This window comes from Arachis hypogaea, chromosome 9, assembly GCF_003086295.3.
Source record: "Arachis hypogaea cultivar Tifrunner chromosome 9, arahy.Tifrunner.gnm2.J5K5, whole genome shotgun sequence".
Taxonomy (NCBI): Eukaryota; Viridiplantae; Streptophyta; class Magnoliopsida; order Fabales; family Fabaceae; genus Arachis; species Arachis hypogaea.
Window position 1 is genome coordinate 7,349,007 of NC_092044.1, and position 144,179 is coordinate 7,493,185.

At 31.6% G+C, this 144,179-nt stretch overlaps 11 protein-coding genes and 2 long non-coding RNA genes across 42 annotated transcripts in view; 7 read left to right on the plus strand and 6 right to left on the minus strand.

Moving 5' to 3' along the window:
- Window positions 1-922, plus strand: part of LOC112710177 (uncharacterized) — a 4,594-nt gene extending 3,672 nt beyond the window's left edge. For 2 of the 3 annotated variants that reach the window (XM_072202442.1, XM_025762304.3), the window contains exon 11: window positions 514-922. In XM_072202442.1, coding sequence (XP_072058543.1) covers window positions 514-552 — 39 coding nt within the window. In that variant the 3' untranslated portion in view covers window positions 553-922. Of the gene's footprint in view, window positions 491-513 lie in introns of those variants that run through there. The other variant, XM_072202443.1, reaches the window with a different exon arrangement.
- A 3,487-nt stretch (window positions 923-4,409) lies between these two features.
- LOC112710178 (uncharacterized) lies at window positions 4,410-7,503 on the plus strand. Of its 2 annotated transcripts, XR_003156740.3 has the most exons (4): window positions 4,427-4,997; window positions 5,081-5,203; window positions 5,318-5,432; window positions 6,917-7,503. It is a non-coding gene; the product is annotated as an uncharacterized lncRNA (long non-coding RNA). The 2 variants fall into 2 exon arrangements; XR_003156741.3 differs by lacking the exon at window positions 6,917-7,503 and having other exon boundaries at window positions 4,410-4,997; window positions 5,318-6,420.
- Window positions 7,504-9,851: 2,348 nt separating this feature from the next.
- LOC112710179 (uncharacterized) lies at window positions 9,852-26,953 on the minus strand. Of its 5 annotated transcripts, none has more exons than XR_003156744.3 (7): window positions 26,371-26,953; window positions 25,883-25,961; window positions 25,558-25,749; window positions 24,289-24,440; window positions 24,080-24,170; window positions 23,776-23,879; window positions 9,852-10,513 (listed from the first exon to the last, which is right to left on the minus strand). It is a non-coding gene; the product is annotated as an uncharacterized lncRNA (long non-coding RNA). The 5 variants fall into 5 exon arrangements; XR_003156745.3 differs by lacking the exon at window positions 9,852-10,513 and adding an exon at window positions 11,442-11,851; XR_003156746.3 differs by lacking the exon at window positions 9,852-10,513 and adding an exon at window positions 14,074-14,674.
- An 18,215-nt stretch (window positions 26,954-45,168) lies between these two features.
- On the plus strand, window positions 45,169-48,228 carry LOC112710181 (uroporphyrinogen decarboxylase 1, chloroplastic). Of its 15 annotated transcripts, XM_025762314.3 has the most exons (7): window positions 45,597-45,683; window positions 45,931-45,952; window positions 46,206-46,247; window positions 46,534-46,592; window positions 46,687-46,899; window positions 46,984-47,268; window positions 47,792-48,228. In XM_025762314.3, the coding sequence occupies exons 4-7, from the start codon at window positions 46,569-46,571 to the stop codon at window positions 48,029-48,031; spliced, it is 762 nt and encodes a 253-aa protein (XP_025618099.1). In that variant the 5' UTR covers window positions 45,597-45,683; window positions 45,931-45,952; window positions 46,206-46,247; window positions 46,534-46,568; the 3' UTR covers window positions 48,032-48,228. The 15 variants fall into 15 exon arrangements, with proteins under 15 accessions (XP_025618097.1, XP_025618095.1, XP_072058536.1 ...); XM_025762310.3 differs by lacking the exon at window positions 46,206-46,247 and having other exon boundaries at window positions 45,189-45,683; window positions 46,517-46,592; XM_072202435.1 differs by lacking the exon at window positions 45,931-45,952 and having other exon boundaries at window positions 45,204-45,683; window positions 46,201-46,378; window positions 46,517-46,592.
- A 14,088-nt stretch (window positions 48,229-62,316) lies between these two features.
- Window positions 62,317-70,008, plus strand: LOC112710183 (probable phospholipid-transporting ATPase 4). The gene is made up of 10 exons (XM_025762321.3): window positions 62,317-62,562; window positions 62,781-64,580; window positions 65,721-65,831; window positions 65,915-66,191; window positions 66,837-67,019; window positions 67,144-67,353; window positions 67,447-67,572; window positions 67,964-68,062; window positions 68,139-68,330; window positions 69,178-70,008. Exons 2-10 carry the CDS (start codon window positions 62,824-62,826, stop codon window positions 69,871-69,873), a joined length of 3,651 nt encoding a protein of 1,216 aa, XP_025618106.1. The 5' UTR covers window positions 62,317-62,562; window positions 62,781-62,823; the 3' UTR covers window positions 69,874-70,008.
- A 6,947-nt stretch (window positions 70,009-76,955) lies between these two features.
- LOC112710184 (casein kinase 1-like protein 2) lies at window positions 76,956-81,276 on the plus strand. Of its 2 annotated transcripts, none has more exons than XM_025762322.3 (14): window positions 76,956-77,474; window positions 77,588-77,628; window positions 77,961-78,030; window positions 78,136-78,284; window positions 78,371-78,466; window positions 78,558-78,628; window positions 78,925-78,986; window positions 79,081-79,144; window positions 79,226-79,310; window positions 79,407-79,533; window positions 79,630-79,712; window positions 79,794-79,857; window positions 80,039-80,181; window positions 80,700-81,276. In XM_025762322.3, exons 1-14 carry the CDS (start codon window positions 77,399-77,401, stop codon window positions 80,988-80,990), a joined length of 1,422 nt encoding a protein of 473 aa, XP_025618107.1. In that variant the 5' UTR covers window positions 76,956-77,398; the 3' UTR covers window positions 80,991-81,276. The 2 variants fall into 2 exon arrangements, with proteins under 2 accessions (XP_025618107.1, XP_072058542.1); XM_072202441.1 differs by having other exon boundaries at window positions 76,977-77,474; window positions 80,741-81,276.
- Window positions 81,277-86,247: 4,971 nt separating this feature from the next.
- Window positions 86,248-86,559, minus strand: LOC112712878 (uncharacterized). Its single transcript, XM_025765755.3, has one exon. It carries the CDS (start codon window positions 86,557-86,559, stop codon window positions 86,248-86,250), a length of 312 nt encoding a protein of 103 aa, XP_025621540.1.
- Window positions 86,560-90,674: 4,115 nt separating this feature from the next.
- On the minus strand, window positions 90,675-94,415 carry LOC112710185 (eukaryotic initiation factor 4A-10). Its single transcript, XM_025762323.3, has 5 exons — window positions 94,186-94,415; window positions 93,087-93,156; window positions 92,869-92,975; window positions 91,910-92,340; window positions 90,675-91,492 (listed from the first exon to the last, which is right to left on the minus strand). The coding sequence occupies exons 2-5, from the start codon at window positions 93,152-93,154 to the stop codon at window positions 90,857-90,859; spliced, it is 1,242 nt and encodes a 413-aa protein (XP_025618108.1). The 5' UTR covers window positions 93,155-93,156; window positions 94,186-94,415; the 3' UTR covers window positions 90,675-90,856.
- A 751-nt stretch (window positions 94,416-95,166) lies between these two features.
- Window positions 95,167-98,489, plus strand: LOC112710188 (chaperone protein dnaJ 72). The gene is made up of 3 exons (XM_025762326.3): window positions 95,167-95,787; window positions 97,304-97,373; window positions 97,852-98,489. Exons 1-3 carry the CDS (start codon window positions 95,369-95,371, stop codon window positions 97,927-97,929), a joined length of 567 nt encoding a protein of 188 aa, XP_025618111.1. The 5' UTR covers window positions 95,167-95,368; the 3' UTR covers window positions 97,930-98,489.
- Window positions 98,490-99,555: 1,066 nt separating this feature from the next.
- Window positions 99,556-102,242, minus strand: LOC112710186 (glycylpeptide N-tetradecanoyltransferase 1). 2 transcript variants are annotated; one of them, XM_025762324.3, is made up of 2 exons: window positions 101,990-102,242; window positions 99,556-101,117 (listed from the first exon to the last, which is right to left on the minus strand). In XM_025762324.3, exon 2 carries the CDS (start codon window positions 101,092-101,094, stop codon window positions 99,790-99,792), a length of 1,305 nt encoding a protein of 434 aa, XP_025618109.1. In that variant the 5' UTR covers window positions 101,095-101,117; window positions 101,990-102,242; the 3' UTR covers window positions 99,556-99,789. The 2 variants fall into 2 exon arrangements, with proteins under 2 accessions (XP_025618109.1, XP_072058546.1); XM_072202445.1 differs by having other exon boundaries at window positions 99,556-101,083; window positions 101,990-102,226.
- Window positions 102,243-104,814: 2,572 nt separating this feature from the next.
- Window positions 104,815-110,522, minus strand: LOC112710189 (telomere repeat-binding factor 4). 7 transcript variants are annotated; one of them, XM_072202446.1, is made up of 10 exons: window positions 110,334-110,522; window positions 110,131-110,250; window positions 109,562-109,709; window positions 107,361-107,469; window positions 106,683-106,939; window positions 106,351-106,595; window positions 106,151-106,235; window positions 105,683-105,766; window positions 105,139-105,427; window positions 104,815-105,029 (listed from the first exon to the last, which is right to left on the minus strand). In XM_072202446.1, the coding sequence occupies exons 5-10, from the start codon at window positions 106,830-106,832 to the stop codon at window positions 104,995-104,997; spliced, it is 888 nt and encodes a 295-aa protein (XP_072058547.1). In that variant the 5' UTR covers window positions 106,833-106,939; window positions 107,361-107,469; window positions 109,562-109,709; window positions 110,131-110,250; window positions 110,334-110,522; the 3' UTR covers window positions 104,815-104,994. The 7 variants fall into 7 exon arrangements, with proteins under 7 accessions (XP_072058547.1, XP_025618116.1, XP_025618112.1 ...); XM_025762331.2 differs by lacking the exon at window positions 109,562-109,709 and having other exon boundaries at window positions 106,683-106,907; XM_025762327.2 differs by lacking the exon at window positions 109,562-109,709.
- A 498-nt stretch (window positions 110,523-111,020) lies between these two features.
- On the minus strand, window positions 111,021-117,403 carry LOC112710190 (seed linoleate 9S-lipoxygenase-3). The gene is made up of 9 exons (XM_025762333.3): window positions 117,067-117,403; window positions 115,784-116,073; window positions 115,311-115,551; window positions 114,741-115,061; window positions 114,288-114,373; window positions 114,033-114,140; window positions 113,216-113,520; window positions 112,628-112,891; window positions 111,021-112,005 (listed from the first exon to the last, which is right to left on the minus strand). The coding sequence occupies exons 1-9, from the start codon at window positions 117,260-117,262 to the stop codon at window positions 111,249-111,251; spliced, it is 2,568 nt and encodes an 855-aa protein (XP_025618118.1). The 5' UTR covers window positions 117,263-117,403; the 3' UTR covers window positions 111,021-111,248.
- Window positions 117,404-128,037: 10,634 nt separating this feature from the next.
- Window positions 128,038-135,930, plus strand: LOC112710191 (seed linoleate 9S-lipoxygenase-3). The gene is made up of 9 exons (XM_025762334.2): window positions 128,038-128,295; window positions 129,199-129,488; window positions 130,428-130,668; window positions 131,379-131,699; window positions 132,205-132,290; window positions 132,443-132,550; window positions 132,980-133,284; window positions 133,494-133,757; window positions 134,845-135,930. Exons 1-9 carry the CDS (start codon window positions 128,100-128,102, stop codon window positions 135,599-135,601), a joined length of 2,568 nt encoding a protein of 855 aa, XP_025618119.1. The 5' UTR covers window positions 128,038-128,099; the 3' UTR covers window positions 135,602-135,930.
- Window positions 135,931-144,179: the final 8,249 nt, after the last annotated feature.

Here is a 144,179-nt window from a genome sequence, read left to right on the forward strand (position 1 = left end):
TCGGTAACAGACTAACAGTATACAAGTTAAACCAAGTGGGTCTCAACAAATGATCAAAGACACTCTTTGCTACTAATTAATCCTAACTAACTCATATATTCTTAATCTTAACTACTAACCTTACTCTCACTAATGGTAACTAATTCATATATACTAACGTGGTCCTAACATACTGTTGGCAATAATGACACAAGTTGGATCAAGGTAATCTATTCATTTGTTTACTTTCATTTGTTTTAAATAGCTTTTGATATTAGTTTCTATACCCGATTTCCCTAATTGATTCGATTTAATTTTGATGCACCAATATTATAAAATGTTTAATTATACCATTATTTAATTAATTTTATTTTTTTATATATGACTTTTTAAATAATGAGTGTTAAAAGTAGTTGTTTTTGCTTTTGTAAGAATAAATGATTGAATATTGATGTTAAATTTTTAGATTTACATTTAATAGTTTAATGCATAGAAATTAAATCGTAATTGATTTTATAAACTTGCTTCTTTCAGGATTCAGTTGATGATGAGTTTCATACAACTTCTAGTTAGAAGACTCCAGCAAAGTGTGCATCTTGAATTGGGCCCTAATAATTAGCTGTCAAGAAACAAGGTGAAGAGACTGAAACTAAATAAAGACAAGTCATTCTATGTTATGAGTGATTAGTGTTGTTAGTATTACTCTTTGTTGTAGAATATTGGAGATGTTATTTGTAATCTAGTTATTTCACTCATCAGTTGTACTGTGGTTAACTTCACCTTTTGTTGTTGTATGTGTCTTTTAATTTGGTCCAAGCTATCTTTGGAAGACCAATATTGTAATAATGTCTATTCAGGTTGTGTTAACTTTTGTAGTATCTATCGGTGTGAACGCTTTTAATAATCCTATAGTTGAGTTTAGAACTTGACCTCTTTTATTACATGATTACATCTATTTAATTACAGTGGTTAACTTCATTTATATTTTATTATAAGTGTGATTAGTCAAAGCAGCTTTCCAACCAGCTATGAAAATGATAAGTCAAACATGTTGAAGTTTGGACTCAATTCCAGGGCACATATACCGACTTTGACATATATAGCTTAGTTTTGCAACGATTATTCTATAGCAGGGACGCATTCATGTTTATGGATGTGGGACAATTGTCCCGGTGGAGTTTAAATTTTTTTTAACTAATACATAGTGTTAGTCGAAATATTTATTTTTAAAAGATTAAGCTGATTTGAAATGTTGGCAAAGTGTTGGAAGGGAAGCAGAGGCCGAAAAAACACACGTACAAGCGTTAAGTGAAAATTATTTGACAGATTCAATTTCAATATTTTGACAAATCGAGCAATTACTCGAATGAAGAAACGAGCGGTTATACGAATGGAAAAGTCGAACGTTTTTTCTAAGTCAAATGGAAAAGTCGAAGGTTTTTTCTAAGTTAAAGATTTGTTGGTAATGCTCATGGACAAAAGAGCAGAAACGGTTATCCAGAAATCTGCACACAAGACAGCATGGTACAATTAATGGTCGGTTATAGAAGAGTTATAAATATTAGTGAGTCTTAGAAAATCGAGGTTGGAATTTTAATTCAGAAATTACCCACGCACACTCACATCCCAGCGACTATCTGAGTCGGTCTCGAGTCAAATTTCTGTAGGGTTCCTCCCACTTGTCTTTACTTTTCATTTATAATTCCTGCAAAAATTTTATTTTTTATGTTCAATTTATCTTTCGAGCAACTTTAATTTCGTTGTCAAATTTACATTTAAGCACTTTTACTTTTTATGTCGAAAGTCCTTTGACCAGTCGAAGGCATTTTAATTGCTTTATTTGAAATTCAATGCAAACCATTTTGATTTCGGTCAGTTTTACTTTTCGAAATCTTTATTATGCGCTTTTTCCGTTCTTTGTACTTTTCGAAGTCAGTTCCCTTTTAATGCTCATCTAATTCGAGGACCTTTGATGCACTTATAGAAAAAATTAATACCTACAAAAGAGAAATAGGTTTCGCTCCCAGACCATTAGAATCGAATCACCATCAATTTGTTAAAAATCGACAAAACACATAGTAATATTTGCCCCATTATATAATTAAATTTGATTCTATTATGATTAAACTTCACTCATCAACTTCAATTATATAGTTACAAATGGTAATTCAAGATTTAAACGAAGTTGTTACAATAACCTTTAGAAAGAAGGAGTGAAATAATTATAGATTTGTTATTTTATAATTGTAAACTAATAAATAAATTTAAAATTAAAAAAAACGGCTATATATATATATATATATATATATATATATATATATATGATTATTTGTTCAAAATAGAGGTAACTATTAATTTAATATCCAAAAGATTCAAGCAGCAAACAAAAAATCCTTGAATGATTTGAAAATTGCAATAAAAATAACTAATAAATATTACATTTATTAAAAGTGACAAAAAAATTTTGTATTTAACAAATCACATATCCATTTAATCTAAATTATTTTGTCAATGTTTTGAATAAATATTTAGAAGGTGCACAAAAATATTTAGAACAAAATTTGATCTCTAAATTTTTTTTTATTTTTCAAAAATATTTAGTCATTCACAATTAAAAAAATTTAAAAAAATTCACTTGCATAAAATTATAAATTTTTAAGAATGAAAAGATCTTATTTTTTTAATAATACTTACAAAAAATTATATTAAAGTCCTTTTTTAGAATATATATATTTAATGTATATCTAGTTTTTCGAAACTTTCTTAAATGTATATCTAGTTCTTTGGGACTTTTTTTATATTGATTATTAAATAAAAAATAGTTAAATAAATAAATAATAATAAATTTAAAATTAAAATAATACTATTTATTCATTAATGTTTTTTTAAGTTTCTTAATCACGAGAGATAAATTTTTAAATGATTATTTAACAACATATATAAAAAGAGAGACTTTTGATTATATTGACAATAAAAAAATTATTTAATTTTTTTAAAATATAAAACCTAAAAAAATGAAATTTTAATATTTATATTATTATTTAAATTGTTATTTTAATATTTTAATTTATTGGTTAAATAATTTGAAGACTAATTATATTTTATAATAATAAAATATAATTATAAAAATTATTATCATATTATATATATTTCGTCCCATTCACAAAATTTTTTAGATTCGTGAATGTTCTATAAAAAAATGACTGTATAATAACATTGATTCACATTTTTAAAGTATTGGCATTAATTAACTCATGAAAATTTTTCAAATTTATCTGACTAATCGCTAATAATCATTGCTAATTAATGTCACTTGGATTGATATTATAGGCAACCAGTGAAACATGACAAATTATTAATTTCCTTTTGATATGTCTATAAAAATTCTCAATAAAAAATTATTAATATACTTTTATAAATTGAAATTAAATTTGGTACAAATGATATATATATATATATATATATATATATATATAATAAGTAGTTTTAATTGAATGATTAGATAGATAAAAATTAATATTTAAAAATAAATACATTTTGTACATTCAGATTTATTATTTTTAATATATGAGGAATTCTTAAAAAAAAAGTAAGAATACATAATATATCTAGCGTCTATAACTAGTAACCTATCACTAATAATATATGAAAAATTAAATTTATAAATAGACATTAACAAGACGCTCTCTTAAAAAAAATATAAAAATTTAATAAAATATTAGATCTTGTTACCATATACCCGGGCACATTTTAAGGATATCATAAAAAAATAAAGAATAAAGTATCGTTTTTATCTCTGGATAAGTTTTATTTGTATTTCTAACATTTAAATTGTCTTATTTATATCTTTAATGTTTGTAAAAGTAATTCGATATTATCATGTCGTCAATTACACATTATTATGAGTTTTAGTTGGAGTTATAAAAATCTCTTCTTGAAGTTAGAATACAAATATTTAGATAGTGGGTATAATATTAATCGAACACATCTAAGTGAGACCTAATTGAGAATGAATACATCCAAGTGAGAATTGTAAGACCCCGAATTTTAAAAAGTTATTAATAAATTATTTATGATCTATTATATTTATTTAAGATTATATTTTTAGAGATTTTTATATATAAGTTGAGTAAATTCTTATTTATTATTTAAAGTTCTTATAATTGAAAAATAAAGAGTATTTTATATGTCTTAATTTTAACATATAGGTTTTTAACCTTATTTTATAAATAAAGGAGAATTAATTTACTTATCTCCAATTGTTATTAAATTGGTATTTAACTGAAAATAATTTACAGATTGATAATTAAAAGGTATTTTTTTAAGATAGATACTATATATTTAATTTGGTTTTAATTATTATTCTATCTTTACATTTATTTTATAAAATTACATTATATTATTCTATTTTTATTTAAATTTCCTAAACTACCTAAAACCCTAATTTAACACTAACATACACAAACCCTAGCTCTCTACGATCGCCATCCCACCCTCACCTTTTCACCCCTCCCCCAACGAAACAAAGAAAGAAAGAAACAAAAGAAAGGGAAGCCGTGAGAGGGAGGGAGAGCGTTGGAGAGGAGGAGCTCACCGCCGCTATGTTGCCCTGCTACTCTCGCCGCCGCCGCCATCCAGGGAGCTGCCACTGCTGGTCATCGTCGCTGAGCCCGTCAACCTCGTCGCTGAGCCCTGCCACTCCTTGCCGCTGCCAGCTGCGCTGTCGCAAAGGAGAGACGCGCGAGAGAGGAGAGGCTGATTCTGTAACCACCGCCGCGCTGTGCTCCACGTAGTCACCACCGCAGTTTCGTCAAGAGAGAAAGACGTGGGAGAGAGGAGGCAGAACCGCGCGGGAGCTCAGCCGCAAGTGAGGGGACGCGTGCCTGACCCGTCACCGTCGATCCGCCCAGCCCGATTTGTCGCCAAACCGCGTTGCTGTCCGTGAAGCTGTCTCCGTCACCGCTGCTGGAGGTTGTCGTCAGAGCTGCTGCTCCACTTCCATCATTCTCTTTTTCACAGTAAGTTGCTCGCGCTCTAAAGCTCTTACTATAATCGTTCTGGTTATCTGTGGTTAAAAGATTTTGATGTATGGATGTTATAGGATTAATTTTATGGGTTTGCGTGTCGAAATTGAGGTTGTTGCTGAACCACCGGAGCTTCTGACCATTATCGGAGCTGCTGTCGGATAAGTTCGGAGTGGCTACTTCGTCGTTCTTTTATTCCAGTAAGTCTCTCTATCTTAGAATCCTCACCATTAGTATTTCTTTATGTGTTTTAAGGTTTTCGCGAAGTTAATGTTCTTATAATTTAGTAACTGAGGTTGCATGTTGTGATTTAGAGTTGTTTATGCTGTTACGAAGTGTACGTAGCTATGAATTAAAGCTACCGTTGAATTCGGGTCAAGAGAAAAGGAATTCGTTGACGCATTTGGGTTATGGGCTCGACTTGTCAAGGTTGGGGCTTTTTCAAAGAACTCAATTTTATAATTTGGAATTGTTATAAATGAATATATTAATGTGATAAGTGTACCTTTAGTGATTGTATAAGTCTTATAGATTGTCGGACTATTTTAAGATGAATATGATTGTTGTTTGATTGGATTGTGGTTTGGTTTTTGTTAAATGGATGGTTGCTACATTATTTCTTTAAAGTTTTGGAAACGAGTTTGGTTCTTTAAAAATGAGTTGAGTTTGAATCTGTTTTCTTGAAGTATGAGAATGATATGAATTTTCGGAATTAGTTTGATTTTAAATTGATTTGGTCTTAAACCCGTGGAAGGGGTTGCGGAATGATTTGGTTGGGACCCGAAAAGGGTGGCAAAATCCAAGTTTTAAGGGAGATGTTGTCGAAATTTTATGAGATTTAAGATTCTATTTTAAAATGTGTGATTTAGAAAAGGATTGGATTTGAGAGGTTATATTATTTGGTTCTTGATGGTGTTTCAAGTTTAATCTATTTCAGAAAAGTTTATGTTTTAAGATTGATTTAAATATGAAAGGACCTATGTCTTGAAGTTCAATTAAAGAAGTACTTTTAGAGGCGTTTTAGTGGATTTTAAAAGAAATTGAACTTTGATTAATTAAATTTGTTTTGCTTTTGAAGTATTCTTTAAATTTTGATTTAATAAGACTAAACAATCTCGGGCCTTTGGGAATATTTATGATTTAAGAATGAAATGAAAATTGTTTTTTGGGATTAAATAATTTTGGTTTTGAAATTAGTTCGGGACTTTTGGCTTACATGCCTTAGTTTTGGTTTTTATTCTCCATTTTAATTGATTTCAATTTAAGTAATTATGATTTTGAGGATTTCTAAAGAATTTAAGAAAATGAGGTAGGTTATTCTTCTATAGAGTCTTGAGTCTTTGCTAAGGTTGTTAATTAATGACTTTGATTTAAAATAGTTAAACGGGTGATTTAAAAATGAAAGAGTCTTTTCAAAGAGAATTGATTTTGAAGAAAAAGTGGATTATGGACTTGAAATAATTTGAGATATGAGAATTTTGAATTTTGAGACAAAGATGAGTTTGATTTCGGTTTTAAAGTAAAGTGAGTTGAGAAAAAAGTGATATATGGTATGAATGATGATTTGACTTGGTATGGATTGTTAATGAAATGCAAAAATGATTATGAATGAATATGTGGCTTTTGTACTTCTTTTATCTGAGATACAAGTTTTCTTGGGTAAAGTACTGTGGCTTGCCACCACGTGTTCTAGGTTGAGACTTGATAAACCGCTATTTTAGGGTTTATTTTGTACTGAATTTAGTGGATTTTATCAACCATTCTTACACTTATTCATGCAAATTGCATGTTTTACATTTCCTTCCTAATTTTGTGCTTTGATTGAAAACATGCTTCTTTGGCCTTAAATTTTCTAATTTTTAATCCTCTCTTATTACCATCGATGTCGTGATATGTGCGTTAAGTGTTTTCAGGGTTTATAGGGCAGGAATGGCTTAGAGGATGGAAAAGAAGCATGCAAAAGTGGAAGGAACACAAGAAATTGAAGTTTTAGGAAGCTGGCAGCGACGCGTACACGTGACCGGTGCAGCAGGCAAGCGACGCGCACGCGTGGTATGACGCGTACGCGTGACCAGGTTTTGTTCAGCAATGCATACGCGTATGCGTGACAGCGTGTCACGTACTGCACGTATCAGAAATTGCTAGGGGCGATTTCTGGGCTGATTTGGACCCAGTTTCAAGCCCGAAAACATAGTTTAGAGGCTGTAGAGTGGAGCAGAAGGGGAATCATTCATTTACTTTTTCACTTTACACATTAGTTAAGTTTAGATGTAGGTTTCTTGAAAGAGGAGAGAGCCTCTCTCTAGATTTTAGGGTTTTAGGTTTATCTCTTCTTAATTTCAGATTTCTACCTTGTTTTAATTTAGTTTTCTTCTACTTTTATTAGTTCTATTGCTTTAGTTTATCAATTTCTCTTGTTGATTCCTTTTTGTTGCTAATTTAGTTTATGAATTCCTTTTGTTTTCTTTTCTCCATATTAATGCAATTCATGTTTCATGTTTCTTATTGGTCAATTGCTTTGCTATTGTTATTCCTTTGGAATTGTTAGTCTTAGATTTTACATTCTCTCATTACTTTTTTATACTTTTATTTTGTGCCTTCTAAGTGTTTGATAAAATGCTTGGGAGGATTTTAAATTAGATTTCTCTATTCTTAACTTGGATTGATTATTTAGAGACTCTTGAGTTATCAAAAGTCTTTTGTGATTGGTGATTGAAGATTGTCGATTAGCTTGAAATTCACCAAAGCTAGTCTCTCACTATGAGTTGACTAGGACTTGTGACTCAAGTTGATTGTATGCACTTGACCTTCTTCCATTGGTTAGAGGTTAACTAAGTGAAGGCAATTCACATTTACCATCACAATTGACCATGATAACGAGGATAGTACTTCTAATTATTAGTTTATTTTCTTGTTATTTACATTCCTTGCTTATTAAACTCAAAACCCAAAAAGATAAAATCTCGTAACCAATAATAAACTACACTTCCCTGCAATTCCTTGAGAGAAGGCCCGAGGTTTAAATACTTCGGTTAATTTTATTGGGTTTGCTTAAGTGACAAACAATTTAATATTGATTGAGGTTTAATTGTCGGTTTAGAACTATACTTGCAACGCGATTATTTTTGTGAAATTCTTTATTGACGATTTTCCCATATCAATTTTTGACGCCATTGACGGGGAATTGCAAACGTGTGTCTTATTATTGGTTATTGTATATATTTGCTTTTTGCTTGGTTTTTGTTAGTTTTAGGACTTTGTTGCTTATTTTTATTAGTTTTTGTTTTTATTTTCTATTATGAATTCTCACCCCTTTGGCTATGAGTTTGGTTCAAATTATGTTGTAGGGAATGGAAGCTACAATGAGAACATGCATCAAGGATGGGACAACCAAAGGTGGGAGGAGCCTCAAGCTTATGGATAACCCTCTTGGCAATAACCCCCACCAACTTACTATGAGCAAGAGCCATTCCAAGATGCATATCAATCTAATACCTATGGTGGACCCCCTTTGTAGTTACCAACAATCCCCACCATATGCCTATGAACCCCCTCCTCAACATAGTTTTGAACCACCATACTCACAAGCCACCTACAATCAAACACTTCCTTATGATCCTAAACCATATCCACCATACCAACCACCCTATGAGCCCGATGAACCATACATAGAGCCACCCCAATTCCAATCCAATTACTCTCAAGAACCACCACCTCAACATACACCACCTCCAATGTATGCGAACTTTCAACCACAATATGATCCTAATTATGTTAGCCAAGCGAAACAAGAGCCACTGGATCAGTTTAAAGAAGCAATGGATCGAATTCAAGCAACTATTCATCAAATGGAGCTAGAGGAAGGCCGAAAAGCACAACAAACTCTCATGGCTAACATTGCCAAAACGAGAACCACCATCGACCCATGGGACTCATGTAACAAACAGAGCATCTCCACGGATGAATGTGTTGTGCAACAAGTGAAAAAGATGGAGAGTGTTGAACTGCCACTTCCTTATCATGATGAATCACCCTCTTATCATGAACCTTTTCTCCCAAGCAATGAACCCTCATATCCAGTCCAATCCCCAATGGATGACACTCTTGGTGTTCTTCTTCAAGGGCAAAGAGAGATACAGCGGATGACACTAGAGTTCATAGCTACCTTGACCGAGGTAGTAGATAATTTAGCCTCCGTGCACTTCGACACTCAAAGTACCTGGTGTGGTAATTACAACCCAGATTAACCGGCAAGTGCACCGGGTCGTACCAAGTAATACCTCAGGTGAGTGAGGGTCGATCCCATGAGAATTGATGGATCAAGCAACAATAATTGAGTGATAGACTTAGTCAGGCAAACAGAAAGTAATGTTTGGGCAATATAAAAGACATTAAACAATATAAAGAATATTGAAGGAAGGCAAGTAAATAAATTGGGAAGAAAATATGGAAAAAAACAGTTAAGGTTTTAGAGTTATCTATTCTTCCGGATTAACTTTTCTTACTAACTATTTTAATCATGTAGGATTTAATTTATGGCAAACTATATGTGACTAGACCCTAATTCCTTAGACCTTTCTAGTCTCCTCTAAAATTCATTAACTGTCAATTCCTTGGTCAATTAATTCCAATTAGAAGCTGCATGATCAAATTCCAGTTTATATGCCACAAAAACTCTAATTACCCAAAAATAAAAGGATTATATGTCACGTATCCCGTTAAATTCAGATAATTAAAATTTAGGAGAATATGTTTTCAAGCTGTTGTTCAAGTAAAGAGCTTTTCCAAGTTTTACAATAACTCAAATAGAAAGAGGGTCATACTTCCGTTCCACCCAAATTCATAAGATAAAGAGCAAAAATAATTCATAAATTATAAATGCATACATGAATTAAAATAGAAAAAGTAATAAAATCAATCTATACAAATAGACAGAGCTCCTAACCTTAACAATGGAGGTTTAGTTGCTCATGATTGAGAGGAAAAATAAGGATTCAGGTAAAATGTACTGAGTTCCAATCTGATGGGCCCCTTAGTTAACTAATGGAATCCCTTTTTATAACTAATCCTAATAAATTTAAAATCTAATTATCTAAAATTAAAAATAATATCTTTTCCTAAAAAAATAAGATTTGAATTTAAATTAGAATAATCAGCAGGTCTTCAATTTGATGGGCGGGGACCACATGTTTTGTCCATTCTGCAGCTTTTAATCTGTGTTTTCTGGACTGAAAACTGGGTCAAAACAGCCAGAAATCACTCCCAGCATTTTTCTGCATTTTCTGCACGTGGCGTATGTCACACGTATGCGTCACTGGTCTTCGCGTGTCACGCGCACGCGTTAGTCACGTGTACGCCTCGCTGAGCAAGTCTTCAAATCACGCGTACGCGTCGCCATGGAAAGCTCCAAATCACGCGCACGCGTCAGTCACGCGTACGCGTCGCTCCTCGCTGCCATCTCTTTTTGTTCTTGTGCTGCAGAAACTCTATCAAATCCAACCGAATGGTACCTAAAATAAACAAAATTGCAAAAGACTCAAAGTAGCATTCATATTGGCTAAAAGATAATTAATTCTTTATTAAACTCAACAAATTAGATGCAAATTCACTAGAAAAATATAGGAAAGATGCTCACGCATCACAACACCAAACTTGAATTGTTGCTTGTCCTCAAGCAACCAAAACTAATATAAGCTTAGGATATGAATTTGCATGAGAATGAGAATTTGATTAAGCTCATGTCTCTTCTTATAGTGGGGTTTACAACTGCAATCCTGAATAGTTTTGGCATCTCATTCTCCTTTAAATCAGAAGAATGTTACTGTCATCTGGAATTAGAATCCAGATAATATTATGAATTCTCTGATCTTTTGTAACTCAATTTAATCCTTGAACACAATAATTTTTCTTTGGTGCTTCGCACCTTGAGCCTAGTCGTGACTTTAAATGTTTTGTCTCAAGCTTTACTTGACACAGAAACACCACAAGCACTTAATTGGGGAACTCTCTTTAAGTTCTAAATATATATATATATATATATATATATATATATATATATATATATATATATATTTTAATCCCCAGACAGTGGTGCTCAAAGCCTTTGGCGTACTCTGCAATTGATCTCGACTCTAAATGTTTTGTCTCAAGAATTACTTGACATAAGAACACCACAAGCATGTGACTAGGGAAACAACTCTTTGAGCTTTTAATCATGTCTGACCTCCCTAGTCATTGATGCTCAGAGCTTTGGACCTTGCTTTTATTTTTCTTTTGCTGTTTCTTTTGCTTCAAGGGTTAAACTTTCATTAATTTCAGAGAAATCATAATAATTCTCTAAATTCATATTCCTTGTACATCAACATTCTTTGATTCAAATTTAAATATGCACTGTTCATGTCATCCATTCAGAATTACAATTAATACCACCACATTTAAGTAAATAAGACTACTCTTAAAATTAACTCAATTTTTCATGCAATACATCACTTCTGTATTTTTTATTTGAATTCAAGCTCAGTGAGTAATACATAAGACATCTTTTTAGAATTAAAGCAATTAAGAGAAAACTAAACTAGTCCTAGGATTCTAATTAATAAAGGATCATGCAACAAATAAAGCAAAATAGCAGAAAATCGGAACATAACATAGAAAAAGAGGGGAGGAATAAAAAAATAAAAGGAACTCAATCACCTTAGTTATCCTAGCGGTCGCTTTATTCTTCAGGTTGTGCTCCTCAGTGAAGATGATTCGCCTCCCTTTTTGGTGCCATAGGAATAAGCAGAAAACCCTTAAGCGAATCGTTAACACCAAACTTAAAGGTTTGCTTGTCCCTAAGCAACGAAGAACTGAAAATAGAAAGAGACAAATATTATGATGAAAGAAAAAGAAAAGGATAAAAGAACAAGAGAGAATTAGGATTGGGAGAGGGGGAAAGAAAATTAAAACTGGTCGGCGAACTAGTGTAGTTGTGCGGCACAGGCCACGCGTATGCGTGGGTCGCAAATTTTCTTAATGACGCGTCAGCGTCAGGCACGCATTCGCGTGCCCTGGGTTTTGCGCGATTTGCGCGAAGGCAGCCGCGCGCACGCACAACTCTCTGTTCGCATGGCTTGGACACTAATATTTTCAAACGACGCATGCGCGTGATGCGCGCGCACGCGTGGATGAACATTTGTGCAAATGACGCACACGCGTCAGGGATGCGTATGCGTGGTCAATTTTGTGCGTCTAGCACACATCCAGCCCCAAACCAGCACAAATCTCTACCCAAACACATATTTACGTCAAATTTCAAGGTCACGCGTACGCGTCACTGACGCGCACGCGTGGAAGGCGAAAAGTGCAAATGACGCGCACATGTGGGTTACGCGTACGCGTGATGTGGCTTGTGCTTCCAGTGCTACTCCCGCTCAACTCTCTCTTAAAATTTATTTTTCACGCACATGCATATGACGCGTACGCGTCAGCAACTCTTGTGCGTCATGTGCTTCTTTTTTTTTCCGGTTCCTGTTCTAAAATAGCTGCATGATCAGAAAATTAGTAAGAACTCAATAAAAATCAAATAAGTAAGAAAACTACTACTACGGAAAATAACTAAGGATACAAAATTATCGGGTTGCCTCCCGACAAGCGCTTATTTACCGTCACTAGCTTGACGGTCAGCTCCTCTAAGGAGGAGGATCATAGGGGCTCAGCTCTTCACCCCTTACTTTGAACTTCGTCCCTGTGTCTCCATAAAGTAGCTCAATATGCTCCAGAGAGAGGATTCTGTTTACTGTATAAATCCATGCTGGATTGCTGGTCAACACCACCTTGATTCCTGGGGAGAAACCTTTAGTGGGGATCTTTTTGTTTCTCCATTCTCTGGTTACTTTCTTCTTTTTGGGAACCTCCTCCTTGGTAGATGATGCATTCCCAACACCAAACTCAGGTTTGATATTAGGAGAAATTTTATTGATTGTTACCAAGGGAGGTTTGAGCTGCAGATTCTGCTGTGTATCATCAGGGGATTTTTGAAGGGTTGGATCAATAAGCTCAGTCTGCATGCACCTCTCTTCTTCACCTGCTGAATGTACATCCTTGAAAACATGGAAGACTAGTTGCTCATCATGCACTCTAAGCACTAATTCACCCACTTCTACATCAATCAGAGCTCTTCCAGTGGCTAGGAATGGTCTTCCTAGAATTATTGAGGCATTCTCATCCTCTCTTGTGTCAAGAATCACAAAATCTGGTATAATGCTGGAATCGTGCGTCTAGCACATTGAATAGAGAGTTGTGCTGGTATAATGCTAGAATCGTGCGTCTGGCACGATGAGTAGTCATGCGTATTCACTTGCATTTTTGCTCACCCACGTGTACGCGTGGGAGACGCTTACGCGTCGCATCTTCTTCTGCTAACCCACGCGTGCGCGTGGGCAATGGTGTGATATTTTACAACCCACAACTAACCGGCAAGTGCACCAGGTCGTACCAAGTAATACCTTATGTGAGTAAGGGTCGATCCCACGAGGATTGATGGATCAAGCAACAATGATTGATTGATTGGCTTAGTTAGGCAAGGAAAAAAGGGTTTTGAGATATTAAAAAGGTTTAAATTTGAACTCAGAATATAAAAAGGATAGACAAATAAATAAGTTGGGAATAAAATATGGAGAAAACTGTTAAGGCTTCAGAGTTATCTATTTTTACGGATTAACTTTTCTTACTAACTATTTTAATCATGTAGGATTTAATTTATGACAAACTATATGTGGCTAGACCCTAATTCCTTAGACCTTCCTAGTCTCCTCTAAAATTCATTAACTGCCAATTCGTTGGTCAATTAATTCCAATTAGAAGGTGATGATCAAATTCCAGTTTATATGCCACAAGAATCCTAATTATCCAAAAATAAGGGGATTATATGTCACGTATCCCGTTAAATACAAACAATTAGAAATTCAGGATAATATGTTTTCAAGCTGTTGTTCAAGTAAAGAGCTTTTCCAAGTTTTACAAGAACTCAATTAGAACATGGGTCATACTTCCGTTCCACCCTAATTCATAAAATAAAGAACGAAAACAATTATTGAGATATAAATCAAAACATGGATTAAATTAGAAAGATCAAACGAATCAATCCATACAAATAGACAGAGCTCCTAACCTTAACAATGAAGGATTAGTTGCTCATGGTTCAGAGAAGAAAATTAGGATTCTGGTAAAATGTACCCCCTTAATGGAACCTCCTAATGGAACCCTGTTTTTATAACTAATCCTAATTAATTTAAAATCTAATATCTAAAACTAAAAATTAAAAATAATATCTTTTCCTAAAAATAAGATTTGAATTTAAATTTGAATTAATTAACAAGTCTTCAGCTGATGGGTGGGGACCACCTTGTTTTGTCCATTCTGCAGCTTCTAATCTGTGTTTTCTGGGCTAAAAACTGGGTCAAAACAGCCCAAAAATCGCCCCCAGCGTTTTTCTGCACGTGGCGCATGTCACGCGTACGCGTCATTGACGCGGACGCGTCGCTGGTCTTCTTTGCAAGTCATGCGTATGCGTCGCCGTGGATACTTCCAGATCACGCGCACGCGTCAGGCACGCGTGAGCGTCGCTTTTCGCCGCTATCTCCTTTTATTCTTGTGCTGCAGAAACTCCATCAAATTTCGCCAAATGCTACCTAAAATAAATAAAATTGCTCAAAACTCAAAATAGCATCCATAGTGGCTGAAATATAATTAATTCTTAATTAAACTCAGCAATTTAAGTGCAAATTTACTAGGAAAAGATAGACAAGATGCTCACGCATCACAACACCAAACTTAAACTGTTGCTTGTCCTCAAGCAACCAAAACTAATATAAGCTTATGATGTGAATTTGCATGAGAATGAGAGTTTGATTAAGCTCGTGTCTCTTCTTATAGGGGGGTTTACAACTGCAATCCTGAATAGGTTTGGCATCTCACTCTCCTTTGAATCAGAAGAATGTTAATGTCATTCGAAATTAGAATCCGGATAATATTATGAATTCTCTGATCTTTTGTAACTCAATTTAATCCTTGAACACAACAATTTTTCTTTGGTGCTTTGCACCTTGAGCCTAGCCGTGACTTTAAATGTTTTGTCTCAAGAATTACTTGACACAGAAACACCACAAGCACTTAATTGGGGGACTCTCTTTGAGTCCTGATTTTTCTTTCAGTTACTCCCAGACAGTGGTGCTCAAAGCCTTTGGCATACTCTATTAAATGCACTTGGTCTCGACTCTAAGTGTTCTGTCTCAAGGATTACTTGACACAATCACACTACAAGCATATAACTAGGGAAACAACTCTTTGAGCTTTTAATCATGTCTGACCTCCTTAGTCATTGATGCTCAGAGCCTTGGACCTTGCTTTTATTATTATTTATTTATTTATTTTTTGCTGTTTCTTTTGCTTCAAGGATTAAATTTTTGTTTATTTCAGAGAAGTCATAATAATTCTCTAAATTCCTGTTCCTTATACATCAACATCCCTTGATTCAAATTCAAATATGCACTGTTCATATCATGCATTCAAAAATCACAGAAAATACCACCACCTTTAAGTAAATGAGATTATTCTTAAAATTAGACTCAATTTCTCAGGCAATACATCACTTCTTTTTCTTTTCTTTTTGGATTCAAGTTCAGTGAGTGGTACATGAAACATCTTTTCAGCATAAAAAAAGAAAATTAAACTAGTCCTAAGATTCTAACTAATAAAGGATCATGCAACAAACAAAGTAAAATAGCAGAAAGCCGGAACATAACATAGAAAAAGAGGGAGGAATAAAAAGTGAAAGGAACTCAACCACCTTAGTTATCCTAGCGGTCGCTTTAATCTTCAGGTTGTGCTCCTCAGAGATGATTCGCCTCCCTTTTGGTGCCATAGGAATAAATGGAAAACTTCTAAGCGAAGTGTCAACACCAAACTTAAAGTTTTGCTTGTCCTCAAGCAAAGAAGAACTGAAAACAGAAAGAGGTAAATTATTATGAAGAAAGAAAAAGAAGAGGATAAAAGAATAAGAGAGAATAAGGATTGGGAGAGAGAGAGAAAGAAAATTGAGTGGCGTAAGCGACGCGTTCGCGTACGGCACGCGATCGCTTATGTCGCGCATTCTTCATAATGACGTATTAGCGTCAGGTACGCGTCCGCGTGCTTTGAATTTGTGCAATTCGCGCAAAGCCAGCCGCGCGCCCACGCGACTTTCTGTTCGCATGGCTTGGGAGCCAATTTTTCATACGACGCGTTCGCGTCATACATGCGCTCGCGTGGATGGCCATATGTGCAACTTACGCGAACGCGTCAGTCACGCGTCCGCATGACCAATTTTGTGCTTTTAGCATACTTCTTGCCCCAAGCTAGCACAACTCTCTGCCCAAATACTCTTTTACGTCGAATTTGCAGGTCACGCGTTCGCGTCGGTGACGCGCCCGCGTGAATGGCGAAAATCACAAACGACGCGAATGCGTGGGATCGTTTGTGCGAAAGGCTCCATTCTGGCGCCACTCCTGCGCAACTCTCTGTCAAATTTATTTTTCACACACATCCATCTGACGTGTACGCATCAACGACCCTTGCGCGTCGTGTGCTCTTTCTTCTTTTTTTTTTTATATCCGGTTCCTGTTCTAAAATAGCTGCATGATCAAAAAATTAGTAAGAACTTGACAAAAATCAAATAAGTGAGAAAACTACTACTACGAAAAAATAACTAAGAATGAAAAGGAATGATCATACCACGGTGGGTTGTCTCCCACCAAGCACTTTTAGTTAAAGTCCTTAAGTTGGACATGTGGTGAGGTCCTTGTCATGGTGGCTTGTGCTTGTACTGATCCAGGAATCTCCACCAATGTTTGTAATTCCAATGGCTATCGGGATCCCAAACTAGGCACCTAACGCCTTCGAGCAAGTTGAAGCAAGTGACAAGGCCCCAAGAGTGTTGATTGTGACAATGAATTCCAGGGTCCCAAACCTTGCTTTTACATCTGTCTTCTTGTGGATCACCATTGTTCCCACCGGGTGGCAAGCAATCTGAATCCTCACAGAGACATCTAAACAACCTTCTAGACCCATTCAAGTGAGCTCTACACCAATCCTTGCCCTTCAATTTGGAGCATGCAACCATATTGAACCTTGCTTGACATCTCTTGCCACTAACCCTCTTCCTCTTACTCTTAATGCCACAAAGAGCTCTAAGTTGACCATCCGTCTCTAGTAGCCCATATTCAAGTGGGAAAGTAAGGATTAAGGATAGAAATTTTACCCACTTGAATGTTGTATTGGATGGTGATGGCGGTCTTGCAAGCTCCACTCCCTTGTGTTCTTCTTTGAATTCTTCCACCTCTTTGCAAGCTTCCTTTATTTCAATATCTTCCTCTTGGTAGCTTTCTTTTTCAACTAACTCTTCATTGACCTTGATCTCAGAGCCAGCTACTTTACCACTTCTCAGTTGAATAACCTTGCAATCTTTTTCAACTGGCTCCTCATTAACTTGTGCTTCCATACTTGTCACTTGTCCACTTATCAAGGTGATAGCCTTGCCTTCCTCTCTTGGGTTTGGAATTGCGTTACCAGGAAGGCTATTAGTAGTGCTCTGATCAATTTCATTAACTTTTGTGGCTAATTGACCCATCTAAATCTCCAAGTTATTGATTGATGCTCTGGTTTCCTGTCTAAAACTTGCCAAGATTTCTTCCAAATCATCATTCTGTTGGGGCTGAGAAGTTGCTTGTTGAGATGACTGAAACTGGGGATTGTTAAAATTATTCTGTTGAAAGCCACCCTGAGAACTATGATTAAAATTTTGTGGCCTCTGAGGTTGCTCTCTCCATCCAAAATTTGGGTGATTTCTCCATCTCTGATTGTAGGTCTTAGAATAGGGATCATTATTGGGATTTCTAGGAGCACTCCCCATGTAATTGACCTCGTGAAGAGGATTTTGGGTGTTGATAGCTGAAACTTGCATGCTACCTATTTGTTGAGTAAGTAGATTTAATTGCTGAGACATAAGCTTATTCTGAGCAAGAATAACATTAAGAGTTTCTACTTCCATAACACCCTTCTTCTGAGGAGCTTCAATATCTGATGGTGGCTCTTGATATGGGTAGAAAGATGATAGTTCTTGGTAGATGGAACATGGAGCATTGAAGTTTCTTTGGTTTTGACTTTGCCAACCAAAATTTGGGTAGTTCCTCCATCCACCATAATATGAATCACTACTCGGGTGTGAGTAGTAACCCATGTGATCTCTCTCCATTATTTTTCGTTAGCACAAAACACCAAAAAGAATTAAACGCACCATGTGGTAAACAGAAAAGCAAAGAAGACAAAACAATTTTTTTAAAAATAGATTTTAATAAAATTTAAAATAAAACGCCTAATCTAAGCAATCAAACAACTGATAGTTGTTAATCACAGTCAATCCCCGGTAACGGCGCCAAAAACTTGGTGCAGTATTTTACAACCCACAACAAACCGGCAAGTGCACCGGGTCGTACCAAGTAATACCTTACGTGAGTAAGGGTCGATCCCACGAGGATTGATGGATCAAGCAACAATGATTGATTGATTGGCTTAGTTAGGCAAGCAGAAAAGGGTTTTGAGATATTCAAAAGGTTTAAATTCAAACTCAGAATATAAAAAGGATAGACAAATAAATAAGTTGGGAATAAAATATGGAGAAAACTGTTAAGGCTTCAGAGTTATCTATTTTTCCAGATTAACTTTTTTTACTAACTATTTTAATCATGTAGAATTTAATTTATGGCAAACTATATGTGGCTAGACCCTAATTCCTTAGACCTTCCTAGTCTCCTCTAAAATTCATTAACTGCCAATTCCTTGGTCAATTAATTCCAATTAGAAGGTGATGATCAAATTCAAGTTTATATGCCACAAGAATCCTAATTATCCAAAAATAAGGGGATTATATGTCACGTATCCCGTTAAATACAAATAATTAAAAATTCAGGATAATATGTTTTCAAGCTGTTGTTTAAGTAAAGAGCTTTTCCAAGTTTTACAAGAACTCAATTAGAACATGGGTCATACTTTCGTTTCACCCAAATTCATAAAATAAAGAACGAAAACAATTATTGAGATATAAATCAAAACATGGATTAAATTAGAAAGATCAAACGAATCAATCCATACAAATAGACAGAGCTCCTAACCTTAACAATGAAGGATTAGTTGCTCATGGTTCAGAGAAGAAAACTAGGATTCTGGTCCCCCTTAATGGAAACTCCTAATGGAACCCCCTTTTTATAACTAATCCTAATTAATTTAAAATCTAAGATCTAAAACTAAAAATTAAAAAAATATCTTTTCCTAAAAATAAGATTTGAATTTAAATTTGAATTAATTAACAAGTCTTCAGCTGATGGGTGGGAACCACTTGTTTTGTCCATTCTGCAGCTTCTAATCTGTATTTTCTGGGCTGGAAATTAGGTCAAAACAGCCCAAAAATTGTCCCCAGTGTTTTTCTGCACGTGGCGCATGACGCGTACGCGTTGCTGGTCTTCTTCGCAAGTCACGCGGACGCCTTGGTCATGTGTACGCGTCGCCGTGGATACTTCCAGATCACGCGCAGGCGTCAGGCACGCGTGCGCGTCGCTTCTCGCCACTATCTCCTTTGATTCTTGTGCTGCAGAAACTCCATCAAATTCCGCCGAATGCTATCTAAAATAAATAAAATTGCACAAAACTCAAAATAGCATCCATAGTGGCTGAAATATAATTAATTCTTAATTAAACTCAGCAATTTAAGTGCAAATTCACTAGAAAAAGATAGACAAGATGCTCACGCATCAGGCGACGCTTACGCATCACTTCGTAGATTCCTTTCTTCTTCTTTCTTCCCTCCTTTCTTATTCTTTCCTCTTCTTTTCTCACTTTCTTCTCCTCCCCTCTCCCTCTTATTCTCTTTCATTATCTTTTACTTATTGCATTTGCATACTTTCATTCATTGCATTTTAACTTTGTGCATGTTTTTATTTTCTTTTCTAAGTTTCTTATTTTTCCATTGTTATTAAATGTTCTTATTCAACTGTTGTGTCTTTCTTCTGTAACAGCCTAGACCACTCGCTAACACGATATTGTTCGCTTTGGCATACAAGGCCTCACGGTTTTTTCTTTGACGATAGGGATGATAGCCGAAGCCCCCCACACTCACTCGTCAAAACTCGTCATGCTAGGGAGAGGTATCCACACCCTTATAAGGCATGATTTGTTCTCCTCCCCAACTGATGTGGGACCTTACAATCCACCCCTCTAAGGGAGCCCAGCGCCCTCACTGGCACATCGATCCGGGCTTCGGCTCTGATACCATCTGTAACAGCCAGACCACCCGCTAGCATGATATTGTCCACTTTGGTACACAAGGCCTCACGGTTTTGTCTTTGACGATAGGGATGATAGCCGAAGCCCACCACACTCACTCGTCAAAACGCATCGTACTAGGGAGAGGTATCCACACTCTTATAAGGAATGCTTCGTTCCCCTCCCCAACCGATGTGGGACCTTACATCTTCCATTGTTTTGGCGCTTAGTGACTTGTTTATATTGTTGGGTGATATTATTTATAGGTTAATGCTAATACTTCATGATACTTTTATTCCTATTGCATTGATATGAACTTCTATTGTCTTTCACAACCCACTCTCTCTTCCTCATTGTTGCAATTCTTGCACTATTGATATGCCGTTCGCCTATATTTTTTCTCACTTGCATGTTGTAGCTACCATGTAGTTGAGAACCTCATTCTTATTTGGCATTAGCCCACCCATATTTTAATTGTTTGCATATTTTTGTTTGTGGGTTATTCTTCTTCCTTTTTCTCTTCTTTCAGGATGGCCACCAAGAAAGGAAATGGAAAACTTTTACATGGAGAGACAAACAAGTCCCGCCGCACAATCTTTGGAAAAAGTTCATCAGTTTGTAGCAACCCGTTCACTTGTACATCTTTGCATGCACCGAGGACGGTGCAATCTTTAAGTGTGGGAGGTCGATGCCGATCTCCATGGGTTAGTTACTTTCTTTTCAACACCAATGTTTAGTTTTCTTTGTTATTGAGTTGTTGCATTGCATAATAAGATTGCATATGTAATTAGTTGCTTGCATTTAGTTACTACTTGGTTGAAGTGATGAATTCTTTTTCAAGAAACTTTTTAGAGCATTTCACTAATTTGAATTAAAACTTTTGTTAAACTTGTTTGAAGAAATTTAATTTGGAACATGGTTTTAAAGCTCGAACACACAAAACCAGTGAGATTTTGAGCCTAATTGATTGGTTGCATCTTATCAACCAATGTTTTATTTTGGTGTGTGTTATTCTCTCTAAAATTGTGATCTTTGTCTTGCTTGATTCTATATTTCCATTGTTTGATGTATGCATGCATTTATGTGATTGAGGCATTTGTTTCAATAAGCTTACATATTCATATGGCCTTAACCTTTCATTATCCTTTGCAAACCAATGTTGAGCCTATTTTACCCATTTGTTCTTTACTTTAGCTCATAACTAACTCTAAGCGGAAAACAATAATGTCCTTAATTATTTGAATCCTTGGTTAGCTTAGACTAGTGAGAGTGTTCATGATTTAAGTGTGGGAAAATTGGGTTGGGAACATTTGTTTTGAGAATTGGGTATTGCATACTTTTAGTGAAAATGTGAAAAAGATGGTTGAGCACATATTCTTGGATTCAATACCTTAATCATAAGCATTGAGAAGAATAAGAAAAAGAAAAAGAAAAAAAAGAGAAAAAGAAAAGCAAAAGAGCAAATAAAAAAAGGGGTACAAAATGCCCCAAGTTAATGAATAATATCAATGCATACGTACTGTACTCATATTTGGGATGCATGAATATGTGGCAAAACACAGTTAATGGGTAGTTAGATTTTATATTCTGATTACATGGATTGTCTTAAGTTAGGTGAAAAGTTTGGGTTAATCAAGGATTCGGATTTTAGTCCACTTAACCAAATACAATCCTACCTTGACCCTAACCCCATTACAACCCTTGAAAAGACTTCTTGATATGTGTATTTGTGCACTAAATTTTTGTTGATTGGTAGAAGAAGAGCAAGCCTTAGAAAGCAAGATTAGTAGAAAATTGAGAGAATCCAACCTTAAACACTTGAGTGATTAGAGTGTATACACTTCCGGTGAAGGTTCGATGCTCGACTCTTTGTTCCCGGCTTTCACGAGCTTTCTTCTTGCAAGTCTATTTGTACTTCATTTTATTATTTGAATTAGTGGAACCCATTTCATATTTGTTCTTGGAGAATTTGATTTACTTTTAACCAAGTAGGTAGAATCATTTTTGCATGTAGTCGCATTCATATTGATAAGTTGCATTTAATAAGTCTTACCATTCCTCTTCACTCTTATGGTTCTCTTGAGCTTAGCATGAGGACATGCTAATGTTTAAGTATGGGGAGATTGATAAACCGCTATTTTACGGTTTATTTTGTACTGAATTGAGTGAATTTTATCAACCATCCTTACACTTATTCATGCAAATTGCATGTTTTACATTTTCCTTCCTAATTTTGTGCTTTGATTGAAAACATGCTTCTTTGGCCTTAAATTTGCTCATTTTTAATCCTCTCTTATTACCATCGATGTCGTGGTATGTGCGTTAAGTTTTTTCAGGATTTATAGGGCAGGAATGGCTTAGAGGATGGAAAAGAAGCATGCAAAAGTGGAAGGAACACAAGAAATTGAAGTTTTAGGAAGCTGGCAGCGACGAGCACGCGTGGTATGACGCGTACGCGTGACTAGGTTTTTGTTCAGCGACACGTACGCATAGGCGACGCGCACGCGTGACAAAGCGTCACGTGCTGCACGTATCAAAAATCGCTGGGGGCGATTTTTGGGCTGATTTGGACCCAGTTTCAAGTCTGAAAACACAGATTAGAGGCTACAGAATGGAGCAGAAGGGGAATCACTTTTTCACTTTACACATTAGTTAGCTTTAGATGTAGGTTTCTTGAGTGAGAGGCTCTCTCATCTCTCTAGATTTTAGGGTTTTTAGGTTTATCTCTTCTTAATTTCAGATTTCTACCTTGCTTTAATTTAGTTTTCTTCTACTTTTATTAGTTCTATTGCTTTAGTTTATCAATTTCTCTTATTGATTCCTTTATGTTGCCAATTTAGTTTATGAATTCCTTTTGTTTCCTTTACTCCATATTAATGCAATTCATGTTTCATGTTTCTTATTGGTCAATTGCTTTGCTATTGTTATTCCTTTGGAATTGTTAGTCTTAGATTTTACATTCTCTCATTACTTTTCTATACTTTTATTTTGTACCTTCCAAGTGTTTGATAAAATGCTTGGAAAGATTTTAAATTAGATTTCTCTATTCTTAACTTGGATTGATTATTTAGAGACTCTTGAGTTATCAAAAGTCTTTTGTGATTGGTGATTGAAGATTGTCGGTTAGCTTGAATATTACCAAAGCTAGTCTCTCACTATGAGTTGACTAGGACTTGTGACTCAAGTTGATTGTATGCACTTGACCTTCCTCCATTGGTTAGAGATTAACTAAGTGAAGGCAATTCACATTTACCATCACAATTTTACGAATAAGGACAAGGTGATTAGTGTTAGTTCCTATATACCCACAGAGTATTCGTAAAATTTAAAACTAGTTCAGACTAGTGCAGATAAAAACATTTTCTCATATTATAGCTAATAAATAGATAATTTTCCACAGTCTCTAGATATATAGCCAAGCTACAAACTATAAAGTAACCTGAAAAAGTTAGGCAGAGAATGTAGCTCGTCCATGCCGTGATGTGCTCACAGCTCTCTCCTGCAACACCTGTTATTTACTTGTATAGTAGTGAGGTTATTTACCTGCAGAACAACAAAATTCGATGATAATGTGAGGCCATTCCCAATGATGATAGCTGCAGGACCGTTAAATATAGCATAGTGCTAGGAAAAACATAGCTGAACTAAGAACCTCATTGGCACCTCCCACTCCACCAGTTGAGAAAAGATATTAAGATATGAAAATTTAAAAAATTCAATTTAAGAAAGTGAGAGAAACTAACACTAAATTTTCTGGCATATGCTTCAGAGCAAAAAGTGGAGGCATAATAAGCATAATGTCCTCATGATCCACATCCATAAGATCACCCTCACCTATGATAGAACAGAAACACACACTAATAACTTGGTAAAAGCCATCAAAACACCAGGTTTAAATAATAGAATATTGAAACTAAGATATTCATCGAAGTGTGGTTCCTCAAGTTCTGACCAATTTCTCTTTTTCCTCTGGGCAACTTCCGCATGAACAGGAACAACATATTGGAACAAGGATCTTTAAACCATTGGATTGATTTAACAGCAGCCATGCAACCCAAAGCATGTGCAGAGTTAGAATGTCCATGCAAGAGAGCCTTGAGCTAACTAAAACAAGAGGACATATCACATTAATATGCCATCAAGACACTGTTGAGGAACATGGCTTTCCATAAACACAAAATACTAGCACTAAAAGCTAAATGGCTAAATCAAATATCAAATATTTATAAAATTTGGAACTTAAAATTAGAAAATCCATTATTTGTTGCATCGAGAAGCACTGAAAAATAAAAATAATAAAAAAATATATAAAAAGAATGTGGGGAAAAATGAATCAGCTTTATCATACTCTCCTGGTATAGGAAAATTATAGTTGTCAATAAAGTTTTTAGTAACTTAAATATAGTTGTGTGTATATAATTATAAAGGTTAGCTAATAACCCAAAGTTTTTAATTTTTTTCCTCACAAATTTGCTGTATAATTATCTATCATTTGACTAAAAAGTGAATTAAGAGTATTAGTAAAGGAAGTAAATTAAACAAAGAAAATTTTAGTTTTCTCAATACATTAAATACATAAAAACTTACAAAACCAATATTTACTTTATATTTATAATATTTTTTAACTAATACTTATCAACGTTTTAAACCTAAATATTAAATTTTAAATTAACTATAAATCCTAGTAGCATAAAAATAAAACATTGACTATAAAATCTCATCAAAGATAACCAAAATATTTCTACTCCAACACTCATTAACAAGTACTCGCTGAAACAATGGATCAACCATATGCATTCCTCCAGCACCTTGTATAGCTAAAGAAAAGTTCAGGTCCAAATGAGATTATAGAAATTTAGGGAAACAGGTGCAACTATTTTAATTTAGAAATCTCAATAGACAATGGAACAACTAAAGAATGAAAACGTCTTAAGAAACCAAGACAGAAAAGCAAGAAACTTTTTCTTTTTGGAAGATCTAGAGAGTAGAGACCATATGCAATATTTTCCTTACACAGAAAGTTGCATTACTGTGAGCATAGCTCTAATATATTATCACATTGATGTGTGTTAAGTGAGTAACTGATTCTTGTTCTGTTTTTCTCATTCATATTTATTCATTGGAGAAAGTAATATCAACAGATAAGATCATTAGAGGGAAAGGAGGAGAGTTTGGAATTAAAATGAGGACTTCAAATTATGCAAGCTCATAAAATTCTTGCCTGGTTCCATAATCAATGCTCCAATATTATTGGACCCTCTATATCTAGATAACAGTTTTGATATGTAAGATGAATAGACTACAGCAAGCTCAGAATTATCCCTGCCCTTGAGAAATATTTTGTCACGTGAAGCAAAGGCTGAGAAAATGTCAAAACAGAATCTGTCATGGTTTCAATCCTAGGGACCAGAATCTGCAATCAAAACAGTTTTTTTTAATTATTAATAATGCATCATATCACCATTTACATGCAAAGCTGGTGCTCTCATTCACAATGAGGAAGCTTTTTCTCAACATCTTTTATTTAACTAGACAGTAAGCATCACCTTTAGAATTTCTGAGGGGCAAAAGCTTCCAATCCAGAAGAAAAATTGTTCAAACACCCTTATGATCTTTTATATACCTCTGCATCAGCAAGAAAATTAAAAATTGAAAGCTAAAATACACACTTACATCATTCAAACATTAGCACAACATTCATGGAACAGATTAGCAGTGCTTTGTGTCTCTTCATTATTGCATTTATCCATCATTCAAACACTTACATCAGAAAATACACACATGCCATGTTTTGTACTAATTTCGGACAAATGATGCAAATGAATCAGTTTAATAAAACAGATTTGGTCTCAAACTAAATAAAATCAAAAGCAAAAAAACAACAACACAACAGAAAATGCTGCAGTAACAAGCTAACAACAACAACATCACAAAAGATCAATGAAAGTTAAAAACACAATAATAAAAACAGAACCAGCATTCTTTATTTCTTCCTACTAGAGCATGAAGTAGATCTAAAAGAACGAAGAGTTACCTATTAGAAGTGATAGGATTGCGAAACCAAACTTTAGAAGCTTGCTGAAGGCAGCAACAACGGCGTTGCTTGCCACGGCGAGATGAGCCAGATTGAAAACGGTGTTGCTTGCGATGGCGCAGAGATGAATGACGGTGATGAGATGAGTGATAATCTTCATATCAAATCCAAATCATAGAAGCTCGCTGAAGGAGGAGAACGCGCCGCCAGAGGAGATCGTCGCTGGAGACAGCGTTTCAGTTCACAGCACAAAATCTCGTCGGAGGAGAACGCCGAGAAAATCGTTGCCGGAGCATTCGCTGGAGCAGATCATTGCCGGAGCAGATCGTTGCCGGATCATTCGCTGGAGCAGATCGTCGCCGGAGCATTCACTGGAGTAGATCGTTGCCGGAGCAGTCCCTGGTGCAGAACGTTGCCGGAGCAGAGCACAGATCGTCGTTTTTGGATTTGACAGTGGTGGCAACGCGTGTTAGGTTTTTCTTGTTGGGGATTGGATTTAAGATATTTGGGTTTTCCTTGCTTTTCAGGTTTCCTTCGTTTGGGCCTTATTTTTTTTACATTGTGCTCTGATAATGGCGGTTTCAACCGCCAAAATTATCAAAAATTGCTATTTTATTCAAATTAATTATGGCAGCATTATAAAATGCCATAATATTTAAATATTACGGCGGTTTTAAAGAACCGCCATAATATAAATGCCATTTTAAACTTCATTTTTTGTAGTGTGATGACGACTCGTACCAACAGCAAGAGAACCGCAGTAAAGACCGTACTCACGAACCAAATAAAATTTTACTGGAGCAAGTCGAGGACCAACCTTGCTCTGATACCAAACTGACGCCGGGACGTCGCTTGGGCCGCCAATCTTGGCGAGGTTAACAATCCCACTATGGTGAAAGTAGCCAAGAACCCACCTCGGTTGGCTAAGCCAAAGATGCACCACTTACTAGAGAAAAATAAGCACACAACTTATTTTAATATATAACTCAATCAATTCAACTCATAAACAAAAGGGGTACATACGTATATTTATACTAGTAGGGGAGGGGAAACTTTCATGACTCGGGCGATGTGGGACTAACTCATAACACAATATAATAATATATGCTAAACTAGACTACTTTAATTAACGACACAAACATAAAGATACATGCTCCTGCATTACTAAAGCTTCGAAATTGAACACAGCAGTCAAAAGAAATGAAGACGGAGGTGAGTTTCTTGTGCAACTACGGTGGCCAGATCAAGTTCCACGATCGAAACAACCAATACCTGTACGAAGGAGGCAATAACAAGAAACTCCATGTCTGCAGCAGCATCAATTTCAATGACATGATCGCCGAGCTCTTTGCCATCAGTGGCACCGCTGACGTGGCCTACTTAAAGGGTACGGCCTAGAAACCCTCCTCAACATCACCAACGACAGAGACTTCCGCAACCTGATGCGGGACTTCGATCCAAACACACCTGACGACGTCAAGCATATCTTCCTCTTCTCCGAGGAAAATCCTTCACCCTTTCCTCCTCCTCAGCAAGTCGCTGAGAATGCAACACAATCCTTGGATTTGAAATATTGATTCTTCTTCTCTAAAACATCTTTGACTAACTGCTGAATAAGATCATCATCATCCCTAACATAATATGCTGAAATAAACCAAAATACTAATTGATGTATATGATTATCATGTATATGATTATGATTGCACTTCACTCTTTTAGATTTCATCATTCTAAACCTAGCCAATATGTTTGACTTGATGGTTTGAGAAGGAATAAAATAGAGCCCAAAAGGGATGCAACGGATTGGAATTCAACTCTTCAACGGCAGAATCATTCAGTTATAGTCATTAACAACGACCTCAAGAGCATTGGAACTATCACAGCACTTGGATGATCTCATGATCATGATGACCAATCTGTCTCCGACAAAGCTGCAGTAGTACCGGTATTTTTTTCTCTTTCTCTTTTTCTTTCTTTTTATGGTTACACATATTGTATATACTAATACTAATATTTATTTGAGGAGTCACTCTCATAAAGATGTCTAAAATATTTTTTTAAGATGTATTTTAATAATTAAAATTTAATAAATATAATCGATTAAATCTTGTTATTTTTGTCAAAATTAGGTTAAACAAATTTATTTGACCAAAAAGTGGTGAATTAAATTTTGAATCGGTCTAAATTAATATTATTTTTTATAAAAAATGACTATAATATCCCTGTTATAAAAAATGACTAAAATACTCTTATTAATATATATTAATTTTGAGAATCCTAAATTCTAACCCTTTTGTTTTCTGTCGTCATAGAGTTAGAATTTAGAGTTTTCAAAATTAATATATATAATAGGGATATTTTAATTATTTTTTATAATATAAATGTTGTAGTAATTTTTTATAAAAAATATTAATTTATACCGATTCAAAATTTACTTTATTAATTTTTTGGCTGATTTTTCCAGTCTATTAATAAAAATAATACATTTTAACTGATTATATGTGTTAAATTTTAATTTTTAAAAAAATATCTAAAAAATATATTTTTAACATTTATTTTATTTAAGTGACTCCCATTTATATTTGTTCTATTTTCGTGGATGTCAATATTATCTTGTATATGATTACGATTGCACTTCACTTTTTTAGATTTTATCATTCCAAACCTAGCCAATATGTTTGAATTGATGGTTTGAGAAGGAATAAAATAGAGCTCAAAGGGATATTGCAATGGATTGAACTTCAACCTTTTGGATGCTAATTAAATTTTTATTATTGGGATGGTTAGTTAGTGATGGAATTGATTATATATACTCCACCATCTCATTCGCCTAAAAGTTCTCAAGTTTTGTTCTTTTCCTATTTGAGATGTTAATTTTCCAAACAATAATGTTATTTGATGAATCTTGTTTGATTGTGTACTTTCAACTTGATCATGATGGTATGTGACCTTCATTTGTTTGTTTTCACAACTTCATTTCTCGTACATGATGATAATATAATTTGTCTTGAACTTTTAGGATTTCGATCCGTCGAATGCTACAGACTTTTGAGTCTTTCTCAGTTTTAGAGGCGAGGACACGTGCTACAACTTCGTGAGTCATCTTCAGCAAGTTCTGAACAAACAACAAATCAAAGTCCTGATAGATTATAAGCTCCCAAAAGGACACAACATATGGTCTTCACTCTTAAATGCTATTGAACGTGCACATGTATCTATTGTTGTTTTCTCACAAAATTATATATGCTTTCAGCAAATGGTATTTGGATGAATTGGTCAAAATATTAGATACCATGTCCTTGTTGTTTCATGGTATCTAATATTTTGACCAATTCATCCAAACACCACTTGCTGAAAGCATATATAATTTTGTGAGAAAACAACAATAGATACATGTGCACGTTCAATACATTTAAGAGTGAAGACATATGTTGTGTCCTTTTGGGAGTTTGTGATCTATCATGATTTTGATTTGTTGTTTGTTCAGAGCTTGCTGAAGATGACTCACAAAGTTGTAGCGCGTGTCCTCGCCTCTAAAACTAAGAAAGTCTCAAAAGTTTGCAGCATTCGATGGATCAAAACCCTAAAAGTTCAAGACAAATTATATTATCATCATGTACGATAAATGAAGTTGTGAAAACAAATAAATGAAGGTCACATATCATCGTGATCAAATTGAAAGTACACAATCAAACAAGATTCATCAAATAACATTATTGTTCGAAAAATTAACATCTCAAATAGGAAAAGAACAAAACTTGAGAGCTTTTACGCGAATGAGATGGTGGAGTATATATAATCAATTCCATCACTAACTAACCATCCCAATAATAAGAATTTAATTAGCATCCAAAAGGTTGAAGTTCGATCCATTGCAATATCCCTTTGAGCTCTATTTTATTCCTTCTCAAACCATCAACTCAAACATATTGGCTAGGTTTGAAATGATAAAATCTAAAAGAGTGAAGTGCAATTATAATCGTATACATGATAATATTGACATCCACGAAAAAAGAACAAAGATAAATGGGAGTCACTTAAATAAAGTAAATGTCAAAAATGTTTTTTTTAGATATTTTTTAAAAATTAAAATTTAATACATATAATCAATTAAAATGTATTATTTTTACTAAATTTAGACTGGACAAATCAGCCAAAAAATTAATAAAGTAAATTTTGAATCGGTATAAATTAATATTTTTTTATAAAAAATGACTACAATATTCCTATTATAAAAAATAATTAAAATACCCCTATTATATATATATATATATATATATATTAATTTTGAAAACTCTAACTCCTAACTCTATAACGGCAGAAAACAAAAGGGTTAGAATTTAGGATTCTCAAAATTAATATATATTAATAAGAGTATTTTAGTCATTTTTTATAATAGGAATTTTATAGTCATTTTTTATAATAGGAATTTTATAGTCATTTTTTATAAAAAATAATATTAATTTAGACCGATTCAAAATTTAATTCACCACTTTTTTGTCAAATTAATTTGTTTAACCTAATTTTAACAAAAATAATAAAATTTAATCGATTATATGTATTAAATTTTAATTATTAAAATACATTTTAAAAAAATATTTTAGATGTATTTATACGAGTGACTCCCCAAATAAATATTAGTATTAGTATATACAATATGTGTAACCATAAAAAGAAAGAAAAAGAGAAAGAGAAAAAAATACCGGTACTACTGCAGCTTTATTTGTCGGAGACAGATTGGTCATCATGATCATGAGATCATCCAAGTGCCGTGATAGTTCCAGTGCTCTTGAGGTTGTTGTTAACGACTATAACTGAATGATTCTGTCGTTGAAGAGTGGAATTCCAATCCGTTGCATCCCTTTTGGGCTCTATTTTATTCCTTCTCAGACCATCAATTCAAACATATTGGCTAAGTTTGGAATAATGAAATCTAAAAGAGTGAAGTACAATCATAATCATATACATGATAATCATATACATCAATTAGTATTTTGGTTTATTTCATCTTATGTTAGAGATGATGATGATCTTATTCAACAGCTAGTCAAAGATGTTTTAGAGAAAAAGAATTAATATTTCAAATCCAAGACTTGTGCTCTCAGCGACTTACTGAGGAGGAGGAGGAGGAGAGGGTGAAAGATTTTTCTCAGAGAAGAGGAAAATATGCTTGACGTCATCGGGTGTGTTTGGATGGAAGTCCCGCATTAGGTTGCGGAGGTCTCTGTCATTGGTGATGCTGAGGAGGGATTTTTAGGCCGTACCCCAGGATCTGGTACTTGAAGTAGGCCACGTCAGCGGTGTCATTGGTGGCGGAGAGCTCGGCGATCATGTCATTGAAATTGATATTGCTGCGGACGTGGAGTTTCTTGTTATTGCCTCCTTCGTACAAGTATTGATTGTTTCAATCGTGGAACTTGATGTTGGCCACCGTAGCTGCCCAAGAAACTCACCTCCCTCTTCATTTCTTTTGACTGTTGTGTTCAGTTTCAAAGCTTTAGTTTGCACTATATATATATATTATAATGGAGAATCCCCGCATGATAACTCTTAAATGATTAATTAGAGATATTTAGTCAAATATGAGGAATTCTCACATGATCATTCTTAAATGATTAATTAAAAATATTTAGTCAAATATATCAATTTATCTAATAATTCTTAATATTATTTTTATGTGAAGATATTATCATGAGAATATCTTATTATTATTATCTTCCTTTGAAAAAACCTACTTTTTATTATTAAATGATAAATAAAAATATTATTTGTATACTAAAATCAACTATTAAAACCAGTCACTAATATATTTGTGTATAAATACACATGCCATTTAATTTATTTTCAATTTGTATTTATATTAGTGACTGATTTTGATGTACACGTAATATAATTCAATGATAAATTATAAAATTTAATTTTAATATATTATAAAAATACTATTTTTTAAAAAAATAAAATATGCTTTTGATACAGGATCGGCTATTTTTTTTATTATGAAAGTAAAAGTAGTGATATACTTTAACATTGTAATTTTTTTGTATTTTCTAAAATTGTGGAAAGTACACAAATTAGAGGGTCTGATTTCTATATCTCAATTTTTTTTATTTATTTTTAACACAAATCAGACTGTCCAATTTGTGTACTTCTACAAATCGGACGATCTGATTTGTATACCTCTAGAAATTGAATGGTCCGATTTTTGTATCTCTAAAAATTGGATGGTCCGATTTTTGTATCTCTAATAAATTGAACGGTCCAATTTTTACTTTTCTAATTAACTAGTTCTACATTTAAAAATAGAGCAATGCTAGGGGGCCAGCAATTTTTGTGATTGTTAGCCATCAACTAGCCATCAATGATAATTTGATGGTGTGAGATTGGTGTGAGATTTCATCCAATGACTCACATTTCTCTGCTGGTTACATGCTGGCCAAAATTCAATTAAACTGCTGGCCCCGTAGAGTTTTCCTTAAAAATAACATCATAATAATCTATATTTTAAAAAAATACCATTACTACTCTAATATTAAAAATAAAGAATTTACATAAATCTTCGTAAGAAGATATAAAAAATTAAAATTACGAACACGCTAGGAAACCATCTAGAAATAATAAAAAAAAAAGTCCCGAAAACCCCGGTCCCCCATCCCCTTTTATTTCCTTCCGTTTTCCTTTTGTTTTTCTTTTCTTTTTTTTTTCGTTTTAATAAAATAAATTAAATATATATTTTTTAAAAATAAAAAGTTAATTTTGATGGGCTTTTTAATATAATTAAATGAAAAGGATACTTTTATTTTAAATTTTAATATTTTTTATTAAATAAAATTCTTTTTTTTTGTAAATCAAAAAAATTTGAAAATCTAAAATAAATTTTGATCTCATTTTTTCATATGCCTTTTAAATAAATATTCAAAAAATTTTACAAAATTTCAAATCAAATGTATAAATAATTTGTTGAATAAAAAGTCATATATTAATTATTTTTTGTTATATTTTAAAATGATTTTTGTTATCAATAAATTAAAAAAATACTTCTCTCTAATTCGGAAGCATTTGGTGGCTTGCTCCCTTCTAATTTTAATTTGATTTTCTTTTTATTCCGAGATCTTTTTGCTCTTTTTTAATGTTAGTTTTAAGGAAAAGTATAAGTACATAATAAAAATATTAAATAATATAAATAATGAATATATTATATATTTAATTTATTAGATGTGTGAATAGTTATTTTAATATTAATATTTAAGTGAATGTAGTGTGTTTTATTTGAATTAAATTAATTTTAAAATTTATTACTTATATTATTTAAAAAAATCGTTAGTTATCTAATATAATCCTAATTTTAATATTTGTTATTCTTTGTTAGTCAACAGATCGAACTCATTGTTCTTTATGTTCACACTTCACACTAGCTCTTGTGAAGCTACAACTAAGGTTATTACTTCTCTCAGAGATGGCTAATTTAGTCAAAACTGTTGCAATCCACATATGAGGGTAGTAATCACTATTGGAAATATTTTAAGTGTATCGAAGAGTATTGAAGAGTATTGATGTACCAATTGTTTTAATGGTTGATTTTAATTAATATATATTATATATATTTTTTATAATTTAAATCAACAGTTAAAACAACTGGTGCATCGGTATTCTCAATGCACTTAAAATGTTTACATGATTATTTAGTATGTAAGTGATTGAATATTACTATATAATTATATATACAAGTTTTTTTGCCATACAAGTCATACAAGTTAATCTTAACCTAATAAAATTCACTTATATAATGCGCGCATGAAAATTACGTTGTTTTTCTTTGTATCTCGCCTTCTTCTTTCTCTTTCTTTTCCTTCTTCTTTTTATTCTTCTTTGCGTTTTTCCTCATTTTTCTTTGTGTGTTTTATCATCATCATCTTTTTTTATTACTATTATTCTTGCTACATTTTTTTCCTCCTCCTCTTTATATTGATTTTGTAACATTATGTATTTTTTTCTTTGTTTGATTTTTTCTTCCCAAAAAAATTTTTGAGAATATGAAATAAGAATAAAATTCACTTATATAATGTGCGCATGAAAATTACGTTGTTTTTCTTTGTATCTCGCGTTCTTCCTCCTCCTTCTTTTTCTTCTTCTTTTTATTCTTCTTTGCGTTTTTCCTCCTTTTTCTTTGCGTATTTTATCTTCATCGTCTTTTTTTATTACTATTGTTGTTGCTACATTTTTTTCCTCCTCCTCTTTATATTGATTTTGTAACATTATGTATTTTTTTTCTTTGTTTGATTTGTTCTTCCCAAAATTTTTTTTGAGAATATGAAATAAGAAGATGAAGATGAAGAAGAAGAAACAGCAGAAGAGGAGGAGGAAGAAGAGAAAAATGAAGAGTTTTGAATTATGCAAAACTTATGAGCATACATACATAAAAAATTCTTCGTGTTACACTCAATATCTTCATTTTACACCCAAATTTGCTACAAATATAGAAAAATATATGCTGCATTTTTTTCTTTTTTTTTCTTATTTCTTTCTTTCTCTTAGTTGAATGAATGTAAGTTCATCATCTTCCAAGTAATTTGTACCATTATGTGTTTTTTCTTCTTTTTCTTTGTTTGATTTTTTTTTTTGCTTTTATTCTTGTTAAAAGAGTAAAATAAGAAGAAACTTGAGAAGATAAAATAAGAAAAAAAAGATGATGATGATGATGATGAAAAAGAAGAAGAAGAAGCAGCAGAAGATAAGGAGGGAGAGAAGAAGAGTTTTGATTATGCAGAACTTATCAGTACACATACTCCAAAAATTCTTAAACAATACACTCAAATATTTTCATATTACACCCAAATTTGCTGCAAATACAGAAAAATATTTTCTTTAACTCAGAACTTTTACATTACATTCAATTCAAACCATGATGAATAACAATTTTCATAAACAAAAACATTATTCACCTACAGAATTATAAACTACTAACGAAAACATTAACTAGAATCAAAGCAGACCTCAGCCATTTAGTTGGATTCAAAATAATAATCAATTTTGTTATGATTCAATTGACAATCTGAACTTGAATTATTCATTATCTTCAACAACAAGATAACTGATGATGGAGGAGAAGGAGGAAAAGGAAAGAGGAGAAGAAATTCCAATAAAAAAAAGAATGAGGAAGAGGAGGAGGAGGAGGAGGAGGTGGTGGTGTTGGTGACGACGACAAGGAAAGAGAAAAATAACGAAGAAGAAGAAAAAGAACGTGTAGTAACGGCACGAAGAAAAACGTGTGTGCGTGAATATAAATGACTTGTATAGATTTGTATCAAAAAATGACTTGTATATGGAGAATAATACTAAGTGGCTTAGCTATGTATTAGACGACTAAATCCCCATGTTGGTCTCTGAGATTCACGCGGTTACTCATTTTGGTTCCCGAAATTTAAAATTACATATATCGGTCCTCCAGATTCAAGTTCAGGCACCAATGTGGTTTCTCGACTCTTTTCGGCGATGACTAGGAAAACGGTGTGCTAAGATGGCACCCTCCCTGCCACGCTAGATGATGAATAAACGACGTCGTTTACCCTTAGCATCCAAACAAGTCAGAAATGTCGTCACTTTGTATATATGAAGGGAGAAGAAACGATTGAGACCTAAAATAAAGTATTCTTCTTCTTTTCTACCTCCACTATTCTTTATTTCTGACTTGTTTGGGTGCCAAGGGTAAACGACTTCGTTTACTCATTATTCAACGTAGCAGAAAGAGTGCTATCTCAGCACTCCGTTTGCCTAGTCATCGCCAGAAAGAGCCAAAAAATTATATTGGTGTCCGAATTTAAATCTAAAAGATCAGTACAGATAATTTTAAATTTCAAAAACTAAAATAGATAATCGCATAAATCTGAAAGACTAAAATGGAGATTTAGTCTGTGTTAGACACTTAAAGTTTTGCCATTACTGCTATTTGTTTTATAAATTCATTGTACTTGATTTCACAAAGGCAATGACAAATTGACAATAAATTGTGTGGTTTGATTTCTGTAAAAAGATTAGTCTTAAAATTAAATATTAATTACAAAAAATTCTTTTTAGAATAAAAAATTAAAATTGATTGGATCGATCCAAGTGGAATCTAGGTTTTTTTTTATTTCTTGGCAGTGTGCTTTTTCTTTAAAAAAATATTATATATACAACTACTAATAACTATATAATATATGTTTAATTTTTAATTAAAACATATCTGTATGAAATATAATAATTGCATATATAGAATAGCTAATAAAATACTAATAATATATTATATTTTAATTTTAATTAAAGATACTTTATTTTAAAAATTATATGAAATATGTATAATAAAGTTATTATACACGTGTGTATAAATTGGAATATTTCTTATGATTTTTAAACGACATAAAATTTTTAGTGTTCCTGCCTGAAACTGCTATCTAACGAGTAGCCCGACAACTCCAACACAGTTTTCTGTTTAAAAGCGCTAGTGTCAGTCTTCAAGTTTCTCAAAATTGTGACTCATGCGCTTAGATGTATGAAAAGAATTCTGACACTAAAGTCAATTTTTAATATTAAATTTTTTTTTAAAGTTATTATTTTCAAGTGAGTTTGTATTTAATGTCCTCTATAGCTGAGACCGTTTTCTATTATCGTTGCATAGCGAAAACTGATCTGTACATATTCTCTTCGATTTGTTTGTGGTTTGTTTGGTGATAGCCGAACTGTTTTTTTATTGGCCTAGATACATGTGAATACTATAGAGGTGCTTAACAATGGTTATTTGATTAGATACTACTTTTGATATTTGAAAATTTGTCCCAAAATATAATGACATGTATCCAAAGTTACGATATACGGACATGAATACGGGACACAATACGATATGGAACACGTCGACACGTAAATTTTAAAATTTTATAAGATACGGGAACATGCATATATATAAAATATAAAGTATTTTTTAAATAAATCGAAATGTATTCTAATATTTTATTGATATTATAATATAAATTATTTTTTTTAATTATTTTTAATTTTTTATTTTAATTATATCAAGTATTCAAAATATTTTTTATTTTAATAAATAATAATATATACTATATCTAAATTTATTTCAAGAATATATATTAAAAATAAGACTGGACACGTTGATACGTGATGATATTTAGGTGTATTCAAATATATGTGGAGAAAATTTTTTACTTTTTATTAAGATATAATTAGACACAACAGACACGTATATCGATGAATATTGTGTCTAAAATATGTCTGACGTACAGATACAACAACTCAATAAAATTTCCGTACTTTATAGATCCAAAATATTTGGGTATGGATCATTTAGGATTTACAATCAACAATAACTATTGACCAGAAGATAATTTCATCGCAATTTTAGTATTAGTACAATAGAAATAATTGTCCTTTTATAAGATAAATGTTTAATAAATTTGAGTTTAAGTTTGCATTAGAGATAATATCTAATTTCAAATAACACCAGACAACTTTAATTTTAAGATGGGTTGGTTGGCGTTTTAAAATTAACTAAATGGTGGATTTACAAATTTGTTATGATATTGAGCTCTATTAAGAGTTTATCGTTTGACACTTACTTAAGCAAACTAATAGACTAATCATTAGACCAATTAACTTAGTTTAAGTAATTATTTTATATGACATCATGTTAAGGGTTTTTAAAATTTTCGTGGTCAATCTCCTCGTTTATATGTATTTAAGCAAAAATAAATAAATAAATAAATTTTAAGTGTTGTTTGGAGTTTAATATGATTAATTTAATTTTTTTTTTCAAATCAATTAAAAGGTGTTTTGGTAACTCTATAAAAAATTTTGTTTTTAAGAACACATAACGCACCACAAAAAAAATAGTAATTTCTGCAGGTCTAACTTCATTATCTAATTAATATTGTGCGTATTTGGTAAAAAAAAAAATACCCTAACTAATTTTTAATTACATACTAATCCTTGTTACAGGAGTTAAGGCTGTCTCTGTCAGATCAATACCACAAATTTCTGAAACAAGCAACAATGCAGGATTCCAGATGTCCATTTCAATTAAGCCACACAATGTCCTTATGTGTGGATATTTTAAACCATTTACACCATAGAATCTCCCTTTAAAATATACAAAAGATAAAAAACGCTGTACCACTTCGCTCAGTTGTTATTTAGTTTATGAAAGAAGAATTTCAAATCCAGTAATTGTTAACATTTATATTTTTTATTTTTTTCGTTTTTCCTCTTTTAACTTCATTTATTTACTATTTTATTAGTTGATTGTTGGTTAAAAAAATTAATTTCTTAACAAATTAAAATTAAATAGAGGGAGAACTACTATTTGTTTGATACCAAATATTTAATTGGTAACTCCACTCAATTATCAGTAAAATTTTTATGTGGTTAACGTACATAAACAATGCTAAGTCAAAGAAGGGAGGAAACTACTAAATAGTAAGAGAAAGATTTTTTTTAATTATCTAAAAAAGATTTTATAAAAAATAAAAATAATTTTATGTTTAGATATTTATTATAATTTTTTTATTTATCAATTATATTTAAGTATAATAATATAAAAATATTTTTTATTTATTTATTATGTGAAAAATATTTTTTTAAAATAAAAAATTATATAAATAATAATTTTTAAAAAACTAATATTTTTATTTTTATTATTAGAAAATATCAAATACAATATAAAAAAATTCTTTTTATATTAAAAAATATTTTTTTTATCAACTTAATAGACCAAACAAATACAATCTTATAATTATGATATCTCCGATTACAATATCATACAAACCAAACAGAGCTAAACTTCTAGAATTGGATTGGTTTAGATAAAATTGGTTGAGTTCGTCGGATTTTAATTTGATGTTGAAAGATCCTATTTTGAGTTCTGCATGCATATATATCATCTATATTTTGTCATTCCTTATGCTACAATACCCCAAGTTAGCAACTGAATTGATTTGAGGTACTCCTCTTTCTTTTATTTATTTTCTTTATATATTCTCTAAATATTTAAGTTAAACTAATTTGATTAAGTCACTAACCAGAATTGGCTTGAATTTAATAAATGACCCAATTAATAAATAAACCGAATTTGTGTGTGTAAACTGTAAAAGATTAGAGGTTTCTTGTACAGTACACCTTAATTATTTAAAAAAAAAATGAAGAGTGAGGTCGAACCACAAAAATGTCAACAAGTCTAATCTAATCCAGCTTTGCATCTAATATAATTATGTAAATTTTTATTTTCAAATATTTTGATTTAATTAAAATAATAATGATAATGTTAGAAATGAGTGAAAATAGTGTAGTAATAATTTTTATTAAGATTATAGGTGTATGATAATAAATTAATTATTATTAATTGTTATTAATAAATTAATTGTAGTAATAATTTTTATTAAGATTATACGTGTGATAATAAATTAATTATTATAAATTATTATTAATAAATTTATTATAGTAATAATTTTTATTAAGATTATAGATATGATAATAAAAAAATTAATTAGTATTAATTATTATTAATAAATTTATTGTAGTAATAATTTTTATTAAGATTTAGGTATGATAATAAAATAATTATTATTAATTTTTATTAATAAATTTATTGTAGTAATAATTTTTATTAAGATCATAGGTGTGATAATAAATTAATTATTATTAATTGTTATGAATAAATTTATTGTAATAATAATTTTTATTAAGACCTATGTATGATAATAAAATAATTATTATTAATTGTTATTAATAAATTTATTGTAGAAGATATATAAAATTTATTGAAATAAATATAATTTATTGCAGCATAATTGAATTTTAAAATGAGAAATACTTAATAGTTAATAGAATTTATTGTTTTTGACTAATATTTTTAATTATTAGTTCAAATTTTTTAATTTAATAATTTAATAATATATTTTTAATTTATATTTTTAAATATTATTAACTAAATAATAAATTTTTTAAATAATAAATTTATAGTTATATATATATAATAACAAGTCATTAACATGGGGCTAATATAGTTAATAATGTAGTGCCTTAGCCTTAACGCTATCAGGATGATGGCAGAGAAAGTCCCACAGTAAAACTGTAATTATTGTGTGTAGAATATTTCTATCATGGAAAACACTTAAATAAATATGTCTATTTCATTTTTTATTAAAGATGTTTTTGTGTTATATTTTAATTAATTTTTGTATAATTTATTTGGTATTTTTTGTCATATATTATCAAATTTTTTAAAATATTTTCTTTTTAAAAACAATAAAAAATATTTAGATTGGACTAAAACCAAAAAGTAAAAAATTAACTATTAAATTTTTTTGATATTATTTATATAAAAATATTATATATATATATATAATTTTTTAAAGTAAAATTTATCGTACGAATTATATCATAACAATCTTAAATCTCTTAAAATTTTTATAATATTATAGATTAAAATTAACTAATTTAAATTTGTTTTCATTTTTAATATAAGCATTAAAAATAAATAAAATTTTTATAACTAGATATAGTATAACAAAATATATATAATATTAATCAATTTTTAAAAAATTATAAAAAAAGTTTTTTTTTCTAATAAAGTGTTATTAGAAAATTAATATTGTAAAAACTAATTTCAACCAATTCGATATAATAGGTTATTAAATATATTTAATATAAAACACATTGAATATAAACTTTTGTTGAGTTTAAATTTTAAATAATTTTTAATTGAATTTCGAATATTCTTATTTTAAATAGTTAGAATATTTTAACATCATCTTTTTCGTATTTTTTTAATTGAGTCTTTAATTTTTTAAATTATAAACCTTATTTATAATTAAGAGTAACGTTTCAATACTATCAATAATTAGCCCACACATACAAAAATACCGAAACAATTCTATAGTCATAATTATAATCTAACTTTATAAGCAATACAATGAAACTATATATAAGTAATTTAACTAAATTTTATCTATATCTATAGTCACATTTTATAAATAATATAATCAAATTATATTTATGTTTATAATTAAAATATGAATAAAAATACAAAAATGATTATGATGGTTAATTTTTTTTTCGTTCATAATTTTTTTATTATTTTTGTTGTGAAAAGTTTAATTGTTTTAATTGTTAATTATTTTCTAAAAAAGATAATTGAATAACACAAAAAAATTTATTAAGATTAATTTATTTATATGTGATTAAAAAATAATTGAATAATTATATATGATAAAAAATTAATATTCATTTTAAAATTAAAAATAAAGTTTATTTAAAAATAAAATTAAAAATCATGCTTTTTTTCTTTTTTCTAAAATTTATCTATGAGTAATTCTATAAGTATTTTATGATGAATAAAAATATTGAATTCGTACTGAAATTTATTTTAGTAAAATTCATTTTTATTCTATTAAACGTTAAATAAACTATTAAAAGGAATTTTGTTCCCTCTGTTAGAGGAGAATGATAAACTTCCATATTTCTATTATGTTATCACAATAATTTGGCCCGGTTATTTTTAAAGTCATGATTGTACTTCATGATTTTTTTACTTTTATCTATAAATTTTTTATTGTGCAAAATAATAATAATAATAATAATAATAATAATAATATTAATAAAGAAGTATGTCACAATAAAAAAAGAAACACATCACCAAATAATTTATCATCCGAATTATGTATGAATCAAATCGATAATAGGAGGACTAATACCAAAAATATCGATAACAGACTAGAGACTTACAAAACCTTTTTAATTATTATTGTTAAGGGTGTTCGCAAATTAGATATGGCTAAATGATACAATCCGCACTAAATTCATCATATTGAATTCGATATCCGCACTTTTTATGTTTGGATAGGATATCAAATACATCTGTAAAATAAAAAATATTAAAAAATTTATTTTTAAATATATTTAGTTCTATGAGCACTTTATGTTTACTTTTTCAAAAATTTTTCAGAAATTTTTTAAAACTAATTAATATTATATATTTTGTTACATTACATCTAGTTAAAAAAATTTATTTATTTTTAATACTTATATTAAAAATGAAAACAAATTTTAATTAGTGAATTTTAATCTATAATATAATAATAATATAGTAATTGTTTTATATATCGCATGAATATAAATTAATTATTTTTTATTTATAAAAAATTTAACAAACTTGAGCTTGTTATATATATATATTTTGACGAGTATGACATATTTTTTTATATAAACAATTTCAGAAAAAAATATAAAAATTAATCTATTATTTTTTTGATTTTAGTCCAATTTAAATGTTTTTTATTGTTTTTGGAAAGAAAATCTTTAAAGAATTTAATAATATGTGACAAGAAACACCGAATAAATTATATAAAAACCAATCAAAATGTAATATGAAAATATATTTAATAAAAGATGAAATATGCATTTTTATTTAAGTGATCCGCTTAATAATAAAAAATACGTTTCTTCAAATGAAGATAATAATAGTAGGATATTCTCACGATGATATCTTCATATAACATAATTCTTGACTAAATATATTTAATTAATCAATTAAGAGTTATCATGTAAGTATTCCTCGTGATAATATATATAGCCGCAAACTAAAACTTCGAAAGCCGCAAACTAAAGCTTCGAAACTGAACACAACAGTCAAAAGAAATGAAGACGGAGGTGAGTTTCTTGTGCAGCTACGGTAGCCAGATAAAGTTGCACGATCGAAACAACCAATACTTGTACTAAGGAGGCAATAACAAGAAACTCCATGTCCGCAGCAGCATCAATTTCAATGACATGATCGCCGAGCTCTCCGCCATCAGTGGCACCACTGATGTGGCCTACTTCAAGTACCAGATCCTCCTCAGCATCACCATCGACAGAGACCTCCGCAACTTGATGCGGCACTTCGATCCAAACACACTCGACGATGTCAAGCATATCTTCCTTTTCTCCGAGAAAAATCCTTCATTCTCTCCTCCTCCTCAGCAAGTCGCTGAGAACGCAGCACAAATCTTGGATTTGAAATATTAATTCTTCTTCTCTAAAACATCTTTGACTATCTGCTGAATAAAATCATCATCATCCCTAACATAATATGAAATAAACCAAAATACTAATTGATGTATATGATTATGATTGCACTTCACTCTTTTAGATTTCAACATTCCAAACATGGGGATCATATACATGATCATATACATGATAATCATATACATGATAATCATCACTCTTTTGGAATGATGAAATCTAAAAGAGTGGAGTGCAATCATAATCATATACATGATAATCATATACATGATAATCATATACATCAATTAGTATTTTGGTTTATTTCATATTATGTTAGGGATAATGATGATCTTATTCAGCAGATAATCAAAGATGTTTTAGAGAAGAAGAATCAATATTTCAAATCCAAGGCTTGTGCTGCGTTATCAGTGACTTGCTTGCTGAAGAGGAGGAGAGGATGAAGATTTTCCTCGGAGAAGAGAAAGATATGCTTGACGTCGTCGGGTGTGTTTGCACTATAACAAATATGGACTTTAGCAACACCTTAAAACTGTTCTCTAAGATAGTTTTAGACAACGTTTTTTTGTAGTGTTACTATTGAATTCAATTTTTCATTATTTTATAACAACAAATTAAAACCGTTCTCTTATACCATTTTAAAGAACGGTTTTATAACCGTTACTATGATTTGTTTTCAAGCAACGCTTTTTTATTGTTGTTTAAATAATTGTACAAAAAAAACGCATAAAAACTGTTGCCAAAATGCTACACTATAAAACTGTTCTATTACAGTGTTGCTGATGAAGTTTAAATTTTCATTACATTATAGCAACAAAATAAAATCGTACTCTTTGACTATTTTAAAGAACGGTTTTATAACCATTACAACAATTATTTATCAAACAATAATTTTTTAATATTATTTAAATAATTATACAAATTAAAAGATACATATAAAAATAATTATAAATAATCATATAAATTTAAACAATTTTTTTCTATAAATACTAAATTTATAAAATACTAAAAAACTATTGTTGTCAGTATATAACACAGATAAAATTAAAATAAATTTTAATAAATATTATATATTTTTGTTATAAATATATAATATAACATCTCACATTTTTAAAAATCTAAATATGAATAAATTGTGCTTTTATCTTATTAAGTTTAAACTTTATAATTTTAGAAATTATTCTATTAAAAATAATTAAAGAAATTCAAAGATAAATTCATTTTGAATAAATTAATATTTTTAAGTAATTTTATTATAATGAAATATTTTGTATAATTTTAGTAATCGAAAAATAAAAAAGAATTATAAAATTTAATTTAAGTAATTTTTATTATGAAAAAGTTATGACTTATTATTAATTTAAACTCTTTATTTTATAAACTAATCTATTAAAAATAATTAAATTAATTTTATTAATATTTAGAATTAAGTTATTTATTATTCTTGTGTAATTTTTATTAATGGTTTATTTCATATAACTTGAAATTAAAGTTCTGACGATGAAAAATAATAAAAAATTATATTATTTAATTTAAATAATTAATATTTTTAAATTTAAAATTATATTTTATAAAATGTAATTAATATATTTATTTTATAATTTAAATTAAAAATAATTATTTTAGTTTAATTTTATACATTTTAAAAATAATCTTTATAATATTAAATTTAAATTTTAAATTATTATTTTTCTCAAATGTTTTATAAAATTATTATATTACTCATATATATTTTACTATAATTCCAAAATTACCAAATAAAACTTTAGTTTCAAAAAATTCCTAAATTTGTTACCGTGAATCCCTAAACACACACACAGAAAACGAAACAGAAGATGAAACAGAAGGGAAGGGGGAATCGGGGAAGGGGAGGGAGAAGAGCGCGTCGTTCTACGCCCTGCCCGCCTGTCGCCGCCCTTCATTGGAGCCGCCGCCATCGTCGCGCTAACCGGAGGGTGTGGAGACGAAGAAGAGTGCGCGCGAGAGAGGAGAAGTAGCCACCATCGTCGAGGACTCCATCACCGCTGTTGAAGGTCCTGACCATCGAGCTTGTCGTCGCCGTCGCACCTCCCATCACTGCCGCCACTAAGGAGCTCAAAGAGAGAGAAAGGGTTCGCCCAGAGAGAGAAACACGATGAGGGAGGAGGAGGTTGCCTCTGTTGCTACCAAGCCGTCGCTGGCGGGGTTGGTTCGCCGTCGCCGTTGAGCTGTGTGCCGCCGTTGGCGTCTGGATCGCCACTCTGTTTCTGCTGCAACTCACCACTGTCCTGGTGAGCTTTACCCTGCGAGTTACTTTGCTGTCGCATAATATTGATTTTAATGTTGATTTGGTATAATGTTGTTCTGATGTTGATTTGGTAACTGGTTATTTGGAAATGCTGTTGTGATTTTATTTTGATTTTAAGATTGATTTAGTATGTAACTGGTTCTCTGGCAATGCTGCTCTGATTTTATTTTGATTCCAATTGCCCTCATACTCAATTTCACCAAACTGGACATACACTTACCTTGAAGCAGCTTGGTCGGATCATTGGCAAAGGTCAGTTATTCATTATTATTAGTAGCTTGACATTGTGGTTTAGTTCTTTTACTTTCATATTCATTGCATAGGACAATAATTTGTGCATTTTTTTCCTTTGAATCTACCGCTACTTGTGCAATCTGATGATGAGAGGTTTTTTTAATGGTCGAGTATATGGCTAAATTCTTGCATAGGACAATAATTGGTTTCCATGTTGTGTTTGTAATTGAAACATCCTAATTTAAATAAGTTTGTATCCTTGAAAGGCCAGCGTGGAAGGAGGCTTGTGCTACTCTTCAAAAGCTCCTTTCAAGTACAAGTTGCACCTCAATTTGTTCTTTTCTTTTACTTTGTTTCCACATTCTAATTCCTTAAACGCTACACTTTCACTCCCTTTCAACCCAAAATCGCACTTCTCCGTCACTTGCTCTGCCTCTTCTTCCGGTACCACAGTTTTTCCTTCTTCTCATTATGCTCTTCATTTTGTTCAATTTAAGCAAGAGAAATTCATTTTGTTCAATTTTGAGTCTTTTTCATTTAAGCAAGAGAAATTCATGATTTTTGTGGTGATTTTGTCTTCAGATCCTCTGCTGGTGAAGGCTGCCAGAGGAGAACCTGTTAGTCGGCCATCAGCATGGATGATGCGCCACGCGGGAAGGTACATGGTTGTTTACAGAAAGCTTGCTGAGAAATATCCATCCTTTCGAGAGAGGTCGGAGACAACTGATCTCATTGTGAAAATTTCTTTGCAGCCTTGGAATGCCTTTAGGCCTGATGGAGTGATCATTTTCTCTGACATCCTTACGGCACTTCCTGTATTTGGGGTCGAATTCGACATTGAAGACGTAAGGGGTCCTGTTATTCAGTCCCCAATACGCTCCGAGGAGGGACTAAAGGCTATGCATCCAATTGACCTGGAAAAGCTCAGTTTTGTTGGAGATTCACTCAAGATACTGCGCAAGGAGGTAAACCTAGTTGCATTACCGCTTCTATATATCATGGCTATCCTTCAAAGGAGCTGTTTTCCTTACTTATTGCTTTTTACTTAGGTTGGTGGTGATGCTTCCGTTTTAGGTTTCGTGGGAGCACCTTGGACAATAGCAACATATATAGTGGAAGGGGGTACAACACGCACCTATACAACCATTAAGAGTATGTGCCATACAGCACCACATTTATTGTGGACTCTGCTCTCTCATTTGGCACAAGCAATAACAGATTATGTTATTTTCCAAGTGAAGTCTGGGGCTCACTGCATACAAATATTTGATTCATGGGGTGGACAACTACCACCTGATATGTGGGAACGCTGGTCAAAGCCTTATATAAAAAAGGTAATGTAGAAATAGTTCCTATTTATTTTCATCTTATTGAAATTGTGTTCTAATTTTTCAAACTGTTCTATTTGGAATCCATGTCATAGCAAGCTTAAGTGTATGTATTTCAACTTTTGCTTATTTGTTTAGTTGAATCTTTGAACTAGATAAACCATGTGTCGCTTTCAAAGGTTTGCAATGATTACAGGTTTTGTTTTATGTAAATTATTGTTTTGTTCCAAGCTCTCATGATTGTCATTTGGTTGGTAAATAATAAGATGAGCTAAGAGCTTGTAATTTGTAAGCATCGAGTGGTAAATAAGCTCACTGGATGTTGATCTTGGTCTTCTGAATTTTGGAAAGGAAGTCCAAATCAGAGGCTACACCTTCAAACTTTTTTATTTAATTGATACTATGTTGCTGTTAATACATCATCATAATTTATAAAACATAAAATATTTGCGAATTGAACGTTGGGCGCAAGATGCTATTGTTCCATATTTTTTCCTCTTTTGCCATGTACTGATTTCTAAACATCCAGATTGTAGATTTGGTCAAAAAAAGATGCCCTGAGACACCGATTGTTCTTTATGCAAATGGAAATGGTGGCCATCTTGAGCGTATGAAAGATACTGGAGTTGATGTTATTGGGCTGGACTGGACTGTGGATATGGCAGATGGAAGATCAGATTTAAGATTCTTTCTAGTTCTTTATGCGGAGCAGTTGCCATTGAAGCCAAGAGAGTCCACTCAAGCTAAGTTACCACACCAACTTTGTTGAAGAAAAATGAAAAAATTGCCACCCTTAGGTTATAGTATTATGGTATTTTGAAAAATGATGATGATATAAGTAAAAGTAGTTATGACCTAGATTAGTATTATGTTATTTTGCAATGATATATAATGTGATTGTGGATCTTACAACAATTTTTGTAAGTCAAATTTGATGGTAAATATTTAATTAGTTTTTTTTAATAATTTCATTCAGATAGTTTAGGTTATATATTAACGCTAAATTAAAAAAAAGTTGGAATTAATTTTATTCATGAGAAAATTCTTGTAAATAAAGAATTATATTACAAAAAAACGTTGTCAAAAGTAACAAAAGGCAATGGTGTTAAAACCGTTGTCAAAGACAGCTAAAAAATGACAATGGTATTAAAACCGTTGCCAAAAACGACACTAATGGCAACGCTTTAAAACCGTTGGCTTAGTGAATAATAAAATTACAACAGTTTAAAATCGTTTCCTATCCAGTTATGATTTTAAACCGTTACGTCATGAAAGAGAACGGTTTTAAACTGTTGTCTATCTAGTAACGGTTTTAAACCGTTCTTTAAAAATTATTGTCAAAACCGTTGTCTATACCAGTAATTTTGGCAACGATTTTTCGCTACCGTTGCCTTAGGTAAAAAACCGTTACTTTTGAGCATTGTTAACCACCGCATATATCACAGGTCAAAAACCGTTGTCAAAGCGTTGCCTAAAGTTTTGGGAATGGTTTTTCAATCTACGGTAACAGTTTTTGACCGTTACAAAAATCCTTATTTATTGTATTGAGGTATATATGTTTCATTATAAGTGTGATTAGAAAAAGCAGTTTTCTAACTTGTTATGAAAATAATTAGTCAAATATGTTGAAGTTGGTACTCAATTACAGTGATTATACCAACTTTGACCTATATAGCTTAGTTTGCAGTGATTATTCTCTACCGAAATTACTCTGTAATTTTAACATTGGTTAACTCGGTCTCTACCGAAATTACTCTGTAATTTTAACATTGGTTAACTCGGTCTCAGGTCGTTTGGTTCATGTCGTTGTTCAATGGAGACATGTATATTGTGGCAAGTGTACACCAATTATTTATTGAGACATAAAATTTGAATGGATTTTGTTAGGTAGACAATAACCTTTGTAAATAATATGAACAATAGACTCTAGAATTGACCTAATAAAGTAAAAGAACACTTCACTCCAAATTACCTCCTAAACTTTAAATTAGGATAATCATCTGCACATTTAGTGAATTGAACATCCAACCATTGTTAACTGTGTATGAGTAAATTGAATCAAAAGAAATAACCATCCAATTAAAAATAATGAACATAATCATTTGCATATCTATTAAATTGAACATCTCACATATTCATTATTCACACTTTTAGTATTCTCATTGTCTATCTATACTTCTCCAATTTGAATGGATTCGATTACATGCAAATATACACGAAATACAAATTTTTTCAATTCTATCCCTAATTATTCTTTAAAATTTTAAGTTTATCCTTTACCCTTACTCTCATAACTCTCCCTCTTCTTCTCCGTTCATTCCACCTTCGTACCTTCCACTGCCTTCTTCTTTTGTTTGCCTCTTGATCTTTCTCTTTCTCCTTTGTTGCCGCCCTCCCGTCTCCTTTTCAATATTGTTGTTGTCACCATCGCCGTCGTTTCTTTGGTCGCTTCTCTTCCTCCTTCACTTACGCCGACGTTGCTCTCACTTTGCCTCCAAAGCTGTATTTTTTGCTGCTCTCTTCACTCGTCGTCCACTGCGTTGCCCTTTGCCATCTCCGTCTCCGTCCTCGTGCTACCTCCAGATCTATGTCTTGGCCTGCCTCTCTTTTCCGTTGCTCATGCAGACGTCTCTGTTGTCTCGTCTAGCCTCTATATCTGTCTTCATCAGCCTCTCTTTCTCCTTGGATCGTGCCGGCTTTGATGCCTCCATCACCTCTCCTTGCATATAGATCTATCTTTGCTGCCTTTATATCTGTTTTTCAGTGCACCTATTTCCTATGTTTTTTTTATTGCCCATTATTTTTTTCATTGGTATATTTTGTTCAAGTTTTTTTTTCTGTCTGAATCTCTGGTTTAATTTTTTATGTATAAAATATTATTGATTTGATTATTTGATTAGAGATTTTGATGATTGTTCATAGTTCTTTGCACTAAGGTTGAAAAATTAATGGCAGTAATGATAAAAGGCAATGCTGGCAATGGTATTAGAATGAATACAACACAAGAATAAATATGATATTTGGTTTAGAACAATAATAAAAAATAAAATAATTCTCTAATAAATTTTTTTTATTAAAAATTTAAATTTTAAACAAATTAAAAAATTAGTATCATAATTAAAAAAATAATTTTAAAAATATAACCCTACTTTTTAATACAACAACAACAACAAAGCCTTGTCCCACTAAGTGGGGTCGGCTACATGAATCAAACGACGCCATTGTGCTCTATCATGTATCATGTCTACAGAGAGACCGTTTACATGTAGATCTCGTTTGACCACCTCATGGATGGTCTTCTTAGGTCTTCTTCTGCCTTTCGCCCTTTGTCCATCTTCCATCTCATCCACCCTCCTGACTGGATGTTCTATCGGTCTTATTCTCATATGTCCAAACCACCTGAGACGCGATTCAACCATCTTTTCCACAATGGGTGCTACTCCAACTCTCTCCCTTATATCTTCATTCCTTATTTTATCCAATCGCGTATGACCACCCATCCATCTCAACATCTTCATCTCTGCCACACTCAGCTTATGTTCGTGCTCTCCTTTAGCCGCCCAACACTCCGTACCATACAGCATAGCCGGTCTTATAGCGGTGCGATAGAATTTACCTTTAAGTTTTAAAGGCACTTTTTTGTCGCATATAAAACCAGATGCACTCCGCCATTTTGACCAACCTGCTTGGATCCTATGATTTACATCCTGTTCAATTTCTCCATTATCCTGTATGATGCACCCAAGATACTTAAAAATTTTAACTTTTCGTAGGATGTTTTCTCCAATCTTCACCTCTATATTGGGGTTTTCCCTTCTCAGACTGAACTTACATTCCATATATTCCGTCTTGCTACGGCTTATGCGCAGACCATACACTTCTAAAGCTTCTCTCCATAACTCCAACTTCTTATTTAGGTCTTCTCTTGACTCTCCCATAAGGACGATATCATCGACAAAAAGCATGCACCATGGCACAGGCTCTTGGATGTGCTCTGTGAGTACTTCCAAGACTAATGTGAAAAGGTATGAACTTAAGGATGATCCCTGGTGTAATCCTATACCAATAGGAAATTCCTCTGTCGCACCACCTTGAGTCTTCACACTAGTTGTGGCCCCGTCATACATGTCTTTAATTGCCCGAATATATGCGATCCTTATTCTCCTCTTTTCTAAAACCTTCCATAAGACCTCCCTTGGTACCTGTTCATACCCTGGCCCAACGACAAAGGTCCAGGTCCAACTAAAAGGCCTAATCTGAAGGATTAAGCCTAGCTAAGTACCGACCTCCACGTAAGAAGTCGGTATCAACCACGACTTGGTCTGAAGAAGTCGGATGTGAGATTAGCTGGCAGATAAACACTCATTCAAATGAGTAACCGCCCCTAAAATCTCTCTAACCACTTCATAAAGCCATATCTTAACCTCCCCAAGATAATGGGGGCGGTTAGCACCCTAAAGATACGGCACTACTCCAACGGTGGTTATTGGCTCACCACTATAAATACACTGACACCCCTCAGGTATCTCTAAGCCCAATACTCTCTAGACCTGCTCACACTCTTGCTAACTTAGGCATCGGAGTGTCTTTGCAGGTACCACCCCCCCACTCACCCACGTGTGCAAGTCGGAAGGAGGCTCCAGAGTGCAACCAACTCGGAGCTCACCATCTTTCGGACAATTGGGCCATCCCACGCCATCTGTTCTATTAATCTCCGGTTACCCACCGTAACATTGGCGCCGTTGCCGGGGACCCGAGAGATCATCCATTGATGGCGGACAGATCCCACGAAGAAGGCCATGTCGAAACGGATTCCGAACAAGAGAATCTGGACATGAGCAATAACGATGCGGATCTAGCCCTACACCAGGAAGGTAATAATCAACATAGAGAAGGCACCTCCGGAGTGAAGAACCCGAAGGTGAATTCCTCAGATGGGCGCGAATCAGAAAAAGGCGGACCATCCCACGTAGCTGAACTGATGGGATTAGTCCACAGCCGCCTGGAACAATTGGAGCAAGAGCGGGAGAAGAAAAAGAAAACTGAAAAGTACCTCAAAGAGGAGATGGAGCGGCGAAAAGAGTTAGAAAGAAAACTCTTACAGCTAGAATCCTCCCTCAAGAGTCATAACTCCCGTGACGAACAAGAAGAACAACTCTCGGGCGGAGAAGATCCTTTCAGCGAGGACATAATGAGGGCAAAAGTTCCGAGAAACTTCAAAAGCCCTGATATGGACCTCTATGATGGAACCACGGATCCAAAGCATCATCTAAGTAACTTCAAAAGTCGGATGTATCTAGCTGATGCTTCCGACGCTACTCGATGCAAAGCTTTCCCGACCACTTTGTCGAAAGCAGCGATGAAGTGGTTCGATAGCCTTCCCCCGAGATCGATCACTAGCTTTGAAGACCTCTCAAGAAAATTCTTGATGAGGTTCTCAATTCAGAAGGATAAGGTAAAACATGCACCGAGCCTCCTGGGAATAAAACAGGAGGTCGGAGAGTCTTTACGAGCCTATATGGAAAGGTTCAACAAAGCATGTTTGGAGATCCAAGACCTGCCCACAGAGGCAGTCATAATGGGGTTAGTCAATGGGCTCAGAGAAGGTCCCTTCTCACAGTCTATATCTAAAAGGCACCCCGTTTCTCTAAGTGATGTACAAGAAAGGGCTGAAAAGTACATCAATATGGAAGAGAATGCCAAATTAAGGGACCTGAGTTGGCGACCTGGACCCCCTCCCTCAACTAAGGAGAGGGAAAGGGAAGCCAAGAAAAAAGAGGAACTCGGTCTCGAGAGGCCCAGAAAATATCACTCTTATACTCCTCTAAAAACTTCTATAGTGGATGTATACAGAGAGATTTGCCACACTGAAAGGCTGCCACCCCCTAGACTTATTAAAAATAAAAAAGGGGGGAGCCACGGCGATTACTGTGAGTACCATAAAATATATGGTCACTCCACCAACGACTGTTACGACCTTAAGAATGTGATAGAAAAGCTGGCTAGAGAAGGTCGGCTTGATAGATATCTCATGGAAAGGTCAGACAGTCACGGAAAGAGAAAGCGAGATGACATGGATAGAAGAGATCCACCACCACAGACCCCAGAGAGGCATATCCATATGATCTCAGGAGGATTTGCGGGAGGAGGACTCACCAAGTCTTCTCGCAAAAGACATCTCAAAAGAGTCTACCAGGTCGGGGAGGAGTCACCCGACCTTCCTACCATCTCATTCATAAAAGAAGATGGGCAAGAGATAATCCCCGGGCACGACGATCCCGTGGTGATAACTATGATCCTAGCCAATGCCCATCTCCACAGAACCCTAGTAGACCAAGGAAGCTCAGCGGACATCCTTTTCAAGCCCGCTTTCGACAAGCTAGGGTTAGATGAAAAAGAGTTAAGAGCCTACCCCGACACCCTATACGGATTAGGGAACACGCCGATAAAACCACTAGGATTTTTTCCCCTTCACACCACTTTCGGAAAAGGGGAAAAATCAAAGACTCTGAGTATAGACTTCATAGTCATTGATGAAGGGTCAGCCTATAATGCCTTAATTGGCAGGACTACCCTTAATCGGCTCGGAGCAGTGGTATCCACTCCCCACCTCTGCATGAAATTTCCGACCGCAGCGGGAATAGCAACGGTGAGAGGAAACCAAAAATTGGCAAGGAAATGCTACAATGAAAGCCTAAATCTGAGAGGAAAGGGCAAAGAAGTCCACACTATAGAGCTCGGTGGTGCAAGGGCCAGAGAAGAGCTGCGACCTCAACCGGGAGGAAAAACCGAGGAGATTCAAGTCGGTGGGGAGGAAGGAAAAAACACTTACATAGGAGCCAACCTAGGGAAAACCCTAAAACAAGGGCTGGTTGAACTCCTAAGAGCTAATTCCGACCTCTTCGCATGGAAGGCTTCCGACATGCCCGAGATTGATCCCGAGCTCATGTCCCACAGGCTCTCGGTTTACCCAGGGTCCCAACCTGTACAACAAAGAAGACGCAAGCTCGGCACGGAACGAGCCCTAATAGTAGAAGAGCAAGTACAGGCGCTCCTGGAAGCCGGCTTTATTAGAGAGGTCAAGTACCCCACATGGCTAGCCAATGTAGTGCTAGTCAAAAAACAAAATGGTAAATGGAGAATGTGCGTCGACTATACCGACTTAAATAAGGCATGTCCTAAGGACCCTTATCCCTTGCCAAGTATTGATACCCTGGTGGACTCCAGCTCGGGGTACCAATACTTATCATTCATGGACGCTTACACGGGATATAACCAAATCCCAATGTACGAGCCCGACCAGGAGAAAACATCATTCATCACACCCAGAGCCAACTATTGCTACGTGGTCATGCCATTCGGACTAAAGAATGCAGGAGCCACATATCAAAGGTTGATGAATAAAGTGTTTTCTCCCCACCTGGGGAGCCTAATGGAAGTATACGTCGACGACATGCTAGTAAAAACCAAGGATGAAGTCGACCTCTTAACCGACCTCTCACAAGTCTTTGACACTATAAGGTCGCATGGGATGAGACTAAATCCTGCAAAATGCGCCTTCGCAGTGGAAGCAGGAAAATTTCTAGGATTTATGCTAACACAAAGAGGGATTGAGGCCAATCCCGATAAATGTAGAGCCATCCTAGAAATGAAAAGCCCGACTTGTTTGAAAGAGGTCCAGCAGCTCAATGGCCGACTTGCAGCCCTCTCCAGATTTTTGGCAGGATCAGCACTAAAGTCCCTTCCACTATTTTCCTTATTAAGAAAGGGATGCCCATTCGAATGGACTTCGGAATGCGAGGAGGCGTTCCAAGAGTTCAAAAGGTTTTTAAGCCAACCTCCTATCCTAACCCGACCAGTACCAGGACAAGACCTCGTTCTGTACTTATCCGTAGCAAACAAGGCTGTCTCGTCGGCCTTGATAAAGGAAGACGAGGTCGGACAACACCCAGTCTACTTCATCAGTAAGGTCTTGCAAGGCCCTGAACTAAGGTACCACAAACTAGAAAAGTTTGCCTACTCCTTAGTGATAGCCTCACGAAGGCTACGACCTTACTTTCAAACGCACACAATCAGAGTCCGTACGAACCAACCTATGAAGCAAATCCTCCAAAAGACGGATGTTGCAGGGAGAATGGTTCAATGGGCAATAGAGCTCTCCGAGTTCGATCTGAGATATGAAACTCGGACAGTAATTAAAGCCCAATGCCTTGCCGACTTCGTGGCAGAATACGCAGGGGACCAAGAGGAAAAGCCGACTACATGGGAACTCTATGTAGATGGATCCTCCAACAAAACAGGGAGCGGCGCAGGCATAATATTAGTAGATGAAAGAGGAACCCAAATAGAGGTTTCCTTAAAATTTGAATTTCCGGCTTCCAATAATCAGGCAGAATATGAAGCCTTGATAGCCGGACTAAAATTGGCAGAAGAAGTCGGTGCTACAAAAGTGATGATATACAGCGACTCGCAGGTGGTGACCTCCCAAATAAGTGGAGAATATCAGGCAAAGGACCCTAATATGAAGAGGTATTTGGAAAAAATTTTGGAACACCTTGGATGCTTTGCAGAAACCGAGGTCAAACACATAACTCGGGATCTAAACAGCAGAGCGGATGCCCTATCCAAGTTAGCAAGTACCAAACCAGGAGGAAGCAACAGAAGCCTGATTCAAGAAACCCTCCAAGAGCCCTCGATAGCAGAAACAGAAGATAAGCAAGAGGTACTTGAGGTAGTCGGCTTAAACCTCGGATGGATGAATTTCTTAGTCGAATACTTGAAATTCGACATCCTCCCTAAGGAGGAGAGAGAAGCCAAAAAGATCCGAAGGGAAGCACAACATTACACCTTGGTGAGAAATGTCCTCTACAGAAGAGGGATATCAACACCATTGTTAAAGTGCGTACCGACTTCAAGAACCACCGAGGTATTAGAGGAAGTACATAGCGGGATCTGCGGAAATCATCTCGGAGCGAGATCACTAGCCAAAAAAGTAATCCGAGCTGGATTCTACTGGCCGACCTTGCAAAAAGAGGCCACAGAATTTGTGAAAAAGTGTCAACCGTGCCAGATGCATGCAAATTTCCACGTAGCTCCCCCAGAGGAGCTCATTAGTATCACTTCTCCATGGCCTTTTGCAAAATGGGGAATGGATTTGTTAGGCCCTTTTCCCCAAGCGCCAGGACAAGTCAAATACTTGATCGTGGGAATAGATTACTTCACAAAGTGCATAGAAGCAGAACCATTAGCTACTATCACCGCTCAAAGAAGTCGCAGGTTCCTTTACAAAAATATCATCACAAGATATGGGATACCTTATTCCATTACTATGGATAACGGAACCCAATTCACCGACGCTACCTTCCGAAGCTTAGTAGCCAGTATGAAAATAAAACATCAGTTCACCTCGGTAGAACACCCACAAGCCAATGGGCAAGCCGAGGCAGCCAACAAAGTCATACTGGCAGGGCTAAAGAGAAGACTACAGGAAGCAAAGGGAGCTTGGGCTGAAGAGCTCCCTCAAGTGTTATGGGCTTACAGGACAACCCCCCAATCCGCCACAGGAGAAACACCTTTCCGACTAGTCTATGGTGTAGAAGCCATGATTCTGATAGAAATCAATGAGCAAAGCCCAAGGGTAATTCTACACGACGAGGTCGGAAATGTACGGGGACACAAAGAGGAGCTCGACTTGCTCCCCGAAGTCCGAGAAGACGCCCAGATAAGAGAAGCAGCATTGAAACAAAGGATGACTACCAGGTACAACAAGAAAGTCATTCGAAGAACATTTGCCCCGGATGACTTGGTCCTAATCAGAAACGACATTGGAGTCAACAAATCGGGAGAAGGAAAGCTCGCCGCAAATTGGAAGGGACCATACAAAATCAAGGAAGTGCTAGGGAAGGGTTATTATAAAGTAACCGACCTGAACGGCACTGAGCTACCAAGGTCGTGGCATGCTTGTAATATGAAAAGGTACTACAGTTAAAAGCGAACTCTACTCCCTGATGTACTCTTTTCCCAACTTCATGATTTTTTTCCCAAAATGGTTTTTTCTGGAGAAGGGTTTTTAACGAGGCATCATAGTAGAGGCTAAGGGAAAATAGGCTATCAAGACCCTTAGTAGCAAGAAGGTACCTCCCCAATAAATAAAGATCTTTTTATTTTACAATATCTCTTATAATATCCTTCTTTATTTTTCTAAGTCTTTCTACGAAATGCGCCGACTTAAGCTCGACAAAACGTAAAAATCCCATGAACCGACCTAGATGGTCGTCAGGATAAAACGACGAGGTACAAGTCAGCGTAAAGAGGTTATATAAGTTGATCGTAAGAAACTCGGGAACAATCCGACTCCTAAGTCGAAATGAGAACCCGGGTAAAACAAACTCGGAAACACTCCGAGTAGATGAAAAACGCATCACAAAAATAACCTAAGTCATAAAAACTCACTAAAGCAAAGTCGAGTATAAAGGATAGCAAAAGAGATCGGAAAACCTGAGAAAAGTTTAGAGGCTGCACAAAAGCCCTTGAACGAAAAGGCTCGACAAAACAATGCAAGCCAACAAAAAGGTTTTCAGAAAAAAGATCAAGAGGGTTTTGAAATATCGAAAAGCATACACGCACAAGGTAACTTAGAACCCTTATCCAAAAAAGGGCATTTATTTTTCTACACCCTTATTCAAAAGGGCACTCGCCAGAAATATTTTGTTTACGGCCCTAAAAGGCCAAGAGAAATTGTTCAAACAACCACCAAACAACATATAAATAAGTTTAAAAAAGGGGGGACTCACAGGCCGAGCCCCCATATAGCCATAAAAAAATAAAGTCATCTTTTCAGAGGAGTAGACGGATCACCACCACCAGAGCCAGGAGGAACGCCACCAGGAACAGGAAGAGAAGCTGAAGAGAAAGGCGGAGGAACGACTGAAGAACTCGGAGCATCTTTGGAACGAGGAGGAGACTCAATAATCCTCTGTCCCCGAGTCTTCAATTCTGACTCGGAAACAACCTCGGGAACAGGAGGATCCACGATGGCGCCATCAATAACTACCTTATCAGGATGTAAAGGAGAAAGATCCAAGTCGGGAGCGATAACGCTGACTTGCTCCAGGAAAATTCTCCAAGACTCCTCGGCGCCATCAGCAATAGAGTCCTCCAACTCGGCATAAGCGTTCCGAGAATTCAGCAAATCCTTCCTCACAGCCACAATATCTCGAAATAAACTTTGGTAACTCTCCTGTGCTGCCTTCCTCAAGTTCGCCTCCATAGTACATTGGGCCTGCAGCTGGCTCTCCTTCTCCCGGAGGCTATCTCTCTCCTCCCTCAATTTATCCCTCTCCTCCTTCAACTCCCTCTCATGTTTTTGAAAAGCAAGAAGCCTCCCCTCCAACTCCTCAACCTTCGAGGTTGCCCCCAAAGAGCTGAGGGGAGTCTTCTCAAAAATGTCCAAAAGTTTGCCACAAACTCCCGCCGCCCTAAAACTCTCCTCGACCAGAGTGGTGAGGTGGTTTCGAACAGAAGCATCATCCATACTTATATAAGGATAGATGTTCTTTCGGACGAATGCAAGAGCATCCGCCTTAACCCCACCATCCAAAGAAGAGCCAGACTCTGAAGTCTTGCGCTTCTTCTTCTCTGGCTCGGGAAGAAGTTGGGCAGAAGGGAGTGGCCGAGACAAGGTTGAAGAGGAAATTATAATGGGTTGAGAGGGAGTGCCTACATTCTTAGGAGGAGGAGGAGGAGGAGGAGGAGAGGTGATTGCTCTGGCACCACCGGACCTAGCCCGGGACTTCGCCTTAGCCTCTTGAACTCTTTGGTAAGACTCCTGAGCATTCTTCTTCACCATATCTACAAGAGAGACAACTAGCAAAAGTTACAAGTCGGTAAAATTCAAGTCGGCAGAAACAAGTCGGAAATGAGGGATGCATGCACTACCTAGTTGAGACCGAACAAAAGTCGGCGTCCCTTGGAGGATTTTCCTAGTATCCAAGTATGGGGCCCTCCCCCACGCTTCTCGGAAAAACCCTACAATGGCCGCCTCCACCTCGTCTAGGTCATCTAGACCATACTTTTCACAAGGGGAGGCCTCCAGCCAATAAAGGGGAAAGCGAGGGGAAGAGTGCTCATCAAGGAAGAAGGGGTGGTGACCCTCTACAGCTTGCACTTTGAAAAAATAGTTTTTGAAGTCATGGAAGGATTCGTCAAAAAGGGTGAAAATCCTCCGACCTTGTATGGCTCGGAAGGATACCCATTGCTGTTTGTTGTTTAGCCCACTAAAGGGCTTAGTCATATGAAAAAGAAAGAAGAAAATCCTCAAAGAGGTCGAAAAGTCCAGAGCGTGACTAATAAACTGATAGATCTTCAAAAAACCCCAAGAATTGGGGTGAAGTTGAGTAGGGACAACTCGACAGTGGCGCAAAACAGACATTTCGAAATCCGAGAAAGGAAGAAAAACACCCAAACGGGTGATCATACATTCATACATAAAGAAAAAATGAGGGGCCGCCTCATTAACTCTCCCAAAACAAACCCGGTCTTCCGGACCTGGGATTATCAACTCATATTTTGGCTCGTCCTCCTCCGAAGTACAAAGCCGGTGATGAGTACGAAGATGAGTGATAAACTCAGCATCGACCAGGGGTTCCTCCCCAAGGACTGTAACATCAACCCACTGAGAAAGAACATCTACGGAAGCCATTTTTTTATATAAAGAAAGGTGGCAGAAACCTACAAAAGGAAAAAAGAAAAGGAAAATCAAAAAACACGGTCCCTAAAGAGGAAAGATACGAAGCCAGAATCTACAGACCAACCTCTTCACCCACAAAACAAACACATGCAAACATAAGGCATGATGTGAAAGAAATAAAACTAACCTTTATCCGAAAGGTGGAGGTTGGAAAGAGCAGAAATCTTCGAGCACAAGAATACAGCACGAGCAAGGAAAGAAGAAGTTTGAAAGATTGCAGAAACGGAAAAGTGAAAGAGAGGGAAAGTATTTATAAACACGCCAAGGGGCATAATGGTAAAAGCGGAGCAGTCATTAATGAGATTGCACCGTTACCAAAGCCCTCAATGCTTCCCCAACGGACACGACGCTTGAAATGACGTAACTGTCAGAAACAAAAGGTCGCGAAATCACGTCGGTTTATAAGACCCACGTTTCCTCCAAATAAGTCGGCTACGAACCCGAGATTAAATACTTGAACCCAAACTTTAAAGAAAAACTTGGGCTCAAGTAGGGGCACTGTTCATACCCTGGCCCAACGACAAAGGCCCAGGTCCAACTAAAGGGCCTAATCTGAAGGATTAAGCCTAGCTAAGTACCGACCTCCACGTAAGAAGTCGGTATCAACCACGACTTGGTCTGAAGAAGTCGGATGTGAGATTAGCTGGCAGATAAACACTCATTCAAATGAGTAACCGCCCCTAAAATCTCTCTAACCGCTTCATAAAGCCATATCTTAACCTCCCCAAGATAATGGGGGCGGTTAGCACCCTAAAGATACGGCACTACTCCAACGGTGGTTATTGGCTCACCATTATAAATACACTGACACCCCTCAGGTATCTCTAAGCCCAATACTCTCTAGACCTGCTCACACTCTTGCTAACTTAGGCATCGGAGTGTCTTTACAGGTACCACCCCCCACTCACCCACGTGTGCAAGTCGGAAGGAGGCTCCAGAGTGCAACCAACTCGGAGCTCACCATCTTTCGGACAATTGGGCCATCCCACGCCATCTGTTCTATTAATCTCCGGTTACCCACCGTAACAGTACCCTATCATACGCTTTTTCCAAATCAATAAACACCATATGTAGATCCCTTTTATTACTACGATACCTCTCCATCATCCTTCTTAATAGGTATATTGCTTCAGTGGTAGATCTGCTTGGCATAAATCCAAATTGGTTCTCTGTTACTTGTGTCTCTTTTCTCAACCTCCGTTCTATCACCCTTTCCCATAACTTCATAGTATGACTCATAAGCTTAATCCCTCTATAGTTTTCGCAACTTTGTATATCCCCTTATTCTTATAGATAGGTACCAAGGTGCTCTTTCTCCACTCATCAGGCATCTTCTTTGACCCTAAAATCTCATTAAAAAGCTTGGTTAACCAGTTGATACCTTTTTTTCCAAGACTCTTCCAAACCTCAATCGGAATATTATCAGGTCCTACTTTTTAATAAAGATAAATATTTTTAGTTTATGTCATTTGTTAAAAATTTAATGTGTGATCATTTATTCAATAAATAACATTAAATATTTTCATTTAATAATATTTTAAACGTCTTTATTTGAGCCTTTATCTTCGCTAATAATCAATTAATCATTGTCAATATCACTTGAATCAATTTTACGGCCGTATGGGCAGCCAGTGAAACATGGCTAATTATTAATTCCCTTTTATTAATTAAACATTAGGTTAATTAAGAAGGTAAAAAATTTATTTTTCAATAAAAGGTTTTGATAAGTCTATGAAGTTTGTCAATAAAAAATTACTTAATATATTTTTTATAAATTGAAATTAGATTTAGTATAAATGATATTTATAATAGTGATAAAAATTATAAAAATTAAATCTTATACATTCAGAATTATTATTTTTTATTATGAGGACTCTTTTTAAAAATAATTAATAATAAATAATTAACTATATTATGTGTATATAAAAAATCAACTACTAAATTAGTTGTATAATACATGAATACATAATAACTTATTTGATAAAATAATATAAAAAATATTAAATTTATAAATAAAGGTGCCCTCTTAAAAGTCAATACACAACTCCAACAAAATATTTCCGTTAGTTAGTCCTTTAATATTTAGTTAGTTCGTTATCTCGGTTATTTTAGTTATTTAGTTTCACCTGCTGGTAGTACTCAGTTTAGGGAGCTGTCACGTAGGACAATGCGAGTCCCAAACTAATTAAGAGAACAACACGTGTTTTTAGATTCTAGAGTTTTCAAAACACAACCCAAATAAGGTGTTAAAATTTGTAACAATCAGAAAACAAAAATAGTTGCAATGTTCAGAGAGACAAAAGAAAGAAAAGATAAACGTCATAGAGAAGAGAAAGGAGGCCCAGAAACTTGCTGCCATCTGAGAAATTAAGGAAAACAGAGAAAAAAAGGAAGAAAACAAAGATACAGACAGAGACAGAGACCCAGAGAGAAGAAAGAGACAGTGCGCAGAGTCTCTTTCTTTCTCTTTCATCGTAAAACCCTGGCCATATTTCTTAGTTTGCATGGATTATGGATACGTTCCTTGACATGAATAAGCCAACTCCCATTTGGTGCGCTCGCTTTTTTTATTTATCAAGTTTCCCTCATTTTCGTGTATGAGATCTTTCTGTTTTTCATCATATTGGAATAATGTTACAATGAATTTTATTTTAATATTATCTATCATTTTTGACGTCATTCTTATGCTTTTACAATGAATTTGTCTCATATATCAATTCTTAAACATTATTACTTTTTTCTTTGTTATTTCTTCCCCTTTATATGTCAGGCTTTAATTGGGAATAGAGCGGGCGTGTTCATTATTTGGGTAAATGGCACACAAGAGAATAAGAGAACGGCTTCGAAGAAGCGCACTTTACACGTTTGCATGTCTCGGAAACCGTGCAACAGAAGATGACCAACCTCACGCGCTTCACGGCGCGGGATACACACGCACCGTGCATTGCAACCAACCACACCTTCATGAAATCAAACCCCCTTACTATTGCAAGAACAACATTTCTACAACCAAATACAATGTTATCACGTTTCTTCCAACCGCACTCTTTGAACAATTCAGAAGGGTCGCTAACATTTACTTTCTTTTAGCGGCACTTCTCTCTGTCTTCCCAATCTCTCCCTTTAGCCCAATAAGCATGATCGCGCCTTTGGCGTTTGTAGTGGGGCTTAGTATGGCCAAGGAAGCATTGGAAGATTCTAGAAGGTTCCTTCAGGATGTCACGGTTAATAACCGGAAAGTGAATCACCATACCGGAAACGGTGTTTTTGAACCCAAGGCATGGAAGGATATTAGGGTTGGTGATGTTGTTAAAGTAGAAAAAGATGAATTCTTCCCTGCGGATCTTCTTTTCTTGTCATCAAGCTATGAGGATGGGATTTGTTACGTTGAGACAATGAATTTAGATGGCGAAACGAATCTAAAGGTGAAAAGATCTTTGGAAGCTACCTTGGGTCTTGACAGTGATGAAACTTTTAAGGATTTTACTGGAACGATTCAAGGTGAAGATCCGAATCCGAGTTTATACACTTTCGTTGGGAACTTTGATTATGAACGACAGGTTTATCCTCTTGATCCGAGTCAAATTCTGCTCCGTGATTCTAAGCTTAGAAACACTGATCACATTTATGGAGTTGTGATTTTCACTGGTCATGACACGAAAGTGATGCAGAATTCAACACGTTCTCCTTCGAAAAGAAGCACCATTGAAAAAAAGATGGATTTAATCATATACATTCTCTTCGCTGTTCTTGTTATCATATCGGTTGTGAGTTCCGTAGGGTTCATGATAAAGACGAAGTACAAGGCACCGAACTGGTGGTTCTTGAGGCCTGATAATATTGAAGTTCAGTATGATCCACAGAAGCTTGGATTGGCTGGGTTGAGTCATTTGGTAACTGCACTGATTCTCTATGGATACTTGATTCCAATCTCGCTTTATGTTTCGATTGAGATTGTGAAGGTTTTACAAGCAAGCTTTATTAACCAAGATATTCACATGTATGATGAAGAAACTGGGACTGCAGCTGATGCAAGAACTTCGAATTTGAATGAAGAGTTGGGTCAAGTTGACACCATTCTTTCTGATAAAACTGGAACGTTGACATGCAACCAGATGGACTTTTTGAAATGCTCCATTGCTGGTGTTGCGTACGGTGTTCGTGCAAGCGATGTTGAAGTCGCTGCGGCGAAACAAATGGCATCGGAGGTTGACAAAGATGGAGAGGAGAGTGATGTTAATGAGAATTATAGTAGTTCAGAGAGTGGCGGTTCAAAAAGGCCTCCAATAAAAGGGTTTGGTTTTGAGGATGATCGTTTGATGAATGGAAACTGGGTGAAAGAGGCTAACGTGGATGACCTTTTGTTGTTTTTTCGAATATTGGCGGTTTGTCATACCGCCATTCCTGATTATAATGAAGTAACTGGGAGTTTTACATATGAAGCGGAGTCACCTGATGAAGGTGCTTTTCTTGCTGCAGCAAGAGAATTTGGGTTTGAGTTTTGTAGAAGGACTCAGTCAAGTGTTTTCATACGTGAAAAATATACTAATCCTGGACAAGTCGTTGAAAGGTGAGTCAGTATCTCTAGTGTTCTTCAACATTATTGTCTCTCTTTTCTGTTTACAACACTTTGATATTTTTGCCTCAAAAAAATTTAAATGGATTTAATATTGTTTGTGCCTTAATTACAGAAGAGATACTTAACAGTAAAAATGGTAAAAACTTATGTGTCATTAAATAATATGATATATTTGATTAAATTATTATCTAACAGTTTTGATTATTAATTTTATATAAAATTAACTAGATTATAAAAATATAACTAGATAAAATATGATTTTTGTCTATAACATTTATAATTTTTTAAAAAATACTCTCACCATTTAATTTTATTTAATTTTATCCCTAATATTTTTTATTTGTATCAAAATTATCTTTAAAAGTTAACTAATCACCTAAAATGTTGGGGATAAAATTAAAAACGTTTATAGTTTTGAAATAAATCGAAAATATTAAGAATACAATTGAATGAATAAAAAATATTAGAAAACAAATTGAATAAAATTAAATATTAAAAATATTTTTAAAAAAAATATAACTTAAGAATAAAAAATATACTTTACTTAAATATAATTGATAATGTTAAATAACATAATTTAAAATTATTTTATTAATTTAATATTTATAATTACATATTTATTATATTTAATCTTATTCAATTATTTTAAATATTTTTTTTATTCTCAAATGTTATTTTAACGTAATAAACTAAACAACTAAAAACTCTAAATTCTAACATATACAATAAAAAATGTAATTAACTAAGCAAGTATTCTCAACTTGTTATTACTAGGTTGGTCTTCTTGTCTACCTATTTATTCATTAAATAAACTTTAATATTTTCTAACATAAATATTATTAAGTTTTCTCTTACTTTTTAAAATCACAACAATGAAAAATTTACTCATACTAAGAGAGCAAATTATTTAATTAATAATATTTTTACTATAAACCCTAGCGATATTAAGTATTTCACCTATATTTAATATTGGAACAATATTAGATTTATTTAAAATCTTTTAAGATAATAATATGCTATTTAAAAAAAAAACTGAGACTTCACTTAAATATTAATAGTTAATAATTAAAACATTAATTGATCTCTTTCTATAATTTCTTTTAACAAGTTTTTTTTTTTTTTTTGTTGCAGAGAATTTAAACTCTTGAATTTGCTTGATTTCTCAAGTAAAAGAAAACGTATGTCAGTGATTGTGAGAGATGAAGAAGGAAACATTATTCTTATGTGTAAGGGGGCTGACAGGTTAGCTTATAGAGCATGTTATGCATGTTATTCCTTTCTAATATTATTCTTTTAGTCGTGATGAGATGAATTGTTTTATGTAGTATCATATTTGATCGTTTGGCAAAGAATGGAAAAAAGTATTTGGAGTCTACAACTAGACATTTAAATGAATATGGAGAAGCCGGGTTGCGAACACTAGCCTTGTCTTATAAAAGGCTTGATGAGGAAGAATACTCTGCTTGGAACAATGAGTTTCAGAAAGCTAAAACTTCTGTTGGCGTTGACAGAGAAGCAACACTTGAGCGCGTTTCAGAGATGATGGAAAAAGACTTGATTCTTGTTGGAGCTACAGCTGTGGAAGATAAGCTCCAAAAAGGGGTACTAATTCAATACTCATTTAAATTATCTAAAATATTCTATATTCATTTTACTAATATAATTTTTTATGATTATTAAATTAGATTATATTTATAATAATAATTAAAATTATAAAAAATTATGTACACACTAAATTATTTACCAAATTAATTACTATATATGTATATAATATATGTGTTATTTTATTTATTTTAATGTGTATTTTATATTGTAACATATATATTATATTATACAAGACTATGTTTGTTTCTGAGAATAAGATAAGATAAGATACTGAGAATAAGACCTAATGAATAGAGACACAAAATTTTATGTTTTTATATCCTATTTGATGATAAATTAAAATAAATTATGAAAATTTAATTTATTCTATTTTTTTATTCAAAAAATTTGAGAATAAAAATATATAATTATAAAAAATTAAAAAAATAATGAAAGAAAAAAAACTAAAAAATAAGTTGTATCCTTTATTAGTGTCTCTGTATTCTTCCTATTAGCATAGACACAAAATATACTATTTCTCGATAAACAAAGACAGTTAAGTGATTAATTTGATAGTTAATTTTTAATATACTAAAATTCTAATATATATTGGCTTCAAATAATTTTCATCCAAGTTCAAGTGTTTTTGTTTTAATTTCTTAGGTTCCCCAGTGCATTGACAAACTTGCCCAGGCAGGGCTTAAGATCTGGGTATTGACAGGGGATAAAATGGAAACAGCAATCAACATTGGATTTGCATGCAGTTTGCTACGACAGGGCATGAAGCAGATCTGTATAACTATTCCTAATTTAGATGCAATGCCGGCCAGTGATAGCACCAAAGAGGTACCTTAGCTTTATTTTTTTTGTTTCCAATTTAGATAAAGAGTTTTAATTTCGTCTCTTTTTAAGGGACTTAAGGGTTTCATCTGATGAAGATAGGCCTAGTTCTTTAATTTGACGCACGCAGGCCATCAAAGATAACATTTTGAACCAAATTACGAATGCATCACAAATGATAAAGCTAGAGAAGGATCCTCATGCTGCATTTGCATTAATTATTGATGGAAAAACTTTGACCTATGCTTTAGAAGATGATATGAAGCGCCTATTCCTTGCATTGGCCGTTGATTGTGCATCAGTCATATGCTGTCGTGTCTCTCCCAAGCAAAAGGCATTGGTATGTATGTACCTAAATTCATTTAATCTTTTATTTTCATAAATTAATTAAAGTCATTACTTAATTATTAATTTCATAAGCTTTGGTCCTCAGGTAACAAGGTTAGTGAAAGAAGGAACCAAGAAGACCACACTAGCAATAGGTGATGGTGCAAATGATGTTGGCATGATTCAAGAAGCAGATATTGGTGTTGGAATCAGTGGGGTTGAAGGGATGCAGGTTAATTATAATAACTTTAAACGCTTCAAAATATTGTTCAATTTTCAGTGTAACATGGGCCTCTCATTCTACAAAGAATCACGCTAGGGAGTCAATGGAATATTTGTACAATGTGTACAATGAGTTATTTATTTGGCTTAATATGAGTTAAAAAATGAACATCTACGACTACTAATTTCTTAAACATAATACACCCATACTATTCAGAATAACTATCCGAATACTTGAGATAATAAACATATGATATTCTACTGAATCGAACATCCCTATATTCCCATTGTATACATTGTACAGATACTCCATTAAATCCCTGTACTTCCTCCTCTACAAATCTAAGACCTAAGACAAAAAATAAATATCAAACTTGTTGGCTCATATAACTTGATTTCAGGCGGTGATGGCTAGTGACTTCGCTATTGCCCAGTTTCGGTTTTTAGAGAGACTTCTCGTGGTCCATGGACACTGGTGTTATAAGAGAATTGCACAAATGGTAATTTATTAACAACATTCATTTTCATCATTATTCTCACAAATCTGAACTAACTTGTTAATTGTTATGCATGCAGATATGTTATTTCTTCTACAAGAACATAGCATTTGGACTAACCATATTCTATTTTGAGGCCTTTACAAGCTTCTCTGGTCAATCAGTTTATGATGACTGGTACATGATATTGTTCAACGTTGTTCTAACATCCTTGCCTGTCATTTCACTTGGAGTTTTAGAACAAGATGTTCCATCAGAAGTTTGCTTACAGGTTTATCTATCTTTTCTGAAATTTTTTCACAAATGATTTTTCCTAAAAAAGTAGTATGTTAAGTAAAAACATGCAAATGTTAATATGCTAAAAAAATTGCAGTTTTTTAAAAATTAATTTACTATTAAAAATAAAAAAATTAAGAAAAATAAAAAAAATTCTCTAAATTTTATTTTAACATGAACTATTAATATACAATATAATAAATAAAAAACATACATGTCTAAATAACAATAAATATAGTACTCTTTACTTAATAAACTTAATTTTATATCTAATACATTTATTTATGCAAGGATTTTTTTATTTTCAATTCTAAAAATCACATGGATCTATTTTTTATTATACTAAAGAAAAATTTTAAAAACTAATATTACCACTCAATACTACAACCAACATTTAATATAAAAAAAACATTTGAATATTAAAAATAAAAATATTTAAAATATAATTAGAAGAAACATACATCAAAATTTAAAATCAATAAAAGCTCATCTTTAGTTTATACAAAACTTGTTTAGAAATCAATTATAATATTGATTAAAATTAATTATTATAATATAATAAAAATTTATATATAGTTATCTTTAGATAATTATATAAAATTATATATTAATTAAATTAAATAATTTAATATATTTAATTAAATTATTATAATATCTCTCAACTATTAATTTCACATCAATGATACGAACAATATTCACCTAATATAGTGTTGGTTTCCTGAAGTTGTTCTATACTAAAAGTCTACTTTGTATTGTACTAAAATTTTAAATTCATTGATGAGAATACCCTAACCACTTATTATTGATGAGTTGTTTAACTTCTTGTTGCTGTTTATTTGTAGTTTCCTGCACTGTATCAGCAAGGACCAACAAATTTATTCTTTGATTGGTATAGAATACTGGGATGGATGGCCAACGGTGTTTACTCCTCAATAACCATCTTTTTCTTTAACATCATAATCTTCTACGACCAAGCATTCCGGTCCGACGGTCAAACCGCCGATATGGCCGCCGTGGGCACCTCAATGTTCAGCAGCATCATTTGGGCCGTGAACTGCCAAATTGCCCTAACAATGAGCCACTTCACATGGGTTCAACATGTGTTTGTTTGGGGAAGCATAGCCACTTGGTACATCTTCCTCTTCTTATATGGTGCCCTTTCACCAACATACTCCAAGAATGCCTATAAAATATTGGTTGAATCTCTTGGACCTGCACCCATTTATTGGATAGCAACGTTCTTGATATCAGTTTCTTGCTTCCTTCCATATCTAACTCACATAGCTATCCAAAGATGTTTCAATCCCATGGATCATCATATTATACAAGAGATTAAGTACTACAAGAAGGATATTGAAGATAGACACATGTGGAAGAGGGAGAGATCTAAGGCTAAACAAGAGACAAAGATTGGATTCACTGCAAGAGTTGATGCTAAGATAAGACAGATTAAAGAAAAGTTACATATAAAGCAACAGCAACAACAACAACATTCTACCCTTACCAGTTCAACAACCCAATCACCCTCCTTATTGTAACACAATTTTGGGTAACTTTTTTTTAGGGTTTATCTTGGGACTATTTATTAAGCCATTCTAACTGTTTATATATACAAGTGATTTGTCAAACTGGGATGAACCAATTGATTAAGAGGATGGAGATCATTGTCCCAAGTTTTGTCTTGTTTTGCTTACTAGCTAGAAGGTTACTTCTTTTTTTTTTTTTTTTTAAATCTAAAGTAGTTAGGTGTTGGAAAATGGAAGCTAAATTTACAACAATCCTAGTTTTCAAATTAAGTTGATATATATAACTTTTTTAACAGTAGGTTTATACTGTTGTAAATACCAGTTTTTTATTTAATAGGTCAAAAATTGTTTTAAAATTAAACCACTATTATTTCTGGATGACATGAATAGTAATTTTAGAAAATGAGTTAATTTTAAAGATTGATTAATTTGTCACGCAATTATTAATTATTAAAAAACTCTCGTTAGTAAGCAAATTTAGTTTTTTTTAGGTCAACTAATTAAAATTATATTTGGATGGTGGGTAAGTATGTCAATTGTAGTTAGTAAATTTGTCTATTTAGTAAATTAATTTTTATAATTATATATTTTTTTTTTAAACAAACGAACTCAACACAATAAAATAGAGCAATAAAAAACTAAGTCTCAAAATTAACATCCAACAAATAAATAAACAGAAATTATTCGTAGTGTTATTTTCGGCATAGCTATCAACAACCAAAGAGATCCAAGCTACTCCACTCTCTATAGCTGGACAAAGAGTTTTGAAAAATCTCTTCTACACCCACTTCTTTGTTATTAAAGATCCGTCCGTTCCTTTCTAGCCAAATATTCCAACTAACGGCAAAGAAGTAGATAGATGAGCCATTTGTTGCGCTCCTCTTTTCTGTTAACAACACATGTCTAACTCTCAAAGTGTTCTTTCATGAACCCAGAGCAAACCACAATCTCCCAAAGTTAAATAACCATTCACACCATACTTGCCAAATAAACTCACAACCAAAAAACAAGTGGTAAATATGTTCAACGTCTTTTGTACACAATACGCACATGTTATCACCATGTTTAATAATTCCCAGCCTATGCAAATTTCTTTAGTATTAACTCTTCCTATTAAAGCAAACCAAATAAATAACGCCACTTGTGGTGGAATCAAACCTGTTTTCATATAGTTCTAATAAAACTATAACTGGTGATATCCTACAGGATTGTTTCTGACTGCATCATCTGCACAAAAAAATTAGTTGAAAAAATGTCTTCCTTATCAAACTTCCATACAACTCTATCTTGTGTACATATGCTAGCTTTACAGGTCTTAAAATCTCATGTAATTGATCCATTAAATCCAACTCCCATTGGTATAACTCTTACCTCTACTGAAAGTTTTAAATCCGTTCTAACCCATCCCAAAACCCACAATCCCCTATGGCAGATCCTCTTTGGTTTGAAATAGAGAAGAGTCTCGAAAAACTCATTTTTAGCGAACCACTTTGTAACCAGACATCTTCCAAAAAACGAGTTCTCCTTCCATCACCCACTTCCATAAACAACTCAGCAATCATCTTTTCTCTCACATTACTATCCTTGAATTGCAGCTGACAGATATCCTTCCATGGATCCCTTCTACTAAGCAAAGTCTGAGCTCATAACATCACATTGGGGTTCAAATTATAACAAGAGCATACAACCTTCTTCCATAATGGACACTTCTCTTTTGAGAAACGCCACCACCACTTGAAGAGGAGTGTTGTGTTCCTAACCACGGTATCCCCCACCCCAACCCACCCAACTTTTTAGGAGCCTGAAGCACTTTCTACTTAACCAGTGCCAATCCATTTCTACCTTCCTCCTTACTTCATAAGAACTTTCGCTGCAATGAAATCAACTTTTTTGCCACGGACTTCAGCATCTTATATTTGCTCAAATAGTACACCGACAAACTATTCAACACAGATTTAAAAAGGACTAATAACTTACCCGCTTTATTGAGCACTTTTGCCTTCCATAAGCTAAGTTTCTCCTCCACTTTATCAATTATCGGTTTTCAAGTCCTGATCAATCTTGGGTTCGCTCTTATAGAAATGCCAAGATATCTTATTGGAAGGTTAGCCTCCTTACATCCCAACTAGTTGCACATGTTATAAGTCCACTGCTGATCACAATTGATTAGGAGGATTAAACTTGATTTATCGAAGTTGATACTTAACCCCGACATCACCTCAAAACATCTTAGCAACCTGACATAGTTTTTGATGGTCTCCTCCTCCAGTGAACAAAATAATATAGTGTCATCTGCAAACTGGAGATGTGACAATTCTATATTATCCTTGTCAACCAGCAAAAGCGAAATACGTCTATTCTGACTGCCTCCCCTAACATCCTATGCAGAACATCAACAACAAGAACAAACAAAAAAGAAGACAATGAATTAACTTGTCTCAAACCCCCCTCTATCTTAAATGGTTTAGATGGTGAGCCATTTATTAGAATTGACATAGAAGCAGTACCAACACACTCTTTCACTCATTCCCTCCACCTCCAATCAAAGCCCATCTTCTGTAACATAATATTCACAAAACTCCATTTTATTCAATCATAAGCCTTCTGAAAGTCTAATTTAATGATTGTCGCTTTTTTCTTTCTCATCTTTAACCATTATACTGTTTTGCAAATAATAAGTGCTCCATCATGTATTTTCTAATTCTTCACAAATGCGCTCGAAATCGTCCCTATTAAATCTGGCATCACCGATCTTATACTTTTGATCATTATTTTAGAGATAATTTTGTATACGCAATCTATTATGTTAATCCACTCAAAAAATTTTAATTTTTTTGGATCCAATCAACTTAAGTGTTAGAACTACCCATATAATATTAAACAGAAGGCAACTTTGATGACTGAAAGTTTGAATGCTATCTTAGTGTGTTTAAGGATTAAATTAATGCTAATAAAATTGTTAGTGTGAATATATACCATAAACTCTTCTATTATGTAGATCATAATTTTCCCTTTAAAGATAAAGTAAGAGATTTTAGAAGTATATGAAATGAAAAACCTATCTACAATTCTACGTAATTACTGTGTTGGTCATGAAATAAAATTTAAAAGATAGAATAAGAAGTTTTAGCTAATAAATTTTCCGAAGATTTATTTAATAAGGTGAATCTTATAGAAATTGTGAAGATAATATTTAATAAATTTTAAATATTTAGTTTTTTATTTTTTAAAAGCAAGTTATTAGACGTTACAATAAAAAATACTATACGATTCACGGTATAAATAAATTGTTGTCTAAAAATTATTGTTTTTTTTTAATTAGAAATTCTACTTTTGCAATCTTACCAAATATTCTTAACAAAATTTTTATTATAATAAAAGATGATATTATCATGTATTTTAATTCTGGTTTTTTATTTTAATAAATAAATTAATTATAATAATTACTGAAATAAATAATTTAAAAAATATTATTGCCAACGAGTTATAATTCAAATGGCATAGTCTCTTCATACTTACTTAAAGATCACGGATTCGAATCTTTCTAATTTTAATAAAAAAATTAAAAAATTTTACCGAAATAAATAATTATTTATCTTTTCTATTATTTGAAACATTCTATTTTTAAGAGTTTAGTCCAATTTAAATCGAGTTAATACTCAAAATGGCCCATGAAATTTGCCCCCAACTCAATTTAGCCCTCAAGGTTTCAATTGACTCAAAGTGTAAACCAAAATTTTGACTCGTGCTTCAATTTGGCCCTTACGTCGTTTTTCTGTCACCAAAAAGCTGACTTGGCAATTTTAAATGACACCTGACACTCTCAAAACGATGTCGTTTAAGTCTTGGTGCAAAAAATATGTAAAAAAATGACGTCGTTTGACACGAGAAAGGGATTAAATAAAAACCCAAACATTAACACTTCAAAAGTGAAATCCCAATTGACCCTTCTTCTTCCTCCTCCTCCCCTCGTATACGTGTACCCTCAAAGTAGAACCATGGGTGTCGCTGTAACTGAGGTTTGAAACTTTTCTTATTTGTTTCGCCCCCGTTGTGAAGACTAAATACATGGGAGTCACCATCTCTTCAAAAACAGGTTAGTAACAAAATATTTGCTCTCAACAACCCATGCTCTATTTTTTGTAAAAAGTTGGTTGTGGTTTGTTTTTCAATTTTTTCGCTCTACTTCATCAGTGAAACTTTGGGAGAATGTGGTTAATTATGGTTGTTGGTGATGATAGAGTTTTTGTATGCTAGGGTTTAATTTTTTTGCATGTATGAGACTGTGATCAACTGAATCTTTCAATTCTTTATCCGTTTGAGCAGTCATTAATTTTTCATATTCCAATTTAAAATGACAATCTTATTCCTTCATATTCCATTTTAATTTAATTATTTGTCCAATATTTTTTGGTTGAAATTACATATATTTATTTACTGTAGCAATGATTGTTAGAACAATTGTATTATTCCTTCATCAATTTAAAAAAAACAATTGTATTATCTCCCTGTTTAGTTTAGTGTTTATGAGTTTTCTAATACTTGGTAATAACAAAACAAGAAAGCCTGTTATTTGTGTAAGGCTATTTTTTTTGGCTACTCAATATACAATGACATTGTTATATATATTTTCTGATAATTCAAAGTGAAAAAATATATGGATTGTTTGTTATATATTTCTAATCGATACATTTAGTAGTCATGAAAATATTATTGGTAAAGTGAATGGAGAACAATTTTTTAAAGTTGGGGACTATTACAAAATACTTTAATTTTTCTCTTCTACTTGACATGTTGAGTCCATATTGTAGCAAAATATCTAATTCTTGGTATATGGATCTGTTCTCGTCAATTGATGAGTTGGAATTTGTATAAGATAAATTTGTATCAATGTTCAACTTTGTATTTTAAGCTCCATTGACAGCAAGTTGTAAATTGTGTTGGTAGAATTAAATTGTGTTGGAATGATTAAGGATTGCATGACAAAGATTGAACTTAAACTAGACACTTTGACAAAATAATTTACTTTAAAATCCATGTTTTAAAATCTCTTTTTTTTTAATGGTATCCAAAATGCTTTTGATTGATTAACTTGTTTAATATATTAGAATAAGTCCCAATTTAATTTAATTGTCTATAATCTGAATTACTATTTTCAATTTATTAAAGTTAGTAGTGTTGTTTTTAACTATTATATCTCCTTAATCTTATTTGTAGATGGTTGGAGGTATAATGATTGTGTATCATCATGGAGGTAATTTTGTCACCAAACTAAATAGCAGTTTGATTTATGATAATGATCACATTAATGAGTTGACTGGTCTGGACAAGGATGTATTAGATATATTTTTACTGAGACTACTACAAGGTCCTAGGTTATGATAATATGGTTGAGTGTTGGTGGCTTATTCCTGATAGATCTATAAAGAGTGGACTGCAGACACTAAATTATGACAAAGAGCTGGTAGAGATATACTTCTATGCAAAGAACAATGGGGGACGAATGCACTTATACTATGAGCATGGAGTTTCCTAACCCATGGTAGAGGAAGAAGTACCTGAATTGATAGAGCTAACACCCAATGCCACTGGTGAAGAAAATGATATCAAAGGATCTACACCTAACCCAAAGAATGATACACCAACCATTCTTTTCCATATCAAATCATCCATCAACAGTACAATTGAAGGCCCTTCCAACGCAGTATCCAAGCCCCTACCTAAATCTGCTTCCACCCCTCCGTTGAAGGAGATACTTCAACCGAAACCCACACTTAAGCCCAGGCCAGCACCTAAGGAGAAACCTAAGCCTATACCTAAACGCACTATCTCTTACCGCTAGTCTACAACATACACCAAAAATCTAAAAAAAATCAAGAGAAAGAACAACTACAAAACCAACAAGAATTTGAGAAATAAGACACACAATCAACTTGCAACAATTCAACCAACTCACATTATAGTTAGGACATCCATAAAATGGTCTTTCTGGATTGGAATCCGTCCCAGAACACCAAAGAATAGGACGCAACCCACAACCGCACCAATGCGGAATCTTTCCACCTCTATCACGGTGTGCGTTCTTCACACAGCCACCATGCGAATGAGCTCTGATCTGCTAGAACTACCTGAACCTTGTCTGCTGCTTCCCAACATCCTTTCCAACTCTTGGAGAGACGGCTACAATTTGGGAGAATTAGGGCTGCACTAGGTTTGATTTCATATATTGTGAGGGGTTAAATTGATGCCTTGAAAAATTTGGCTACGTCATCTAACCGTTACAGTGTCAGGTGTCATTTAAAATTGCTAGGTCAACTTTCCGGTGACGAAAAACGGCAGAAGGGCCAAATTGAGCCACAAGTCAAAATTTCAAGGTACACTTTGAGTCAATTGAAACATTGAGGCCTAAATTGAGTCGGAGACAAATTTCATGGGTCATTTTGAGTATTAACTCAATTTAAATCATTAATATTTTTCATTATTTTTAAAAATTATATTTAATTATTTAGAAATACATATATCTCGTTTACAATATAAACGAGATAACATGTATAAGATTTACACAGATATATAAAAGTTGAAAAAATACACATATCTGATAAACGAGATACGTGCAAAATTATCTCGTTTACACTGTAAACGTAAACGAGATAAGAAAAGAGTATTTATTTTGATAAATATTGTTTAAATAATTATTTTAGTAATTATTATAATTAATTTATTTATTAAAATAAAAAATCCATTTTAATTCGACATGTCTATTTTAATAAGGGTACATTTATTTGGGATTCTCATAAAGGTGATTTTATAACTTTTTGCACATTCTTGAAAAAAACTAAACTGATTTTAATGGAATCTACTCTATTCAGTTTTTTTTAAAATGAAAATTGAAAACTTTTCTTTTCAATATTTTATTATTTTATAATCTTTATGTCGATATATATATTTAAAACACGAATATTTTAGAGAACAAAGAAAAGAAAGTAAAAGTTTATTTCTGTTAATAAAAAAAGACAAATTGACTAGTTAAATCTGACTATCTTTTTGTCAATTCTCAGTATCTTTAAAGGAGATTCTTTGTTGTTTTAATTTTTAGAATACTTTCTTTTTGTCAGGCTAAAATATTTTTTCGCATTCATTTGGGTCGTGTACTGCCCCAGAAAATAAAAAATAAAACAAGATAAAATTATAAAAAAAAAAGAAATGAATCAAATGATTGGTTGTATTGATAAATGAAATGAAAACGGGAGATTGCGTCTGCAACAGGAAGGTGAGCGCGTGACGGCGAACCTTCTCACATCTTTCACTCTTTTCTCCCTCTTTCGTCGCACACTCTTTTTTAGCTGTCCTCTTGTTTTTCCAATTTTGCCCTCAGCTCTTTTGACATTTCTCAATTCTGTCCTCTCCCTTCTTCCACAACGACTCCATGACCTACTCCTTCAAGTCATAGAGCTCAAACTCTGTTGCTCTTGTTTCGTTTTTCTTCTCAAATTTCCCAAACCTTTTTAGGGTTTTGGTCAAAAGAGGTTGACCTTTAATGGAGCCTCGAGTTGGGAACAAGTTCCGTATCGGTCGGAAAATTGGTAGCGGATCCTTTGGAGAGATCTATCTCGGTGAGCTTTCTCCCCTCTCTTTTTTTTTTTTTTTTGTACATAATTGAACTTCTAATTTCCAAATTTTCCGATTAAGTTTTTCAGATTAATTTATTTAAAAATTTTTTGTGTAGGTACTAATATTCAAACAAATGAAGAGGTTGCGATTAAGCTTGTGAGTACTCTGATCTACCTATTTTAATTTTGAAGAATAAATAGTAATAATGAAATTGGTGTTTGTAAAGTTGTAATAGTGTTGTTGCTGCTGAGAAAATTCCAAGAGCTGCTGAAATTAGGAGAATTGTAATGTTTTAGTGACTTTCGAAGGAATGAATATGCAGAACTAGTTTTTTTTTCTTAAGAGTGATATATTAGAGCTACGGGGTGCTGTAGTGCATGGCAATTTAAGGTTTCTGCATATTTCTGTTGCAAAATTAAATTATTGAAGGACAAGTCATGTGTGTCTGATCGAGCATGCTATTTGTCTTGGTTTTCTTTCTTATTCAGGAAAATATCAAAACCAAGCACCCTCAGTTGCTGTATGAATCAAAGCTGTATAAAATACTGCAAGGAGGAAGTAATCTTCTATCATACTGAAATTTTGTTTTTTCTTTGGAGTTCTTTGCTTTTCATTGACTTCATGTTAATCACTCGGCTTAAACTATTTTTGGTTTGTTGGCAGCTGGGATCCCAAATGTGAAATGGTATGGCGTAGAAGGAGAATACAATGTGCTTGTGATGGATTTACTGGGCCCTAGTCTTGAGGATTTATTCAATTTCTGTAGTCGGAAATTGTCTCTCAAAACTGTTCTCATGCTTGCTGATCAGATGGTTGGTTTTACCTTATTAAGTCGACATCCTTCTAATTTACTTTCACTTATTTTATTAAAAATGGCATAATCTTGAATTATTTGCAGATAAATCGAGTTGAATTTGTTCATTCAAAATCATTTTTGCATCGGGATATCAAGCCAGACAATTTCCTCATGGGTTTAGGGAGGCGTGCGAATCAAGTATTAGTTTAATTCTTCATGTTTTAGAAAAAAGGAAAATTCTTCCATATAGTATATTGATGTATCCTCTTCATATTTTCCTTTTCTGTAGGTGTATATCATTGACTTTGGTCTTGCTAAGAAATACAGGGACACTTCTACACATCAGCATATTCCTTACAGGTCTCCTTTTCTACAATCATTCTTACTTATTATTTATTTTATTTGATTTTATGTACCATGGTTAGAAGTTTCAACATGAAATTATTTTGGATTTTTGGAATTCTAGAATAATCCTTTATTATGGGAAAACCAATATCTGAAATGTTAGATATTGCTGCTCGTGACAGACTGACTATTTAATTGTTGAGATTTATGGTAAAAGAGTAGCACATAAATCTATAAATAATTTTGTGGCTGTTTGCTGTCAACATTCTTGTGTGGTTTCTATGAATTTGACTTGCTTGTTTGCTCTGCAGAGAGAATAAGAATTTGACAGGAACGGCTAGGTATGCTAGCATGAATACTCATCTTGGAATTGGTATGCCCTTAAATGTCTCTCTTGTTCAAAACCCTTTGATTATTTTTTATTGAGCCATGGATCTGACCTGAAATATTATTTCATGCTTGAATAGAGCAAAGCCGCAGGGATGATTTAGAGTCACTTGGATATGTTCTTATGTATTTTTTAAGGGGAAGGTAATTTGTTTTCCACCATTCTTATTTTGTATTTCTCATATTTCGTTATCACCTATAATCTTTTATTTGGTATTTCTGCAGTCTGCCTTGGCAGGGACTAAAAGCAGGAAATAAGAAACAGAAATATGAAAAAATCAGTGAGAAGAAAGTTTCTACTTCAATTGAGGTATTACTATGTGATTAAAAAAATTGTTCTCTTTCATAGTATCTATATTCTTTCTATTTTAAAATTGTAACTGATTATGCATTGCTTGTTGGTCAGTCTCTCTGTCGTGGCTATCCCTCAGAATTTGCGTCATACTTCCATTACTGCCGGTCACTTAGGTTTGATGATAAACCAGATTACGCTTATTTGAAGAGACTTTTTCGTGACCTTTTCATTCGTGAAGGTTTGAACCTTCTTTTCCTTTTTATATTTCAATCTTCGGTGTACTATTAGAATACTAAGTGTCTATCTTAATATGTAATTTGTCCTCTTGCTCCAGGATTCCAGTTTGATTATGTGTTCGATTGGACCATATTGAAATATCAACAGTCTCAAGTTGCCACTCCTCCTGCCCGTGCTGTGGTAAGTGACATTGTGCTATCAGGTGGTGTTAACTTTCTGATTGTTGAGATTGGATTATTTAATTGGAAGTGACTCTTGCAGGCTCCTGCTGCTGGACCAAGTTCTGGCATGCCATCAGCTGTTTTGAATGCTGACGGCCAGTCAGGTATACTTTTCTTTTTGCTTTACATCTCTCATCCATCATTTTCTCTACCTTGATTGAGGCATTTATAGTCTGTCATATTGAAGAGTGCTTTCATAGGATTCAGTGATCCCCTGGTTGTTCTGTTATATATTATTTTCCTGTTAATTTTGATGTTCAACTCACCTTCTCTCATTTTGTGTAGGTGGAGAAGATGGTAGGCGAATTGGTTGGTCTTCATCAGATCCTACCCGTAGAAGACACTCTGGACCCATTGCTAATGATGGAATCTTATCTAGACAAAAAGCCCAACTTATAAATGACTCGACTGGATCTAAAGATGCTATGGTGCGACTATATAATTTTGGGTCAATTTATGTTCATTATATTTTGCATGTTTCACTTGGAAAGTTCCAAGATGATGGTCTGTTTATGCATAAGTTTCGTATTGTTCTCTTCCCCATTATTATGCATCCCTAAATATTTATTCCATGCTAAATAAATAGATAATATTCTAAAATTGATAGAGAAACTCACTATTGAAGTAACATTAAATCTAAATATGAGGAAATATAGTAAAAATCATTGGCAGAAAGTAACAAAATTGATTCCTTGACTCACGTATTCAGACCAGCATGAAGAGTTTGTAGTTTGAATATTCATGCGAGGTATGATCTCTTCGCAAATAGAATGAAAGTGGTCTATGTGCAGTAGCTGTTCCTGATTTACTTTGTGATTGCCTTATTTGGTATATCTTTTCTTATTATTACAAAATGAAAGTTCCTACTGATTAAGGTCAACAGGGTATGTCTATATTGTGGCTAGTTTCCATGTTGTTCATGAAATTTTATTCATGTTTTTTGCAGTTGCCAAGTTCTAATTTCTTCCTCTCAAGTGGATCTAACAGGCGAGGTGCTGTATCCAGCAGCCGTGATGCGCTCGTTGGTGGTGAGACAGAGCCCTCTCGTCCCCTCACCATGGAATCTACTCAAGGTGCACTTCGAAAAATGTCCGGCCCTCAAAGAAGTTCACCCATCACATCATCTGAGCTCAACCGACCAACCTCTGGCAGAAACCCAGCAAACGGAAAGAATTTGGAGTCCACTGTTAAAGGCATAGAAAGCCTGCATTTCAATGATGAGAGGGCACAGTATTAGGAGTTGCCTCTCTTCGATTACCCTTTGTAAATTCTGAAAAACTTCTATACTCTTTCGCACAAACTACGGAAGTGAGTGTTATCTTTGCATTGTGTTGAAGAAAAGCAGCAAACAAATTGGAAATAATCCGGTAAGTATAAAATAAATATATCTTTAGGTAGTTTCCTTGACAAAAACTAGCCTCGTAAAAGGGCTTCTGTTCATACAATTTGTGATGTACCAAAAAAATGTCTACTTTACTCTTAATATCGATATCTCTATCTAAATCTTTCATAATATTTTGTGATTTTGTCATGTTTCATGTGACATTGATTATTACTCTTGCTTTCTTTTCTTTTCTTTTCTGTTTTCATCTCTTTTTCCCGGTAATAAGTTGTGTTTTTTTTTTCCTTTCATTATTTGTGGATAAAAATTTTAGGTGTAGATTATGTAGTAACGACTCTTGTTTTCTGCCCTCTTTTGATACATTGATACCTTTTACCCTGGCTGGTAAGCCTGTAATTTCATAGCTACTCTCCATGCACCCTAAATTTTAACTAAAGAAAGCACAAGCAAATACTTTGTATAGTTATTATGTCTCGAATGTGGAATTTATATAGATTTCTCCATCATTAAATAGGACGTAAAGGTAAGACTTTGACTCATCTTATCTGCACTCATCTCTCGATTCGTGTTATGGTCTCTTATATGTCATAAAAGGAATCACTGCTAAGATTTGAATCCATCCAAGACTATTGATGATGAGATTATATATTTTCTATCTTAACGAATTTTACATTAATTATTTTTTTTATGTATTAACAATAGCATTCAAATTTATCGACTAGTAAGAAATACATTGAATATGAGTATCACAACTAAGATGATAAAGGATGGATGCCTGATGAAACATTTAGAGTAGTCTATTAAATAATAGCTGCTGCTGGCACAGTGGGAAACGGCCGTGCATTTTACTATTTTAGTTTGGGAAAAAGACAAATAGGTCCCTGACTTTTCAAACTTTTGACAAATACATTCCTGACAAAATTTAAATACAAAAAAGTCCATGACTTTAACAAACGGAGGATAATTTAGTTCTTCCGTCTATTTGCCTCTCATACACCTAACGGAACTGGCTGACGTGGCTGAAACGGTGTCCAGGTGTCCGTTACGGTGCCACGTTGGAAGGAGAAAAAAGTTCGAAGGACAAATAAGTCCTTAACGTCATTTTACAAATAAAGTTTGAAGGACAAATAGGTCCTTGAGAATTTTTTTTTTCAAAATTAATAAATTCATTTCCTAAATTCTCTCATCTACCTCTCTCCATTTTTATATTTCTCTCTACTATTTTTACTCTATATATAATTATATTTTATATTAGTAATTTGACAAATCAAAATATGTCATTCGATTTTTTTTATAATTAAAATATTTTAAATGTAAAATTATACACATTAAATTATTTTAAATTTTAGATAACGAATGTTAAAATTAATTACTAATAAAAAATTAGACTTTTTCATATAAAAATAATAACTAAAAATCTTATTATTTAATTTTTTATCTGCAGATATCTTGGTCTTCTTAGTCAGAAAATTTTGTCAACTTACGACTTTTTTGTAAAAGTAATTTTATTTTATAAATCTTTTGTGTCATGCATAATTTATACTGTTAGAACAAAGTGAACTATAATTTAAAAAAAATATTCTTGTAATGTTATTATGCATAAAAATACTAGTTCTAATATAATACACAAATGCACTAATGCTAACTTAATACATGAATGATGCACAAATGAACTAATGCTAACTTGATACATAAATGAACTGATGCTAACTAATGCCACTGGTATGATGAAAACTGAACTAATGCAATTTAACAAATTCTAATATAATACACAAATGTACTAAAACTAAACTAATGCAATTTAAGAAAAAGAGTAGAAACATAACAAGCCCAATTTCTACAATTTTAATACAAATAATTTAAATTGTAGAATAAAACAAGTTAACTAGATTTCAAAATATAAGCATAATTTTATCAGAAATTATTTTTAATATGGAAAGAAAATTGGTATTTTGGTTGAATATTGACATTTGAAGTGTATTACAGTATTGTGAAAATTATTTAACACGCCCCCACGTGTTGGCTAAGATGCTGCCATGTGTTCAACACGCCCCCCACGTGTTGGTCAGAATGATGCCACGTATATGATAGGCAAGGTATTTTTACAACTAACTCATTTGTGCAGGTGATGCAGGAGGAACTGATCCCAGCGGAGATAACCAGCTATAGCTTCACCAGGACTATTTGGAAGGGGCTGGTTTCGCCTAGAGTGGAGCTCTTTGTCTGGTTTGTTCTAATAGGAAGAGTGAATACAAAGGACAGGTTGAGCCGGTTTGGAATTATCAGCCAGGAAGATGTTACTTGTGTTCTTTGTAACAACGAGGTGGAGGATGTAAATCACTTGTTTTTAGGATGTATTTTTGCTTGGCAGGTATGGAGTGCTTGGATTTTAGCCTTTGGCCGACGGTGGTCATACCCGGGATCGATGAAAGAACACTTTCTTAGTTGGACAGAAGAACCGCGAAGGATGGAAGAGCGTAATCACCGGTTGAGGTGCTTCTGCGCGATCGTCTGGAACTTATGGTTGGAAAGAAATAGACGGATTTTTCAGCACACAAGGAAAGGAGTTGAAGAAATCATCAACATATCTTCGAGTAGTACTAACGAGTGGAGTGGTGGGGCTCCCTTTAGTTGTTGATGGCTATGCCGGAGAAGACAGGGGGACGTTTTTGTATAGTTTATTTTGTTAGTTCCGCTTGTTTTTAGTTATGTAACCTGGTCGCTCCACTAATATTGTGTTGAGCTGTTTGATTTCAAAAAAAAAACAAAAAAAATCCACCCATCTATAATTACACCACATTCTCCCATTTTCAACAAAAACACCAATATTTTTTCCATACAAAAAAAATTAGCCTAATTTTATAAACTAAATTCTCATAATAGAAGCATAATAGAAGTATAATGAAAAAAAAAAAATTCTCAAAGACCTATTTGTCCTTCGAACTTTTTTTCCCTTCCAACGTGGCACCGTAACGGACACCTGTATTCCGTTTCAGCCACGTCAGCCAGTTCCGTTAGGTGTATGAGAGGCAAATAGACGGAAGGACTAAATTGTCCTCCGTTGTTAAAGTCAGGGACTTTTTTGTATTTAAATTTTGTCAGGGATGTATTTGTCAAAAGTTTAAAAAGTCAGGGACCTATCTGTCTTTTTCCCTTTTAGTTTTAGAAAGAATCCAGATCCGTTCAAATAGAATTTACATCCTCTAAATTTTAAATTTTTATTTTAGAGGGTAAAGTGTAATTTTCTATCATTAAATAGTTTTTTTTCATATTTATTTTTTGTCTCACTTTTAAAATAAATAGTGAAAGATCACACTTTACTTTCTAAAGTGAAATTCAAAATTTAGAGAATCCAGATTCATTCAAATAATGATTCCAATACTTCAAAAAAAATTTAAGTAAAGTGACAATTAGGTCCTTAAATATTTTGACTTTGAACTAATTAGTTCCTAAAGAAAAAAAAATACCAATTAATCATCTAGGATAGCAAACGGTGGACACAAGATGTTCTTCTATCAATTCATCAACTAAAGTTTAACAGTAATACTTATATGTACTATTAATTACTCTAACGTGTATATCTATGAAAGATAGTCCTGTAAATAACAACTTTTGGAGCAAAATTCACTTGTTTTGATAGGATTTGTGATAAACAGAGAAAAGATAATAAATGGTATATGAAAACTCAAAAGATAATAAATGTTTCACTGTCCAAAACTATATCGACAATAACGAGACATGTAATACTGTAAATAACGAAATACATAAAAAATTCCATTTCGTTTCACACTGTTTATTGACAGAAAGACATACATGTCTATCATTTGTTATCTCTACCTAATTGATATTTTTTTTTCTTCAAGAGGACTAATAAGTCTAAAGTCAACATTTTCAAAGATCTAATTGTCACCTTACTCAAAAAATAAAAATAAAAATAAAATATAAAACTAATTCCATCTCACTATATTGAGCATTGAGAGCCTAGTTTGTTTTACATGATGTGCGAATTCAGCATATAAGATAGAAACATATTCGATTTATTTACTTAGTTAGTAAGTTGATACTTACTGAATGCATTTTAAAACACTCTTGCCACTTTACTTAACATTCAATAATAATGTCTAGTAATTCAGCAGGAACCATCCAGAGTGGAGGAGAAAACTTCATTTCACATTTATTCTCTTTCTCTCCTTGCTTTCTTACGATGATAAAAGTAGTCAGAATTTGTTAACTTCTTTCAAATTCAAATAGATTATAGTATATTACATCTAAATTCGCACTGAAGATTAGGAAATTCAACTTGCATTCATTTTTATATTATGTGACACCTTAAATTGTAGCCTTTCCTAAGGATGAGAAAATTTAATTTTAGATTTAGAATCCAAAATAAAACTACAGTATAGTATTAGTATCACCGTCAATAGCCTCTTATTTTCAGTCACTTTGTTATATATCTTTGAATATGTATTTACTTTTTAGACAGATAGTGACAACCGACAAGTAGTATGTTAAATTCAGTTAAAAATGAATAAGCATAATATTATGGATCAATTTTTTTAGCGAGAAAGTTGATAAAAATTTAAAAATAATTAAAATATTATTTTACTATTTTATCAATCTTTTTTCTAATATTATTCAATCTATACAAAAAATTTTCAATGACAAAAGATTTTTTTTAATTTTTTAGTGTGTTTGACAAATTTTCAATAGTAAAAGTAAAAGTATTCGAAAAATTAAAAAAATCATTTTTTAGAAGTTATAATTTACATCTTTTTTTAAAAGATTTTTTTCTTAAAAAAAAAGATATTTTTCACATAATAAATGAATAAAAAAATATTTTTATCTTATTTTATCCAAACATAATTAATAGATAAAAAAATCTTTTTACACGAGATATTTAAACATAAAATCACTTTTATTTTTATAAAAAATATCATTTAAAAAAAATATTTTTTGAGAATGACGCCCAAACAAATCCTATATCGAGAGTGAAATTTCTAAATTACTTACCTTTGAATCTATGATATACGGTGGACAAAACAACAAAAATTAAAATTTTTTAAGAAAAATATATTACCTATGAAATAAACGTTTGTTCTTCATGAGTGCTATTAATTAAGGTACTTAACTCGTGAAACCAAGTATTAATTAATCACCACCATCCATGGATAGCTTGGGAGCATGTGTTCTTGATCCACCTGAAGCTCTTCCTAAGAGATCCTTTCATTTTGCCTTCAACAGAATAAATCTTGTAGCTAGCTACTCTCTTCTTCCTCTGCAACTCTCGATCATTCAAATTCCAATTAGGTTTTGATTCTTTATTCTTACTATTACCAGTCTTCACCGCATGATTTGCACTGTAACACCTCAGATCTTGCACTGCTCTTCTTCCTGATCGTCCTCCATTGTTGTAGCTTCCAATCTGAAGGCTCTCATTTCTGCATGATTTGGATCTGAATTCCATGTTGGAAATCAACAGTGGAATGAGAGAATGAATTGTTAAGAGAGAAAAATGGCGGTGGTGGCTTTGAGTTTTCTCTTAGTTGTATTTTCTTGGCATTTTGTGTTGCTTCAAATCTTTTTAAAACAAACAATTGTTTGAAAGTCTTTTATGTCAATGTTTTCGTTTATTATTTATTTAAACTAATCTTCTACCTTAACTCACGACAACAATAAAAAAATCTCGTGACTATCTTATCTTTATCTTATATTTATCTTATCTTTTCTTATTTTTATTTTTCATAGGTTAATGCTTTATATATATTTAGTTTTACCTTTTTAATTTACAATTCAATTCAATTCAATCAATCAACAATCAATAAAATTTCTTCGTCATTTCTTTTCTTTTCCTATTCTTTCACAATTTTATCATGGATCAGAACTATTGTCCACAAACAATTCAATTCCACATTCGAAGATGAAGAAGTTCTTCACCAAATTACAATCGTGCTACTGTCCACGTCCAACTACTAATAAGAAGAAGTTATCGAAGCCTCTGCCATCTAATGCCCGCATCACGAAGGATCGTTGTGACAGCAGCTTTGACCACAACGAGGTTGTTGTTATCAAACCACAAAAAAAATCTAATGTGGTCTTACCCTACGACTATTACAAGAACAACAGAAAATGGTGGAAGTCAATGCCGATCGTGGCTTTAGAATTCGCTTTTTCCATATCTTGAGCTCCAGATTGGTATAATGTTTAAGTGTTGTGCTACTGAAATTGTAATTATACATAATGGAACAATTAGTTTGACTTCTATGTTTATACCATTTTATTTCAGGTGGATTTTTTTTAAAAAAAAAAGTACAATATTTTTCATCTTTTCTTATCTCATTCTTTCATAATTTTATCAATATTTATAAATTAAACTATACTGAAATTCTGTATTTATAAATTTTTTTATACTTAATATGCTATTGTTTTTGGTTTTATTTCTCATTATTTTTATGTATTTAATATATTAAAAATATAATTATTTTTTATTTTCAATTTTTTTATATTACATTTAAAATATACTAAGTAATAAACTAGTATCACTTTAAACTTTAAAGTATAATAAGTGTCATATTAAAAAAGTGTTTATTTTCTTTAAATTTAGTTAATACGTGTTCTTAAGATATATGGATACATAATGAATTTTTGTTTTTAAAGATAATACTTGAACCTAAAATCTTTTAAGTAAAGAGGAAAAATTGAATGGTTTAATTTAACTTTGACTGGCATTCATATCTGGAAGTGATAAATTTAGTTATGGAATGTTGCTACTTGATAGCTGGATAGGACCTAGGGTACTCTTTTCCAACTGATACAAACTTAATGCACCATTACCTTCTTCCCTATACTTGCAAAAACATATGAATTGAACATATAAATCTCCTTTAAATCTTGCAGCTAAAATTTTAACCTTATTTTGTGTAATTTAAGATGAAATCTCACATTTATCGTTAAAAAAAAGGCATTTTCTAAATAGGCGCATATTATTTTATATATTGTTATAAGAATGATCTATTAAAAAAGTTAAAAAATTTGGTGGATTACGCTGGTATGGGAGTTACTACAATACCCAAAAAGCAAAATGTCAAAAAACGCCTTCCACAATTTGCTGGGAACATTTTGTGCAAGTTTTCTGCACAGTAGTCACTCAACACGTTTAAAATGTTTTTTTTTAAGATAAAATTTAACATATATAATTAATTAAATCATGTTATTTTTATCAAAATTAGACTAAATAAATTGTTTAATAAAAAAAATAGTGAATCTAAATTTTGAACTGGTCTAAATTAATATAATTTTTTTTTATAAAAAATGACTACAATACTTTTATTATAGAAAATGATTAAAATATTCTTATTATATATATATATATATATTTTTTTTTTTTTAAAATTCTAAATCATAATCCTACGATAGAAAAATAAAAAAAAACTAAAATTTAGGATTCTCAAAATTAATATATATAATAGAAGTATTTTAGTCATTTTTTATAATAGGATATAGTAGTCATTTTCTATAAAAAAAATAATATTAATTTAAACCAGTTCAAGATTTGATTCACCATTTTTCGGTCAAACCAATTTGTCTAGCCTAATTTTGACAAAAATAACACGATTTAATCGATTATATATGTTAAATTTTAATTATTAAAAAATATTTTTTTATCTGAATGACTTCGTTTCTACGCATATTCAACACGTGGTATTAGACTTACTCACGTATAAATTCAAAAAGTACACAACATATTTTTTTTTACTCTCTTTGTGTATATCTATACTTATTATTTATTAAGCATAAGCTAAATGTACACTGAAATTCTTACATCTTATCCCTCATCGATTTTATTGTATTTCTATATATGAGAAGAAGAAAAAGAAGTTGGAAATAGCCAAATAAAAGGCCAAAACTTGGAATTTAATTTCAGTGTAAGAAATCAGTTACATAAAATCATATATGAAAAAAAAAGGAGGTTAACTATGGAATATTAAGCCGAGGATTTGATCATTGAGAGCACAAAGTAGATAGACAGAGTGATTTGGATGCTTCAAGTTATAAACTATTTTCTTGGTAAGTGCATGTGGCAACTGGCAACATAAGTTGAAGCTACTTTTTGGGTGTCAATATCATCGAACCAATAATCATCATCTACAAACTAAATGTCACTATAGTACTATTGCTTTCAGATTTTTTAGTTTCATATCATTGAACCAATCATTATCTACAAACTAAAAGCCTTAGCCCCACTTGAAGACCTAACCGATAAGGAATTCGGCATGGGTCTCTCTCAGCCACACTTCAATGATTTGGCACCAAAAACAAATGTTGTAATATAAAGTATTACAATTTATAAATCTCACTTGTATTTTTTTTTTTTTTGTCAAAATAAATTCCTTTTCAGGGTGGCAGAATCATGGGGGGACATAGGGTGGCAATGGTCTCTCCAAACATTTTTTTTTTAATTTTAGTAGTAAATATGTAATATTATGTATATACATGTGTGTGTGTAGTGTGTATTTTTATCTTTTTGGTAAAAAATGTGAGCAGTGTATGTGCTTTTTGATTAAAAAAAGCAGCCCATTTAAAAAGTCAAGTGTACAATTATAAATTAAAATAAAAACTTTAGAATGTAAGCAAATCCAAATAAACACAAGTTCTAACTTGTTAAGGTAAAACGATAACTTATTTTCTTTTTATTTTTTAATTATTTTTCTTATTATGTGTTATTATAATTATTTTTTTTACCCATTAAGGTTAATTAGCTTATATTTATGAAAAAAAAAAGAACATGTATATAAATAACTTTTTATTAGGTGGATTCTAAGAAATGCCAAAAAAGAAAAAAAATCAATTCATTAAGGTGATTATTCCAAAATTTACTCAAAATATGATAATTGATGCTTTTAACTCTATAAAATATTATCGAACAAATTTAAAAATACTAAATTTTAAAGTATGTTCTTGAGTCTTAGAACTTTATATATATATGATAATGTTATTATTCACTTGAAAAATAGTTTGATGCAATGATATTATAAGGCATTTTACATGATTATCTAATCGGATTTATGCGTTTAAATAATTTTTTAAGTAATGAATTTAAAAATGTTACTTTTGTTGATGTGGGAATATATAATTAGTTGTCTGTATAAAACTTTTTATACTAACGAAGTATAAAAATTATATTATTATTATTATTATTCAATTTAACTATTGAATCGTCATAATTATTGATGATAAAAATTATTTGATCAAATTCAATCAATATTTGACATCAAGAATATATAAACAAATATACTACATAATTGCAGGATTCTTCACTTTTATGTTATATGGGGAAAAAAAAAATTGATAGACTTGTTGCTGATAATTAATAAAATTACATTTATATCAAACACTTCATATATGAAATTTAGGTTCTTTGAAGCTTATTGAACAGATTGCCCTTCTGTCATCAAAATTTATCCCAAGTGAGTGAGTGGTTCAATCAATTTAAATGAGTTCCATATTAGATTCAATTTTAGAACTTGGGCAAATATCGCATGGTTGGAAATTAAGGTGAATACACCTGGAGAGACAAAAAGATTAAAAAGGAATGGCAGGCTATAACAGCACTGCTAATAAATTAAACATGTTTTGTAGAATCCATCCAATTCCATCATGAATAGCATCAGATAACAATTTTTTTTTAACCACAAAAGAGGGATATAATGGTAATTGTCAAAAAAGTAGGCCCTGATGACTTGACAGAAACAAAAATTAACTCATCAGAGCAAATCAGCAACATTGGATGGCAGCTCCTCCACATTCACATTGTAGAACTTCTGAATATCAGACAGCATTCTGGCATCATCCTGTGTCACAAAGTTTATAGCAACACCTTTTCTTCCAAAACGCCCACTACGGCCAATACGGTGGAGGTAGTTTTCCGGTTGAGTAGGCAGATCATAGTTTATGACCAGTGAAACTTGCTGCACATCGATACCACGAGCCAGGAGGTCGGTGGTGATGAGAACTCGAGAAGAACCAGACCGGAATTCCCTCATGATAATATCCCTAGTGTTTTGGTCCATGTCACCATGGGTGGCTGAGACAGTGTGGTCATTGGCTCGCATCTTGTCAGTCAACCAGTCCACCTTGCGTCTGGTATTCACAAAAATGACACTCTGAGTAATAGCCAGAGTCTCGTAAAGGTCGCACAATGTCTCCAGCTTCCACTCTTCCTTCTGAACATCGACATAGAACTGCTTGATACCCTCAAGGGTCAGCTCATCACGCTTAACCAGGATCCTCACCGGCTTATTCATGAACTTTCTTGTAATCTCAAGAGCTTCTGGTGGCATTGTAGCAGAAAACACTCCAACCTGAATTTTACCTGGCAGTAGCTGGAAGATGTCATAGATCTGCAAACACCAGCGAAATTGTTATAATGCTATGCATGAAAGAACACAAACTACTAAATATGTAACAGAAAATGACTTTATTCTGCATATTTGCCCGTGTTAAGCAAGAGAGACCATAAAAACACTGTATATATCCTAAAACTCCCCTCTTCTATCAATGCCATACAAGAAAGCACACTATTTGCTTTAAGCAATGCATGACACCATTCTTAGAGTCGCAAAGAAGTTCGGTTCAGAATAACACTAAGTAGACATCAATTTATATTTCATAAAGATTTTTGGCAGAGAAAATTTGCTTCATAAACAAAGCAAGACCCAAGCTTAAAACTGTCAGGAGGTGAACAGAATTAGTATTGCCAACAATTATAGGACGGAGAAGAATAAAATAGTCAACTAACTAGATAGCAACCAACAAACCTGATCCTTGAAACCACGTGAGAGCATTTCATCAGCCTCATCCAAAACAAACATCTTTATGTGATCTGGGCGAAGAGATTGCCTCCGCAGCATGTCAAAAACACGTCCAGGAGTACCAACAACAGTATGTACTCCAGCTTGGAGGATGCGCTGATCCTCACGAACACTTGTCCCTCCAACACAAGCATGAACCTTAACACCAAGGTAATCGCCAAGTGCTCGCATAACCTTCTCAATCTGCTGCGCTAGCTCCCTTGTCGGTGCCAACACAAGAGCCTGACACTGAACCAATCCGTAATCAAGCTGCTGCAAAATTCCAGAACAAAACGTAGCGGTCTTCCCAGTTCCAGACTGAGCCTGTTGAATCACATCCAGACCTTTGCAAAAAGGAACAATTCCTCTTTGCTGGATTGCAGAAGGCCTCTCAAAACCTGCAGAACAAAAATAAAAAATAATACAATTATCTTATGAAAATATTAAGCTAGAGAAACATTTGGTTGTGTAAAAGCATATTACTAACAACATTTTATCCTACTGATTCACTTTGTTTACTTGTTGCAGACTCTCATTTAATGAAGAAAACTTTTACTTCATAGTTACATTATCAATCCCATTTTAAACCATACCCAGTGGCTAAATAATTGACAACAAATCAAAATTGATAATATTATTTTTAAATGAAAGTTTCACATGAAACTGATGCGGCATATCAATTTATTTATAAATTTTACCAGAACTAATATTAAACTTAGTGGATTACTGCACTACTAAATGGGTTGAGTTTATAAAATTTCAACATCGTAAATGCATCAAACACAACAATGCTAAAAGTCAGAACGTATTAGATCGAATCATGACTCCAGAGTGTTTAATGATTCTTGAACCAATCCATACTTTTGACAACTGACAAATAAGCACATAATATAAGAGAGAAAGAGAGAGGGGCAGCCAATACATACCATAAGCATATATGCCTCTCAGAAGATTTTCTTGCAATCCCATAGCATCAAAGCTGTCATAGACTTCATCATAAGAGGTGAAGAATTCTTGTCCATCAGTGGAAAGCCTGTCAATTGAATTTTCATTTTTCAAGACAATGAACCAAATAACAGACAAGGTACACAAATAAAGAATTAAAGAATTAAATGCAGTGAAGAATAGTAAGAACAAAACCTACAATTCACTCATCTTGGCGTCATACTGACGTGCATCAAATTGTGTTCCTTCTGGAGCCAAACCTGCCATCACTGGAGAAAGCAGCGGAACTTCTGTTAACAAAATAGCAAACAAATCCGAACATGCAAAGTACCCTAAAAAAAACTGAAACAGATAATCGAGAAGGGACATAAAGATCCCAGGTCTCCAGGGAAATCAGTAGCTTGGGAGCAATAAATCAATTTATAAGAAAAGAAATTTCAAATGGAAACATTCGTGATGTAACAGAAGAGCCAAACCTGCAATCCAAACAAGATGAAGTGCAAGCATTAAACTTCTGTTTTCCTTTATTATCTGGAGAAGACATTCTAAAGGGCAATGGATATATGCAATAACAGTTCACATACCCCTTTGCCCACTTCTCCACAACTTGGTGGAGCATGCCAATATCTTAAGGGCTCTAAAAGTTGATGATTCAAAATTTAAGGTCACATTGATTATACATTCATGAACACTAACAAAAGCATCTAAAAACAAATCAATCTAGCAGTTCCCACAACATCTATCAAGCCATGCATTACATGTTCATCATTTTTACTTATCATATACGTTCGGTACATATTGATCACACCTGATGAAACAGTTAGTCCTTATCAGAATATCAATCCTTACAAAATCTCAAATTTACAAGCAAAGGTTAAGTATTGAAACTAAATGAAGCATATTAGTATTTCAATGCTTTGACAGAAATAAATTAGAGTTAAAACATTATTAAAAAAATATTTTTTCCCAAAAAGATTTAACGATCTTATTGTTTATGACTTATTTAATATTTATACATGTTGGTTCGTAGCTTTGTACTCGTAACAGTTACTCACAACAACAGATACAGTGCACCACACCAAGCTAACAAATCTAAAAAATTGGATCTTTTAGCATAAAACCTAACACGGGCGCCGAAAATCAAATAAAAAAGTTTCTAGGTTTCAAAAACGGCATTGAAGAAAAACATAAGCCAGATTCATAACCAGGTAGTGACTAATTTCGAAACAGAAAATTTGATTAACGAGGGAGATTATTAATGGATAAATAAAGAGAGATGAAGAAAATGGAAGAAGTACCTGAAACGTTGAATCTGTAGAAGCGAAAGGGAATAGAGAGTTATAGTGAAACTCCTCGGATCTGCGCCGTGGAGTTGAAAGGAGGCTACAAAAAGCTGAGAGGGAATGTTATATTCGAAAGGGTAAATGAAAAGGACAAAATATTATTTTTCCATTTTTGCCCTTCGGATGTGATCTACGACAAATAATAAAAAATATACAAAATAAATCATCAAAAACATCCTCGAATTGTTAAATCACTAATCAAAATATCCTTATAAAATCTTTTTAAAATATCATAAAATTAGATAAAAAAATAATAAAAGAATCTTAATTTTTTAATTTAATTTTAATATATTAATAGTATAAAATTGCTATCTAATTATATTTATTTTTTAAATAATTATTTACGAGTTAAAATAAAAAATAATTATTTTTATAAGTGATAAATAATTTTTGTATTTGATAAATTACTTATACATTTGATCTAGATATTAATAAAAATATTCGAATAACTATTTAAAAGAATATATGTAAAAATTAAACTAAAATCCGATCTCTATATTTTTATTTTTTAAATATTTTTTTATTATTAACAAAAATAATTACAAAAAAGTATTCATCTAACATAAAAATAATCAAATTTTAAAAATAAAAATATTTTATTTTTTAGTTATATTTACAAAAATTCTAATGATTAGATATTTTATATATTTTAAAATTAATGTGTATATTATCACATTTTTTATTTTTGATATTGAATTAAAAATTATATTTTTAAGAGTATAAACTATTAATATTAATTTTAAATGTAGCACCGTTTTATTTAGGGTACAAAAATGTATAAAAATCAAATTTTAAGAGTACAAACCGAACCTTTTAATTTCTGTTTAAAAAAAATAAGCCTATATCATCAACCCTATAAGGTTTTTCTTATAGTATTATTGAGAAATAATACTTTTTGACCAACAAATTGTAGTGTAGTAGAAAACTAGAAATCAAATTGTTTGGGCTTGGCCGTTGAATACTGTGGCCCAGTTTTGACTCCATAATCCATATACCGTGAAGAAAGAATTGAAAAGCAGAAGAAAAGAAGCGGCCGAAGAGGTTCCACGACGACTTCCTTTTCTTCGCGCCATGAATAACTATCCCGCTTACCTTTCCTCCCATCACTTTCCCGAGAAAATAAGAATTAATCGCAAGAATGGATCATTACAAGGTTCTAGGGTTGCACAGAACCGCATCAAAGGAAGAGATCAAAGCAGCGTTCAAGAAATTGGCGTTTCAATTCCATCCAGACAAGCACTCCCATTCGCCCAAGGTCGTCAGGGACAACGCCACGCTTCGATTCAAGCAGGTTTCTGAGGCTTATGAGGTCCTCATGGACGATCGCAAGCGCGCCGATTACAATTTCCGCTCCCGCTCCACCGCTGCCGGTGGTAGCAGCAGTTACTATTCGCAGTATTCTTACGGATATGGTCGTGGGAGTAGTAGTTACCAACAAAGGTCCAGGCATCAATATGGTGGTGGTGGTGGCGGCGGAGGCGGCATTGCTTCGAAGTTTGAGCTTGCTATTCGAATTTTGACGGCGAGATCTTCTCTCCTCAATCTCGGCTTTGCAGCGTAATGTGGCTTCTTTTTGTTTTAATTATGCAGTTTTTAGTGGTTAATGCAATTTCTATTTCTGCCTTTTTATTGCTATGATTTTTATTCAATTTCGTGTATGGATATGTGCATATAGATGTGAGCATTACACGGAAAAATTCCTCTCAGTTTCGATTACCAGTTCTTGAACAATGCAAAATCTTTAGTTATTGTCTAGTGAGAGGTGAAAATGTATATTGATGTACGGTGAATTATACTTAATAATTATCAAGTGGTAAACCTACCTTGTATTTAGTTCATCCAAGTTATGAATTTAATGTTTCCATAAGCACAAAAGGTCAATTAAATAGTAAAAGAAAGTTAATAATCTACTAAGGATTTAATAAACAGTAGCACTAACAGCTTATGTATAGTTTGTATAGCAGTTGCTAGGGGAAGAAAGCTTTTAAGAATTGGAAGTATATGATATATAAGAATACTGTATTTACCCAGCCACTGATGCTGGTCACAACCGTGCCTGTTTTCATTTGACATGGAGCTACCATGCATTAGAAGGCAAGCACAATATGCATCCTGCCCTATTGATCTAGTGTATGCATATCACAAACACTCACAAAAAAGGGCATGGAATAGAGAACTCTCATTGTGAATCCATCAAATATTATTTGCATTGGAGTGACATGCCTAAAAGATTTGATTTAGGTGTGCTCACGCTTTTTTGGATATCGTATCATTTTAAACCATGGATGAGACATAGATGGGGTGGGGTATATCCACTCTGTGTGTCAGCATGATGTCTCACCAAAATCAAATGCACCGGACATTTTACCATAATTTCTTACAGTGATTTTGTGTTTTCCTTACGATGGTTTTCCAATTCAAAGTATGTGAATATAAAGCAAAAGTTTATAGTTTGAAGTAGCTTGGAGAATAAGTCTATAGATTGACAAGAGGATGAGGTTCCAACGGCTTCCTAATCAAATTGAAGGTTAACCAACTTAAATGAGCGATATAGATGGAATGAGGACAAGGGATAGCCAATTGAAGATTAACCAACTTAAATAAGCAGTGTAGATGGGATGAGGACAAATGATGAGGTGGGAGGAGGACGAGGTAGAGTAAGGTGCCATGCCCATGTGGGTGCATTTAAAAAAGGGCACCCCCGGCACAAGCATCCCGCTACACAGGGTTTGGGGAAGGGCCGCACCCAAAGGGTGTGTAACATACACAGCCTAACCTAATAATTATATCTCTGGCTGTTTCCACGGCTTAAACCTGACCTTAAAGTCACATGGAGACAACTCAACCATTACTCCGGTATATCATCTCGTTATTTTCTGGTAGCAAATAATGCAGCGTTGAGGTATCAGAAGTTTGCATTTGTAGGGACCTGGGACTAATTTGTTGTTGTTTGTGGGTGCACACAACATTAACCTATACATCTGAATAATTGACCTGAATAATTGACAATTGTTTAGCTGCTTTTTGTTCAAAAGTGTGTTGCTGATAAACCTGATGGAATATTTTCTTGCAGAGCTATATTGGGTGGAATAGTTATCATCGATAAAAGTGGAGAATCTTTGTGGGAAAGGCAAAATTCAGGGGTAAGAGTTTTGATTTTCCCCTTTCCTGGTGCTTCTTTTCTTAAGCTTCCAATTTTGGTGACCAGATATCCCAGCTCAATTATATAGCCTTTCTATTATTTTATTATCCTGTTTCCTTTTGAAATTTCTATTATAATCTTTTGACAAGTATAAACTATATGTTACTGAGCCAAAATGGTAAATCTTGATTTTTATATTGAAGTTAATCTGATGATGATAATAAGCAATACAAATTGACGTTCTTTAACTGAGAAAGTGTGTGGAAAAAAACTTGAAATATGTGTGATCATGGCAATGAAACACCTTCTGCCTTTTATTTATCAAATTTTATTATTTGTGTTGACACGACACTATTTTGCTTACAAGGATAAAACAAGTATTTATTATGGATTATTGATTTCTTGGAAATTCCCTTTGAGAACTGTATTGTGCTGGAACATTGAAATACTCCTTTGTTACTTGTTAATGTTGCACTCAGAAATCATTTGAAGAAGCCATGAAGTCTATTGATAAGGCCAAAGCATACAGAGAAGATAGCGCGAAGGAACGTACGTGAGTGAATTTGTGCATTTTTGCTTCACTTGTCGCAGGAGGCTTCTTCATTTTGATCAATAATAATTGAATGATTGATGGATACTTTAAGGGTTTGTTTTAAGAGGGTACTAAGTATGATCGCCTCCCTTTCTATTTATTTTGTTGTATCCTGATGTGTCAATTTTGGAGGTTCTCTTGCTCTCTATTAGCATGATTATTCTACAATTATGTAGTGTTTGATAGCTATCGTAGGACACAAATACAGAGATGGAGAGAAAAATAAGAAATTGTGTGTGGAGCTGGAGATATGAATATACAACAATCTGTCAATTTTTTTGTTGAAAGGTAGAGAGCAAGGGATACGAATTTTCTTTCTCTCTCCATCTCTGTATTTTTGTCACGTCTTAGCTGTCATCTCTAAGTGATAGGGATAAAAAGTAGGGAATTCGGATCATGCTTATGCCTGTAAATAACATATATATTTATGTAAATAGGTCACAGTTTACCCAGATATATGTCTGGAAGTTTGTTCTGTCTCTAATATGTTTATTTTTGTATATCAACCATGATGGTTTTTGTGCCCTTCCAAACCCCCCCCCCCCCTTTCTCTTCCCCTCTTTCCTTCTTCTGATGAGTATTTTTTGTAAACACTCTCAAGCTACATCATCATTTAAGTATCTGATTGAAGAAGCTAAAATGGGTAGAAGATACAAATGTATAGTGGGAGTTAGAGTGAAAAGCCAACATTAGAAACCGGGCTTTGGATTTGGATTCGGATTCGGTAGCCCTCTCTTTAGGGAGAATTATTGGTAGTCCTTTGTAAAATTAATTATAAAGTCTACCTGTGTTTTTTATGTAAAATTGTAAAAGTTCTCCATTCTTATTATATCTACATAAAAACCATAGTTTCTTGACCCCTTTTTTTTCATGTTATTTGATCACCAAAGGATAGTAGTAGTTGCCATTGCTAGCATCATTGCCAAAATAAAACACTAGTGGCATAGCTCAATATTATGTGGTCATTCACATGTCATGTTTCTAATGGGGAAAAAAAAGACTTTTTATGTACAAAACAAAAGACTAAAAAAAAAAAAAAAAAGAGAAGAAAATCATAGAAAGGATGGTGATGGTTAATGGCAACTAAGAAATTCTTCTCCAGCTCTGTATTGTTGCTGACAAAGCACTGCTTTAGATCTATTTAAGGGCACTTCGTTATCAATTTACTTTTCCAATATGAACTTCCTTTGACCCTTAACAAAACAATTTTAATTATGAGATCCTAATAAATTAGTATAAGCATTGATAGAGACCCCAGCGATATAAACAAACCACATAATGCTTTTTCATCCAGCAAGTACTAATCACTATATCCAGCTCGAATTATTCATTACGTATCTCTCTGGCTTTTAATTAAAAGCCATGATATGGATTTGGATTGAGGATATTCAATTTTTGTTATCAAAACTAATGGGACTTGATCTAACAACACAAGAAATATTTGCATCCACCTAAAAGCATATTTAATCTGTTCTGGAAATATTCATAGCCAACTAAGACAATAAACCTGTCATGACAATTGGAAAGTTAAAGAAAATAAATCAGCTGTGAGCAAAGGCAGGGAAACAAATATAGATGGAGATGAGAGGCATGAACTGAAGCAGATAGGTCACTGCTGCTTTCTTTCAGGTTTATGCAACAAAGACATAACTCGGTATAAAATTCGTAACCATGAAAATTCAGTGTCTAATGTGTTTGTTTTGTTCAGATAGTCAGGCAAAATTTGAAGTCTAACATCATGTGCAACCAACGATACAAAGTCTATCAGCAAAACGATTGTAATTCAAAATCCATAAATTGCAATAAATTTTCTGTAAACTTTAAGCTACAGAAGAACAAGGCCAAGTTCTGATGGCTTCAACCCATTCCTTATCCGGTAGTTGTAAAGATAATAATGAAGCTTCCCATCACCTGGTCCAAATTTCAGTTCTTTCAAGAAGGTTTCATTCTGCATGACATCCAATGCATTAAAAACGTCGTAGTCCTTCTGTTTTGCTACAATGAGAGCATCATTCATCAGTTGAAGCAAGGGGGTCATTGTCGACACATTGTAGAAGGAATACGCTGCTTTCAAAAGTGAATAGTTTGGGTTTCCAAGGATTGTAGAAGGAAGCGTATAAAAACTGCAAAAGTCAGTGACCTCATGAGTTTCAGGACTTTCAACAAGATAACTATCAACAACATCCTCCTTCGGAAGAAGCCAATGCTCCACATCGTTTTCATCAAAATCAGGTGCAACGACAAACTGGCTCAAATAATTCCTAATTAGTCTAGTAACTGCAGGAACATCATGGATTTCCATCTTTCTGAAACCTGGGGTGACTGTTGATTCTGGCAACTTATAAAGCTTGATTGTTCGACTCATTGTCATTCGTGCACCGAGCCGTGAAAACCCAACATCGATTAGCTTCTTCGGATTTAAGGATCTGTGCCAGTATTGGCAGGTTGCTATCGGAGTCGGAAGAACCACTCCAGCAGTATAAGCAGCCTGCCATATGTCCTCCAAGTGCACTCTCCGGGTCACCTCTTTAATCATTACAGGAGCAAGCCTCTTAGTTCTAAGCTTCTTATGAACACAGAGAAAATTGATCTCTGCCATATTAACAACATCATCACGAGAGCGGATTTTAGCAGGAACACCACTTATAAAGGCAACCATCTTCTTGGATGTCTTAACACGGACACCGATATGCCAACTCTTGAAGTAACCAGGAGGTTGAAGAGCCCAGCGCAGAAATTCTTTTGAGTAGTTAAATCTAAACATGTTCTCATCGTCCTCCACGTAATTGTTTGCAAGAAGGGTGTATACTTCATTGCACATCTCATCGGAGTTGATGTCACAAGTTACCCATTCATAGAGGCTAGGGAGGTTGTAGGGTTCTTGTTTGACCTCTGACAAAGGAGTTGGAGCTTCAATAGGGCCTTCAGGCAAACTGGTGTCCCCTACATCCTTGAACTGCCCAACAGGTTGGGTTTCCCAAAATTTATGCCTTCTTTCAAGGGAGAGGGATTCTTGAACTTTTTGTGCTAGATTGTCCAGTGCAAGATCGCTTTCAGAAGGTGCATTCCCATCTGGTATGGGATTCTGAGTTTCTCCAGGTGATCCAGAGGAAGGATTGCTATCAGCCATCACAAATATTTCACCGAAGTAAGCTGAGACACAAAATAAGTACGTTTGAAAAACAGATTTGATAGAAGAGAGCAAAACTTCACCCTAACACTGCAGCTGTAAAAGTTTTAGCAGGCACAAAGCAAACAGAACAAAAATAGCCCAAATTCATATGATATACTCATATCATGTGTGTTGGAATTAACAAAAACTAGTTCATTCCTTTTTTAATATTGAACAATCAAATCTTTTTATTTACTTCAAAGGTGACATGACAAAATAGCATTTTAAGAAAACACACTCTCCAATCAGGTTTCATCATCCATCAATGCATGCAATTAAAACATCCTGGTTAAATTGCTTTGTACAATGTTTAATTTTATTAGATAACCACTAAACAAAAGAAAGTCTTCATCAATTGACAATATTAATCTGCTATTGCCTAGTGCTATAAGATCCATAAGTAAATAACCTGTAACTAAATATTTTCACCAGCTAATTCACTTACACATGAACCCTGAATGGTGATATCCCCCTAATTGGACTAAAGTATGTAATCTATGAACCTTAAATTATCGCGTTGACTCAATAAAATACCAGGCATAGTAGCAACCATATTAAGTGAAATGCAGTTCACAAGCAGGGTTAATGTGATATCTTATTAATTTATAAAGACAATAATACAATACAAGAAACAAAGAAATTCCCATGAACCTGATATTACATTACCCGAAAGAAATTGTCGGAATCGCAAAACAGAACACGCATCCCCAGTTTAAAATCATGGTTTTTAACAGTCTTTAGCCATAAATGAACAAATAGAAGAACGAGAAGGTATTGAATGAAGCTGTATTCGAAGCACAGTGAAAAGAAAAAGGAAAGAAAAAAGAAATGAAGAGAGAGAAAGACAGGGTACCTTATTAGATCTGAGAGAGAGAGAGAGAGGGAAGAAGGGATTAAGCGCGACGGAGGCACCAAGAAAGAGAGAAGGCAGAGTGATGGGAGAGGAAAGTATCGTACGGAGAAGAATCCCTCTTTCCTTCACTCTAAATCCATTCCGTAAGATCTAATCGAGAGAGAGAGAGAGAGAGAACATAGGGTTACACTTACACACAGAAATGAGAAAAGAAAGATACGGAATTAAATTAATCATATAATAAGAGAAGGGGAGAGCATAAATGATACCATGAGGTACTCAAAAATTTGGAAATGTTCCTCTCAATTTTTTTTACATGGAAAAAAATAAAGTGTGATATTTTAACTTTAATCTATTATATTATATTATATATATTTAATTTTATAATTAAAATATGTTATATATTATTTTTTTATTATAATTAAATTAATTTTTTTGAATAAAAAATTTTTTCTTTTTAGTTAATTTTACAACTAAAATGTGCCACATGTCACTCATTATAATTAGAATCAAATTTTTTTTTCAAAATTAGAGAATTTTCGTCTTCTTCTTGCTAATTTTACAATTAAAATGTGTCACATGTCACTTTTTCATTACAATTGAAATCAAATATTTTCCTCTAAAATTAAAAGAGTTATCCCTTCCTCCTTCTTTCTTTCTCTATTTCTCTCGTTCCTTCAACCATTCTATTTATTTTATCATTATCAATATCAATGATTAATTACTAATTTGACAATCAAAATGTGCAACATGGCATTCTTTAATTGCATTAAAATTAAAATTAAAATATTAAAATTAAAATTTAAATATACCTATATTATGTAACATATATTACTATCTAATTTAATAATCAAATGTGTCATATGATACTCTCTTATTAAAATTAAGAGAAAATATTTTTTTTTCAAAATTAATAAACTCCCTTCCTAAATTCTCTCATCTACCTCTCTCCATTTTTCTATTTCTCTCTATCATTTTTACTCTATATGTAATTTATCTTTTATATTAATAACTTCACAAATCAAAATATGTCATCTGATATTTTTTTACGATTAAAATAAATTTTTTTCTTCTAAAATTAACAAACTCTCACTCTCACTCTAATTCTTCATCTTTATCTTTCTCCCTCTTTTATCTCATTCTCTATTTTTTTATCTTTGTATTCTACAGAAAGCAAAATTAACAAAAAATATAATTCAAATAAAAAAAATTATTATTATATACATATTTTTAAATTTTTTATTTAATTTTAAATTTTCACTACTTATCTTTTTAATCTATATTTTCATTTCTCTTCTTTCAAATATTATTACATATAATTTGGAGAGAATACTAATGTTATAATTAAAAGTTAGAATCAAGATTCAATTATTTAAAAAAAATTAATTTTAGGTTAATTTTATAACTATTAGTATAAATTTTTTATACTAATATCTAATTATATTTTTATATACACAGAGAGAAAAAATATAATTTTTAAATAACAAATATAAAAATTAATTATTTCTATTTGTGTAACAGACTTAACATCTAATTAAATATAAAAATATATACGTTAAATTATTTTAAATTTTTAGATAACAAATGTTAAAATTAATTATTAATAAAAAATTATACTTTTTATATAAAAATAATAACTAAAAATCTTATTATTTGATTTTTTATCTACAATTATCTTGGTTTTCTTAGCCAAGAACTTTTATTAACCTACCACTTTTTTTTATAAAAATAATTTGATTTTATAAATCTTTTATAACATTCATAATCTATACTATCGGAACAAAGTGAACCATAATTTTAAAAAATTTATCACTTTACTTCCTCAATTTTTTTTTTATTGAAAAGTTCCCTTCCCAAATTTTATTCGTTGATCAAATTAGTTTTTTAGACTTTCCAACTTCAATCACATTACTCTTTATTCATTTTACCGTCCATACTCTATTGTTTTTCCGGTCATTTTTGGGGTGTCTTGTTTATACTTTTGTGGGTTTTAAACATGTACAAAATTATGGCCATTTTTTAATCTATAAATTTCACACACACACACACACAAATTTACACTTTAATACTTGACTCGAACAGAAATTGAAACATAAGGGGTTAAAAAGAAAGAAAACAATGCAATAGAAGAAGAGGAAAAAGAGATTGTTCCATCTCTTCCAGAGTGAATTTGGTGGTAAAAATTAGAAAACATGCCAACAAGAGCACTAGAGAAACCAAAAAAAAAAACAATAGAAAAATGTTTAAGAATGGGAATACTTTTTTTTTCAAACCTTTTTTCCTTTATTTCTAAAATGTAGATATATTATCTAAATTTAACAAAACCCCTTCTAATTTATATCAAGGTTTTAAAAACTCACAACAGTTCTCCAATCTGCCCACAGCCACAAACACAACCATGGCATCAACTCCAAGGTTCCAACCCAACCCATCAATCTCAACAGCCACCACCCAGAAATAAAATAAAACTTGAAAGAGAAAAAAAAAAGACAGAAAGAAAAAAATACACCCAAGACCACCACCTTCATCACCAAAATCTCTAATGATGCAATTTTATTTGTTTTCATGTAATTAAATGTTTCCTTCATATGGCTTAGTATAACCTTTTGATAGTTTGACAAATATATGAAACTAACTTGTCTGGACTGGTAAAATTGGTAAGCGAAAGTTAAATGTAGTATGAAAAGCTAACTTCTCACTCCACATTCGATGGTGTTTTCTTCATTGGCCAAACATATAAATTTGAAATTTTTTTTTTTACTCTAAACTAATGAAGGCCAAAATTAAGTCCAAAGAAGTCTACTTGCAAAATACATGAACAGTGGTTAACTTATGAAACTAACTTCATATTAGTTTGTATATTGCTTCGAGTTCGGATGCAAAATCGGTGAACTGTGTTACTAAATATAAACATCACCTAAGTGCAGCCTCAAGAAATGAAATTCGATATATGAACAACTATTTTTACACAGAGCAAAATCCAGGAGTCAATTGATAGACCCAACTTAAGATGCCAAGATGACAGCTTCACCACGCGAACCTGCAATGGTAAACCCACAAGATCAGTGCTTATGAAGCCAAAAGCAGTGATAACTAAATCAACTTAGAGAATTCACTATTTAGTAGGTAGGATAGTTGAGTTGAAGTACAAGCATCATAAATCTGCTGTACTAGCTGTAACATCGCCTCAGCATCTTCAGCTAAGCGTGCAATTCGTTCTGCCTCCTTGACTGCTTCGGCGGCTAAATATGACTTGCTTTCGGCCTCGGCAATTCTGTAGGCTGCAGTTTCAGCAGCTTCCTTTATTGTCTCATTAGATGCCACAAACTCGGGGGGTGGTGGTGGTTGTTGCCGTTGTGGCCACACATTCTTTTTCACAGCAACTGGTGATTTTGGCACAGGTGAATAGTCCTTTTTAATCTTGTAACAGTTTTGTACCTGCATTCGGTGTAGAGAGTTGACAAATCCACATAGAGCAAAAACAAGTTCTGAAATCATTCAGCCCAGATATGTGAAATTTCTTCTTAGGAGGCATGAGAGCAGTCTCAACACTAAAGAGTAATTTAGGTCAATGGCTTAAACAAAGTGCAGAACAAAAATATATTGAGGGAACTATACATCTAACAGTAAAAGCATGAGTTGAAATAATCAAGATGAATAACTATAAAAGTAAAAGGATCACATAGGACAAACCTTTTCAAGTTTCCCTTGACTAACAAGCCTCCTCAACCTGGTACTCAATGCCCTTCTGAAATTCTGAGGAACCTTGTGTTTTTGCTGCATTTGACATGGAGTCATTTCTTTAAAACTAAATTAAATGAACACGCTAGAATATTGAAAACAGAACAATATGGACAATGGACAGTCCATATTAAATTTCATCCCCCCCCCCAAAAAAAACACACCCACAAAAACACAAATACAGTGAGAAATTCGATGTGAAGAGCGTCTCTGGTGTTTCCAATCTCATTCGTCCTCCCCCAAAAAATTAAGGAATGTTTACTACTCTCTTCTTAGACTAAGAGGGGACTTAAGATACCTAATCATATGCCAAAAATTCCCACCCCATATCTTTCACAACATCTATATAACATATAATCTCAGATTCATTTCAATCAACTATGGATGTATTGAAAACATTACGATAAAAAACAATCTGACCTCAATGAAGTTAACAATGGCATTCAGGTCAGATCCATTAGCATCTTTCAAAGCTGACAGAGCTTCTAAAACCATTGCATTGTACCTGGAGAGAAGATAAACAAAAGCAACCAAATCTCAGAACAATTCAAAAGTAACAAAATACCTTTCTTATTTTGTTGAGGCATACAACAGTTTTAACCAAGTCTTAATTCATATACCTTGGACGATTCTTGGCATCTTCGTCATTTTGAGAGGAATCACCCACAGCAACAGAAGGATCAGGTTGATGAATCATAGTGGTGACAATAGTAGCATCTTCCCCGGCAACAACAATGGCATTACTAGCAGCAGCAGCAGCAACTGGGGCAGCAGCAATAGGGGCCCCAGCCTTGATTCTAGGAACCCTAGATTTTTCCTTAGATCCTTGAGTGCCATTGCTAACACTCAAATTTCGCCATTTATCCTGAATTAGGCACATTGCGGTGAAATTTAAAACCTTAAATTGGGATAAGACGCGAAATTGAAAAGGCTAATTAGGGGAGTTTTGCACCTTGAGGTCGATATTGGAACGTGAAGTGAGAAATGGTGCGAACTGGGGGTCTTTGAGAATGTTCTTCCACTTCCCTGGACCGTGTTTTTCCACGCCAGCTATGAGTGCGTCTTCTTCGTCTTGCGTCCACTTTTGCTTCTGATTACCCATCTTCTTGGTCTTCTTTCTTGAATTCTTCGGCTCAGTGATTTCAGTTTAAGAGAAAGTGAAGAGCTTCCTCCAAAGCTGTGGAGGTAACCAAGACTTCGATATGAGGTCTGTGTTAATAACAATAAGCAGTGATGTAAATAATCAAATAATCAAATAAAGACAAAGAAACAGAAATAATTAAATAAGCATCCTTTTAGCTTAGATCAAGTGAAAGGAACCATAAAAAAATAACTATAATTGCTCCCACTCTATGCATTGCATATCACTGAATCCCGAACTAACACAAGTTCCTTATGCTTTCTCAATAGTCATCGATTCCGAATACCAATTTTAATAACAAGAAACTTAAAATAGGAATCTAAACGAAGATCTCATAAAAGTTCCTGTATTTAGATCCAAAGAAGAAACAGAACACCTGGTCAAAAACAGTTATAAACAGAGAAAACACAAAAAAAAAGGAATAGATGGGAAAGTTGTGAACTTTGAGATGAGACCTAAGAACCCAGAAAGGGGGAAAGAGAGAAGAACCTTGAGAAGCGTCAGTCGTCACCAAGAAGCAAGCAGCACCGTAGGTCGTCAGTCGTCGGACGTCAATCGTCGGTCGCCACCATCGTCAGTCGAACGAGGAGCTGGGAGACTGGGAGTGGGGGAGAAGACGAGGTCAGGGGTCAGCGTTGTTGCCTGTACACCCCTAGCCCTAATTGTGTAATGTGTATGATGACCGGGTCAATGACGGGTCCGGGTGACCCGAGATATGGCCCGGTCCCAGTTTTACTCTCTTTTTCAGATTTTATTTCTTTCTACCTAGTCAATTTCGGGTTACTCGGGTCCAGGTTCGAGTTGGACCGGGCCGTGTGTTTGTCATGTATCATGGAGTTGCCACTAATTTTGTTACCAGAAAATTGAAGAAATTTATTAATTTATAAAAATATTTTTTTTTGAAAAAAGCATTCAATTTGAGAGTTTGGTCAATGGTTATGAGAAAAAAATGACAAAAAATTAATTTTATTATATTTTAATAAACTTATTAAAAATAAATTATGTTAATTATTAGAAATTAAATAATATTTATATTTTTATCTTGAGACAATAAATTAAAATAAAATAATATTTTTACAAAATTAATGAAGAATTTAAGGACAAAAGATATAATTTATGAAAAGAATATTTTTAATTTTATTGACGTGGTTACATATTTTTTAATGGAATAAAAAATTTAAATAAACATAATTTTTTAAAAATAAAATAATTTTTTATTTTTAATTACACCTTATTTTTTTGGTGACTACACCTTATGCAACAAAACCAAGGTAAGTGTTTACTTTTACAATTTAAAAATAAAAACGTAAAAATGGTCTAATAACACCATCTACAAGATAAACAAAAAATATATATAAAGAATTGTGAAAATTTATGTATAATTATTTTTATATAAAATATAAAATTATTAAATAATTTAATATATTTAATTAAATTATTAGAAGTACACAAAGAAAAAAAGAAAGATTCAAAGGTAATAAAAAATTAAGGTTTTGAAAACCGGACCGATTATCAAACTGTTCTAGTAACTGAATTTATTGGTTTACTGGTCTAATCGGTCTAACCGGAGTTTAACCAGAAAACCGTTTTAGAATAAAATAATAAATAAATTATAAATAAACATCCTAAAATATATTCCAAATTTAAAACACTACACAAAAAATAACCAAATTCATATGATTTTATCAAAATACAAACTCAAGTTAAATAGTAAAAAAAATATCTAGATATTAAATTTTGACTTTGAGGGTTAACAGGATTACTTAACACCTCAGATTCTAATTAGGGTTAACAGGATTACTTAACACCTCAGATTCTAATTTAGAAATGTCAGGAGACAATGTATTATCAATTTCAAAAGAATGTTGAGCTAGTTCAATTAGAAAATGTTGATCATTCTATGGTATTATGCTAACTGAACATGAACCTGAACCTTGCAAGATGACCTTTTCGGTTTAATTTTAGGCAGAGTTGCGTTCATCTATTGTAAGAGAGCTCTCTTAACAACAGATTTTTCTTGCTGAGCAAGCCATAAACGGTATCTAGTGTTGTTTCCAAGTTGAGGTATCAACATAACAAGTAGCCATTGAATAAGAAAGCATAACATATCACCAACTACCTATACACTTTGACTCTCCTTCCACTACCATCATCATCATTCATCAGCTTATTTATATATGGCATTGGCAGGTAGCTACCCTACTCATTCAGCAACAACTAGCATTTGATTTGATTTTCATTTTTAGCATTCAGCAACAACCATTACAAAACGGCAGCATAACAACAACAGCAACTTAACAAGTCATTAATCACAAATTCCAAATTCAAAACACTGATCAGTGATCACACAATCACAGTGCCATAACAAAACAGCAGTATAACAACAACAGTAGCTTAACAAGTCACTAATCAGAAATTCCAAATTCAAAACACTGATCAGTGATCGCAGAATCACAGTGCCATAACAAAACAGCAGCACAACAAGGGAAAAAGATCAATGAAGGTAACAAAAAAAATTAGCAATCCTATTCCTGTTACGTGCATTTAATTATTCATAAACAAAACTCAACTCCACCTGAATTGTTAATTTAATCTTGGTCTTATGGAATCATAAATAGGAATACATTACATTGCTCTTTCTTCTAAAATTCAAGCAAAAACAAAAAGGAATGATTTTAGTAGTTTAGTACCTGTTTCAGCATTCGAACAGTGTACATTGATTCAAAACTCATGTTATTCTGTTGCATTGTTCTCTAAGGAATCCAGTGAACATTAGGGCCCACAACCTCCACCCCCACTTTTCGCATCACTTTGCCATTTTAACTATGGGTTGGTACCCTATATAACATGCTTAGGATTTTAAAGATAAGATGGAAAAACCCTCTTGAACCATTTTCCTATTTCAAAGATTGCAGTGTTAAGCAAAAACTCATAACACATACATGCATCTATAAAAGTCAGCCCTTGATATCTGATTAGCAGAATACAAAATACAATTCATAATTTCCAAAGATTATGGCCAGGCAACAGATTCCATTTAAACTTTCAAACTGAAGCACACAATCCTCTTCAGCTATTAAACATATCCATAACTGGAGATATTCTCAAAGCACGCAAGACAAAAGGGACCAAACCTAGTTTTATATATTGCACCAAAAACACCTAGTTTTATAGAAACATAACCATGTGTGTAATACATAAATAAACTGATTTAAAAAAACGGTACTCAACATACCACGAGTGAGCATTCATTTCATACCTTCCAAAATTTGATGGTTTTATCATTTGTAGATAGAAGGAACAGAGCACCATTAGCTGTTTGGCACCATTTGATTTTGTTGATTTTCTCTTCTATTTCCAACCTCTTAAGATAGTCAAACTGAAATATTGATAACATGTTATCGATATTAACCTTTCTGAAGCACCATCCGGGGGAAAGAACTAATTGGCAATAAATGTTACCTCAGGCTCATGACTCTGAAACCCTGTTTTATAACGAAACTCAGGATGCCTGACTGCGACGGACGGCGGCAAACACGGCTCCTCCCTGCGGCGGTCGTGGCGGCTAGGGTTTTTCCCGGGTTGAGGCAGGGCGTGTTCTGCTCGAAGGAATAAGGAAGGAGATGGAGAAGCGCCTTTTGTTTCTCCCCCTTAAGCGCGAAACTGCGTCGTTTTATCCAAACCGGCCGGTTCCGGTTCCGATTCGACCGGCCGGTTTCCGTCCGAATCAACAGTTCACATCCGGTTTTATAATTTTCGGTTTTAGACATCAAATCAAACCGTTTATGTTTTCGGTTTGTGGTTGAACCGATCAGACCGACCGGTCTTATCCGGTTTTCAGAATAAAAATTTGAAATATATTATTTCTAATTATATTAATTATACATTAAAATTAGTTATTAAAATTAATTATTAGTATAAAATATATATATTAAAATATAAAATATATATTAAAAATAAATTAAATTATATATTTTTATATATAAATAAAGAGTGATTAATTTTTATAATTAATTTTAATATATAAATAATATTTTTATATTATTTTAATGAAATTTTCAGGGAGAAAAAAGGTATTAGCATCTCTATTCATACCGTATTCTCGAAAATTAAAAAGAAGCATAAAGTAAAAGGATTTTTCAATAAATATACAAAAGACTGGAGCTTTATTTATTTTCATATATATTGCAAATTTAGCATATTGTACAAACACACACAACTTTATTTTTCCAAATCAAACTAAAACATCCAAACACAAAAACAAAGATAATTATACATAATACTTAATAACTTGATCAAGGAATATATTAAGATTATTCCTTATCTTATTTAAATGCCACACATAATACAACCAAACTAATTAACACCCCCATGCATTTAGATAGAGATACTATTAGGGATTCCTCTGAAAGTCAACCCTTCTTCACTTGAAGGATAAAGCAAAGTGTAAGGCATGGTAACAGGCCCAACTCTGTTCCTCAAAGTCTCATTGTTGTTCCTCTGAACCAATTGCAACTCAACATTAGCCAAATTTGTTCCAAACCTCTTGAATGCTTCTTGTGCCCTTGTATCATTTGTCCAAAAGTCAGCGCTATCTCTTTGCCCTAAATAGTACTCATCAGAAGCATGCCTGGACAGGATTTCAATAACAGAAAGATCAATCAGAGTTTGAAACTTGGGAGTTATTGTTCTCAGGTAAGCCTTCTGAGCATTCGTTGAGAGCTCATCATATTCCGGAGTTCCTTTTTCCGGCATGAAGCGCCGACTAAGGGTGGGGCGGTTCAAGATGAAACCGCCGTAAGGATACTGTCCAAAATTAACTGCTGCATGAAGCGCCGAAGCGATCCATATTAGGGTAGAGCAGACTTGTATGAGTTCTTGAGGAGTTTGCATTGTTGGCCACCAAGGAGCATCTTTTTTGTCACCATGGCCAACAGTGACAATTTCATTCCACCAAGATTGGAGTTCAGAGTCTTGCTGAATTGTGTCATTTGATGGATAGTATATTGATACATATTCTTGGACCCATGCTTTAATGGCGTCCCAAATGTCTAGTCCATCAACTGCATAAGGGTAGTCCTCTACTATTAGACGGACACCATGAGGGGAACTTGGATCCTCCACTGCCATTCCTCTGAAATTAAACAATCAAAATTTCTCTTTAAATTTTAAAAAATAATTATCTGATCAGTAAACATTATCATTTTTTATCAGTACTGACCAGTAATAATTTATACTCATATTTAAAAGAATCTTATATTAAAAAAATATATAATTTATATTTATATTTATCATAATTTATACATAAATTAATATAATTTGGCACTCACATTTTTTAAGAATTAGAGACAAAAATTAATAAAATTTATTTATTAAAAATAATTTAATATTTATACCGTCAAATAACAAAAAATATTAAAAAAGAAAGTTTTTGGAATCAACATTATAGTCAATACTCAATATTAAAAAATAATATCTCAAACTTTTAAAAATAAAAACATCTAAAATTCAATTAAAAAATTTATTCAAAATCAAAATTCAACAAAACTCGTATGTAATGAATTTCGTACTAAATAGTATGCCACAGTGTTAGTTGATCTTAGCTATTATAGTCTTAGGGTCCTAGCATTAACAATAATTTTATAATAATTTACATACATCTTCTTATATGACTTTAAACTTTTGACACAAATAATTTTATAAAAAATATTAAGAAACAATAATAATAATGTGTAATTGGTGATGTAAGAATTTACCTTTTGATGAGATCCGCAGGCAATGCTTGGTCTGTAAAAACCCAATCCTTGTAAATAACAGAGGACATTTCCATAGCATACCTTCCCCACAAGAATGTTTTTTCTATAATACCATCTGCGTTGACCAGGGATGACCTTGCTAGTGAATTTATATTCATGGTGTCGCGATAATGAGGTTGTAGAAGCTTATAAATAGGATGAAGCACACTCAGCTGTCTATTTGTTGCAATCACGAATGGTTCAACTACTGCATGTGTGTTTAACCTACATATAATAATAATAATAATAATAATAATAATAATCCATGACAAAAAAATTGTTAACTTCTTTGCATTCACTATCAGCTATATAATAGACAGAAAAATATAAAAAAAAATTAATTTTTAATTAGTCAATTTTAAAATTTAAGTTTATAATTTAGATATTGTTGGTTAATTGCTGGTAAAAAATAATAAATTGATCCTTTATTTAGTATTTTTTTATGATAAATAAAATAATTTTTAAAAAATTAATTGATATTAGTCCAAAAAAAGTTAGTTAATAATGGAGAAGAAGAAGGTAATAAGATTGATAATTAATATTGTTTACCAGTGACTGACAAGCTGATGAAAGCATGAGTCATTTACAATAACATAAGCCTTGGCAAGTAACCAAATAGCACTCTCAACACCTTCAATTGCAGGCAAGTAGACATTGCTAACAACACCATATTGATCTCCTTGAGGATGTGGCAAACTTAACTCAATGGCCAATGGCTTCAAAGTTCCATCATTTTTCAAGAAAAGAATGGTCCTTGATGCATAGGCCTTTGTGGGAGTTGAGTTTATTCTCCTTAGATATGGAATTATTGAATCATGGTGATCCAAGATGAACAATTTCTTCCCCTGGATAGCCTGCTCAACCAAATTTATCTCAATCAATTTCATTAATTAGGATAACATATATTTATATATATATAAAAATAAAACAAGAATATAATGTATATGATCGTTAACATAAAAAAGGTTTAATTACTCTGTTGGTTCCTATAGTTTTGCGAAATTTTTAATTAGGTCTCTATATTTTTTTTCTTTTAATTGAGTCTTTATACTATTTTTTTATTTGGGTTCCTATATTTTTTTTCCTTTTTATTTAGATTCCTGCACCAAATTTTTTTTAGTTGGGTCCCTATAAAATTAAATTAATTACTGTTAAAAGGGACCTAATTAAAAAAAATTTTGGTGCAAGAATCCAATTAAAAATAATATAAAAACCTAATTAAAAATTTTGCAAAATTATAAAAAGTAACAGAGTAATTAAACAAAAAAAATCACACACATATAATATGTGATTTCTATGATTGCTATGCAATATCAAAGTCATGAAAGTAATATGTGACATTATTGGACACAAAATTTCTCTTTACCTCATCTGTTGTGAGTCCATCTAAGTTAAGCTCTAACTGTTCTTTGGTTATTATACAAGTATGATCACCATAGACTGTACTATCCAGTTTACTTTTTGGTGGAAACTCCTGAAATGATAAAATATATAATTTTATAAAATTTTTAAATATGATGTAAAATAATTATTCATCTCCTTAATTAAAGATATACATATATATATATATATATATATACAACAATGCTGTATGAATTTTTTTTTAAAATATTAATCTTACTTGCAAAACACGAATCAAACCAGGATTAAGTCCAGCAATAATCTCCCTAGCAAATTCTTCATCAGTCATCCATGCTGATTTACTCACTGAAAATATAAAATAAATAAACAAATTGTAAAAAATGGATTATATATATTTATTTTCATATTATTAATTGAAAATATAGTTATACAATTGCAAGTAGCAAGTATGTTGAATATTTACAATCTACAATTTTTTAAAGACAGGAAATTTAAAAAAAAATTAATTCAGGACATAAATATTTTTTTTTAAGGTGAATTATATTGTACTTAAATTGCCTAACTTGATTTTAAAAATAAAAAATAAAAAATTTAAAATTTATTAAATATTATTTATTTACTTTTTTTTAGTAAGTTAGGCACACTCTCAAAAGCATCGTAACATTCACCTTTTTTTCAAATAAACTTATATTCCAAAAAAAGAAAAACATACCTTGAACAACTTTAGGCACTGGGAACTTGAGGAATGCTTCACCGTCAGTTCTAAGAAGTTCATTGACAACAGGCAAAGGAGTAATTTCCTTAAACACATCAGTAGGCAAGTGAATTCCTCCTTCATAGAGATCAAACACATCGTCAAAGCTATCAAACTCATTTGGTGTGAAATTTATGTCAAACACTGATTTCAAAGCAGGTACTACATCCTGGGATAGTGATTTAATTCCATAAGCTAGGAAGTCTGAAGATTTCAAGTGACCAAAAGTTTCATCTCTTGGGATATAGATACTGCTGCTCCTACTCTCACTGTTAGGATCTGTTTAAATAAGAGGCAGGAAAAGATACATAGAAATTAAAAGTTTGAGAAGCAGGCTTATTATCTCTAGATTCACATGCAGTTATTTTCATGTAAAGTCGATAATTGAGAGCCGTTAAATAACAATGTAATTAAATTTGTCTAATCATTTAACGACTCTCAACTATCAATTTAATGTGAAACTAACTGCAGATGAGTTTCTACTTTCCAACAATTTCCACGCATAATTTTCAAATATGTTTGGTAAACCTGTGTTTGTTGGTTTTCTTCCAGTTCTACCCCTCCTAGGGTAAGGATAAGTAGAAGATCCTCCAAGAACTGGACGAGCATATTGCACACCTTTGTCTGGATCACCCAAATCATTGTAAACATCATAATCATATATTCTGTCCCATTCTTTGCGTTCTCCAGTTCCATCTCCTCTTAGATTCTTCAATTCCAATTCTCTGTAGTACACTAGTGCACTTGGTGTCTTACTTGGTAGATAAGTCTGCAATATAATATAAAAAAAATTATATACGGTTAGGTCTTGGATTAATTCTATTAGGTTTTAAATAAAAAGACCAAGTCTCTTCGCCTACTTAGTTTCACTCTCTTTCTATTGAAAAATTAATTTTTAGCCTCTCTCTAAAATTCAAGCTGACTTCGCGCTATATATATTTAATTTTAGTGACTGATTTTAGGGTACACTGTTTAATATAGTTGTGGTAGTGGTAGCTTACATTGTTGGCGAAGAAAATGCGATCAGATTGATAGTTTTTGGCATTGTAAATCCAGGAGTTGCAAACAAAGTGGATGGTTCCAACATTATTTGGAATATCGTCAAGAGTCAAGCTAATAAGCAAGAACTCGTTTGACATATAGTTCTTTACGTAAAATGCTCCCGGAATCCCAACGTTACTATCATAATCGAATTCAATTTTGAATGCATTTTGTTTGTCTCCCAAAGTTGGCAAATTGTTAATGGCTCCTTTTAAATAAGCTGTATTCCCAACTTTTCCTTTTCCGCTAGCTGCATAAAAAAAATAAAAAAAATAAATGTTATATGCATAAAAATTGATTAAGAGTCTAGTCAACAAGTGTAACTAATCTTAGAAATTTAAAATTTAAAAACCTTTTTTTAATAAATATATTGAAAATTTAAATTTTATCAATTTTTTAATAAAAAAATTAATTGGTAATTTTAACAAGTGTGCTAACATATTTGTTAGCAAAACTTCTAAACTTAATTATGATCACAGCATGATATTGAAACTTTAATTTCCCTATATATATATATATGAAAACACTTCTTCTTTTCCTTTTTTTTTTCGCGCTCTCTCTTTTTTTTTTTAATTATTCTAAACTTTATTATGAAGTTGACTTATACAATATTCTAAAAGTATTAACTATAGTATTATTAAGTGCTTATAAGCGATAAGAATGAATGATAAATATATATATATATATATCGTTGTATTATTAAGTGCTTTTTTTTATTAAGTTGACTTCGTTATTATTGAATTTTTATTCGGCATACTAAAATTAGTTATTTACTAAAAATAACAAAAATAACTAAATATTTTGTACTACTAATATTTTAATTAAAATTCAGTTGTATGGCGTGCTTTAATTTCCGTAAAATAGAATAACAAAGTTTGCTATACATATTACTGTATAGTTGACGAATATATATATCATTAAATTTTTATAGGAGATTTATTTAGAAGAAAACAAAAGATTCCAAATGCAACATGTATGTGTGCCGATATACGATTCATAAAATTACTTTTTTGAAAAATTAATCCAAAACAAATTCATCATTTCGAATAATGTTTGACAAATTCATGATATATTATCGCATGAGAACTATATGATGAAAATTCGGATGCAGTTAGCTTCACATGAAACTAATACTGTTTAACAATTCTCAAAATATCAGTTTTAAATAAAATTAACTATATTTGAGTTTTATAAGAAGCGAATATAAAAGAAGCAAATTAAAGTAAGTGATGGAAGAACATACAATCAACTATGTCAGAACTGATCAACTGGAAAGCAACTGAACGACCCAAGAAGGAAGTAACAGTATCAACTATTGAAGTCAAACCACCCAAACCTGTGTCAACAAGCCCTTCAACACTAGTTAGGCTATTAATGTCTAACACATTCTTTTGCATAAGCACAACTGTGCCTGTTATCGTTTGCCCAAAAAGGCCCATCTTTGCTTAACCAATAATAATTAATTAAGCAAAACACTAATAATAATACTTATTGAAAAGCTTTATTTTGAGACCTTGGCTATTGCTTGTGATGAAGGCTTGCAAAATTGGTGGGTATTTATAGAAATGGAAGAAGAGCATAAACTATATGTTTTTTGTTTTCTAGATATTAATCTTCGTGATCCACGAGCTGCATGTGCAAAATGTGAATTAAGAAAAGACAAATACTAACATCGTTGTCGATATCGCAAATTATTATACAAGGTGATAAATAATGTGAAATTTTGTATTGACTATGTGCAAAGTTTATCCACATATTATAATAATGGTAATTATTGTTGTTGAGAAATGCAATAATCTTTTTTCCTTCCTAATATAATGACAATGCAATAGAAGATGCGTACTATAGCATGCACGAGTATCTCGTTCTCTCAAATTTTTTATTTAAAGATAGGGTAAAAATTAAAAAAAAGGGAATTGTGACTCAGCTAATAGAAACCTTTGGATAATTTATCAAAATTAATGCTAAGGAGTTGGAATTAGTAATTTAGTTAATATAATTAACCTAGATGTGACTCTCGTTAATCGGATTTCCTATTTGTGTTGTGGATTAAAGATTAGAGTTAAATGGGTACAAATGTAAAACACTGCGTGTATAATCGAGGGGAGTTAATAAAAATAGTCTCATGTACGAGATATTCTATTACTTTTTTATAGAGTACAAAATTTTTATTCCAGATTGATTAATAATTATTTATTTGTCTTTCTTTTAAATTATATATGGTGTATATAAGAGTTACTAATTAATAATTAAATGAATAATAAAAAGTAAAAATTTACGTACAGTTGAAATTGATAGTTACAAATTGTTAGACCATAATTTTATAAAATTTGTCAAATTATTAATATTTTGAAATATCAACTTCACATAAATGTGAATCTTTATCACAATAATATATGAAAAAAGTTTGGTAACAAAAAATTTTCAACCATAATTAGTCAAAATTTTTCATAATTTACTTTATTTATATAACTTAATAATATTTTAATTTTCTATTTCACTATGTTATCAATCTACTTATCATATTATTCTTATCAGCCCTACTTATTAATGATATTAATTATAATATCATATTCCTAACTATTAGACATTCTTATAATCACTATTTAATATTTTCTTTTATAATTTGAATATTATAATATCATATAATTCTCTCTCCCATGCTTAATAAATAAATACCAACAGAATGGCATCTTTAGAGATTCAAATCTTAGACTTAAGAATACAATAATCACTAATAACAATTAAAAACGGTAATAATATTAATTAAAAGATTTTAATTGTAATTGATTTTTATTTCCTTTAATTCATTTATTATTATTACAAATGTTGACAAATGTGAAAGCTTGGTTTAATAGCTTTTTCATTATTAATTTGGATCATTATGGTTATTATTCCCTTCAGCTAAAAATCACAACTCTACTTCAATTACAAGCACAATTAGGATAGGATAAAGAAATTTACAAGAAGGAGTTGAAGAATAATTTGAACAACAGACAAACTCACCCGATGAGATTATTGTCCGTCAATCAATTTTCGAGAATATAAAAGACTACACTAACTTCGATGAGGTATGGTAATAAATTGATTTAATTTTTTTTATGTGCATCTATAATTATACTATATTAACTAAGTTTATACACATAGCATTCATAAGTTCATATAGATAACATCCATAATTATACATACAACTAACATCTAAAAATTAAATTCATGTTTATTAGATATTACATCCATATACATTATTTTTTAGTTATTGCATAAATAACTATCAAATTAACACAGATGTTTTTAAATTTTTTCATAATTGAATTTAAAAAAATGTCAAATTCTTAAATTAATTTATTCAATTGATAAATTTACTCATAACATCTATAAATTCATACGCATAACATCGAGAATTTCATATTAATAACATCTATAATTTTGTACTCATAATATTCATAATTTCATACATATGATGTCTATAATTAATAAATTCTTATAATTAATATTACCAAATTTTAAACTATGCGTCTTATTGTATTTTTCAAATTATTTCATATGTGCACTAATAGATCATAATTTTAATTATTTTAATATTTATATGTATGTCTATTTATTGATTTTAATATGACGAGTTAATAATTATTTTAAAAAATTTATTTTTTAATTTTTTTTATATCTTATCTTTTATTTTTTATTTTCAAATAATTTATATGTAAAATATGAGTTGTACAGTAGAAATTGTTAAAATTTTAAAATTTAACCTTCATAGTTTTTGTAGGAAAATTGTATTTTAATGGATAATAATGTGAGTGAAGAATTTTAGGGATTTAATTTGAAAGAAATTGAAATTAATTGTAGAAAGAGCATTAATTATTCCAAGCACGCAGAAAAATAGTAGGTGATAAAGAGAGTAAATGATAAAAAGATATATATCACTTACTTATCAAGAGAATGAGAATTTTTATATGACATTTTTGTACTGTAATTAATTTTTAGCTACCTAACACTGTAGAAATAGAATTTGTTAGAGTGAGAAGTTATTGAATACATTTGTAGTTCCACATTTCACACACCAACTGTTCATTTTCTTCATCGGTTACAATGGGTATGGTACCTAGTATATAAAACAGTTTTGCACTTGTGATAGATTAAAAAAAATTGTTTTTATCTATTTTAGCTCCGAACCTTGGAGGTGAAGTACAAAATATTTCAAGGTTATTATTACAATTCATCAATAGATGAATTGACAGATATGATATTTAATAAACAAATTATTAAAGATGCATGAATCAAATTATTAAACAAATTATATGTGTGTGTATAGACAAATACTGATATGAAACGTATACATTTTTAAGACAAAATTGCAAACCCTATGACCTCTAGTGATGGAAACACTTTTTTTGGCGGGGGTGGGGGAGGATTTTCTGGACTTTAATTAGAACATATATGCTGGGAGTTGTTCATGTGTTTGGAGCTATAGTTTGGGACAAGTAATGAATATCTTCCGGAAAAATATAAAAAACAATTTTTTTGAATTTAACATAAGCCAATTTTATTATAATTTAATTTTTATAAATAAATAAAAATTTAAAATTCAAAATTCAAAAAAAAATTTTTGTATATTTATTCTATTCATATTTATAGTACACAGTAAAAATAATTTAGAAAAAAATTAATCCTTGTCTATTCACTTAAAAACAGTCAAATCTCTCCATCCACAAACCAACTGTCTCCATGCAATTTTTGGCGGCGGCGCCCACCGACCACGGCAGCATCTTTCGTCGCGCTGCACGGCCTCTTCTTCGCGTCCCGCCGCCGTTGTTTTTCGTTAAACATAGCCGTCTTCACCGCCGGGGGATCATAATCCCAACGCATCTACACCGCCAAACACCATTGCATGCGGCCTCCATCCATCGCGCTAGACAATGCAGAATCTAAACCCCATAGCTCTCCATCTGTCGCGACGCAGTCATTGCCAGTCTCGACGCGCGATCAACTACTTCGATCCATGGCGACTCCTCTACTTGCGATGCGCGGCCTCCGTGGCTTCCTCCTCACAACACGCCACATAGAGTCCCCCACCGTCCACGCAATGCCGTCCGCCAAGAGGTCGTCGTTAGCCACGTTGCGACTCTTCTTCTCCTTCTCCTTCTCCTATTTGGTTTTGAATGATTCTTTTAACTAGTTTTTTATTTTTTTCCTAAATTTTGAATGATTCTTTTTCCTATATTTTGTATGTTTTTTTCCTTATGATTTGGATGATTCTTTTTATTAGTTTTGGATGATTCTTTTTCCTATTTTTTTATATTTTTTTTCTTAGATTTTGGATTATTCTTTATCTTATGTTTTGGTGTTTTTTTTTTGGAGTTTCAAATTTTTTTTAAAAGAAGAATTAGAGTTTGCATAATAAATAATAAAAGGTAAATTAGAATGAGAAGAGGTAATTAATAATCATTAAATTTGCATCTTTTAAAAAATAAAATTTAAATAATCACTAATTAATGACAATTAATTAGTATATAGTACAATTCAAAAGCGTTTGTTAGCTTATTGTTGGCTAGATTCCTATTGATTTCCTAGCAAGATTGATATCTTTCACTGGATAACCAATTAGAATACAGCCAATTGCAATTAATTAGCTAGCAATATTTTTTTTATTTTTTTATTTTTTGAGAACGTAAATTCAAATTATTATAAAAAATATTCAAAATCAAATAAAAATAAATATTTAAAATTATTGTAAAAAAATATCCAAATCATAATAAAAAGAAACATTTAAAATATAACAAAAAGAAATATCTAACACTTAAAAATAAGATATCTAAAATCATTTAAAAAAAATTTAAAACCTAACAAAACAAGACATCCAAAAATATTGAAAAAAGAATATTTGAAATTAAAAAAAGAAACATCCAAAACTAGTAAAATAATTCAAAACCTAAAAAGAAGAACCATCCAAAACATGAGAAAAAGAAGCATCTAAAATATATAAAAGAATGCATCAGAAAATCTAAAAAAATATCCAAAACTAGTTAAAGGAATCATCTAAAAGCTAGAAGAAAAAAAGAAGCCATAGTCCCGCAACGCATACGTTGCAATCCACGTCGTGCGACTCATCTCCCACTGACCGACAAATACGCACAACCTATGTCCCAATGCCGCCAACAACCCCTGGATCGGCGCGTCTCACACTAGCGACAGATACACACAACCTGTCCACGACGACCCACACCCCTGCGCGAGCCAACAACCCTTGCATTGCGACCAATGCCCGCTAGCAACCACTCCTTGTTCCGCGCGTTGCCCCATCAAGAGTCGGAAGTCGCCCGAATTCAGACCCACAATGACGTGCTCCGCCATCTCTGATCCAATTACATATGGTGGTGGGCGGCGTAGCGCTGTGGCGTAGATTGGCAACAGACTGGTGTGCGGGTGATAGGCAGCACAACGCATGACAGACGGTGATGGGTGGCGCGGCGCTGCAGCGTGAATTTGGCAAAGAAGAGAAGGAGGACAAGAAAGAAAAAAAAGAAGAAAAAGAAGAGAAAAAAAACGACGAACATGCATGACGCAAATATTCGAATGTGGGTTTTGTAAAATATAAAAACATATTTTTTTTAAAAAAAATTAGAATCAGATGTAAAAATTAGCTACATTTTTAGTTGGTTACCTGTACTTTTTTATCGTGACAAATAATAATCTAATTAATTAATTAATGCAGCAGGTGTTGACAAATGAGACTTCTTGAGAAATTAGCAGGTAGGTGTTTGGAGTTGTTTTATTATGTGTTTATCCAGTTTAGGAAGGTGCCATTTGACTTTGTGGCGGAGAGGTTTAAATAGATAGCATTATTGGCCCTAGGGTTCTTGTTTTTGTCCTATTTTGGTTTTTGGGTTCTTATTGCTTTGCTACTCAGATTTTTTTTTTTTTATGTACGGTGTATTTTGGCTATTGTCTACTCTTTTTTTTTTTTTTCAATTGTGGACAATCTTCAGCTATATATAGCTTTTTATATAATATATAACTTTTTAATTAAATTATAAATGATTTGCCATATCAGTTAATTTTATTTCTATTAGTTTTATACATATTTAATAAATAAATGAATCAATAGTTACACCAGTATTTATTAATACACTACTAAAACAAACGGCAGTATCATATTCTACACAAACCCTAAACTTCATAATCAAGTTGTTTCCCAAAATTTTCTTTCCATCAAATTTTATTGTTCGTTTCCTTTCTTTTACTTGGGTAAAGTTACTATTTTTTTTTAACTTTTTTTTTCTCACCCACAACAACACCATGTTAAATTTATTGGGATATTGCACTAGTTGCATGGAGTATGTAGCTATGTTCAAATAATTACAATTACTTTCAATAAAAAATATTGTTATAATGACAGTTTTAGTTTAATTTCTAGTCATCTATCATCCGAGTCATTAATCCGATTAATTAAAGGTTTAAGATTATAATAACCTTTGCAATTTGTATTTTAAAAAGCGTAGAAATTGTAAGTATCATAATCACACTAGATAAATTAAACAATAATATAACCAAATGGATCAATTAAACAATGCAACTGAATATTAATATCTTCTTTAATTTTCCGTTTCCTAAACAAAATTCTTTTCCATTCTTAAGAGTCTCAATGTAGATAAATTAAATTAACAAAATTGTTCAAAAGACAATAGAAAACTAATCTAAACCAGTATAAAAATTATCTTATTTTGCATTACATTTTTTTATTTTGTATTTTTAAATTATTGCTAAAATAAATGAATAATTTTATATAAATGTATTACGTATATAATTATAGATATTATATGTATAAAATTATAAATATTAAATTAAATAAGATAATTTTCGTTGTTGTCTTTTATAGTAGTTATAATCTCGATTTAACTCTTAAAATATTTTCATATTAGGATTTTAAATAACTCAATTGATTTTACAAAAATGATTTTACAACTTAAATTTCATATTTTACCTACTTAATTTACCTTTTTTATTTTACGAAAATTTCGATTTTTCTACCTCTAGCATTACCTAGCTATAAATTAATTAGGACAATTTAATTTACCTTCCTAATTACTTGTAAAAAGAAATAAAAATCTTTCTGATTTTAGCACTTTGATTCCACTTCCTTAATTTTTAAGACCTCTTTGGAGAAAATCAAGCAATCAAAAACTCACTATCGAATTGAAATTCAAATTCAAATATCACGTATCAAAACTGCTCCACTTTATCTTCTTCGAGAGTCACATTTTCTTCCTTTTCATCTTCAATAGCAGAGTCAAATTGAAAGCCTAAATAATTAATTAAACTGTGATATTATACGTTACAAACGATTTTGGTAACAAATATAAGTTTAATTAAGTTGGCTATAACCTAGCTAAAATCATATAATATGTGGTTGCACTTTTTCGTTTTCTTTAAGTTTCTTTTTATTCACATAGCACATAAATTTTTATGCATAACACATATTTTTAGCTGTAAATATATTTTATTAATTGGATGTATTAATATTATGTGATTATTCACAAATTGTTATGATGTGCATTAAAATATTTGTATTTAGTACTAAAATTTTTGTATTATATATGCATCAAAATTTTTATACTCAGTCTTAAACATATATATGTATGAAAAAAAAGTAGACAAAGATAATAATGATAATAAAAAAGAAAAAAAAAACAATGATCACGACGATGATAATAAAAAAAATTAATTAAACTTGATTAAAAAATTATGTGGCTATTTATTCCGTCCCAAATAATAATTAAACTAGTTCATTTATACACGACAATCAGCAGGGACGGTTCTAAGTGTAAAGTTGTGGGGCAAGTGCCCCATTATAATTTAGAAATTTTTTTAGTAGTATATGATAAAAATATTTATTTGTTTTTATTAAATTATTAAATTTGATTTTATAATAATTTTTTACTCAATTTTTAGTATTTAATCGTTAATTTAAAAATTTTATATTAGATATTCGTTAGAATGATCAATTCTTAGATTTAAACGAAATTAGTGTTCTTTCTTAAAAATAAACTCAAAAGAATAATATTATTTATCTTCTTTTAAAATTAGCTTTAATTTTTGTATAACAACTGTATTAATTGAAAGAACTTTTCTAACTATAAATATCAATAAAAGTCGATTTCTAATTATGTTGGAAAGTGAATTTTTAAATAATTGTTTAGTAATATATATATATATATATATATATATATATATATATATATATATATATATATATATATATATATATATATATAAAAAGAGAGAAATTTTGATGGTAGTTTTAAGAGCTTAATTTTGTAAAAATATAAAATCTAAAATAATAAAATTTTAAATTATATATTATTATTTAAATTATTATTTTAGTGTTTTGATTTGTATATTAAATGTTTTGAAGGCTAATCGTATTTTATAATAACAAAATATAATCATAACAATAATTATATATGTACATAAAAAATAACTATCTATATAAAATATATATTAAAAATAAGTTAAACAATATATATATTTATACAAAAATATATAATAATTAATAAATAATTTAATATTTAATTTTTTATATACATATATTATTTTTATTATAAAAATTATTATTATATTATATAAATTTTGTCCCACTCCTAAAATTTTTTGGATCTGTGATTAATAATTAGACTACTTCAGAAACAACCATCAATGCATGTGCTATTATGAAAAAATTAAACCAATTAATGGACAACAATCAAATTCTTTCCGTATATATATAATCAAATCAAATGTCAGTGTATAGTAAATAGCTTAATTTAAGAACAATCAAACCAGCTCGCTCGCTCGCATATAAAAATCAACCGTACCCAAGAGATACAGTCAAATAGAGGCAATAAATATAAAATTATAGGGTAAAGTATTGTTTTTGTCTCTAATATTTAGAATAAGTTTTAAAATTGTTCCTAACATTTTAATTATCTTATCTAAATCTCTAATGTTTAAAAATTGACTCAATGTTGTCATGTCATCAGGGATCCATTAACAGAATTGACAGCGCGACAAAATTGAGACGATTTTGAAACGTTAAGGACTTAAATAGGACGAAAGCATTAGAGACAAAAACGATATATAAAAATAAATTTTAATTTAATTTTATCTTTCAATAATATTAATTTTTTACTGTACATATAGTATTCAATTATTTTTTAATTACATCTAAATAAATTATACTTAATCACATTACTTTCATTTTAAATAAATTTATTTTTTTACAATTTTAACAAATTTTGATACATTAAAAACAAAAGGTATAATTTATATTTTATTATATATATATATATATATATATTTTTTTTCTATAAGTTTATATATTAGTTATTCTACAAACATTCCATGATAACTAAAATTTTTTACCAGTAAAATTATAAAAAAATAATTTATTTAAAATAAAAGTAATATGGTTAAGTATAATTTACTTAGATGTGATTAAAAAATAATTGAAAACTATGTATGGTAAAAAATTGATATTGTCGAAGGATAAAATTAAAATTTATTTATATGTATCATTTTTGTCCCCAACGTTTTTGTCCTATTTAAGTCTCTAACGTTTCAAAATCATCTCAATTTTATCCCGCCGTCAATTCTATTAACGGATCCCTAGCGACAGAACAATATTGAATCAGTTTTGAAACGTTAAGGATTTAAATAGGACTATTGAAATATTAAGGATAACTTTGGGATTTGCCCCAAACATTAAAGATAAAAACGATACTTTACTCTAAAATTATATTTATATGTAAATAGGGAACATGAATGAAGAATTGATATATAGTCATCATAATTTTTTTTAAGAAAGGGAGTGTCACTCTCAATAATCGCAATCATATTTTGTAGTTTGTACTCTAACGATGCGCATTTTGCACATGGAGGGGAGCTTGATTCGAACTTCTGAAATCAGGAGTAATGATTTTTACATTATGGAAATAATAATGTTATTGACAAATTGATAATGCCACTCTCTTTAAAATTTTAATTATATATAAATATTTTTTATTTTTTTCCAAAATTATTCTCAATTTTTATTTGTTATATTAATATATTTTTTATCATATCTATAAAAATTATGGATAATTTTAGAAAAGGATGAATAAAAATAATTAAGAGAAAGTGACGTTATTAATCTGAAAATGATATTATTATTATTATTATTATTATTATTATTATTATTATTTAATGTATATTATGCTTTTTCAACCTCGTGTATATGACTATATATATAATTTTAAATATATTATTGTGTTTTTTTTTTTAAATTTGAGTAATATTATACAAAATATCTCTTAAGAGCAATGCTAAGTTGTATGACTAGTAAATATTATAATTTTTTATCTGTATTTGATCAGTAATAATTTGTATTTATATTTACAATAATTTTACACAAAAAAATTTTATAATTTATACTTATATTTACAAAAATTTACACACATGAATAAATATAATTTATACCTATATTTTTAGAATTATACACATAAATTAATAAAATTTATTTATAAAAAACAGTTTAATATCTCCATTGTCATTTCTCTTTGTCATGTTCATCAACCAGATTAATTAGTCCATTTAATTTTAATTAAAAACTTTATTTTCAGTTAATATTAGTTAATTTTAAGTTATTTTTTATTTTAAATTTTAAATATAAATACTAAATTTTAATTCTAAGTTCTAAATTCTTTTAAAAATAATTTAACAATAAAAAATGACTATTAACGAATTAAAAATTAATTTCTTATACTTATTCTTTTGAAAATAAGATAGTGTCGTATCTACTATCACTTAACCTTAAAACATGTCGGGGTAATTTACTCTATAATTTTCTTAATTATATTTTTGTTTAAATATTTTTTAGCTATAATGAATAAGGCCTTTCATTTAAGTCACAAAAAAGGCCTTCCATTTAGGTATCACCTAGCTAACAGAACAATATTGTTCAACAATAATTATCATTATTAAACAATAGATTACATAGAAAATTCATTTAAATAATTAGAGGCAAGTTGAACTTAATCAATCTTATCTCTTCCTAATTTGATAAAGATGTAGTATTTAATTTGATATTTTATAACAATGCACATTTTGCACATTATTAGTTAAGTGACGCGAGTATCGCATGCCATATAGATCATCAGCCCTCTTAACTTTAATCTCTATAAATACCAACTAACTTTGCATCTCTTAATGCATACAAATCACAGAGCTTCTTCAAAATTAGTGTTTTAACCACAAAAATAAAAAATGAACATTTTTGGGGCAAAGATAACAGGCACAGTTGTGCTAATGCAAAAGAATGTGTTAGATGTGAATAGCATAACTAGTCCTCAGGGTATTCTTGACACAGGCCTGGGGGGACTTACCTCACTTGTTGATACCCTCTCTTCTTTCTTGGGCTTTTCGGTCGCATTTCAATTGATTAGTGCTACTAAACCAGATTGTAAGTACTTAATTCATTCAACCAAATTCTCTCTTTAAAAAAAAAAAAAAAAAAAAACTCATGAGATTTATAGTGCAAATAAAAATAAAAAAATACTATCAGCCGTCGTATATTTGTGTATAAATACATATATTATTTAACTTATTTTTAATATATATTTTATATTTTAACACGTATTTTATATGAGTGACTAATTTAATAATTATCTTTTATATACATCTAACATGATTGAAAAAAATCAAATAAATTTTTTTTCTCTACTATACATACATTTATTTAGGACTAAAAGTCAATCAAGTCAAATTCAAACATAATTTGATTCAGTGTAGTCTATAACTTAGTTATTAAATTATAAATTAAATAAATGAGTCTAATTTTAAAGTTTGATTTCTAATAATTTAAAGAGTATATTATTATTATTATTATTATTATTATTATTATTATTATTATTATTTTGAAAAGTCCAAATTATAGATTAATCTCTAAATGTGATAGTATGAAAGTTGAGAGAAAATAGCAATCAAGAATAATGCTTTTAAGGGTTTAATTAAAAAAAATCATGTGATTTTATTTATTCGAAATTGTTCTGTAATCCATCGCTAATATTATTGTTAGAGATATAATTATTTAAGTTATTTTTTTTATCAATTTAAATTTTTAAAAAAAGTAATTTTATAACATGAGCTCAATGTCCAAAAGTAAAAAAAAAAAAATAGCATAAGACAAATAAAATAAAAAAAAGCCTATGTAACCAAAAAAAAAATAAAAAGAGATTCTTACTTGAGAGAATGTTAGAGATATAATTATTTATACTGTCTTTTTTTATCAACTTAAACTAAAAAAAAAAAGCAGTATAATGACATAACAATTATAATAATAATTTATGCTTAAAATTATCTACAGCAAGTGGCAAAGGAAAAGTTGGGAATACAGCTTATTTAAAAGGAATTATTGACAATTTGCCAACTTTGGGAGACCAACAAAATGCATTCAAGATTGAATTTGATTATGATAGTAACTTTGGGATTCCGGGAGCATTTTACGTAAAGAACTATATGTCAAACGAGTTCTTGCTTATTAGCTTGACTCTTGACGATATTCCAAATAATGTTGGAACCATCCACTTTGTTTGCAACTCCTGGATTTACAATGCCAAAAACTATCAATCTGATCGCATTTTCTTCGCCAACAATGTAAGTTATAATAACTAAATGATATTGTTTAATGTATAGAATTTAATTAATTTTATTAAACTAATTAAGGTCTGTTTCATAGTTATCTTATTAAGATAAAAGGGTAGAAATAGTACTTCGAGTGACATATATAAATTTATTTGAAGAAAAAGATAAATATATAAACAAATAAAATTTCTTTTACAGAAAAATTATTTCATTTATTTTTTATTTATCCAAAAGTTCATTAGAGAAAATAATATAGAGACAAACTTTTGTTATCTTGTTTCTATTCTCTAAAATTTTGTATGGTTTACTAAATTTTCAATTAAGTCCATATACTTTTTTTTTTCTTTTTAATTGAGTCTTTATACTGTATTAGATTTTGTAATTAAGTCTCTACTATGACAAAAAACGTTAAAATTAACAAAATATTTTGTTAAACAAAACGAATATGCTTAACACTTGATTGAATATTCTGTATAGTTAAACAGAATATTCTGTTAATTCTAACATTTTTGTCACGGTAGAAACTTAGTTACAAAATCTGATATATTATAGGAATTCAATTATAAAAAAATATAGAAACCTAATTAAAAATTTGATAAAATTATAGAGATCAATAGAATATTAAATTATTTTTTATTTGCATAGTCTAGCAATAAAACTTTCATATGGTCAACAAATTATATATTTTTATTTAACTAGTTCTTTATTGGACACTCTATAATTAAATTCATATGGCATAAAAAGCAGCCAGTATATATATGACTTAATTAACCATATTTTCTCCTAATATATTAAAATTAAATTCACAGTCAGATATTTGAATTATTTAATTTCTTCTCAATTATTATAGATTATCACTATTGTTCACTATTCATTATATGCCACATACACTTGTTTAATTTCTAATTTCTATACCAACAATATAAAAATTAACGTGAATTACTATTCCAGACATACCTACCAAGTAAAACACCAGGTCCACTAGTGTACTACAGAGACCTTGAATTGAAGAATTTAAGAGGAAATGGGACTGGGGAAAGAAAGGAATGGGAAAGAATATATGATTATGATGTTTACAATGATTTGGGTGATCCAGACAAAGGTGTGGAATATGCTCGTCCAGTTCTTGGAGGATCTTCTACTTATCCTTACCCTAGGAGGGGTAGAACTGGTAGAAAACCAACAAAAACAGGTCAACCACTTTTATTTTTTAATATTTTAGAAAAAGATAAAATATACGGTTTGTCTTAATATTTTTAATTTTCTTTAAAATATCTTTAATTTTTTAATATCTTTGTACGTTTTTATTTTTTTCTCAATGTTTGTCATATGTAGATTTAACATCTAGGATAGTTTTAACACAAATAAAAAACATTAAAGACAAAATAAAATTAATCTAAAAGATTAGAGATAATTTTTAAGAATAAAGTATATTTTTTTTTTTAAAGTTTGTTAAAAATTTTTAAAATATTCTTAAATTTTATTTTGTTTTAATTTTATCCCAAAATTTTTTAAGTTACGTCAAATATATTCTTGATGGTTAAAATATTTAGGATCATTTTAGCAACAATTTTATAAGAACAACCATCAACACAAACAAATCAGAGATAATTATCATGCATTATTGCTGGATTAGTTCTATTTTTTTTTTAAATTTAACTATCAAAAATATATTTAATACAAATTAAAATCTTTTAGGACAAAATTAAAATAAAATAAAACTTAAAAGTATTTTTAAGTTTTTTAACAAATTTTAAAAACAAAAAAATATATTTACTCTTTTTAAAAAATTACAAACGTTAAGAATAAAAAATATATTTTACGTTTTAGAAAAAAAAATTTAGATATTCTTAAATTTTTTTTTTTTGCATAATTATATTTGAATGGTTTATTATATAACAGATCCTAACACCGAAAGTAGAAGTGATAATTTCTATATTCCAAGAGATGAAGCCTTTGGTCACTTGAAATCGTCAGACTTCTTAGCTTATGGAATTAAATCAATATCCCAAGATGTAATCCCAGCTTTAAAATCAGTGTTTGACATAAATTTCACACCAAATGAGTTTGATAGCTTTGAAGAAGTTCATGATCTCTATGAAGGAGGGATTAAGCTACCCACAGATGTGATTAAGCAAATTACTCCTTTGCCTGTGGTCAATGAACTCCTTAGAACTGATGGTGAACAGTTCCTCAAGTTTCCTGTTCCTAAAGTTGTTCAAGGTATATTCTATTTGGTAATAATTGATTGAATAAAATTTAGAGAAAATGACTAATCGATTCTTGATTTTATGATTTTTGGATATTTAAATCTTTGAGGATTTAAAAATATATTTAAGTCTTTAATTTCTAATTTGTACCATTTAAAAATTTTGTTCACATGTACATTTATATCAATCAGGTAAGTATAATGGGAGTCACGTTTAATTTTTTCGTTGGATTTGACAGACTTAATTAAATATGAGAGATCGATTTGTCCAAAATTTAAAAATGTTAAAAATTTAAATATATTTTTAAATCCTCAAAAATTTAAATATTTATAGATCAAAAGGTAAATTGCCGATTTATCTTTTTCTCAATTTAAAAAAAATATAGACAAAAAAAGATAAATATAGGCAAAAGATTTGTATATTATGAAAAACTATCATAAATGTAGGTTTACAAATCTTTTATTTTTGTTGAACAGTGATGATATTTTGAATTTTTTTTTTAATATTGATTTGAACAGTGAGTAAATCTGCATGGATGACTGATGTAGAATTTGCGAGAGAAATTCTTGCTGGCGTAAATCCTGGTTTAATTCGTTGCCTTCAAGTAAGAATTAATTAAGTAGTGATTAATATTTATGAAGCTATGATAATCTAGGATGTTTATATAATAATTTAGAATTTATTTCGTGAAACTTGGTTGGAAATTTTTTTAACATAATTATTATTCATTAAAAATATTTTCGAAATTCATTGCAGGAGTTTCCTCCAAAAAGTAAGCTAGACAGCGGAGTCTATGGTGATCATACAAGTACAATAACCAAGGAGCAAATAGAGCCCAATTTAGATGGGCTCACCATAGATGAGGTATTTTAGAATTTGAGTTCAATAATATAAAATGTTAATCAATTTGAATTGGTCGAGTGATCAACTGACTTATTTGCTTAAGTAAGTGTTTGAAGTTCGAATTCCACAATAATTCATTGGACAACGACAAATTTTTAAATAGAGCTCAAATCTGCGACAAATTAATCCTTGTATAAACTCTCTGAAACTTTAGGTTCATACAGGCTTCTTATCCTAAATTTCTAAAATGTATAATTTGATTTTTGAAGTTAAATTGTACAAAACAAAAGGACCTTATATTAATCTCCTTTTTTTTTTCTAAAAAGAAAGAAAACTATTGCTTCTTGTGAAATGGAAAATCTAAAACCTTATATTAATCTAATTGTATTGGAATAATAAATTAAATAGTTAAATAAAGTAATTGGGTGGGTAAATTGCATTGAATTGCAGGCAATCCAGCAAAAGAAGGTGTTCATATTAGATGATCATGATGCAATATTTCCATATTTAAGGAGAATAAACTCAACTAATTCAAAGGCATATGCTACTAGAACCATCCTTTATTTGAAGAGTGATGGAACTTTGAAGCCCCTTGCAATTGAGTTAAGTTTGCCACACCCTGAAGGAGACCAATATGGTGCCATTAGTAAAGTCTACTTGCCTGCAATTGAAGGTGTTCAAAGTTACATTTGGCTTCTTGCCAAAGCTTATGTCATCGTCAATGATTCAAACGTTCATCAACTTATCAGCCACTGGTACATACTTTTTTTTCACTTATAAATATATTAATTTTTGCTTTGCTTTTACATTAAGACTTTTTATCCTAATCATATATAAGGACTAATTTAAAAGTAGTGTATCCATATCTGTTATTCTAAAAGACTTTATTAGTATTTTTTTCTTTAGCATTAATCTGTCCGAAATATAAATCTTAGCATTAATGTAAGTTTAATGTTTTTGATAGGTTAAACACTCATGCAGTTGTGGAGCCATTCGTGATAGCAAGTAACAGGCAGCTTAGTGTGCTTCACCCAATTTACAAGCTTCTATTTCCACATTATCGTGACACTATGAATATAAATGCTCTTGCCCGTAATCAACTTATCAATGCAGGTGGCATTATTGAACAAACTTTCTTGCCTTCGAAGTATGCCATGGAAATGTCTTCCATCATTTATAAAGATTGGGTTTTTACAGATCAAGCTCTCCCTTCTGATCTTATCAAGAGGTAACAATAATCCATGCTTTTGTTGAAGTTCTTAGTACTACCAATTACTATTAAAATGGATATACTATGTAAGCTAAACTATGAGGTGAATTCTAGTATAATTATACTATGGTAGTTATGGTAACTATGCAAGTATTATTAAAATTAAAGTCATATTTTTTTATATTTTAATAAATTTTTTTTAAGTAACACTTATTTTTTTAAAAAAACGTTGTTTAACAATAGAAAAACATTATTTTAATTTTAACCACACTTTTTAAAACACTATAATTATAGTAATTACTATAACATAGTCATACTAAAATGATCCAAACTATTAATAGTTACCTTTATGATGTGAAATAAAATTATTTTTATTTATTTATTAGATATATTTTAATTAAAGTTGAAAAAAAAAGCCTATAAATGCAATTATTATAAATACATGTTCTCGTGAATTCAATGACTATGAATACATTATTTATATCTAATTTAGAGTAAAGTGATAATTAGGTCTTTGAAAATTTTGACTTCAAATTAATTAGTTCCTAAAAAAAGTATTAATTTAATCCTTGAAGATAGCAAATGGTGGACACATGATGTCCTTCTTTCAATTCATCAACTAAAATTTAACGGTGGTGTTTATATGTATTATTAATTTCTCTTATATGTTTATTTATGAAAGACAGTCACGTAGATAATAATTTTTAGAGTAAAATTTCACTTATTTTGATAGGATTGTGATAAATAAAAAGCCTTTTATAAAAGGTATATGAAAACTCAAAAAATAATAAATGTTTCACTATCTAAAATTACATCATTTTCATGTTCATTTGATAGTAACAAGACATGCATCACTATAAATATCAAAATACATGAACATACATGTTTACCTTTTGCTATCTTGGAGAACCTAATTAATATTTTTTTTTCTTTAAAGATTAATTAGTCAAAATTCAACATCTTCAAAAATTTAATTGTCACTTTACTCTATAATTTATGAGACATATTTAATCCTTAACTATTTAAATCAATTCAATAACATTTTCACCTTCTCATATAAATATACATATGTGTGTGTCTTTGAGATTTTACAATAATAATTCAGAGGAATGGCGATTGCGGATGCAAGTTCCCCGAACGGTGTTCGTCTTGTGATAGAGGATTATCCTTACGCCATGGACGGACTAGAAATCTGGGGAGCCATTAACACATGGGTCCAGGACTACGTTTCTTTATACTACACCTCAGACGACACAGTCAAGGGAGACCTCGAACTCCAACAATGGTGGAAAGAGCTTGTAGAGGTTGGTCATGGAGACAAGAAAGACGAGCCATGGTGGCCTAAGATGCAAACTCTCCAAGACCTAATTCAAACTTGCACCACACTCATATGGACCGCTTCGGCGCTTCACGCTTCCGTTAACTTCGGTCAGTATCCGTACGGCGGTTTCATCCTAAACCGACCAACTCTGAGTCGCAGGTTCATGCCGGAAGAGGGAAGTCCCGAGTACGATGAGCTTGTCACAAACCCTGAACGGGCTTACTTAAGAACGGTTACACCAAAGTTTCAAACTCTGATTGATCTTTCAGTTATTGAGATTTTGTCAAGGCATGCTTCTGATGAATACTACCTTGGTAACAGAGATAGTGCTGAGTTTTGGACCTCTGATGTTTATGCTTTAGAAGCTTTTAAGAAGTTTGGGAACAAGTTGGCGGAAATTGAAGGAATTCTGATTCAAAGGAACAATGATGTGAGTTTGAGAAACAGAGTTGGACCTGTTACTATGCCTTATACTCTGCTTTATCCTACAAGTGAAGCTGGGTTAACTTTCAGGGGAATTCCTAATAGTATCTCTATCTAGAATTAGAGATAACATTGTTTGATTTGTACGTTAAGTGTTGTTACTTAGCTTTCAATCATATGTAGTATAAATAAATTGTGTGTGAAAGACTTTTGCTAAAAATTAGGTATAGTGGTAACAAAATTAATAATTTCTTTGTGTAATATGTATAAAGTGAGTTCTCTGGTGGCATAGGTATTGGTGGTTAAGTATGGCTATGATTTGACTGGCCAATAGCATTCTTACATGTGGTGTATGAGGTAATCACTAGAAGTGTTAATCATTTGGTTGAGTGAGTATGTGTTTGACATTATTGTAATGTCAATAAAATAAAATTATTTACCAAAAAATAATGTTTGTGATGTGAGTTATTGGGTTGCTTATCAAAAGAGAACTTTGTATTATAATTTTATTATTATTATTATTATTATTATTATTATTATTATTATTATTATTATTATTGAATAATCAAAGTAAATAATTATTAGTTAAAAAATAATCCAATCATTCATACTCAGCTCATTTATTTATATTATTCTTTTTTTAAAATAATCCAAATCTTTTGCATTAATTTAAATATGTTTTTAGAATTATTTATTTGATTATAAGTTTTATAAATTTAATTTAATATTTTATTAATTAAACTATCACTAATTCTTTTATATGCTAAAACTATGAGATTTAAACGGATGTATTTTGTCATTATATATATATATATATATATATATATATATATATATATATATATATATATATATATATATATATATATATATCATTTTTTTGTGATTTATTCTTAATTGCTTAATTCTTGCTATAATATGTCATATTATATAAGAATGTGATATCCATCGTAGTAATTCAATTAATAATAATTCATTTAAATTAAAAAATCTAAAAAGCATATATGATATAAAATAGGTGAATTTTTATGTATGTTAACTTTAATATAAAAATAAACTTGTCTAATTAAATTAATTTAAAGATCAAAGTGTTTAAAAAAGTAAAGACAAAAAACATAATATAAATAGAAAAATAAAAAATAAAAAATAGACAAAAAAATATAGGTGGTGCATATTTTAAACTAAAATGAATGAAAGCCAAAAGATATGAAAATTTAGAATAATTATTAATATTATTTTCTATTATAATAATATATGTAGATTATAATTAGTGTCTGATAAGTTATCAGAAGTGGATGTTAACTATAATCCGCTTAAAATACGCTAAATATGGATAAATTAATTCGACATTCATTAAAAATTAAAGTTAAGCTAATAAAATTACTAAATGATTTAATAAGTAAATTTAATTAGTATTTTGTACAATTTTAATAAATTAATGTGAGGACAGTTATGTTTTGTTCGGACAATTTATGGAATGGATAAATTTATATTTATATTATACTATTAATTTTATAACGAAAATGATTTATATAACATTTTGGCGTTGTAATTAAAATAAATTTTTTTTCTTAAAAAATTAAGGAGCGATCTCATTTTAATTTCTCTTTTGATGTTTATCTTTATCTATTTTATATCTAATATCTTATTTATCATTATTCATTAGTAAGAGCATCTTTAATGGGTGATTCCCATTCAATTTTTTCTTGACACATTGTGGAGTTTACCGTTGGAGAAGCAGAGAGATGAGTTTTCCTCATAGAGTTCAAGATGAAAACATCCCTACTTAGAAGGACTCCAGTATAACCAATAGCAAGTTACCTTTTAAATAAATATATATAAAATCAAAAGTAAATAAATAATTATATTAAATAATTAAATTATAATAAATAATTATATTAAATAATTAAATAAAATTAAATTTAATAATAATTATAATAATTAATTAAATTAAATAATTATTTAAATAATAATTAATTAAGTAATTAAATTATAATTAATTTATTAATAATTATAATAATTAATTAGATTAAATAATTATTTATTTATTTATTTAATAATTTATATTAATTATTTAAATAATAATTAATTAAGTAATTAAATTATAATTAATTTATTAATAATTATAATAATTAATTAGATTAAATAATTAATTATTTATTTATTTAATAATTTATATTAATTATTTATATAATAATTAACATTAAATATTATTTATATTTATATTATTATATTAAATTAGCCGTTTTAAAACTAGCCATTGTAAAATTAGCTGTTACAAAACTAGCCGTTATTATGTTACCGTTATTATTAATAAATTAATATTTTGTTACTCTATATATATCACTTAGATACAATTCTATTCTCACACTATCTACTACTCTTCTTTATCTTCTTCCAAGTTAACGAAATCAAAGTTCTGCTACTATTATTTTTTGTTCGAAAAAATGGATCCAAACCAACTCAACTCTTTCTTCAATTACTTACAAAACTTTCCTCAAATTCCAAATACACAACAATCTCAAACCTCAAACTCTCAAGTTCCAAATCAAAACTTCACACTACCAAATTCATTTCAAAATCCAAATCCACAAAATATTTCTAATTTCAATTTTCAAACTCCTTATAATAATCAGTTTTCTATATTCCAACTGCAAAATCAAAATTCACAAACACCCCATTTTCCATTTTCGTCCATATTTAACCCCTCTATCGAAAATGTTACTCCAACTTCCTTGCCGTTTCCAACTCAATTCAGTGCATCAAGACATAACTCATCTGGTGTTGGTGGCTCTTCTAACCCATCATCTCAGACTCCTATACAATATAGTCCAAATTTGCAATATTCAGATTTTGCCAACTCTCGTGGATTAGATGCTATCGACCTTAATGATGATGATATTGAAGATCGGAGGCAAGATAGTATTCAACACTGGCATTGGAAAGAGAATGAGATGCTGATCACTGGATGGTTAAATGTTTCAACTGACCCTGTAGTTGGTACCGATCAAAAAGGGGAAACATTTTGGAGTCAAATTCATAGCTACTGTATAGAATTTTGCACCGACATGACAAGGGGGTAGTTGCATGTAAGAAACGATGGTATAAGATCAACAAGACTGTTGCACAATTTGCTGGTTGCTACGATCAAGCTAGTCAAAACATAAGGAGTGGTTCGAACGCTGATGATATAAAGGAGTTGGCTTATAAACTTTATTCCACAAATTATGGTCAAAAGTTTACTTTTGAGAGGCATTGGAACATGCTTCGATTGGAGTAAAAATGGAGAAGCCAACTACCTACACAGAGTGGCGGCTCAAAGAGAACCAAGGTTAGTGCACCTGGAACATACTCATCCTCATCAAACTCAGAAACACCGTTGGCTGACGAACCCGGTGTGGACTCTCCCGTTCGCCCACAAGGATCAAAGAAGAGCAAGCGAAGAGGTAAGGGAAAAGAAGACGGCAAGATAACACACTTATAGATAATTGGATCGATGAGTATTTACTCGAAGATTCAGAAGAAGAAGATATCGACAGAAGCTCTATCCCAGTTACTCGTAGATGGATCAACAGAGATCGAGAAGCAGGACATGATCGCCTTTTCCAAGATTACTTTGCAGATGAACCGGTGTATAATGCTGACAATTTTCGATGGAGATTTCGAATGAGAAGAGATGTGTTCCTTCGGATAGTAGACGCTCTCTCAAACGTCTATCCGTATTTCCAATAGAGGGTTGATGCAACTGGAAGAAGAGGCTTGTCGCCACTTCAGAAATGTACCGCTGCGATACGGATGTTAGCATATGGCGTAGCAGCTAGGGGTGGAAAAAGGTCAGGCGGCCTATCAGGGGCCTGCAGCCTGGCCTGTGTTTCGCCTGGCCTGACCTGGCCTGTTATAAAATAGGTACAGGCCCAGGTTCTTTTAAAAGCCTTAATACATTAATAGGCCAGGCCCAGGCTTACTAATTAGCCTTATAGGCCTGTCAGGCCTGCCTGGACCTGTTAAAATATAATTAAATATATAAATAATTATTTATTATTAATAAAATTATGAGATATTTTAAATTTATTATATTTTATTATAAATATTTTTGTATATTTTAAATATGTTAGAAGTTTAAAATTTTTTATAAATATTAAATATATGACATATTACATATAACTATTTTTAATAAAAAATAAATTTTTAAATAATATTTTTATTTTTCTAAAAAAAATTATCAGACCTTTTAACAGGCTTCAGGTCAGGCCAGGCTGAATAACAGGCCAAGCCTAGTACTTTATAAAGAGCCTATAACAGGCTGCAGGCCAGGCTCAAGCCAATCAACTGTATGACAGGTCAGGCCTGTTAAGAGCAAAGCCTGGCCTGGCCTGGCCTGTTTCCACCTCTAATAGTAGCTGATGCTGTTGATGATTATGTGCGCATAGGCGAGAGCACTACAATTGAATGCTTGGAAAAATTTGTTGAAGGTGTCATTTCCGTGTTCCAAGATGAATACTTGCGAAAATCCAATCCAAATGACATACAACGCCTGCTACAAATGGCGGAGGATCGTGGATTTCCTGGCATGTTGGGTAGCATTGACTGCATGCATTGACAATGAAAAAATTGTCCAAAGACGTGGAAAGGTATGTACATAAGTGGTTATCGTGGGGTTGTAACCATAGTACTTGAGGTTGTAGCATCTTCAGACCTTTGGATATGGCATGCGTTCTTTGGAGTTTCTGGTTCAAATAATGATATCAACGTATTAGATCGTTCTCCAGTGTTTGATGATATTCTAAATGACCGTGCTCTGGAGGTAAATTATACTATTAATGGTAATAATTATACAATGGGATACTATTTAGCAGATGGTATTTATCCTGAATGGGCCACATTTGTCAAATTAATCTCAAAGCCACAAAATGAGAAACGCAAGTTATTTGCACAATACCAAGAAGGGCAAAGAAAAGATGTGGAACGAGCATTCGGAGTGTTGCAAGCACGCTTTGCAATTATATGTGGTCCAGCTCGTTTTTGGGAAAAGAAGAAGTTTGCCAACATAATGAGAGCTTGTATTATATTGCATAATATGATTGTTGAGGATGAAAGAGACACTTATGCATGAAATTTTGCTCAAGGCTTAGAGTATGATGATGTTGAAAATGGCTTATCACAACCTCAGCTGGGAGAGGAAGATTTTGCACCATACCATCAATTTCTCCAAATAAATGCCCAACTTCAAAATAGGCAGCAGCATAGACAATTGAAGGAGGACTTGCTTGAACACATATGGCAATTTCACAATGCTTGTCGTCAACTTTAGAGTTTAATTATGTTTTTCTTTGTATTAAGTAATTTTACAAATTAGTTTAACCCCGAATTATCTATTGTGTATTATTGTTATATATGAATTTATTTCATATTAATATCTTTTAATAGTGAATTATTTTTAAATTTAAATATTTAAATTACATTATTAAAAAAATTAATTACATTAATTTCAAGTATTTTAATTAATTAATTAAGTGGGACCATAACAGGGATTAAAGTTAGTTCCTCCTAATGGAGAAGAGAGAGATGCTTTGAGTTCCTATTTACTGTTTATGACGCAAAAGCTGATATGGAGTTACTTTTTATGATAGGTGGGCCATAAACAAAAACTGGAATGAGTTCTCTATTGAAGATGGTCTAATTACCAAGGTTTTGAAAATCAAATTAATGAAATTAGAAGTTTAGTGATTCAAAAATTCAATTGATATTCAATTGGATATAATAAAAATTATATTCAACAAATTTACTGTTTAAAATTTAGAAGAGAAGAATTATCAATTCAATTGTAACTTTAATTATTTGTTGCTAAGAAAAAAAATTAAAATAAAAGAAAAATTATTTGAGAAATATAAAAATATTTTTAATTAAAAAGAAAAGTCATATTAAAAATATATTTTATGTATTTTATTGGTGATTATTAATTATTTTGGGAATGAATATCATAAAATTAAATAAAAAATTTTGAAAGAAGAAAAGACATAAAAAAGATTATTTAATATGAGAATTGATGTATTATTATCATCTAGTGTATTTAATATACATTAGAAAAATAATTTTATGTACATGTATTATACCGTACATCATACGTGTGATGTTAAAATTATAAAAAAAAAAGTTAAAAAACAAACTCATAAAAAATGTCACTTTTCACTTGAACCAAAAACTCAAATTATTATATATGAATAGATAGATAAATAGATATGAAAATTATGACATTTTTTTAAACAGTGACAGTACTAACAAATTTTTTTATTTTATATTTTATAAATAATAATAAAATGGCATTTAAAAATATAAAAATACAATTACACCTAACCCCTTTTTAAGTGGTTTGTAATGGTTCATTTTCTTTTATTTAATGGGTTTGGTTATCAAAAGGAGGGTTTAATTTTTTTTTTCTATAATTTTGCACACAATTAAATAATTTCATAAAATCAATTTTTTTGGGTCAAGTGATCAAGTTCAATGGTCACCTTATAAACACTATTATTTGGTAGACAAATTCTTTTATTGTCATTAAAGTTACTTTAAACACACTTTTATTGGACTAAATAAGAAATGACTTCTAATAATAACTTTATACATTATATGTAATAATATCAGGGAGTCAGATAAAAATATCTTTTTTTTTAAATATATTTTTTAGTAATTAAAATTTAATATATATAATCGATTAAATTATGTTATTTTTATCAAAATTAGGTCAAATAAATTAATTTAACCAAAAAAATAGTGAATCAAAATTTGAACGGTGTAAAATGACTACAATATTCTTATTATAGAAAATAATTAAAATATTCCTATTATATATTAATTTTAAAAACTCTAAATCTTAATCCTATGACGACAGAGGAAAAAATGGCTAGAATTTAGAATTCTCAACATTAATATATATACGAGTATTTTAGTCATTTTCTATAATAAGAGTATTATAGTTATTTTTTATAAAAAAATAATATTAATTTAGACTAAATTAAGATTTGATTCACTATTTTTTTGATTAAATTAATTTGTCAGGCCTAACTTTAACAAAAATAATATGATTTATTTGATTATATATATTAAAAAATTTTAATTACTAGATAATATATTTAAAAAAAGACGCTCGTAATATTATTTTACAGTCAAATCATATCCCATGTTTAGCCACCAATCATGCCACAATAGAATTCACACACACACATACATGCATACATACATACATATATATATAATTTAATGAAGACAAGTAAAATACTAATTTAAACATAAAAATAATATTGCTATTTTGTATTATAAAATAGGTTATGAGTCTCTTTATAGTAAAGAAGTTACACATTATTTTAGAATAAATAAATAAAAAATACTAAATTTTGTCCTAATATATTATTTATTATAGATTATTATACAATTATACGTGTAACTAATTATACATTAATATATATTAATCAAATTTTAACACAATATTTCTAGTAATTACACACTAATAAAATTTTAGTCTGGTACTCCATTGGCGTTGGCCTCCAAGAATTTTTCGCTACTTATAAAGTAACAATAAAAAGATAAAAAATAATTAGTTTAAATAATCTAAATTTGTCTTATATTTAATTTAGTATTTATTTATTATAAAATATATTAAATTAAATAAGATAAAAAAATAAATTTTAATAATTTTATATTAATATTTTTTTATCAAATATTTCTATTTTTTAAATTCTCCTATTTTCTTTTAATTTCTACGCGCTCTAAGAAATTATAGAAAAAGGAATTACTGCAATAAATATGAAAATTAACCATAGAAGACAAGACTTTAATTCAATTTATCTATGGTTTAAGTGAGGGTTGAACTATAGTTATATCATGTATTAAATGAATGAAAAATTAAACCAACTAATATGTATTGAATAATAAAATCATTATTTTAGTCAAGACTCTTATGTTTGTTGGGTCACATTTAACTCAAAAATTTTAAGGTAATAAATTAATGAATCTTTCATTTTATAAATTTTTTATTATTTTTTTATGTGTGATTAACTTCATACATTTTTTATACTTACAACATTAAAAATATTCGTTTTAAGTGTAAATTTTCACATTAAACATCAACTCCAATCACTTTTGTCGAGAAGACTTTCGATAATTTACCTTAAATACTCCTTAAACTATACCGATTAACTATCAATTATGATACCACGCTTATTGGACTATCGTGAAAACTCTCGACTACAGAAAAAATTTAGGATACGTAAACAAAAAAATGTTATCATAGGAAATAAAAGGTAACAAGAAAAAGGACAGAAAGAAAAATTATCTTACATTTTGAATTCCAAAAAGCACTTTATTTATACTCTACAAAGGTATAAACAACTTCTATCTTTCACCAGAGCAAACCTAGTATAGGCTTATAGGTAGGTCTATTTTATTATTTTTCACTATCCGTCCGAGACCTGCACCCATTAACCTTCTTTTCATTCTATTACTACTCTTGCTTTGTTCGTTTTTTAGCTTCTTCTTCTCTACTCACCCATTTGAACTTCTTTATCCTAACGTTCTTTATTTAGTTCCATCTTTTTTGTAAGTTTTTCTTTTCTGACTCTTCATTTTCAATTCCTGTCATGTATAGACACTGTAGCATTGTTTTTTCATCTTTATCATTTTAATTTTTTTTTATTATTTAC

Bases quoted from the DNA above. Each gene is read 5' to 3' on its own strand.
- LOC112710188 (XM_025762326.3), top strand. From the start codon at position 95,369: ATGGATCATTACAAGGTTCTAGGGTTGCACAGAACCGCATCAAAGGAA. The intron at 95,788-97,303 runs GTAATGTGGCTT...ATTTTCTTGCAG, and splicing joins CTCAATCTCGGCTTTGCAGC to AGCTATATTGGGTGGAATAG. The intron at 97,374-97,851 runs GTAAGAGTTTTG...TGTTGCACTCAG, and splicing joins GGGAAAGGCAAAATTCAGGG to AAATCATTTGAAGAAGCCAT.
- LOC112710184 (XM_025762322.3), top strand. From the start codon at position 77,399: ATGGAGCCTCGAGTTGGGAACAAGTTCCGTATCGGTCGGAAAATTGGT. The intron at 78,987-79,080 runs GTATGCCCTTAA...ATGCTTGAATAG, and splicing joins GAATACTCATCTTGGAATTG to AGCAAAGCCGCAGGGATGAT. The intron at 79,858-80,038 runs GTATACTTTTCT...CATTTTGTGTAG, and splicing joins GAATGCTGACGGCCAGTCAG to GTGGAGAAGATGGTAGGCGA.
- LOC112710191 (XM_025762334.2), top strand. From the start codon at position 128,100: ATGAACATTTTTGGGGCAAAGATAACAGGCACAGTTGTGCTAATGCAA. The intron at 130,669-131,378 runs GTCAACCACTTT...ATTATATAACAG, and splicing joins TAGAAAACCAACAAAAACAG to ATCCTAACACCGAAAGTAGA. The intron at 133,285-133,493 runs GTACATACTTTT...TGTTTTTGATAG, and splicing joins CATCAACTTATCAGCCACTG to GTTAAACACTCATGCAGTTG.
- LOC112710190 (XM_025762333.3), bottom strand. From the start codon at position 117,262: ATGGGCCTTTTTGGGCAAACGATAACAGGCACAGTTGTGCTTATGCAA. The intron at 115,552-115,783 runs GTAAGCTACCAC...ATTATATTGCAG, and splicing joins GCATTTTCTTCGCCAACAAT to ACTTATCTACCAAGTAAGAC. The intron at 113,521-114,032 runs GTAAAGAGAAAT...TTGGTTGAGCAG, and splicing joins ATGGACTCACAACAGATGAG to GCTATCCAGGGGAAGAAATT.
- LOC112710186 (XM_025762324.3), bottom strand. From the start codon at position 101,094: ATGGCTGATAGCAATCCTTCCTCTGGATCACCTGGAGAAACTCAGAAT.
- LOC112710189 (XM_025762332.2), bottom strand. From the start codon at position 106,832: ATGGGTAATCAGAAGCAAAAGTGGACGCAAGACGAAGAAGACGCACTC. The intron at 106,596-106,682 runs GTGCAAAACTCC...TGCCTAATTCAG, and splicing joins GTTCCAATATCGACCTCAAG to GATAAATGGCGAAATTTGAG. The intron at 105,428-105,682 runs GTTTGTCCTATG...CACCGAATGCAG, and splicing joins GTCAAGGGAAACTTGAAAAG to GTACAAAACTGTTACAAGAT.
- LOC112710185 (XM_025762323.3), bottom strand. From the start codon at position 93,154: ATGGCAGGTTTGGCTCCAGAAGGAACACAATTTGATGCACGTCAGTAT. The intron at 92,341-92,868 runs GTATGTATTGGC...TTTGTTCTGCAG, and splicing joins GAGAGGCATATATGCTTATG to GTTTTGAGAGGCCTTCTGCA. The intron at 91,493-91,909 runs GTTTGTTGGTTG...TGGTGTTTGCAG, and splicing joins CACGTGGTTTCAAGGATCAG to ATCTATGACATCTTCCAGCT.
- LOC112710181 (XM_025762317.3), top strand. From the start codon at position 46,573: ATGATGCGCCACGCGGGAAGGTACATGGTTGTTTACAGAAAGCTTGCT. The intron at 46,900-46,983 runs GTAAACCTAGTT...CTTTTTACTTAG, and splicing joins TCAAGATACTGCGCAAGGAG to GTTGGTGGTGATGCTTCCGT. The intron at 47,269-47,791 runs GTAATGTAGAAA...CTAAACATCCAG, and splicing joins CAAAGCCTTATATAAAAAAG to ATTGTAGATTTGGTCAAAAA.
- LOC112712878 (XM_025765755.3), bottom strand. From the start codon at position 86,559: ATGGAATTCAGATCCAAATCATGCAGAAATGAGAGCCTTCAGATTGGA.
- LOC112710183 (XM_025762321.3), top strand. From the start codon at position 62,824: ATGGCACACAAGAGAATAAGAGAACGGCTTCGAAGAAGCGCACTTTAC. The intron at 64,581-65,720 runs GTGAGTCAGTAT...TTTTTGTTGCAG, and splicing joins CCTGGACAAGTCGTTGAAAG to AGAATTTAAACTCTTGAATT. The intron at 68,331-69,177 runs GTTTATCTATCT...GTTTATTTGTAG, and splicing joins CATCAGAAGTTTGCTTACAG to TTTCCTGCACTGTATCAGCA.